Genomic DNA, 143,596 nt, shown 5'->3' on the forward strand with positions numbered 1-143,596 from the left:
ACATAGGCTATAACATCAAGGAGAGACTCAGAATTTTTGTGGGAAGAATAGGTTAATTTAAAACTGATTTAGTTAAGCAAGAACCCAAGGCAAGATCACCATTGTTATCACACACTTACATTTCTTAAGTTTGTCACTCAATCAATTGAACAATCAACCCTTAAAACTGAATTTTATTTGCTTTCCAACCGTGAACTTGAATCTTAAACTGAATTGCCACACCAATTCCCTGTGGTTCGATAATTTAAAACCGGGTGAATTCCGTACACTTGCGGATTAACCAACAAGTTTTTGGCGCCATTGCCGGGGAATTGTTTGTGGTTTTTGGTTTAAGTTTTTGGTTTGTGGTTTTATTTTCTGTTTTGAACTTTGCCTAGAATCGGTGCTACTAACCTTTCTCTGTTTGAGTGCCACAAATTTCAGGTCATGGGTGGCTTTATGACAGAGGAGGAGATGCAAGCCCACATAGAGGCACGGATCCAAGAGGGGATCACCCTCCGGTTACGAGAACAAGAAGTTGAGAATGCCAACCGGTCTCTTCGGGAACTCAATTCGGCTACCATGAGTTATGACTATCCCGGGAGCATTGTCTTTCCCGAGGGAGTGGGAAACTTTAAGTTGAGACCGGCATTCATCAACTTGGTTAGCCAAAACCAATATGGTGGAGGTACTTTGGAAGATCCACATGCTCACATGGAGAGGTTCATCCGGAATTGCAACACTTACCGTGTGAACAATGTTCCATCCGATGCAATCCGGTTGAGCTTGTTTCCATTCTCTTTGAAGGATGCAGCGGAGGAATGGCTGAATTCTCAACCTCAAGGGAGCTTCACTACTTGGGAAGACTTAGCGGAAAAGTTCACAACAAGGTTCTTCCCGAGAGCCCTTTTGAGGAAATTGAAAAAAGACATCATGAATTTTGTGCAAACCACTGAGGAAAATCTCTATGAAGCTTGGGAGCGCTTCAAGAAGCTATTGAGGAAATGTCCTCAACACAATCTCACCCAAGCTGAATTGGTTGCAACATTTTATGATGGTCTACAATACTCTTGGAGGTTTGGCCTAGATGCGGCTTCAAATGGGGAGTTCGATGCTCTTCCCCCACAAGCGGGGTATGACTTAATAGAAAAGATGGCAGCGAGAGCCATGAACTCTGAAAATGATCGCCAAACCCGAAGGAGTAAGTTTGAAGTGGAAGCTTATGACAAGCTCTTGGCCTCCAACAAGCAACTCACCGAACAAGTGGCGGAGATTCGAATGCATATTAAGGAGACCAAGGCTGTTGGTGCAAGAATGACTTGTGTGGAGTGCAAGTCTTATGGTGGACCTCATGTTAGTAACTTGTGTGCTGTCAATGCTGAGAGCAATGAAGCCAAAGCTATAGCTCAAGGAAGCATAGTTCCATCCTCAAATCATGAGCCTCTTGTCCAAACACAAGTTGTTGGAAAGGTGAATTGCAAGAGGAGTTTAGAGGAGCTATTGGAGAGTTGCATCAACCGCATGAACAACAACCATAAGAACCAAGAGGCGGCTATCAAGAACTTGGAGAACCAACTTGGTCAGCTGGCCAAGCAAATGGCCGAGATACCTCAAGGTAAATTTCCTTCTGATACTTTCCCCAATCCCGAACAAGAAAATTTTGTTGTTGTTACTACTAGAAGTGGTAGAGTGTTAAGAGAGTTAGAAAAGAAAACAGAGGGAGGAAAAAGTGAGAAGATAGTGGAGGAGGAAGTGAGTGTTCCTATTAAAAATAAAGTGTTGAATGATCCTACTCCTGAGCTTAGCAAGATTCCATTTCCCAAGGCTTTGGTTAAGAAAAATCTGGATAAACAGTTTTCTAAGTTTGTGGAGGTTTTTAAGAAACTCCACATCAATATACCTTTTTCTGAAGCCTTGGAGCAAATGCCAATCTATGCTAAGTTCATGAGGGATATCCTAAGTAAAAAGAGGAAGTTGAGTGAGGTTGATGAGACGGTCATGTTGACTGAGGAGTGTAGTGCAATCTTGCAAAGGAAGATACCTAGGAAGAGGAGAGATCCCGGAAGCTTTACTATTCCGGTGGAGATTGAGGGGTTGTCGAAAGTGGATGCATTGTGTGACTTAGGAGCGAGCATCAACTTGATGCCGCTTAGCATGTTTAGGAGGCTGAACTTAGGTGAGGTTACCCCAACTATGCTCTCCTTACAAATGGCGGACCGATCCCTAAAGACACCTTATGGGATCATTGAAGATGTGATGGTTAAGGTTGATAAGTATGTATTCCCCGTTGATTTTGTGGTGCTGGACATGGAGGAAGATGCAAAGATTCCTCTTATTCTAGGCCGACCCTTTTTAGCCACTGCTAGGGCTAAGATTGATGTTGATAAGGGTCAGCTCATTCTCCGAGTTGGTAAGGACAAGGTAAGATTTTCAGTTTTCAATCCTAATTTGCAAGCTAACCTTAATGATGGTTTTGTTAGTGATATGATTCAAAGCTTGTCCAGGTCTTCAAAGGAGACCCCCAAGGTAAGTGAAAAAGATGTTGAGCTTAGCCAAGCTCTCATCAAGCTTGTTAGTAAAAACAAGTATGGGGGGTCTAAAGATGAGAGTTTCAAAGACCACATGGCCCGATTCATTGAAGCGAGTCACCTTGGAAAGATGGAAGGTGTGACTAGTGATGAGCTCAAGATTAAGCTCTTCCCTCACTCCTTGAAGGGGGGAGCAAGGATTTGGTACGATGGTTTAGATGATACCCTCTCTTGGGTGGAATTGTTCCAAAGTTTTTGTGCGAGGTTTCTACCTTTCACATGTGGGAGGAAGCTTGATGGTAAGGAATTTCCTTCCTAACCCCAAAGGAAGGAGAGTCCACCTAGGACTATAACTTAGGGCTTCTTGGGAGACAACCCAAGTCTTGTTTTATTTCGCTTGTTTGTTTGTTGCATTTTGCAGGGAATGAGAGCCTGAATTTTGGAGTAGGAGGTGTGTCTAAGGCCTCCATGGTAATTGGTAAAGGAGGTCGACTCTTTCCCTTAGTTTAGCTCATGCATTTTTGCATATTTTTCTTTTGTAGCTTTTATTTTTCTTTTATTCATGCATTGTTTTGTTATAGTCGTTTTTGGGTTTTTACTTCCCTATACTCACATGTTGTTGCCCGCAAGTTTTGCTCTCTAACTTGTTCTGTTTTTGAAAATGTTTTTGTGAATACTTGTGTTGTCTCTTGGGGATGAGTGATTGCATGCTTTGGGGAAGAGAGGAGGAGACTTCGGTCTTCCGATTGTTTCTTGAGAATGGAGTTGATGTGAGTCCATTAAGGGTCCATTCTTGACCCTTCACTATAAAATTTCCCTAGAGGATCCTGACTCACTTGCACTTCTTGGTTCTGTGTTGATTTCACTCATAGAATGCTTGTGATACTTGCCTTATTCTTGAGACTTTTAGGTTTTGTTTGAGCTTCAGAGTTTGTTAACTTGTACATTTGTCCCTAGTTGTCCCACTTGAGCCTTATTGAAGATTTCCTTTGTTAGCCACATGGATGGGATGAAGGATAGGTTGGAACTTGGGAAGTGTTGGTCCTTACAATGTTATGGAGCTGAAATAATATTGGAATTGTCTCTTGCCCAAAGTAAAAGAAAAAAAAGAGAAAAAAACTCCTAATCAAAGTTGGAGTGCAAAAAAAAAAGAGAAAAGAAACTTGAAAAATGGGTCAAGAGACATGTGCTAATGATGTTTGATGTTGAAGCTCCTTGTTTACTTAGTTGGACCACACTCAATGTGCTTTGTAGCCTTAGCTTTCCTTAGGAACCAACCACCTTGTACTTTACCAAGCCAACATTACAACCCTTTTTGAAGTCTCTTTGAATTTATGCATGCTTGATCTCTGCTGCTCTTGAGTGAATGATATTCAGAACCTAAGAACTTGCTTGTGTGCTCAGTGCACTAAATATATATCTCGTCCTAGGATTTTAGATCTATATGCTTCTCATGGATGGACTCTTCAATCTTCTTTGTTTTCGGAAGCATGAAGTAGGTTGTTGGATCTTTCTCTTGAAACCAGCTGTAGTTTCTCTTTCCCCCGGTTTTGTGTTAAGTATTCCTTGTTGAGCACTTGTTTTGGGAGCATTTCTTGCGCTTGAGGGCAAGCGAGTGTTTTTTACGCTCGAGGGCGAGCTGTCGTTGAGTATAGTGGTGTGATGACCCTAGTTTAGTAGTGTTTTTAGGGTCATTTCCTAGTTTGTTTCGAGTCTTTTTGTTGAGTCTCATGCAGTGTTTCATGCATTATCATGCATTTTTATCTTTCTTTGTGTTTTTATTTTGTTTTTGTATTTTTGTAGTTTTATAAGGACCTTTCGTGCATTTTGATTAGCTAGAGGACTTGCATATCTTTTCTATTTTAATTGAAGGTTCCCCTTGCTAATTAACTCTTTGAAGCTTCTAGATATCTCTTTTACTTTGTGCCTAAGTTACCAGGTCTGAAACTAATGGATGAGGAAGGCCAAGAAGCTTGGATTTGAAGGAGGGCTTAAAGAGGCTTGAAGAGGAGTTACAAGGAGCTGAAAAGTCTGTTCCAGCGAAGCTTGAGCGCCTAGGCGCTGGGAATTGGCGCCTAGGCGCTAGTGCAATTTTCCTGTAGCTTTTGGAATTGGCGCCTAGGCGCTTGGAATTGGCGCCTAGGCGCCAAACACCTCCAGAGAGCATGTTTTTGGGCTGGAATTGGCGCTCAGGCGCTCTAAATTGGCGCCTGAGCGCCCAGACTCGACTGTTTTGGCTATAAATTGGTTTTTAGACATTTCTCTTGGAACCTTTTGTCATTTTATCATATTTTCATAAGTTAGAAGAGAGGGTTTGAGTTCTGGAGCTTGAGGAGCTTTCTCTAAGCCCTATGTTTCAGGTTTCATCTTTATCTTCTTGTATGGATTCTATAGCCATGCTTGGCTAAACACCTTTTTGCTTTGGGTTCCTTGTAAGACTCTTGATGTTTTAATCTTATTTCCTTTTTCTTCACATGAATCTTCTGAGTAAACCCTTGAATTCCATATCTATGCTTTATGTTTCAAGTTAGATCATGAGCTAGCTTTATGCTTTTCTATAATATAATGGAAATTTGTTATAGATTAGGGACATGATATGGGATTACCTCTTCTATGCTTGCTACTAGGAATAGAGTAGGGGTTGGGGTTTGTTGGCCTGAATTGCATGCTTAGTGCCTTTAGCAAATGTTTAGGTTGTCAAGGAATTGAGCCTATCTTTTGACTTTAGAGGATTGTCTATACAAGGCATTGATAGATGATTACATAGGCTATAACATCAAGGAGAGACTCAGAATTTTTGTGGGAAGAATAGGTTAATTTAAAACTGATTTAGTTAAGCAAGAACCCAAGGCAAGATCACCATTGTTATCACACACTTACATTTCTTAAGTTTGTCACTCAATCAATTGAACAATCAACCCTTAAAACTGAATTTTATTTGTTTTCCAACCGTGAACTCGAATCTTAAACTGAATTGCCACACCAATTCCCTGTGGTTCGATAATTTAAAACCGGGTGAATTCCGTACACTTGCGGATTAACCAACACTTATATTTTTCTTCCAATGACGTTTAAAAAAATTTCAGTTATTAAATATATCAATTTCGTATTTGTAGGTTTTTTATTTATCAAAACAACAAACTTAGATATACTTCTGAATTTAAATTACTGGAAATCAATAACAAGAATATTTTTTCTAAAGTAACAAAATCAAAACTGTTAAATATTGTTGATATTGTTTTTATATCATAATTTTTGTATAGGATTATAAGATAAAAAGTAAAAAACTTCTCACCTTTTCAAATCCCGTTATCCAACACGCGTTCAATACTTCCCAATCAGATGGCAACAACGTTTTATCTTCTGCTTTTAAAGGTTATACATTATGTGTCTTATTAAAAGTCTTGTGCAGAAATCTAAGAACGCTCTCTATCTCTCTCAAACACGATTTGCTTCTAATTCCCAATCTAACCAGGTATGTAGCTCTCAATACATTCTAAAGAAATATCATTGTCCAATTTCTTTCTACTTTCTCATACATTTTTCATACTAATCAAACAATTCCTTGACATGCATGCTGGTCATTGTGCTCTTATTCCCTTTGCCTCTCTAATTATATCTAAGGAAAACACACTGATGCATGCTTAGTTTTTTGTCTTTAAATTCTATATCATTCAAAAGATGTTGTCAATTTCTGTATAAACCTACATGTAACATGTTTGCTTGACAATTTATTTGATTTATGTACCCTTTTCGTTTTAATTTGATACAGTTCTGTGCTTTAACAGGTTTTAGAGATGATGAACTTTTTCAGTCAAATATTATTGAATTCAATTTGATATGTTGAGATTTAAGGAGATCTATTCGCACTTTATTAGTGTTGTTGTTTATGTGAAATCACTTTTGTATCTGAAATTATCTCTTTCAAATTATGTTCATGTTCCCTGATTTTAGAGATGATAAACTTTTTCAGTCAAATATTATGAATTTAATTTTCATATGTTGAGATTTAAGGAGATCTATTCGCACTTGATTAGTGTTTTTGTTTATGTGAAATCACTTTTGTATCTGAAATGATCTCTTTTAAATATTATGATTTTTTGTAATCTACTAATATCCATTAGATGTTCTCACAGTAAAATGATTGTTATCTCTAATTTTTTCCAGTTAGTTATTAAACTGAATTCATTATTTGCCAGATTTTTTTAATCTATGACTTCTTAATTTACATCTTTCTATACTGCCATAATTTACCTTTTCAGGTGTTCACTAAACTATTAACTTGCGACGACGATGTATGCTCTTCGTCTAAGGTCTCCTCATTCCAATCCCAGGATTTTTGTGCGACCACTTAATCCTCTGATGGTATTACCCTAAACTTTTGTTAAAGTTCCTCAATTATACACATAAGTTTAGCATTTCAGAAATTACTTGCATTTTATTTGAATTTTTGTACAATTTACAGACATATGTCATTGTGCCAAGACGATTTCATGATTCTGTTGGACATGAAATCAACGATGTTGTCCAGATTCGAGACCCTATTGGTAACACCTTCAACTTTTCATACTACTACAATTTAGGCGACTTCAGGCTTGGTGCTGGATTTACGGCCCTACGTGCAATACACCATATTGAAATAACTGTTTTCATTCATTTCATATATCGTCGTTACTCAACATTTTGCATCCACATTTACGACCCCGTGGGTCGGGAGGTCTCATACAACATTGCCCCAGAACTAGGACCTCCACTGAATCCTAATGTTGTTGGTGTTCAAGACAATAATGCTATTGATTTATCCAGTGATGATGAGTCTGATGACGAACTTGATCAAGCTCCATGGATGGAAAAGATCTGGGAAGCTAATATCACAGATGCACATATACTTGGACATCAAACAATGGTTTGTTTAATATCTTTAATCATTTTAGTCTTTTATTTTTTACTTTTGCCAATATTAATTATTTTTACTTAATTTCTGTAGACAATTTCAAGCCGTGTCCAACAAACTTTTTTTCCTAATTTGCCTCCTGTCATAACTGTTATTCTCCCTGATGGCAACAATGCACAGTGGCACATTACATGGCGTGTTGCATGTAATTCAATTGAAGGTTCATCTGGAAGTCGCGGGAGGGTAGGTTATTTGGCTGCTGGTTGGTGTGACTTCTATAGGAGTGAGTTTAGACGCCTTCGAAATTCTGGTCAAGTTCATAGGATTGAGTTGTGGGAACTATCTGATTCCGATAGCTACATGGTTCAAGTCTTTACGATGTAATCTGTTTAATGCTCTCAAATTTTATAAGCACTATCTCATTAGTATGTACTTTTCTGTTGTGGACTTTTTCCATATTTAGTTGACTGTCATCTTTGTTGTTGTTTGAATGACTATGCTGGATTCCTAATTAATTGTTTGTTGTCAATTATATGGTTTCCACCCTATGTAAGCATTCATGGTTAAAGACTGTAATCTATGTTTCGAATGAGTTAATATGGGTGACCTCTAATGTTTCAAGATTAATTTGAAACTTTAGAGATTGTTTAACAATTATATGGAACAGGAATTGTGCTCCTCTGTTGGTAGAAATTCTGTTACAACAATTGCTTGATTTTAAACAGATATAAATCCCTTATTTCATTTCTTCTTTTGTATTGTTAAGCATTTCTAATCAGTTTGAGTGTTGCTTAAATCATATCAATTCACTGCAACTATCATACAGCCATTGCTTGAGCTATACTTATCCCTTTATAATTTCAATCACATGAATGTTCTTTCAAATTATACCATGTTTTCTTCATCCTTTTAATCATTCGTTCAACAAATCTCCAATTCTTCAATCAGTCAAAATGTGAGAACAAGCTCCAATCCTTCTTTTCATTAAAGGATTTGACTATGCACACATGACTTCTTAGACTGTTCATGTACCACTGGTTGATAAAATGACAGTTCTCATTCTTTCTCAATCTATTGCTTCTCCTTTCCTTAATCTTATTCTATCACATGATATGAGTTGAATGACAATGAGGTAGTTGGATTTAATGGCATGATGTGAGTGCATTTAATGCTTATTAGTTGATTCAATTGGTTCACCACTTTTTACTCTAATTCTTAGATCAGTTTCCAATTCAAATGTATTATTATATTACTATATTATTAGTACCATGCATATTGTCATTGGCTTATTGGTGCTCAGTATGCATGCTTTGACGGTGGAGTTTTTTTTTGGATTGCCACCTTTCATGCTAGAGTGGTGGACACACAATGTGTTGGGCAGCCAATGTCAATTTCTTTGCTAATCATTTGATCTCATTTAATGCCTATCTACTATACTTCTTTATTCACTCTAAGCCCATGTTTCGTCCACCAATCGATTCTTTTATTAGCATTTTCTTTTTCTTTTAAAGCTTTTAAATCTCTTCATATACTAATAGATTATCATCTATATAAGGGTTGGAATCCAACTCTCAAGCAGTTCATAATTTCATAACTTCTACTCACAAACTCCTTACTACCAGCACAACATAAATGGCTCTTCCTCTTCAAGGTACCAATACTGTTCATTCAAACTTTAAATATGAATTTATTGATTGATTTTCTGTATTTTGTTGCAATATGGAATAATAGGATATATACTAAAGTTGGTATTAATACACGTCAACAGTGAAATAAGGTCAGAAAATGGTCTATCTTTTGTTTTTTTTTACATGATCTATCTTAAAAGGTTATAAACATGAATTTTGATTTTTTTATGTGTAACTTTGGTTTCTCAACAATTATACTCAAATCAATATATGAAATCCTTTACCATAAACCAAAATCACCTTTATTAAGGTAGTATTATATCTTCTTAAAGAAAAGAAGGTAGTTTTATATCGACTTAAAAAAAGGGTAGTTGAATATCTTTACCATTTATATTCAATTTTTAGTTATGATGTCAATGACTATGAAATTTTTTTTGAACTCGTGACTATGAAATAATTGATAATGAAGTTGTTTAGTTTATGAAAACCTATATTATATGCATAGACTATATTTTTTAATTACGAAATCAGTTTATTGACATACTTTTATACTCCTAATAGTTCATAAAATTATCAAACCTATCAGTTATTCGATTTTATCTGACACCAAAAATCATAATCAATTGATTACAAATTATTGTTTTTGTTTTTCTAAAATACAGATATCTCTAATCAAATTCAGTTATCATCAAAGGATAAAGCTGAAAGTGCAACAGGTATTCATCATTATCTTATTTTATCATATGATTTTTTGTAATCTACACTGACTCAATTTTTGAAATATTCAAATATGTTAGGAAATAATAAGAAGAAGTATAAACGTGGTTGTGCTCCAAGAAAACCTAATCAACAACGACCAAAAAAACAGAGGACGAGTAGGAGTGAGTTTTAAAGTTTATTAGATTATTTGATTTAAATCAACTTATATAAGTAAAGTACAAATTTGCTCTAATCAATTCTAATAACTCCCGGTATAATTTTTTCCCAGTGTCAGCATGGACTATTTCAGGCGAAGGCTCATCATATAATTCATCTCAAATCGATATACATTTAAATACAGGTACTTAACTATATCTTTCAAAAACTCCGATGAGTACATATGAAACTTTTGTTATTAGTAATTTTTTAAAAAATATACTGCCACCTAGATCTTGGTTATTTAACTCATTTTACATTTTCAACAAAAAATAAATAAATAAAATATGTATTTTTATTGATTGTTTATTTTAACCCATTTTTATTGATTTCCCTTAATTTCATTTAATTAGGTTCCAATAACCACCTTTCATCTATCATCGTTGCTTCGAAGGAATTTGACACCAGATTCAATTTTGTTGAAATTGAGAAACAAAGTGAGTTATGTTTGCTTTAATGTACCAACAATTATCAATGCACTTGATATTAACTATTTTTTTTTATGACATAGCATATGTTGATCTGGGGGAATGAATACAATATGTAAGTTTTGTGGAGCAACACTATGGGCTGAAGAACGAGCTGAAAAGAGTAAATCACCACTTGAACCGGATTTCTCTATGTGTTGTTCGAAAGGAAAAATAGCAATTCCTTACTTGAAAGACCCGCCTGAATTGTTGCTTAACCTGCTTACAAATAATGATCCCAGAAGTCGAAATTTTCTTGATAATATTCGATCTTACAATAGTATGTTTGCATTTACCTCAATTGGAGGTAAAATTGTCACCAATATTAATGATGGTCATGGTCCTCCTCAATTCATTATCAGTGGTCAGAATTACCATCGTATAGGAAGTTTACTGTCAGACGAAGGGCAGTCCCCCAAGTTTGTGCAATTATATATATATGACACCAAGAATGAAGTTGAGAACAGATTAAAACCATTCAGGTATTGCATTTTTTTTTCTTCATTCGTTTTTATCATTCTTACATGTCTACATAGTTATATACTTTTTTGTTATGTTTGCTATGAATAGCAGCAATGGAAATAATAGCCTTGATCCTACCCTGGTTGCTGAGTTGATAAAAATGGTTGATCAATATAATCGTTTAGCTAGATTATTTAGAAGGGTGCGTGATTATGTTGAACGAGGTGAGGCTGAGAATGTTGCTTTGAGATTATTTAGGAGTTGTTCTCTTGATCCAAAGACATACAATCTTCCAAGTGTTGATGAAGTTGCAGTCTTAATTGTTGGTGATTTTGACAGTTCTGATTGTGGGCGTGATATTATTCTTCGTACTAAGCATGGCCAGTTTCAAAGGATTTATGAGAACCATTCTTCGTTCCTTCCTCTTCAATACCCGATACTTTTCCCACATGGGGAAAAAGGTTTCTCTGAGGATATTGACTTTGCAAATCTTCATAATGTTAATACAGACCCTAGGCGTGATCATATTTCACTGCGTGAGTGGGTTGTTTTTCGGCTTTTTGAAAGGAAATTTGAGTGCAAGCGAATCTTTCTATCTAGACGTTTGTTTCAACAATTTGTGGTTGACTGTTATTCAATGATTGAGTCTCAAAGATTGTATTATTACCGGAACAACCAATCAAGTATAAGAAGACATTTTCTAGAAGGAATTGAGGAAGCAATGAGCCGTGGTGATACATGTTCATCAACCATTGGATCAAGAGTATATCTTCCAGCTTCTTTTAAGGGTGGCAAGCGCTACATGTTCAACAATTGTCAAGATGCCATGGCTATTTCCAACACATATGGTTATCCTGACCTATTTTTGACAATGACTTGCAATCCCAAATGGCCAGAAATTGATCGACATGTTTCTGCATTAGGCTTGACTGCTTCAGATCGACCAGATCTAGCTTGCCGTGTCTTTCATATGAAGTTAAATGCATTAATTATTGATTTAAAGAATGGTGATTTCTTTGGCAAGGCTATTGCAGGTATGTTTTATGTCAACTTTATATAATAATACGGTAAATATTTTAAATTTCATTTATATTCTCCAAAATTATTTTATCAAAGTACACATTTTGTGTCATTTACCTACCACAAATATGGTATTAATTGTAGGCACATATACTATTGAGTTTCAAAAAAGAGGATTGCCTCATGCTCATATTTTATTGTGGCTTAGCATGGAAAACAAGTTACGTACTCCTAATATGATTGATTCTGTTATTTGTGCTGAGTTGCCGGATCCCGAACGTTTCCCACAATTGTTTGAGTGTGTATCCAACTATATGGTTCATGGTCCATGTGGGTTTAGTAACAAAGATTCTCCTTGCATGAAGAATGGTCATTGCTCCAAATATTTCCCCAAAAAATTTGTCCAGTCAACATCGTTTGATAGTGATGGTTATCCAATATATAGAAGAAGAAATACTGGTGTAATCACTCTGAGGAAGGGCGTCCCTTTGGATAATAGATATGTTGTTCCTTACAATCCAAAGTTGTTGATGAAATATCGTGCACATATCAATATTGAATATTGCAATAAATCGAACTCCATCAAATATTTATTTAAATACATTAATAAGGGAGTTGATAGGGTCACAATGTCAATGAGTGTGCCACAAGCAAAGAAGGATCAACTTGAAGAAGTGGATGAGATTAAACAATATTATGATTGCAGATATCTTTCACCATGTGAAGCTCTATGGAGATTATACGGATTTGAAATTCATTTGAAGTGGCCACCTGTGAAGAAACTAATTTATCACATGCCTAAGAAACAAGTCATCCTATTCAAGGAACAATAATCTATTAAGAATGTGTTTGACAAAAACAAGTTGAAAAATAGCATGTTCACTGCTTGGATGGTTGCAAATGCCAAATATGATGAAGGTAGACGCTTGACATATTCGGAATTTCCAGCTGCATTTGTATATGATGAAAAAAAGAAAGAATGGAAGCCAAGGCAACAAGGCTTTTCGATTGGTCGGATGAACTTTGTTGCCCCGGGATGTGGTGAATTGTATTATCTGCGACTTTTGTTGAATTTCCAACGTGGATGCATGAGCTTTGATGATTTGAAAACACATAAAAATCGCACTTATGAGACTTTTCGAGATGCATGTGACGCAATGGGTTTGTTAAAAGATGATCGTGAATTCATCGATGCTATGCACAATGTAGCCAAGATTTCATCAGGTTTTTATGTCAGAAACCTATTTGTTACATTCTTATTGGGCAACACATTGAGTAATCCGCTTAATGTATGGAATAAAACATGGCACGAACTTGCTGATGATATTCAGTATAACATGCGCAAGACTCATAACAAACCAGGTACACATTTCTTTCATTACAATTATTTAGTTTTCAAAAATAGATTTAAAACATATCATTTTTTTTAGATGTTTGTATCTATATTCATTGAAATCATATTTACTTATTTAGAAGATATTTAATTATTGCCTTAATCAAATTATTGATAGATTTGGTTATTGAAGAACATCGTCTTAAGGATCTATGTTTAATGGAGATTGAGAAAATCTTAATGGTGAATAGTAAATCGCTCAAGGATTTTCCTGGGATGCCTCGAGTTGAAGCTAACACACTGACTGAGTATGGAAATGTGTTGTTACTCAATGAGCTCAATTTTGATCCTATAGAGATGACTCGCTTGCATGAAGAATGCTTTCTCAAGTTGAATGATGGACAATCAAAAATATATAATGAAATTATGGCTGCTATCACTTCAGATAATGGTCGTTTTTTCTTTGTATATGGCTATGGTGGAACAGGGAAAACATTTTTGTGGAAGACTTTGACATACAAACTACGATCTGAGAAAAAGATTATATTGAATGTTGCATCAAGTGGCATTGCTGCTTTGTTACTACCAGGTGGTCGAACAGCACATTCATTGTTTTCTATTCCCCTTTCGTTGAATGAGGATTCATGTTGTGGGATAGCACTAGGAAGTCCTAAAGCTGAATTGTTACAACTTGCTAGCTTAATAATTTGGGATGAGGCACCAATGGTTAGTCGGTTCGCATTTGAGGCTTTAGATAGGACTTTGAAGGACATAATGAGGTTCACCTCTAATGGTGCACAACCATTTGGGGGAAAGGTTGTTGTTTTAGGAGGTGATTTTAGACAAATTTTACCTGTCATTCCTAAAGGTAGGCGAGCAGAGATAGTTATGTCAACAATTAACTCCTCCCGATTATGGCAGTATTGCAAGGTGTTGACTTTAACTGAGAATATGAGATTGATGACCAATAGATGCTCTCCGAATCATGATGAAATTAAAGATTTCGCAAAGTGGGTTTTGGATGTTGGTGATGGTAAATTGGGTGATTATAATGACGGTGAGTCTGATGTTCGAATTCCTGCTGATTTGCTAATCCAACAATCCTCAAACCCTATTGCAGACATTGTGTATGTCATTTACCCTGAAATTCTTCAAAATGTTGGTTGTGTCAAATACTATTCTGATAAAGCAATACTTGCGCCAACTTTGGATGCTGTTGATTCAATCAATCAATATGCATTATCATTATTTCCTGGAAACGAAACAACTTATCTTAGCTCTGATTCAGTATGGAAAGTCAATGAAGAAATTGGAATAGAAGCTGATTGGTTAACCACGGAATTTTTAAATGGTATTAGAAGTTCTGGCATTCCTGATCACAAGTTGGTTCTTAAAAAAGGTGCACCTGTAATGCTTATGCGAAATCTAGACATTTCAACTGGTTTATGCAATGGTACAAGGCTTATTGTTGACTACCTTGGTGAAAATGTAATCGGTGCTATAGTTCTCTCTGGCACACATATTGGGAAAGTTGCATACATCTCTAGGATGAATTTGATGCCGTCTGATGAAAGCATGCCAATTAAGTTCCAAAGGAGACAATTTCCTTTAATTGTTTCTTTTGCAATGACTATAAATAAAAGTCAGGGACAATCATTATCTCAAGTGGGTGTATATTTACCGAAGGCAGTTTTTTCTCATGGGCAATTGTATGTTGCTATTTCCAGAGTTCAAAGTAGAGCTGGCCTTAAGATTTTAATATGCAATGAAGACACTAGCCAACAAGATGTTACTAAGAACATTGTCTTCAAGGAAGTTTTTCAAAAGATTTATAACAATTAGTTTGTTTCATAACCTTTATTCCTTTCACTAATATGTTGTAGTATTTAAATTGGTAAACATTTGACCTATACATTTACTATAATTTTGATTGTTCCTCTTTATATAATCTAATGGTGGAATTCCACATTACTCATTCCCCAAAATAGTAGATCCACAAAGGGAAATATATAGTTAACGTGCACATTAAACGATAGATAATAAAACCATCCAATATTCGCCCGCATTATATAATCATATTGTCATAGTAAATTAAACATTTGATTACCCCACATATATCAAGTACTAAACATGTAATAAAATACTAAATTATAAATTATTATAATCAGCAGCCAATTCCGTCGAATATTACCCGTGCATCGCACGGGATAACGGGCTTAATCCTAGTGTGGGAGAATCTAGGTCCCACGACTTTAATTTCCAAATTAGGGTGTTGAGGACAAATGACACATTAGGAATAGAATTTTGAATACCTTTTTTTCTTCTTCTTCATATATCTAATTTGATTCATGTTACAAACTATAATACGTCAAATATTTGTAAGCCTTTTGAAAAAATACAAACTAGATAACATATCAAGGAATCTATTGTATAACATCCAATGGGTTTCATGATACGAATTGCAATTAGATGAGTTAGTTAAGTTGGTTACCAATTTAAGAGTTAGAGGAGAGCTCATCTATCATTGGATAACCCAACTTTTTTTATCTTTATCCAGATAATGCTTCAATCAATAATCATCGGACACCAATTTATAAACAATAATATCATGGAATAATGAAAGTTTTAGACGAAACATGGTCTAACATGGGCGTACCAATTCCTAAGCCACTTGGGCTGATAATTTTGTATACTTAATGGGCCGGGCAACCCATGGTTCGTTCGGACCAAAACCCAAGCTATAAATAACAGGCACCGCCCAAGCGGCAGGGGGGCCTATCATTTCACGCAATTTCGTTAGTTTTCATTTACTTCGCTTGCTCTCAGTTTGTTTAGCCCAAGTCTAAGGTTTCATACCGGAACATTGGCACCCACTGTGGGGCCGAAGGATACTTTCCTAGGCTTCGATTTTCACCGCGATGGTGACTCGATTCGGGGCGAACGGAGAGAGGAATCATGTTCAACAAAATGATGTTCCTCCCGATGCTCTTCAGCGGATCATGGACGATCTCAATGAACTTCGTCAACATAATCAACAGTTACAAAATCAACTTACTGATCTCAATCAGACTCAGGGTTTACGAGAGGGCGATCGAAGAATGGCTGAGACGGTGGTGGACTTTAAACCTTTCACAGAAGAAATAGCGAATACCGCCGTCCCAGACAATTTGAAGACGTTAAAGCTTGATTCTTACTATGGCGATTCAGATCCAAAGGACCATTTAGTGTATTTCAACACGAAAATGGTCATTGTAGGCGCATCAGACGCGTTGAAGTGCAAAATGTTACCATCAACTTTTAAGAAGTCGGCGATGGTTTGGTTTACGACTCTACCGTCAAGGTCAATTGTCAATTTCACGGAATTATCTACAAAATTCTTGTCTCAGTTTTCTACCAGTCGTGCACAAAAAGTAACTCCGGCGACATTATTCAATGTTCGTCAAGGACCAAATGAGACTTTGCAGTCTTATATGGGGCGTTTCAATCAATTATCTGTTCATTTGGAGGATAAAATGCCGGAAATTTGCATTGCAGCTTTTGAATTGGGCTTGAAGCCGGGTGGTTTGAACAGTAACTTGAGTAGAAAACCTGTGGAGACAATGGCGCATTTACGCGAAAGGGTACAAGGATACATCAGGGAGGAGCAGAGCGATCAGATCAAGAACAACCGCCCGAATGCAGCGGTTACAGGGCAGAAGCAGCAGTTTGAGGCGAAGAAGGGAGCGGTTGCAGATCAATATTCGAAGGGATGGACCGAACGTGGCAACGCAGGGTATAACAATCGCAACCGTTATGACGGTCGTTTTGATAACCGTTCTAATTTCAAAAATCGTGCTCAGCTGTATGGGATGCGTGGGCCAGGACATTCAATGACGTGGACCAGGAATCAAAATGATCGTGCAGTGCCGTTGGCGGTTAATTTGACTGAAGCTTTACACACGTGTTTGGAGGCGAACGTCATCTGTTTTCCTCGGCAGCCAAAGCCGTCAACGGGTTATGTGGATAAGAAGAAGTGGTGTGAATATCATAGGATCTCGGGACATAATACTGATGATTGTTTTACTTTGAAGAAGGAGATCGATAAATTGGTAAAGGCTGGGTGTATGAAACAGCTTGAAGGGCGAAGCAATTCAGATGAAGCAGGAACTTCAACAAGGCGAACCGAAGACGGAAAAGAGATTGAGAGTGAAGGACAAAACAGACAATCCGAAGGGAAAGTGAAGGGGCGGATTCATTCCATTTTTGGTGGATTCCGCGGTTGAGGAATGACTAACTCAGCTCGTAAGAGGTACGTCCATTCCATTAATGCTGTTTATTCTAACGATTGGGGAACTTGGGCAACCAATCAACCCGATATAACTTTTACTGTGCGAGATTTTGAGGGAGTCTAACCTCATGAAGACGATCCAATTGTTGTAATGCTGAGAATTGCTGATTACGAAATTGAGAGGGTACTTCTGGATCAAGGAAGCTCGGCGGATTTGATTTATGGTGATGCTTTTGAAAAGTTGGGGCTAAATGAATCTGATTTGTTACCTTATGCTGGTTCTTTGGTGGGCTTTTCTGGAGAAAAAGTATTTGTTCGAGGGTATGTGGAGCTGAAGACTGTCTTTGGAGAAGGGAAAAATGCGGAGACATTTGCTATTAAGTTTTTGGTTGTAACGCCCCGATTTCTCGGACGTCACGAAAAACCAAAAAAATCATGATTTTCACAAAGAATTTTCGCCGTTCATTTATTAATCTTCATTAAATGACAAAGATCCAATTATTACGAAAGTTCTCAGCGTTAAATATAAATCAAATAAACAAACGTGCGAGTAAGGAAAACGAACGATTGATATAAATCCAATAACTGAAATAATGTACGGTGGCCACACCCATGTGTGTAAACAAAACCACCCTAGTAATCTGACAAAATTGTTTACATTTGAAAATCAACTACAAGTACTTCAAAGTAAAATAAAAGCTCCAAAAATAAAACAGCGCTCTCAACCCAATCAAGGCCACTCGTTGCAGTCTGCATCTTCTCTGGCCCACATGTTGGAAGGCTCCGGCGTCTCCTCTCCTGGCTTCGGAAGCTCAACTTTCATGTCCAGGTTCCACTGCCTCAATGCCTCCAAGCTCCACCCAAACCCTAATGGTACGGGATCCATGAGTCCCTGATTCAGCTCTTGCTCGGGTGGTGCAATGGGGCTCACCGGCTCCTCCTTCGGCACCAAAAGTCCCTCTGTCGGATTCCGGTACTCGGAAGTCACTGAAGGCTCGCTCCCCTCGCCTGACTCGTAGCCTGGCCCCTCACTAGGGTCCGACTCCGAACCGCTGAGAAAATCCATCCCCAAGGGGAGTCCAAAACGGAAGGGTGCGTGAGGAAACCGAATCTTCCCTCTGATAGGCTGAGTCTCAACAATCTGCCCAGCTTGGTCTCTTTTGAAGATGGTCGCGCAGCCGACGTACACGTTCTTCTCCTGGCGGTAGTCGACACCCCAGGCCGTGTCCTCATCAAAACTATGGAGATAAATCTCCCAGTCCTGATCCACTAGCTCCTTCCGGATCACCATCTGTTGGCGTTAAGCGCCCAAACAACAAATAGCAAATAGAGAGGGTCAACTTCTGACTCTCAAATATCTCTAGTCTCTAGCATGTCATAGACAATATAATATCATCATTAATCAACAGAACATAACTAAAAGGTTAATCACATAGCCTAAGTTTCAGTTAGTCTATGCGTCCTCACTTTTCACACAACCACCTTTCACCTTGGATCCAACACCATTCGTCCAGCAGACGAACAACACCATGAGCAAAGCTCACAACATCATGGCGTTCCTTGGAACGTCCACAGCACACCATGGGTCAGACACCCACAAGTCATAACATCACGGTTCAAACCGCATTCACCCTCGCGTGCAAGTTATCTGTTTTGTCTCTAACGGAACCACTGTTCTCATGGTTCATAGTCCTAACCAGACCTATGTTCCACTAATCATAATTTACTTGCATGCGAGTAAACATCATAAAATCCTAGTCTCATGTTACTACTTCAAGTAAATAGACAGGCATTTTATCTCATGTTATTGAAATTAAATAACATCATGCATAATTTCACTTAGCAAATAAGGCATACTCGAACTAGCATACATCAACTAACTAGTTCTATAGCATACTAAGAATTTATCATATTAACTTAGTAATAAATCATACATCATATCATCACTTAGCATAATATTGAATACTAATACTAAGCATGTTATCAACCACACTCGCATACAACTTCACATGCAGGAAAGCAGTAAGACTTCTCTAGACGGAAGTGCCCTCACCTTGGCTACGCTTTCCACGCGAGATCGAGTACGTTCGATCTAACCTTTCCGTGCGCGAACCTGCACGGACCAACAAACTAGGGTTAGAATTTGAAGGAAAAAGGAGCATCATTTCCCCCCTTCAAATATTCGAACCCCATCCCCTAAAACCAAACAATATTACATCTTCTTCTTGTAAACAAGAAGAAAAATACTTGAGTTCACTACTTCCCGAAGGAAGCAGAACTTAGTTACTATAGGAATTATTTCCTATAGAGGTCAAGAAGAACTCTGGAGAGGGAGAGATAGAGACTCACAAAAATTTGGAGAGCTCTGAGTTGTGATTTTCCCTTCACTAGAGACTCCTATTTATAGTGGAGGGTGTGGAGGTGAAAATACAATAAAACCCTTATTTTCAGCCCAAGCCCAGGGTTAAAAATATAATTTTAATAAACTTTAATTCAAATTAATTACTTAATCACCAAGAAAAATCAAAATATCCCAAGATCCCCTCCAAGATGCCTTGGCCGCCCCCCTCATCTTGGTAGTTAGGATATTTTTCTGATTTTCTCTTCAATTAAACCCTCAAGTCAAGGAAAATTGGTTTAAATTTCAAAATAAAGCCCTAAACCCTAGCAACTAGAGTTTTCGGCCACTCTCTCTCTCCTTAACCAATTTTCAAAAATTAAAAACCTTCCATATTAGTTTAAATAAAATCTGAATTTATTTTTTTTTTTAAAATAAAGATGACCCAAAGCATTTATTTCATTATAAAATATCTCCAATATCTTTGCCCTTTTTAAACCAAATTTTCGGCCAACATAAAAAAGGTATATCTCCAATTTTCAAATCCTATCTTCTCAAAATAAGTTAATTCAAAATAAAAATCCGATTTAAATAAATTCCCATAACACTTTATATTTATTTAATAAATAAATAAAACTCCTCCTCCAATATAATAGATATGAGTCTCGAAAATTCCCTTTTTGCATATTTTATGCACTACCCAAAATTATGCATGTGCATGCATGCATATCGACTACTCGCGCTTTACGTAATAATTAATTACGTAATAAATTACTATACAAGCGTTATAGTAACAATTAATCAGTATTTTCTCCTTACTGAAAATAAAACATCGTACTTTATATTATTCTTCAATAATACAAAACATAAATAAATCCCCGGGTCTTACAATACTCCCCCCCTTAAAATAGTTTCGACCTCGAAACTTAAGGGTCTACAAACAACTCGGGATGTGATTTCCGCATTTTATCCTCTAATTCCCAAGTCGCATCGCCCGTAGCTTGATTCCATACAACCTTCACTAAGGATACTTCCTTGTTCCTCAAGCGTTTGGTGCTTTTGTCGACGATCTTGATGGGCGGCATTTCCATCGTTAGATCATCCTTCAGCTGAATATCATCAGGTTCAATCACATGAGAATTATCAGCCATATACCTCCGAAGTTGCGACACATGCAGCACATCATGTATGTTGGATAGGAACGGCGGTAAGGCAATCCTATACGCCACGGGTCCAACACGCTCCGTAATCTGGTACGGTCCGATAAACTTTGGAGTAAGCTTCTTTGACTTGATAGCCCTTCCGACACCTGTCATCGGGGTAACCCGCAAGAAGACATGATCTCCAGCTTGAAACTCCAACTCCTTCCTGCGATTGTCAGCATAACTTTTCTGACGACTCTGCGAAACCCTCATCTTCTCTTGGATTCGCTTCACCTCTTCTGTGGTTTTCTGAACTAATTCAGGTCCAACAATCAAGTTCTCCCCATCTTGATGCCAGCACAAGGGTGTACGGCACCTCCGACCATACAACGCTTCATAAGGGGCCATCCCTATGCTTGCATGAAAGCTGTTGTTGTAAGTGAACTCGATCAATGGCAACATCTCATCCCAGCTGCCTTTGTGATCCAGCACACAAGATCTTAGCAAATCCTCCAAGGATTGGATGGTCCTCTCGGTTTGCCCATCCGTCTGTGGATGATAAGCGGAACTCAATTTCAACCTGGTTCCCAAAGCCCGCTGCAAAGCTTCCCAGAAACGCGAGGTAAACCTCGGGTCTCTGTCCGACACAATGCTAGATGGCACACCGTGCAAGCGTACAATCTCAGCAATGTATATCTCCGCCAACCTCTCTACCTTGTAGTTCAGATTGATTGGCACGAAGTGAGCAGTCTTCGTCAATCGATCAACTACAACCCAAATTGCATCGAACTTCCTCCGTGTAAGCGGCAACGCCGTCACGAAGTCCATGGAAATGCTATCCCATTTCCACTCCGGGACATCCAATGACTGCAGCTTTCCTGCTGGTTTCTGATGTTCCACCTTCGCCTTCTGACACGTCAAACATGTCGACACATACTCAGCTACTTGTTTCTTCATCCCAGGCCACCAGAAATGAAGTTTCAAGTCCTGATACATCTTATTCATCCCCGGATGAATACTCAATCTGCTTTTGTGACCTTCATCCAAGATCAGCTTCCTCATTACTGCATCATTGGGTACACAAACTCGTCCCTTACAACGCAGAATATTGTCGTTCCCAATAGCGAACTCAGACGCTTTTCCTTGTGCCACAAGCTTGCGCCACTCAATCAACCCCTCATCGGTCTCTTGTTTCGACTTTATCTCATCCAAGAGTCCACTAGACACCGTCACCATTCCAAAGCTCAGCTTCCCTGGTGCGAGTTCAACATTCAAACTCAGATCACGGAAAGCCTCCAACAATTCTAACTCCTTGACCATCAACGAGGACACATGTATAGCCTTTCGACTCAGAGCATCAGCTACGGCATTGGTCTTTCCCGGATGATACTGCAATGAGAACTCATAGTCTTGCAGAAACTCCATCCACCGTCTCTGCCTCATGTTCAGATCCTTCTGATCAAACAAGTACTTCAAACTCTTGTGATCATTATAGATCGTGAACGTACTTCCATACAAGTAATGTCTCCAGATCTTGAGAGCATACACTATAGCAGCCAACTCCAAATCATGCGTAGGGTAATTCTTCTCATGGACTTTCAACTGTCGCGAAGCATAAGCAATCACCCTCTTCTCTTGCATCATCACACAACCCAAACCATTATGCGACGCATCACAGTAAACGTCGTATGGTTCTCCCTCCTTTGGCAAAGCTAGTATAGGTGCGGTGGTCAACCGCTTCTTCAGTTCTTGGAAGCTAGCCTCACACTTCTCCGTCCACGCAAACGGTTGATCCTTCTTTGTCAACTGAGTCAACGGTGAAGTCAACTTAGCGTAATCCTTCACGAAACGCCGATAGTAGCCAGCAAGCCCAACAAAACTTCTGATATCACTTGCTGTCTTCGGTTGTTCCCATGCCAAAACTGATTCAATTTTGCTGGGGTCCACTGCCACACCTTTGCTAGATATGACATGACCAAGGAACTTCACTTCCTCCATCCAGAACTCACACTTTCCTCCATTAGCATAGAGTTCCTTCTTCCGCAACACCTCTAGCACTTGACGTAAATGCTCCTCATGTTCCTCCTTACTCTTCGAGTAAATTAGAATATCGTCTATGAACACCACCACGAACTTGTCCAAGAATGGCCTGAACACACGGTTCATGTAGTCCATAAAAACTGCGGGTGCATTAGTAACTCCAAATGGCATCACGAGATATTCATAATGTCCATATCGAGTTCTGAATGCCGTCTTCTGAATGTCAGCCTCCTTTACCCGAATCTGGTGATACCCTGATTTCAGATCAATCTTCGAGAAAACAACTGCTCCCCGAAGTTGGTCCATCAAGTCGTCTATCCGAGGCATCGGATAACGATTCTTCACTGTCACTTTGTTTAGTTGTCGGTAATCTACACACAACCTGGACCTCCCGTCCTTCTTCTTTACCAACAACACTGGCGCTCCCCAAGGAGACACACTCGGTCGAATAAATCCCTTTGAAGAGAGATCATCCAACTGTTTTGCCAATTCCATCAATTCCGCTGGTGCCATCCGATACGGCGCCATCGATATCGGTCCCGTGCCGGGCATGATGTCAATGGAGAACTCCGTCTCCCGTACTGGTGGCAATCCGGGCACATCCTCCGGAAAAACATCCACATAGTCTTGCACTATCGAGATGTTCCGTACATCACTATCGTTTCTTGCTTCCGCCATGATAGAGTTCACGGACGCCGGTGAACCCTTCTTCAAATGGTACGAATTCAAATAATCCGTAACGCCTGAATCCGGAAATACCACGGCCTTGTTAGCACAATCCAAAAGAACATGATATTGCGCCAACCAGTCCATCCCCATAATCACATCGAGCTCTTTAAGCCCTAAACATATAAGGTTTGCAAGGAACTTCCGATCCTCGTAAACCAACGGACATTTCAAGCATGTCGTGCGAGTAACTAAGCGATCGGCAGCAGGGGTTGTCACCACCATATCGAAAAGTAACTCTGAGGTTAGCAACCCTATTCTCTTCGCACACTCATCAGATATAAACGAGTGCGTAGCACCCGAATCAAACAAAACCATCAAGGAGATACCAGCAATAGTACACGTACCCTGAATAAGATCTTCAACACCCTCTGCTTGCTTGCCAGTAACAGCAAAGACACGTCCCTTAGCAACTGGACGTCTCCCCCTTGCCGTGTTCAACACAGGTTCAGCTTTTGGCGCATCAGGACAGTTTGTCGAGATGTGCCCCGTCTTCTGGCACTTCCAGCAAGTAATCTCTTTCCCACATTCATTGGCATAGTGCCCTTTCTCATTACACTTGAAACAAGTAACATCTTCTCTCGGAGTCTTTGCTCCGACTTTGGTAGATGATGTCCTGCCAGTCGCATTCTGATAAGGCTTCTTCTGACCAGCCCTACCCTTTTCAGTCTTCCCAGCTTGTTTCTGACCAGACCTGATCGGCCCTCCACTTTCCTGTCGGTTTCCTCGACGATTCTTCATGACCTCAACCTCGCGAGACTTCTCAACCAGCTGTTGAAAGACTCTGACTCCCAACGGTCTGACGGACTCCTCAATTTCATCCCTTAAACCAATCATGAAACGGTTGCAGAGATACCCTTCATCAACTTGTACTCGGAAGAAGCGAAAGTACTTCGACAGACTCTCCAGCTTGGCTGCATATTCCCCAACAGTCATGCTTCCTTGTTTCAGTCTGAGGAAACGGTTCTCCATGTCATCTCTTGCAGTCTCTGGAAAATACTTGTTCAGAAAAGCTGTTTTGAATGAATCCCAGGTAATAGCCACCTGGTTAGTCGTCATCAACAGCCTGGCGCTCCTCCACCAGTACTCTGCATCCCCTTTCAGCATGAAGGTAGCAAGATTCACCTTCTCTCTTTTCAATTATTTGTCTATAAAGATGATGTGCGCAAAATACTGATCCTGTTATATGATGCTAAGGACAGGTTAGTTGAATGAAATTGTGTTTAAATCTGCTACTGTTGTTGTGAATAAGAACAAGTCAGTTGAATTAATTAAATTGAAATCCTGGAACTGGTTGAGATGCAAGTTAAAGGGGTTCTCCTACTCATATTCTTGGGTTGCTGATATGGAGCACATCACTTTTATATGCTAGCAGGTCAGCCCTATAAGGCAGATCCAAGAAAGGAGAGTAGAAACCTGAGATCATTGCTATCCTTTGAAGAGTGATCCAAGACACTCTTCAATTACTTGGGTATGTATGTGCTTTTGCTCATAAAACAAAATTGTTCCTATTCTAAAGTTTCCACTTTTTTTTATAATTTCTAAGTCATATTAACATTTATCTGATTGAACTTGTTCCTTTGCAGGAATGAAACAATTCCTTGCATCACCCTTTTGCTTGGTGGTAACTCACTCAAGGTATAAAAAAAACTAGCTTCTACAGATATCTTCAGCATAATTTAACTAATTGAGAGCAAAACAATGGTTATGTGAATGTGAACTTTGTCTTAAATGGCAGGGTTGAAATCATCAAGTGTAAAACCATTGACACTCATCTGCATTTTTTTAGGTGAGTTATTTCTCTTTCATGCAGTCTTCATGTCACTTTGTTCACTATATTTATTGCTCTCTGTTTCTTCAATTTCAAGTGCGTTGATTGGTTTTGTTTATTGTTGTGCATGACTGGTTAATAATTTTATTTATGAAATGCTTGGTCATAATTTGCTCTTTTTTTTATCTCCGTCCTTTCGTCCCATAGTTGTCTTTAGTAGTGCATTCAGTAAAAAATCTTTTTGTATGTGTTCTCATCTTTTTGCTCCATTTTTAAATCTCTTGGGTGCTTTTGAATGAAAGCAGGTCTGATCCATTATTGATGAGATAAAATAGGTGATCACAGTAAGTTCTAGTACAAGAAAAGAGAGCGCCAAAGCTGGAGATTTTTATACTGAAGAGTTAGAACTGGTTATGAAGAAAAATAAAGAAGGGGAAAAATAAAGAAGGGGAAGAAGTTTTTGATCAGGTTAGTTGTTTATGCTCATCTAAAATAATATAAACCTTTCAGTAACTTTGGAGGATTTTTACATCAGGTAATTGACACCCAAATTATTAATGTCGATAGCTTTTCTTTTTCTATGTGTTGCATCAGCATAATTACTTGGCTGAGTGTGAGTATTAAGAAATATAGATAAGACATCTATTAGAAGTGTGCAATGTCTATCTTCTAACTAGTTGTTTAGTGTTACTCATAGAGCTAGCTAGCTAGTTGTTTGGTCTAATGTAGGTTTATTTTGCTTCTCATGATTCTGAGCACATCATGATTCATCTAATATTCTGGATCAGTAGATTCATCATAATTAACTGTGGTTTTTTTTGCATGATTTCTATGCAGTGAAGGTTGGAAGATTTGTTCAAATGTTGCAGAAGTTGATATCACTGGGCGGACAAAGTCTAGCAAAGCTTTGGTGGGGAAAGATTCTTGAGAGGATGTCATTGAGTGTTCTACCTCTTTTGCTGATACAGTTTATTTATTGTTGGGATCTCAAAATTGTTGAATTTATTTTGTTTGATTTCAGCACAGTTATATAGATTGGGTATCAATATTAATTTAGTCATGTTTTGATTCATTTGGTTGCAGGTGCCGAAGCTACGAGCCAATATCAAGAAGCTGCAACTGCAGAATTGTACATGATGAATTGGGTGTTATGATATTGATAGTGGTTGTGTTTGTGGTTAATTTTTCAAGAGCTTAACTTGGGGAGGAAAAGGGTTAGTTAAGATAATTCCTTTACACTTTGCAGCATGTCTAGTTACTTGGTTTTGAACAAGCATTTGTTTTGTAAACTTTATGGTTACTTGTGTTTTAGATAAAATCACTTAAGCATGAACTTTTTTGGAGGAAAGGGAAGGATTTGAGTGTCCAAATGAGGGAGCTGTTGTGAAATGTGATTTCTCATTACCTTGAATGATGATTTTTCATTTGTTAATGGAGATAGTGCACAACTTCTGATTTTTTTTTCAACCTCATTTTTATCTTTGCAGTGAAACTAGTTGGGAAGGTTAGCTAGTGGTTCCTCCTAACTCCACTGTAATTATGAGCTTGAGCTAGTGCCATTTGAGAAGGTAAGTTAGTAATTGGATATGTGAAACAATTTGTTGCTCATTTGCATTTCATTGGTGAATCCCTTCAACCATGATTTGCAGTTATGTTTAATGGAAGCTGAAAAGAACTACATGCTAGGATTGGACTTTAATATTTGCTACTTTCTTTGTACTAGATAGTTGAGAATTACAACTATTTGCATGCTAAAATTGTCAAATTCCTTTGATTTTCTTCTAGGATATGGAAAATGGAGGATGCTATAGATGGTGGTGCACCTTTGGATTATGCTTCAAAACATGTTAGCTCTGAAACAGTGTCGAGTTAGAGTTGACTTCATATGAGGTTTTCTGTAGTAGTGTATACATGAAAATTGTAGTGCTTTTGTAGTAGAAAGACATTGTTTGCAGAACTGTTGCACTGACAAATTACTCACGTGTCTCTGTTTTTTATTTTTTTTACTTTACATTGTATACTCTAGTCATTTTAATATGTAAGTACAAGGTAATCTATGTGATATTGTAGCTGCTAAGTACCTTTTGCCTTGTGATATTGCTGGTAGTCATTATATATATATTGGTTTTGATATGCAGAAGTTTCAATATGCTGTGTTTAGTAAATGATGATCTTTTGGCTGAATAGGTACCATTCATGGGCAACCAAAAAAAATTAAAATGGAGGACTCAATTACAGCGGTTGGTGTTAGGAAACCGCTGTAAAAGATTGCTCAAGTACAGCGGTTATTATGGAGTAACCGCTATTGTACGTATGTATTTACAGCGGTTTAAGTATAGGAATCGCTGTAATTAAGGAATCTTTTACAGCGGTTCGAACCGCTGTAAACTCATTTACAGCGGCGAGATCTACAGCGGTTCGGAACAGTCAAAAACCGCTGTAAAAGGGAAAATTTAAGCGCTGTAAAAGGCTATTTTTGGTGTAGTGTTGGTAAAGTTGTTATATGAGAATATGGATTTATTTGCATGGAGTGCAAAGGATCTACCAGGAATCGATCCGGAATTTATATGTCACAAATTGGATTTAAATCCCAGGGCGAAACCTATTGTTCAATTCAAAACAAAGATGGGCGAAGAAAAGGCAGAGGCAGTAAAGGTGGAAACTAACAAGTTACTGGAAGCTGGATTCATCAGGGAGGTTAAGTATCCGACATGGTTGGCTAATGTAGTAATGGTGAAGAAGGCTAATGGGAAGTGGCGAATGTGCACAGATTATACAGATTTGAATAAGCATTGTCCTAAGGATTCTTATCCTTTACTGAATATTGATAAGCTTGTGGATAGGGCGTCTGGATTCGGAATGCTTAGCCTCATGGATGCATATTCAGGATATCATCAAATAAGAATGTATCAGCCAGACGAAGAGAAGATAGCTTTTATGACAAATCAGGCGAACTATTGCTATCAGACTATGCCTTTTGGGCTGAAGAATGCGGGAGCAACATACCAAAGGCTGATGGATAAGGTGTTTGACAAGCAGGTGGGGCGGAACATGGAGATTTATGTAGACGACATGGTGGTCAAGTCAGAGGAAATGATGGCACACTGTTCTGATCTCGAAGAGGCGTTTGGCGAGCTAAGAAAGCACAACATGAGACTTAACCCAGAAAAATGTTCGTTTGGAATTCAAAGTGGAAAGTTTTTGGGTTTCATGATCACAAGGAGAGGAATTGAGGTGAATCCTGATAAGAGTAAGGCGATACTTGATATGTAGAGTCCAACCTCAGTTAAAGATGTGCATAAATTAACAGGAAGGATAGCAGCTTTATCCAGGTTTCTTCCGTGTTCTGGGGAAAAATCAGCACCATTCTTTCAATGCTTAAGGAAAAACAAAACTTTTCAGTGGACTGAAGAATGTGAAAGGGCGTTCAAAAGTTTGAAGGATCATTTGTCCAGCCCACCAATTTTAGCCAAACCAATTCCAGGTATTTCATTGTCAATGTTTATTTCCATAGCTGATAATGCAGTTAGTTCAGTCTTGTTGCGAGAGAATAAAGATGATATGAGGATCATATATTTTGTGAGTCATGCTCTTCAAGGAGCCGAGGTTAGATACCAGAAAATTGAAAAGGCTGCATTAGCTTTAATTATATCCGCCAGGAAATTAAGACCTTATTTTCAAGGCTTTCCAATTGTGGTAAAAACTGATTTGCCACTTCGCCAAGTTTTGCAAAAGCCTGATCTGGCTGGAAGAATGGTTTCCTGGGCTGTTGAGTTGTCAGAATTTGAAATCACTTTTGACAGGAAAGGTTTGGTTAAAGCACAGGTATTGGTGGATTTTGTCAATGAAATGTCTTCCAGTGAGAAAACTATGGAAATTGGAGAATGGAGTTTGTCTGTAGATGGTTCATCCAATGTCAAGGGAAGTGGAGCCGAAATAATCCTAGAAGGACCAGGAGGCGTGACAGTTGAGCAGTCACTCAAGTTTGACTTCAAAGCAAGTAATAATCAAGCAGAATATGAAGCTATAATTGCAGGTTTGAAGTTGGCGATCGAGATGGGGGTCAAGAGCATAATGATTAAAACAGATTCTCAAATAGTTTCCAGGCAAATTCAGGGTGAATATCAGGCGAGGGGCGCACAGCTGTCTAAGTATTTTCTGAAGGCTCAAGGATTGATAAAGCAGATAGGCACAGTGCAGGTCAATTATGTTCCGAGGGAGGAAAATACAAGGGCGGATATTCTGTCAAAGTTAGCAAGCACCAAGAAGCCGGGGAACAATAAGTCAGTCATCCAGGAGGTTTTAAGCAGCCCAAGTATCGAAGAGGATGAAACAATGATGGTGTTGACTTTAGCAGATTCAGATTGGATGGGGCGTATCAAAAAGTGTTTGGAGGCAGAAGGTTCTGATGTGCTGACATTTTCTAAGGATCAAGTTCGCGAGGCAAGTCGTTACACATTGTTGGGCGAACAATTGTACAGAAGAGGGATTGGAGTACCTTTATTGAGATGTGTCTCTAAAGATGAGGCGGAAAGAATCATGTTTGAAGTTCACGAAGGTGTGTGTGCAAGTCATGTGGGGGGCAGATCTTTGGCGGCGAAAGTGCTCAGAGCAGGGTTCTATTGGCCAACTTTACGAGGGGACTGTATGGAATATGTGAAGAAGTGTGATAAATGTCAAATTTATGCAGATTTACATAGGGCGCCACCTGAAACTCTAAGTTCAATGAGTTCATCGTGGCCATTGGCAATGTGGGGAGTTGATATTCTGGGACCGTTCACTCCAGCAGGTTCTCAGATCAAATTTATTTTGGTTGCGGTAGATTACTCCACTAAGTGGATTGAGGCGGAATCAATGGCGAAAATAACAGCAGAAAAAGTCAGAAAGTTTTATTGGAGAAAATTGGTTTGCAGGTTTGGCGTGCCAGCAACTATCGTCTCAGACAATGGAACACAGTTTACTAGCAGGAGCGTGAAGAATTTTTGTGCAGAAATGGGAATTGAAATGCGCTTCGCCTCAGTCGAGCACCCTCAGACAAATGGTCAAGTAGAGTCAGCGAATAAAGTCATTCTCAATGGAATTAGGAAGCGTTTAGGTGAAGCTAAAGGATTGTGGGCTGAAGAGTTGATCACGGTAATTTGGGCGTACAATACTACTCCTCAATCAACTACTGGCGAATCACCTTTTAAGTTGACTTACGGGGTAGATGCTATGATCCCAGCAGAATTGCAAGATGTAACTTTCAGGGTGGCGACTTATAATGAAGAGCAGAACGACTTGAATAGATTGGTTGATCTCAATTTGGCTGAGGAAACGCAAGCAGAAGTTCGCTTGAGGCAAGCAATGGTAAAACAGAGGTCGGAAAGGCAATACAATTCCAGAGTGGTTCCGAGGCAAATGAAAGTTGGTGATTTGGTGCTGCGTAGAAAGGCAAAGGGACCTGATGATTCGAAGTTATCACCAAATTGGGAAGGACCTTACAGGATTCTGCGAGAGCTTGGTCAAGGGGCGTATCATTTGGAGGAATTATCTGGGCGAAGGGTCCCAAGGGCTTGGAATGCACAGCATCTCCGTTACTATTACAGTTGAAGTGCAGGGTGGTTGTCCAGTTTGTTTTGTGTTGTACAGTTTGGTTCAGTTTATGTTTGTCTAAGACTATGTTTCGTTGTTTCAGTTTGTGTGTCTTGAAGTCTATGTTTGTTGGTTGTACCGTTTAAGACTATGTTTGTTGTGTAAGACTAAATTTGATGCACTCTTTTCTCTACCCCAAGCGGGAGAGTTTTTAACGAGGCATCAACTGTTAATGAATAACAGGTATGCACTCTTTTCTCTACCCCAGGCGGGAGAGTTTTTAACGAGGCATAACCTTTTTAAAATGATCAAGGGCGTCTCATTTTACTTATTTCTTTTACCCATAGCGGAAACTTATCAACTAAGGTCTATCAATTGGGCGACGTCAGACAATTGAGAAAAGAGTAAGTCTCTTAAAACAAGAGCATTCGACCACGAATTCATAAGCACAGCCTTAAATTGGATTTAAGCTTGTCCAAACTAAGCACAAGTCTCCACGCGAGCATACTAATGAAATCAAATATTTTGACTTTGATTTCCATTAATAACTATGTCAAAACTGAAAAATTTGACTAAGTTATGTACACAAAGGCCTTATGATTCCAAAGTAGTTGATTAAGTTTAAACTTTACAACATTTAAAGAGATTCACTCAAGAGTATTTTACTATGTACGGTAAAATGTGAGGGTAACGTACTCAACTAAATGATGAAGGCGGACCGATTTTGGTGAAAGGTTAGTAAATGTTATTCATGTTAAGTTATATTTTGAAGTTATATGATAACTTGAATAACTAAGTAAAGTTATGCTTATATTTTCAAGTTATATGATAACCTGGATGACTAAGTAAAGTTATGCTCAGTTATAGAATTAGTTATTGTGATAGGTGTTTGGGTGAGTAAGGGATAGTGTTATTACAGAAGTTATGAAAATTTTAGATTGTAGGCGAAGTAATTATGATATGTGGGTTTTAGGCGAAACAATTAAAATGTGAGGCACTCATGTGAATACTGAAGAGAAATTCATAATGATAAAGGAAAGTTTGTTACATAAGGCAAGGAACATTAAGTAATTTAAAGCAAAAGAGGCTTGTAGCCTTTTACATTGTCAATTGAAAGAAAAGGGGCTAACAAACTAAGAGCCTAGATCATTCAGATAGTTTCGCCACCTCCTTCCTTGTTGTTGGCATTTCCTTCCTCATCTTCTTTGTTTCCTTCTTCCTTTTTTTCTTCTTCTTCATCAACTCTTTCCTCATTCGCGTTATCCGGGCTGATCAATTTTCCATCAACAATGCGAGCATAAGGGTCTGTTCCCGCCAAGTTGATCGCCAGGTCAGGATTAAGGAAAGTAACTTGAGTAATTGCTTTAGAAAAGCCAGCTTCAAACTGATCTAGAACAGAAATTTTCAAATCAGCGATTTCGGTTTTCATCTGGGAATTTTCTTCAAGCACTTGATTGTGCACAGTAGTCAATTGAGCGCAGTCAGCCTTAATTTTTTCATTTTCCTCATTCAATGCTTGGATGGAAGCATTGTTTTCGTCAGAGGTTTTCTTCATTTTCTCTAGCTCTAAAGCCAAATCCGCGGCTTTCTTTTCATTAGCTTTGTTCGACTTGTCCAGCAACTTGAGTGTAGCCTTCATCTTTCCAATTTCTTTTTCCTTCTCTTCAACAAGCTTGGCTGAAGCAAGACCATCGAATCCGGCGGATTCAAGGTCGATCATCTTGGAGATGGCAACAATCTCCAAGCCCTTTGTCATCATGGCTTGACAAGCTTCCTTCAAACCTAGTTTCCTCATCTTATCACGGTCCGCCTCGAACACCAGATTTGTTTCCACCAGGGAGTTGAAATCAATCTTGGAGTCCCAAATTGAAGTTACATCATCTGAGGATAATTCCTCAAATTCTTTCAGCAAGTTTTTCCAGCAAAGGGGTGGTGTGCTTGATGAACAACCTTTGTTCGCCAAAGCAGATTCGCCTTTGCTCATGAACTTTTCCAGCGAGGTTTGGTTCGAGGCTTTGCTTTTGACAGAGGCAGGATCTTCATTCTTCTTTTTCTTCTTTGCGGGGCGGCCCGACTCAGTACCAGAGTGGCTGGTGGCATGTTCGTCCGCAGATTTCGCGGGGTTTCTTTTCTCGCGGGCAGCCTGTTGTTCGCGGCGGAATCGAAGGATGTCTTCTTCAGTTAGGCGGGCCATTGTTCCTGTAAAAAAGTGAACAAGAGTTAGAACTTGGGAAAGGTTTCTTATACAATTTAAGGAAGGGGCGAAATAAGTTAAGATGCCTTACCAACGTATTTATCAACTGCATTCTTAGAGAGAGCAACCATAAATCTTTAAGGTTTAAGCCTAGGCCAGATAGAAGTTTGCAATCTACTAGTTCCTCTGGGGTAAGAGCATCATCGGGAATTTTGATGACGCTCTCGTATTGGTTCGTCCAATAGAAAGGAAATTTTGGGCTTCCATCGGCAAAGTAAAATATGTCTTTGCAAGCATCAGATTCGCGAAGTTTGAAGAATTTGCCTTTGAAGTGTTTGTAATGGCTTTTGTACAAGGTGAACAATCCTAAACCCCTAGCGGTGGCGAGTGAGACATATTCGCCTCTCACATTTCATCCACATGTTTCAAAGAAGTAAAAAAATTTGTTGCTGGTGGGTATAATGTGTAAGGTTTGACACAGGACTTCAAAAGCTTTTAAGTAAGCCCAGGCGTTGCCATGGAGCTGAGTGGGGGCAACGTTCAAAAGGGTTAATACAGAGAAGGTAAAGTCAAAGAATGGCAAGTCGTATTTTAGATCGGAGAATAAACTTTCGAATAAGTAGGTGAAGTTTCGCCCTTGACCATCTGTTTTCCCAAAACAACATGGTTCATCAGGGGCGCAGGGAATTATGTCCAGGTGGGCATCTAGGCCATCTTTCCTAAAATTATATTTGGTAACTAAATCAATGACAGCCTTTGGGGTACAAGTTTTAGAAAATTGTTTTTTGATTTTACTGGAAACCCATAGAGAATCAGCGGAAGGTGGAGTGGTGGAGGCAGAAGCTTCTTTACGAGTACGTTTGGTAGCCATTTTTAAAGGTTCCTGAAAGGAAAAGTTTCAAAATATGAGATGAAGAGGGAAATCAGGTTTGAATTTCTGGGTAGAAATGTGGAACATTGAATTTCTGGGTGGAAATGTAGCACATTGTTGTTAGGTTTCTGGGTTTAGTAGGATAAGATGTTCATAAGAGGCTAAAAGTTCAAGTTCAAATGCAAAATTAAAAACGCAGACATTAGAGAAGGAAAGAGGGTGAAGTTTACCTGTGAAAGATGGAAGCTTGGACGATTTCTGGGAATGTTGATGATGAGTGCAGAGAGAAGCGTTGAATGTTGAGCAGACTCGGTAGGGAAACAGAAAGGTTCTACTGGTGTGAGTGATTAAAGAGAATGATGTGAGTAAGAAATGTGAAAGTGAGGGTGTGAAGAAAAGGGGAAAGTTTGGGACTTTATATAGAGGGGTAAGAAAAGGTGAAAAGGTGGGTTGAAAGGGTGAATTAATGCCGACATTAAATGCTAAGTGGACGCGCCGTTTCATGCGTGCCCTTAAAGGACAGAGTTGACGATTGGGTTCAGAGGACACGTTGGTCCAAGATTTGATTTTAAAGGGATGCGATTTGTGGTCAAGTTCAATTGAAGGGACAATTTAGTCCAGCAGTTGTGACGTTTCAAAGATGGATATGACTCTTTGTATGCGAATTTAATTGTTTAATCATATTTATGTTTGCTTTGATGATGAGGCTAGTGGGTTCTGAAGACGCATAGTAACATTATGGCTCAAGTTCCCAAATATTTGTAGATATTTTGTTGATGTAATTATGGCAGGTAAAAGCAATGATGACTCTTGCCACAGTAAAGGCATAGGAAGTGACAGGTAAAGGGATTTGACCAGCTGATTCAACACGCAAGGAAAGGAAATACAAGAAGAGTTAGACTGATGTGATTATTGTTATCTGTTTTTGTCCAAATAAATAAATGTTACGATTTATACACCCATTTTAGTTACTTTATAAAGGTTGTGGGCTGATTAAAGACACTTTCGTCTTATTCTAAGTCTTAGTGTCTTGTGGGCTTGTGGTCTAACATGGGCGTACCAATTCCTAAGCCACTTGGGCTGATAATTTTGTATACTTAATGGGCCGGGCAACCCATGGTTCGTTCGGACCAAAACTCAAGCTATAAATAACAGGCACCGCCCAAGTGGCAGGGGACCTATCATTTCACGCAATTTCGTTAGTTTTCATTTACTTCGCTTGCTCTCAGTTTGTTTAGCCCAAGTCTAAGGTTTCATACCGGAACAAAACATAATTTATAAATAAGGGTTCAAATCTCAATTTAATGCGTCAAAAAGTGGGCTGAACGGGCTAACCTTGCGGTCAAAGCTCATTTTATCACCGTTTTTTTTTAAAGTGTCACCGCTATAATCAAGACTAATATTATGGAGTATAATACTATCATGTCTAACTCTAATACTATGTAACGGGCTCTATGAATCTATTTTATAACATCCATTGAATATATTTTGAAACCAGATGAATTAGTTAAGTTTGTTACTAATTTACTAGAGATAGAGAAGAGCTCATCATCATTAGATAACCTAACCCAATTTTTTATCTTTATCCAAATAATACTTAGCTGTTTTGTTCTTATCCGATCCAAAATCATCGCTTTAAAACTTGATTATAAATTATAATTATAAATAACACAAGTAAAATTTTAACCCCTTCATCTCCTCTCACATTTCGAAAATTCAGCATCAGCACTGAACTCAAGCGGTTTCTCTCCAATGGCCGAATTCTCTCTTCCTCCGGACTCGTACTTCCTCGGATTCGACAGTTCAACCCAGTAAGTTTCCATCTTTCAGCAATCGCATCGCTATTTTCAGTTTCAATTTCATGCAATTAAATTAAAAAAAGTTTGAATTTTTATTAAAAAGATTGAATTTTGATCCCTTTGAAGGTCGTTGAAGGCAACCGTTTTGAACTCCAACCTCACCATTGTTGCGTCTGAGCTTGTTCACTTCGATTCTGACTTGCCCCATTACAAAACCAAAGATGGGGTGTACAGAGATCCTTCTGGCAATGGCAGAATCGTTTCACCCACATTGATGTGGGTGGAAGCTCTTGACCTCATGTTTCAGAAGCTATCAAATTCAAATTTTGATTTTTCTAAGGTTGCTGCTGTTTCTGGGAGTGGACAGCAGCATGGTAGTGTTTACTGGAAGAAGGGTAGTTCTCAGATTTTGTCTTCATTGGATGCTAAGAAGCCATTGTTAGGTCAGCTTGAAAGTGCTTTTTCCATTAAGGAGTCCCCAATTTGGATGGATTGTAGCACTACTAAACAGTGTAGGGAAATAGAGAGTGCTTGTGGGGGAGCATTGGAGCTTGCTCGAGTCACGGGGTCGCGTGCTTATGAAAGGTTTACTGGCCCCCAGATTAAGAAAATATTTGAGACTCAGCCTGAAGTTTATGATAGCACTGAAAGGATCTCGCTTGTTAGCTCATTCATGGCATCTCTTTTGATTGGGGCTTATGCTGCTATTGATCATTCTGATGGTGGAGGCATGAATTTGATGGACATAAAGAAGAAGACTTGGTCTAAAGTAGCACTTGAGGTTTATAATGCTCTTTACTTCCCTAAACTCCTATTGAATTGGTTTTTGGTTTTTGATGCACCTCCAAGTGGGGTTATGGGTTTAGTGCCTTGTATTATTCCTAAGTTTCTGTTCAGCCAATATATATTTGAATCCTAATAAGGGTTGTTGCAGGCAACTGCCCCTGGTTTGGAGTCAAAGCTTGGAGACCTAGCCCCTGCATATGCTGTTGCTGGGAAAATTGCTCCATATTTTGTAGAGAGGTTTGTTTTTTTTTGTCTCTCATAGTCTCATGCAATACAAGAAAACTCAAGAAAGCTTATCAGTTTCCAATGAATTTTATATTTCTCAGACAAGATTTGTAATGTACTGACATAGAACCTAGGAAGAGAGAGCCAAATAAATATTATCTGATGGACTTGATGTTTAATTGTACAATGAGATATTGCCCTATTTGAAATTTGAAATGATTATGAACACATTGTTTCTCAAATATTTTGTCACCCATATTGCAACAATTGCCAACAATTGCAGGCTTCTAAGTATCTCATACTCGATTAGTAAAATATGATGCAAGTTATTTATATGGTAGCTATTTGCAATAAGTTTGGACATATGTTATATATAAGGATATGAAATTGCGTCACAACTACCTACTAACTGAAGTGGTCTATCTTCTCCATGGGAAATTGAGTGTACAGGAAAATCTTCTATAAATTCCCATATAAAACTGCTATGGTTTTTTATCTATTTATCTGTTGCATGAGCTACATTATAATACTTGGATTGATGGCTGAAGTGTATTTCTTTGGTCTTAGGTATAACTTTAATAAGGATTGCTCGGTTGTTCAGTGGTCAGGAGACAATCCTAACAGTGTGGCAGGTGTCAGAATTTCTTCATTAACATATTCCACAATTTATCTCTAATTTTGTACATTCTTTTGGATAATCGAAAACTTAATTCCTGTTGTGTTGTTGCTGCCATCTTCATGTCAATGACTTTTTTATAGCCCTTTATACAATCTATATTTTTTCCTGCTCATCTAAAAAGTTAATCATTTTGGATCTGCAGGATTGACCCTAAATATTCCAGGGGATCTTGCCATCAGTCTCGGCACTAGTGACACTGTAAGTTTAATATATGCAATGTTAAGTTGCCTTACCTCTATTAGTCTGCTCTAATTTATTAGTGGTTAACCTAGGAGATGACAGTAGCTGCAGATGTTGTCAATGGAAGAATACAAACTATTTTATCATTAAATCCCATTATATGCTCTACATATTAGTTTAGAAGTTCCTTTTCAATGTAAGTTGACACATTCGCATTTGCTTATAAACATTGGGCCTTTTCTCTCAGGTATTTATGATCACTAAAGATACAAATCCAGGATTAGAGGGACATGTCTTCCCTAATCCAGTTGATGCAGAAGGTTACATGGTTATGTTAGTATACAAAAATGGGTCCCTTACCCGAGAAGGTATTGTTGCCATCATTCTTATCTGCACATGTATTCTTTGTTTGCATACACAATGCATGTATGGTTCTTGCAGTTTCTAACACTGGCCCTATTTCATATTTCAGATGTGCGCAATCGTTATGCAGAGAAATCTTGGGACGTTTTCAATAAATTTCTGCAGCAAACACAGCCTTTAAATGGTAGGTTTCACAAAACTCCTCTTATGTATCCAATCTCTGATCTAACATTGCTTTTATTGTTAATAGGTGGAAAGTTAGGTTTCTACTACAAGGAGCATGAAATTCTTCCTCCTCTTCCAGGTGGCTGTTTAACTTGCCCACTACTAAATCACTTGTACTGAATATTAATCGGCTTTGCTTATGTTGTTGCTAAGAGTTTTTTTTATGGTCCCAGTTGGTTTCCACCGCTACGCTATAGAAAATTTCTCGGGCGCACTGGATGCAATGAAGGAACAGGAAGTTGAAGAGTTTGATCCTCCATCTGAGGTTAGAAAATGCATGATAATCCATTGAGGTAGTTCCTATAAAATAGAACTTTCTTTTGAGCAAGAGTCTAAATTACAGGTCCGGGCGTTAATTGAGGGCCAATTTCTCTCAATGCGAGCTCATGCTGAAAGATTTGGCATGCCTTCTCCTCCAAAGCGAATCATAGCCACTGGTGGAGCTTCGGCAAATCATGACATCCTTAGCTCCATAGCTTCGATTTTTGGCTGTGATGTATATACAGTTCAAAGACCTGGTAAGCAAAATTTGGCAATCTCAGCATGAGACACTATTAATGATGACAAAGTTTGTTTAACCCACTTACATACATGTTACCCTGTTACATTTGATACCTCTGAATTTTGTCTTATCCCTTTTGTAGATTCTTGTAATGAAATATGAAGAAATAATATCTTTCCTTTTCAAACCTGAAGTTATTGTGTTTTAAGTGTATACTACATTTCGGTGAAACAATGTAGCTATAGTTTTTCCTTTTTCTAAACGAATGTGTTAGTATCATTATGTGTCTTTTTATCCAATAGCTTATGCTTTTGGGATAGTTGGTTCATGATATATTAGAGCTTCTATGACTAAGTCGTCTAAAGTTTGGTCATTGTTTTTCCCATTAGTCTAATGAAAAGTTAAATTTCAGCACTTGGTAGGTCATACATCATAAGTGGACTATATTCATATTCGCCTGCAGCTTCTTTTTCTTATTCATGAAAACAAATGATTTTGTTGATATCTTTATTTGAAGGTGATAGATAGACTCAACTAAATAAATAAATAAAAAATCTTCAACTTGTAACAGATTCAGCTTCTCTTGGAGCTGCATTGAGAGCTGCTCATGGATGGCTCTGCAACAAGAAGGGAGGGTTTTTACCCATATCAGATATGTACATGGACAAATTGGAGAAAACTTCTCTGAGCTGCAAACTTTCCGTTCATGCTGGGGATCAAGAACTGGTTAACAAATATGCTGCTTACATGAAAAAGAGAATTGAGATAGAGAATCGTCTCGTCCAAAAGCTTGGACGCTGTTGAAATACCTATGTTGCTATTTTTATTTTTTTACTCTAACAGACATAACTTTTACCTTGAGCTCACTGAATAAAATAAAGTGATGCCAAAAGTTTAAGCATTACTTTCAAGTATGGAAGTTTCAAAATAATTACAAATTTATCTTATTTATAGCTCTAGCTCTAACGAATTTGGATTCACTAAAGATAAGGAATTCGCAAGGCTGAACATCTTAAACTTATTTCTGCCATATATGATCAAATGGTTCAGATTCCTTGTGTGAATGTATGATTGTCATGTCTACAAGGAACCGAAATCAAGCCGTAACACTGGACAGATACATGGCACATGTCCTCCTAAATTTTAGAATTTTTCTATTATGAGTAGTGGTTTCTCAATTATGCCTTATAATGTTGTAAACTTGTCCCCTCCTTCACATGGATGTGTTTCTTGTCTTTTGGCTGCTAATTACCAAGCCAAACCAAACTGAAAATAAACATGGCTTGTGTTAACAGCCTGGCATATATTATGAACTCTAAAACCTTACATGAAACCTATGTATTACTATTAATCTAATTAGGTTGCTATTTCTAGTTATCAATTTGAATTTCTGTTGAACTCAACGTAGATTTATGATAAAGTCAACATGTTAAAATCTATTACATTAGTATAGTGAAAATGAAAACGAAATATTAGTAAATATCATATAGACAAAGGAAAATACTGATTAGTATGAGACGAAAGTTGCGAATCCTTTAATCCTTTTCAAAAAATTTGAACACCCTCACATTCACATGTACTCCTCCGTGTTTTCCTCTCATCACTCCGCCTAATTCATCACTACCAAATTTATCACATTAACCTACAATAGGATAGTGACCAACGCGATCATAAATTGTCTAAAACATAGGGGGGCAGGGGACCTATAAACTTTGTTTTGAATTATGAACAAGTTTTACTTTTTGGCATGAACGTATCTACAACTCTACATATATATATCGCTCGAGATTGCACTACATAAAAAAAAAGTGCCTATGTTGAGACAAATATTTAGGACTACAAGGAACTTAGATCGGAGTGAAGATTGTTACACAAGACACAGGCAATTCACACCCAACGGCATTTTATTTTTCAGTGATAAATTAGTAAACATAATTGGGCAATTGTTGCTCTTCTTAGCCAGCAATGGTCATGTTAACCCCTTATGAGCAGTAAGTAGCTCTTCTAAATCAATTAGGGAGTCATGTTGAATATAAAACGTTCATGAATGAAACTTAAAATTTGAAAACAGCACCGAAAAAGTAAAGGGTGAACGAAATCATGGAAACACTAGCAGAAATGAAAAAGTTGATTAAACAATTGTGCTATCAGCAGCACAAACATTACACCACAACTTCACGATAAAGCAAACAAACATAATTTTTTGTCCCAACAGAAAACAGAAAAAAGCACAAATCCAAACACATTGATAGACATAGCCATATCCTAATAGTCTTCATCACCGTCAACATCCTCTCCATCACCGGACTCAGCACCCACCTCCTCATAGTCCTTCTCCAAAGCAGCAAGATCCTCACGAGCCTCTGAGAATTCACCCTCTTCCATACCCTCACCCACATACCAATGCACGAAAGCACGCTTAGCATACATCAGATCAAACTTGTGGTCAATCCTGGAGAACACCTCAGCAACACTGGTGGAGTTAGAGATCATGCACACAGCCCTCTGCACCTTAGCAAGATCACCACCAGGAACAACAGTTGGTGGCTGGTAGTTGATACCGCACTTGAACCCAGTTGGGCACCAATCAACAAACTGGATGGTGCGCTTGGTCTTGATGGTGGCAACAGCAGCATTCACATCCTTGGGAACAACATCACCACGGTACATCAAACAGCATGCCATGTACTTTCCATGGCGAGGGTCACACTTGGCCATCATGGAAGACGGCTCGAAGGCGCTGTTGGTGATCTCAGCAACGGAGAGTTGCTCATGGTATGCCTTCTCAGCAGAGATCACAGGGGCGTATGAGGAAAGCATGAAATGGATCCTGGGGTATGGAACCAAGTTGGTTTGGAACTCAGTCACATCAACATTCAATGCTCCATCAAACCTCAAAGAGGCAGTGAGAGATGAAATCACCTGCACAATCAAAATCAAAACACTCAGAAAATTGAACACAATCCAAATTCAAAAACTGAAATGAATTGAAAAACATTTCAAGATTTAGATTCAGACCTGAGAAACAAGACGGTTGAGGTTGGTGTATGTAGGACGCTCGATGTCAAGGGAGCGCCTGCAAATGTCATAGATGGCTTCATTATCAAGAAGCACAGCGACATCGGTGTGCTCCAGGAGGGAGTGAGTTGAAAGGACGCTGTTGTAAGGTTCAACAACTGATGTAGAAACCTGAGGGGAAGGGTAAACAGTAAACCCTAGCTTCGATTTCTTGCCGTAATCAACAGAGAGACGCTCCAGAAGAAGAGATCCGAGACCAGAACCGGTACCACCACCAACAGCGTTGAACACCAAGAATCCCTGAAGCCCGGTGCAGTTATCAGCGAGCTTGCGGATCCTGTCAAGGCAGAGATCAACGATCTCTTTACCGATAGTGTAGTGACCACGGGCGAAGTTGTTGGCGGCGTCCTCCTTGCCGCTGATGAGTTGCTCAGGGTGGAAGAGTTGGCGGTAGGCGCCGGTTCTCACCTCGTCGATGACGGTTGGCTCCAGATCCACGAAGACGGCGCGTGGAACGTGCTTTCCGGCGCCGGTTTCGCTGAAGAAGGTGTTGAAGGCGTCGTCTCCTCCGCCGACGGTCTTGTCACTCGGCATCTGGCCATCAGGCTGAAGAAAAACAACAAATCAAACACAGATTCATAAGATTCAGAATCCAGAACAGAGTAAAACCCTAGATCTAGCAACAAACAACAACAATAATCAAATTTTCTCGGGAAAATTGGGAATGAAAATAAAAATTGAAGCAGGAATTGGTACCTGAATGCCGTGTTCGAGGCAGTAGAGTTCCCAGCAGGCATTTCCGACCTGGATACCGGCCTGACCAATGTGGATTGAAATGCACTCCCTCATTTTCTCGGGAAAATTGGGACAAAGAAAGAAAATGAAACCCTAGAAATGGAAAAGAAAGGGGAATGGGAAAATCAGAGAGTGGCGTTTATTAAGACGCCTTTTCTCTTTTCAATTTTGAGTGAGAGGGATGAGAAATTGAGGGGGTTATATATAGCGAGAGAGAAGAGAGGCTAATTTTGAAATGCACGGTTAGAATTGCTAACTATGGTTAGGTTAAGTTGAGCGTGGTTGTTTGACAGCGAGGTTAGGTTTCGAATTTTGAATTGTTATTGTTACGTTTTGCCAACCTGGCCCACGCTCATTCCCTCGCATGTGACCGTTGAGCCATTTTGAATTTTCATTTCATTTTTATTTTTATCTGATTCCACATTTTCCCACCGAAATTCATGGAAATGCCATTGATTTTCGTTCTTATCTTCTACTGGTGTTTATTTTTTCAGCCGTTTTTTTTCCTTCTAGTTTAGGCAATTTTATTTTAAATTTTAAATTTCGTGTATTTTAATTTCGCGTTTTTCTTTCATTGGTAAGGGGAGGGTGAAGAATAACATTGCAACTTGCAAGTGAGGATGGGCCCAGATTCTGGTTACATGCTGTATAATTGTCTGGTGGGCTATCAAACACGAGGTAGGCCCTACGTTTCTATTGCGGGCCCTGAGTTTTGATGAGTTAACTATCCATTAAGGTCACTATTTGTGTCTCAAAAAGAAGACAAAATGCTATTAACAAAAAAAGAGAGGTGACACCCCTCCAAATGAGAAAAAAAAAAAAGGTGACAAAATACTTTGAGGGTTTGCATAAGGTCCCTTTAATGGTATAAATTCTGATAATAGTAAGCTTGATAGGATAATGTCTGATGAAAAGTTATCATTTTAATGTTTGGACATACATTGTTAACTTTGTCTATTACTGTTAACAGCGGTAGGCGATAGCGGTGGAGGAAGGAGGTTGGTGGTGGTGGTGGTGGTTATGGTGGAGGAGGCGATGGTGCTGCAAATGAAAATAATTTCAAGGTATGATACATTGTAAGTAAGCCACAAAATTAACTTTTTAATCTTGCGGCACTGCTAGAGGGTTGCATTGGTGGAAATGGTGACAAAAAAACAATGGTAATGCAACGATGAAAGGTTATGGTTGTGGATGATAGTCGATGACGACTATAGTGGAGGGTGTTAGTGAGTGATGGTGGATGATGCACGACCCTGGTGAAAGTGAAGAGTGTAAGATAACAACAGCAAATGGTATCAAACAGTGGAAATGTGGGAGGTGGAATGTGTGATTCAACGTCAACAATGAAATGTATCAATACATTATACATCACAATCAATGTCATCCATTGGACATTGTATGCTTATCATAGAGCCCATTGTTCTTTCCATCTTATCGCTCTGTACTCAGGCTACATCTGGTCGTTATATATGGTCCACCTCCATATGAGACGGGTTTGACAAGTTGTAGCTCTCATACCACACTTGAGTCATTGATCACGGGATTCAGATCTGGTTTTACTCATTATGTACGACAATACTTTAGGTTTATTGTCAAATCTCACATTCTTTATTACTACAACTTGATTCCAAAGACGATGACACAGCCTATGCAATAGTTAGTTTATTAATGCATCGTGCTCTAATTTGGAAGTTTTTTAATGCATCTAGCCCAAAATTACATGTAAATTTTAAGTGAGTTTTATCTACCAATGTTAATCCAAAGATGCTCTAATTTGGAAGTCAACGACTATGTATGATGTATGACTTGAATTGCTTATTTGTTCGATGTACCGAATAATTCAATTATTTGCATTTTGTTGGGACGAAAACGGGCAGTACACCCTGTAGTATGTGGGGACATAATCATGGAATATGATCTTTTTAAGCAACATCATAGGATTTGGGTACTAATAACACTTGAGCCGCAATTTTGGGCTTTTGTACCCTAGTAATATAGTTTTTTTTTTTTGGAAATTACAGTTTTGAAGTACTTTTTCTTTTATTTACCAATCTAGTATAAATCACCATTGATAATGACGATTCTATTTATTTTTTTTATTTTTTTAAAGAATCGCCAATAGCATTGGCGTTTTCATTTTTTTTTCGTTTTTTATATAAATCGCCAATCATGTTGAAGTTTTCTTATTTTTTAGTTTTGTTTTTCTGACAATCACCAACTATGTTGGCTTTTTTACCTTTTTGTTTTTTTTTTAAATCACCCACACGTTTTCTTAATTTTTTTTAAATTAGTAATTAAAATGGTATTTAATCAATTGATACTCGCACACAATTTTGTGTCATTACTCACTTTTGCAGCACTTTAATCATAAATATTTGAACCGATATTTAAAGATAAACATATGCATTACATAGTTTAGTTGGGGATGAAGAGTATTGGCCATCTTACTCAGGTCCTAATTGCATGTCAAATCCTCAGCTTAGGCGAGAACTTGCCGGTAGACCAAATAATTTATTATCAAAGTGCTGCAAAAGTGAGCAATGACATAAAATTGTGTGTGAGCATCAATTGATTAAATACCATTTTAATTAGTAATTTAAAAAAAAATTAAAAAAACGTGTGGGCGATTTAAAAAAAAATAAAAAGGTAAAAAACGCCAACATAGTTGGCGATTGTCAGAAAAAATAAAAATAAAAAATAAGAAAACGCCAACATGGTTGGCGATTTATATAAAAAATGAAAAAAAAAAGAAAACGTCAATGCTATTGGCGATTCTTTAAAAAAAAAAAAAATAGAATCGCCACTGACAGTGGCGATTTATACTAGATTGGTAAATAAATAAAAAAGTACCCCAAAGCTGTAATTTCCAAAAAAAAACTATACTACTAGGGTACAAAAGCCGCAATTTTGTTTTCAAAAAATTACTACATACGCAAGACAAACTTTCAAAGAAAATGATGGATAAAATGTGTAAATAGCACACCACATGTTTGACACTTGCTTTTATTTATCAAAATAGACTATATGCTGAACAAAATTCAATTCCAAATATTGAGACAAGTGAAAAAAAATTCAACATTTTAGACAACCCTTTTCTCATTATATTCACCTTAATTTAGAATGAGATTGGCTAAACTTTAACATATATATATACATATATATATATATAGGGGATGTATCTTATGAGAAAAGTAATCTTATGTGAGAAAATGAGAATAAATCACGACCGTTAGATCTAACAATCAACGGTTAAGATTAAAAGAATTTAATGGTCATGTGATTGTCACATCATCACTTAAAAAAGTCACATGACTTAATGTTTTAATCTTGACCGTTGATGATTAGATCTAACGGTCATGATTTATTCTTATTTTCTCACATAAGATTACCTTTCTCATAAGATACATCCTCTATATATATATATATATATATATATATATATATTCTACATCAATAATCTAAAAGTGATTATTTCATTTAAGTGTGAGGTGTGACGTAACATTTGCTAATTCATCTTTTAACATGAGGTTGATGGTTCGATTCTCACCCAAAGAAATGGATGCATTTCATGAACATCATATTTACCACTTAATACGAGTATCATGGCGAGAGAATTAGTGACTAATGTCGGCAATGGATCCCTTTGAGCTAAATAAAAGTGACTTCGTTTTACCATAATGGCAAAATCTTTTATAATATCATTTTTAAACAAAATCACATTTTCAAGCATAAAATAAGAATTTAAAATCAAATTTTCAAAATCAGTTCATCTAAAAATTCTAAACAAAACTTACTACTTGTTACTTGTTTTTGGACGGGGGTGTTAAGAATTTTTGTATAAAAACTGAAGAACTTTTTTAGAGCTACAAAAAGTTCGAGTTTAGCAAACATTTTTGAGAAATTGGACCGGCCCATGACTTTGGATACGCCCGAAATAAAGAGGACTTGCACAACAGCTACAAAAAAATCACCATATAAATGTAGCGAATATTTTTCGACCCAAAAAAAAAGTACATGGAGATAAATTTGAGCTCACATGGAGAAGAGGCTCCTTCAGCATGCTACATTGCTACTTACTTAATTCAAAACAAACAATGAAAAAATAATGCTATGAACACAAACTTCAACACTCATTTTCTATTTTCCAATATTTTTCATCAATTTATTGAAACTCATATAAAGTCCACTAAAATGTAGTTCTCATTTCCAAATTAGTGGGACCAAGGTAAATTTCATCGGATAAATAAGAGTGTTGGAATGAGAGTTTTGCTAGCACTCCTCAACAATAGAAAATGCAAATGCTAATACTCTAAACTCTAAACTCTAAAGGGGCAACACACATTATTACATGAATAGAATTCACAAGGTCTGCATTCATTTCCATGTGCTATAGCACTAGAAAAAATTAATATTTATACGGAAATCACTGCAAATTTGCTGGTCTTTCTGTGCCACATGCAAGTTTTAATTTACCAAATTTTAATGGAATACGGGAATGGGGAAACAGTGTCAAATATCATGTGCTTTGGCTAGATAAACAACCTGGACTGGGCGAGCCCCTAGAGGGGCAACGCCCAGCATGTATCCCGCCCTGGGGCGGGGCCCTGGCCTTCAGATGGGCCTTGATCTCGGAGGCCCAATTGGCCCAATAGGTAGTACCCAAGCTCTATAAATAGGAGGTAGTTATCAATTGTAGGGGACTTTGGGCTCATTTGATAAAATAACACATGAAATTCAGCATTCTCTCTCTGACTCTCTTTCTCTAGCACAATCTCTCTACCCTTAGGTACTATACCCTCCCTCAATGTTCATTCCCAGAACACAACCAAAGTTTCAAGGTAATGAAATCATAATAATTGGAAACACAAAACCTTCAACATGTAACAAACACAGAAGTAAAAAACACAACAAATAGTGATGTTATTAGTATATGATAGATTACCAAGTTACTTATGCCATGGCACTAAGAACGTTTGGAAACTAATTTGGTGAGGAAGAGAACTTCTGCATCCAACAGGGTGAAAAATTATACATCATTTTAAAGAGATGCATAGACATGATAATTCTTTCTTAGTGAAAACCATTTTCTGGCCAAGGTCATGGTCATAACCCCAACCTTTCTTCTTTTTAGACTAAAAGAAGGAAACAGGACCACAGAACCCTCTGTCATACAGATTGTATGCACACAGAGTCCAAATGCAATTATTAAAACAACCAACTAATTCATGAATTACTGGCCTAATGAAGAGGTACAACATCCAGTATCAGAAAATGCACCCTAATTCAACAATATGCAAAATGATGATCTAGTCAATTTATTATGATAAAGATTGAATAGAGTAAAAAAAATTCATAACATAATAGAAAGGTTCAAAGTTTTTGCTTATAAAAAAAAAGGTTTAAAGTAAAAATTATCATGGAAAATGGGGACTAGCAGCTTTCCAGCCTTAACACTGATAAAACAAGACCACACAACCAACTCACCTAACATATAAAAAAGATCTGAAAAAAATATAAACAATAAGTGGAGCAAATGGTGAATTAAAGGACAAGGTGTCCTAAAATTGTGGTAGACTACACACATGGTAACACATTTCAATTAAGAAAATTGAAGAAATGAAATGAAAAGGGAGCAAATGTATTTAGGACATGAATTAAGTTGAAAACATCATCGTAATTAGTTATCCCAAATTTCATCCAATCTCTAGTCTAATAATCCAGGAAGATTCTTTTCCAAAATGAATATGCATGTGTGTTCAAACGTTTGACAGAGTGCACATTAATCATAACTCATAAGAGGAGAAAATGTAAATTCCTGTTCCTATAATTGACAATATGTACAAGTCTCTATGCTAAAACAACAAGAGTACAACAAGATGCAAACAATTGCCTCAACAAAGAATGAATGGGATATATACTATAGAATGTGTGGACGGAATAAAAACATACACAGGAGTCCAAAGAAAAAGGACTACTAAACAATGTGAAATTAGACCAAAAGAGAATGAAAAAGGTGAAAGCAATAGTTAACAACCAATTCAATAAATTTGCAGCTAAGGAAAAGTAAACCTTTTTAGTTTCCTTATGAAGGCGTTGACCTAATCACTGTATCCCCGTGAGTCTCCCTCTAGAGATCTTGAATACTTTTTTAAGGAGGCTAATATGTTCATCCACTAATGAAGAGGAAAAACATGCTCATTGACAATGCACTACCAATCATAATCAAACAAATTCACCAAGTTTTATACTTGTATATAAAAATATATAGAAGCCCCACTAGAGTCAAATCATGCTGCAACTGCTACATCAGGGAAGCATAAAGTGAGGAACAGTGACCAAGCATTTCAATAACACAATGCTCCCTGACATTCTTGGACCACATTGGATTAAAATAGTTTTTTCCCCTTTTTCGTTCTTCCAGTACCATACTTCCCACAGAAAAAAAAAACAGTAAAAACAGTGACTTTTCGCTTGCTCTGAAATCACACTGAGAGCTACACAAATCATTTAACTTCATAGAAATTTCATAAAATCCATCATTGGATTAAACAAACCACCAGAAGCAAAAAAAATATATTTTTCTACACCCTAAAGGAAAAACACAGCAAGTAACAATGCAAAAATACAGAGACAAAAACTAACACAAAAGGGGAAAATGAAGAGAAGCTCATGAAACAATTTAATCTATTAAAAAAATGGAGAAAAACATACAAACATCATCATCATCGTCATCAACAGTTAACGATACATACAAGTGAAAACTCAATACTAAATTGAGAAAATCCTCACTCAACATCCTTGACATTCATTCTAGTGTGAGATGACAAAACCCCATGATCGATGACGAGTTGTATGCTGCTCTTTGTTTCTTCCTTTGAATCTCATGATACCGAAAAACAGAAAATGACCCAGAAAAAGAAAACAAGTGTTGTTGATGAAAATCCAAAAAAGGAACAAAATTTATACGAATATATATATATATATATATATATATGCCTGGCTCCATCCTGTCTGCCTTTGGGGACGCAGTGAAGGGAAGGGAAGAGGAAGAGGAAGAGGGAGAGAGCTACATTGTCTCATCTGTGAATGGAAAGAAACGAGGTTGGATTTACATAAGGAAGGTGAACAGGTACCTGTTTGTGGGGAAGGACATAAGGGTCATTGCATGATGATGATGACATTGAAGAAGAAGAGATAAGAACCACCACCGTGACACCACCCATTTTTCTTGCTGCAAACAGAAACGGGCCTTGGCTTGATGGTTTTAGTGTCTGTAGGATTTGTCTGGTTTGGTAGACAACATAACAGAACAGAACACGCTTTCTCTCTCTAGGGATTTTATATTTTAGAGAGAGAGTGTGTGGAGGAGAGTGGTGTTGTTGTTGTCTGAAAATGGGGAATTTGATTGGTTGGAGTGAGGAGATTTTGCAGGAGGCATTGGGGTTTTGGGATGGACGGTGAAAGGCCATTCTCAACTTTCTCTTTGTTCATCTTTCTGGTAATACTCATCGTTTTGTCTCTCCTATGCACAACTGTACCTTTTTTTCCCCATCTTCTCTCTCTGTCCCTGTCTTGTTTTTTGCATTTTTTAAATATGAAGAGAAAAAAAAATTTGATTGAGGACATATTGTGACCGGCCGTTTATCACTTGATACGAACATTCGAGACGAACATATTAGTCATTGTTGTCGGTCGGTGGTGAATACCATATGCTCACCCAAATATAATTGATTTTTCAATGAGTGGAAAGAGGGTTATGGTGTGGTGTTGTGTGACTAACCAAATTTTAAGATTGCCCATTTGCATATTTTGCATACTAAAATTGAATTCACAATCTGTTTGCGGTGAAAGTTAAGGGTTTGACAATAGTGATGCGTTCTTAAAGGTTAAGGCTTCGTTTCATACACGCAAGTCTGACGAGAAAGATATTAAGACGAGATAACTTGTGGAGAAAGAAGAGACCATTCGGTTCCCTCCATAATAGCGCATACAAAGTTTGTGAGTGTGAGACCCACATAATTTTAACAATCTGCCCAAATTGCGAAGAAATGAGAAGGTCAGTCTTAATATTTTTTTCACTAGTTTATCTTGTAACTTGTGGCAGCAAACCGCTAAAAATTGGATATGTTAACCGTCAGTAATTACTTACATGGATAAAATTGTCTTCTAATAAAAACATTTTTTCCTTTTTATTATTATCTATTATCCATCTCATTTTCTATCTTCTTTTTCTTTTTAATATTTCATAGTACAAAATAATCTTCAAAATCTTCTTTTTTTCTCACTTTTTTTCCTTACTCAACTTTTTCTTTATTTATTTCTCTTTCTTTTATTTCTCTCATTAACCGAATATAAACGAGTGACTTTATTACTTTTAAATTTTAATTATGTTAAATCCATTTTCCCGCATACCGATTATGTAAAATTTTATCATCCAATAATTAATTTTTGTAGTAATTAGGAAACCATAATTAGAAATTTAAATTAAGAGACGATGACACTCACTAGGCCATATTGCCCATCTACATTGCATTGGTGTTATACACAAAAAAGGAAATAGTGGAGTAATGGAAAGGGGAGGGAGGAGTGGACAACACAGTAAGGTGAGTGGCACAATGGGGTTGCTCAGCTGTTTGGCCATTTTGACTGTGAAATGACGTGAGATCAATGTCACACGAATTTTTGACCTCCTTCCCACAATTGTGTCGTAACAACTTTTATTGCAATGCCCAATGATTTTTATTACCTCTTCCTCTCACACCGTCACACACGTTGTGAATGATGTGAGAGAAACGGTCTTTGTTTATTATTGTGTTTTTTTTAACACATCTTGCATTATGAGATTAATCATTTTAAGACCCAAATATCACATAAAGTAAGCATGTATCTTTCTATAAACTATTACTATATTTACCATTGAATTACTTTAAAAAATATATATACCATTGAATCGAACCATATAGAACTAAATACTTAAGGATCCAAATATCTATCAATTGTGTTTGGAATATGAGTTTGCTTTAATTTATGAGAAAAAAATGAATATAGAGAACATAATTGAGAGAAAGTTATGAGAAATGAAGTATAATTTATAGGGTTAGTGGTCAAATTAGTGTCTGATTTTGTTAGCGAGTTTAATTTTATTATTTCGGTGGAAAATGAATTGCGGTAAAAAACTGTCAGTAACTATAAAAAGTGATTGTCATTAAACGTCATTTCTCCGCTGATTGACTAAAATCAATCTCTCTTATAAAACTAGGGACTAATTTAACAATTAACCATAATTTATATGATGTTTGATATTGTTCTTGTTGCATCAACAATGTCTTGATCAAAGGGTAAGTAAGTTAGATTCTCATAAAAATGAAAGCACAAGTTCGAATCTAAAAAAAAAAACATTTGCTGAAAGAAACATACAATTGTTTTTTTGAATGAATGACGACATTTGTTAAAGACGAAAAAAAAACAAGATTTACCATACTTAATTCTAATACATGTCGTATACTCAACATACATAGCTCACTTATCGCCAACTTTTAAAGCTAGAGTTAGGGGTTACTTCTCTGGTGTGTTTATGACTGGTCGACCCCAAAATATCTTGTCCAAACCAACATCGAAATTTATGACTCTACACCTGACCTGCAATTGACTTAGTTGTGTTACTTAAGGTATCATCCAAGAAACTTGATATGCAGGTAGAAGATTGTTGACTTATAACATGTGACTACTGAAATGCTCCCAACAAGGTCGATGACTACAACTTTAATACAACCCAAGCTTCACCTTCTATGAATATAAAAGGATTAGGAAGCAACATGCTAGACAAACGAAGGCCCCGATGTACAATCCATACCCTGATCACAACATCGGCCACCGAGTTAGATTTATATCGGTCCTCATTATCTTTTTTGCTTAAATCTCCCAAGTCAACGGCACATTGCCAAATGTCGAACTCCTCGCCCGAGGATAAGCATAATAGTTGGTATAAATGAAGACCCACTATTCATATGCATCAACCTGCTACATGAAAAATAACCTAGGAGATCCAAGAGTTGGTCGCGAAGCTTGCCATGCTTAGGAACCTAACACGAAAAAGATCTTAATATATCTTTTTTTGGTTGCGAAGCTCGCCATGCTTAGGAAGCTTGCCATGCTTATAGAGTAAATTACTTTTTATATCAAAAGATGATACATGTAAGAAAGAAAAAGCATCCCGTGTCCGAATACTGGGGCCTGTGGGGATACATAACACAAAAAAGATCTTAATATATCTTTAACACAATCTCAAGTAAATCAATTAAGTACAAAATCATCCAATCGTAGATCTATCGAATGATTGACTTGTTTTGCCCTGGATTTCGTTTGATTTGTCAAACACGAATGAGCACTTGGCAGTTCAGACAAAGCAAAATGTGTTCACGAACTAAAAAACTGTTTGATAAAATGCCATCAAGAAAACGGCTAAGGCAAAGTATTTTTGTTTATTTATAACTACACTATCTTTTTCATTTTACTTCTCGTTAATTTACGTATTTTTGTTCGACATCTGATTAAACATGCAAAACAAAGGGATGGTACATTTAAAGAAACGTTAGAAGGTTGATGAATGTAATTAATCAATCGTTAAATAATCATTAAATGTGTTGGTAACAATAAATGAAGCCTTCCTGTATTTATGTATGACAGACATGTCATGGCTGTTGTTTTAATTTGTTTTACGTCCTGTTGTTGTGCCTTGAACACTATGTTACACTAACAAGTTACACCCCCACCACTAAATAAGACCAACAATTGTTTTATAAACTAATTTATTTAACTTAATTATAAGCCTTTTGCCAAATTTAGGATGATGGTTAATTATGGAGTACTAGATTAGACATAACCTGAATTTTAAAATAATACATGAGTCTATCATAGATGTATAAATTGTTTGACCACATATAATGTGTCATTTAGAGATATTCAATATTACCAAAATTCTCATTCTAAATGTTCAACCCTTTTTTTAGGGGACTAGTGTATAAGGCTTGTTATTTTCGCCACTCCTCCTTGGCGGGGGCTAAGCGGGGATCGCGTCCTAGCTACACCTGGAGTGGTGTGTGGGGTGCTCGGTGGGTGCTGGAACGTGGCTGCATTTGGAGGGTGGGTTCGGGGGAGTCTATTGATATTTGGAGGGACCAATGGGTTCCCCAGGCAGCAGGCTACAAGTTGTATTCTGGACAAGGTTTCAGCTCTCATGTGAGGCGGGTCGGCCAACTGTTGAGTCCAGGTAGTAGGACCTGGAATTATGCTCTCATTAGAGACATGTTTGTTCCTCATGAGGCGTCCCTTATTTTACAGATTCCGCTGTCTTTGGTGGGGGGAGCAGACTTGCAATTTTGAGTAGCAGAGGAGAATGGTTGCTACAGCACCAAGTCGGAATATAACTTCATACTTGAGAATGAAAGCTCAGGTGCTTCTTGTTCTGGTCAGGTGGCAAGCTCATAGTCTTGGACAGATTTGTGGAAAGGAAAGTCTCTCCCCAGGTGTAAGGAGCTTGCATGGAGGGCCTGTCATGAAATTTTGCCGGTGAGGACGGTGTTAGCTCAACGCGGTGTAGATGTCGATCTGATATGTCCTCTCTGTGGTGAGGAGGAGGAGACTAGTTCCCATGCTCTCTTTTTTCTGTAGAGAGGTTGCCCCAATCTGGTTTGCTTCCCATTTGTCTTTGGATTTTCGCCAACGCCCTCATGATTTCACGGTCTTTAATTGGGTTGCACAGGTGCTGAAGCAGATGGATGAGTGGGTATCTGATTCAGTGCTAACTCTTCTGTTTGCGTTGTGGGAACGGAGGAATATGTGGTGTTTTGAGGGTCGTTGGTACCCCTATGATATGGTGCTTGCTCGAGCTACTTCATTGGATATGGTGGAAGTGGCGGTGGTGGGGGGTGGCACTCACGGTCCTGCTCGAAGGAGGGGGATGGCAGAGTCAGCTCATCGAGTGTGGAAGCCTCCAGACCCGGGGAAAATCAAGGTAAACGTCGATGCTGCTTTTCCAGTGGGTTCGCTCATGGGTTTTGGGTTCATTGCGAGGAATTCTCGGGGGCAGGTGTTGGCTACTGCTGCAGCTAGGTGGCCAAGGGCGTCATCTGTCGCTGTCGTGGAGGGGATGGCTTTGCACTGGGCTTTGCAGCTTTCTTTGGACCTTGGATTCTTTGAGGTGGTGGTCGAGATTGACAATCAGCTGGTGGTGAAGGCGTGGAAGAGCTATGGGCGTCAATGCTCTTATCTAGCATCTGTTGTTTCTGATTGTTTTAATATTTCTAGTGCTTTTCATAGTTTTAATTTGTCTCATGTCTTACGATCTAGCAACATGGAAGCAGACTATTTGGCCAATTTTGCTTTGACAAACTATTGTTTTGTTGGTTTGGAGGAGTACCCTTGGTTTAGCAGGTATTCTTTCCTCAGATTTGGGAATTCCTAATTAATGAAAGCTTCATCTTTCTGTAAAAAAAAAAAACCTTAAATGTGAGAAACATGTGGTAAAATTTCACATTCACTGAAAATGTAATGAGGAAGTATTATAAAAAGTAGAGAACTCAATCCTCACATTTTAACTAGTTTTGTGGTAAAATTACACTTAAATCAAATTACTATAATAGAGTGGTCTCATTATATGGGTGTTGTAATCCACACAACTGAACATACCTAATTGAAATTTGATGGAACAAAACTTCTCAAGTTCAGGGTTCAAATCCTACTGATAACAAATCTTTCAAAAAAAAACTATAGAATTTTTACGCTATCTCTATAATCACCTAACTCCTCACCCCATATAAATTACATACCTTTAATATAGGCCAAACTTATTTAACAAATAAGCTTATGTCGTATTAAATGTTTGATTCGGATGTGGTGAATATTAAATATATTTTTTTGTTGATAATATTAAGAATTGAATTCTCGGTCTTAGGGGTTCAGACAACCACCCCAACCGGCAATCACACATTGTGTAAGTCCCATACTTGAGTGACTTAATAATACTCCATATATTAAGAAAGAATGTAGATTAACATAAACTAGTGTTTTTTTACCCGTGCGATGCACGGGGAATACATATGTCGTATTTTATACGTAAATTAATACGTTGATTTTTTAAAATATAATAAACAAAGACGAAATATAAGAGTCTGAAATGCGATGTAAACGATTGATTAACTAATAAAAAGATTGGTTAACGAAATCTGAAATTCTCCAAAACATATTAGTGGACGGATTTGTCGTATTTGATACATCAATCAATACGTTTTTTTATACGTGCGTCAATACGTTGATTATTTAAAATATATTAAACAACGAATGAAATTGAAGTGTCTGATACGCTGAGCATAGTGGCGGAAAAGTCTTAAATTGAATCACTTGTTTGAAATTCATGCAATTAAATAACTAATAAACAAAGATGAAATAGAAGTGTCTGAAATGCGAAGCTAACGACTGATTAACTATTAAGAAGATTGGTTAACGAAACCTCAAATTCTCCAAAACATATAATGAGACTGTTTTACGGTGCCTAATAAACAGTAGTCGAGTTACTCTGTAGTGAGCGCGATTACGCGCGTCAATTTCCGCTCACACGTTCTCAAAAACTTCTTTGTACACAACATTGCGCGTGGAGGTGGAAACCACCCCTTGCTCATCCACAATGAGCACCTTCAGTCCTTTTCTAGACTTCACCCTTGAGAGAGCGATATACAGCTGTCCATGAGCAAACACAGGTCTCGGAAGGTACAAACCGACATGAGAAAGGGACTGGCCCTGACTCTTGTTTATAGTCATCGCGAAGCATAAAGTCACCGGAAACTGCCTTCGAGAGAAATTGAATGGAAGACCGGAGTCAGAAGGCGTTATGGTTATCCTCGGAATGTACTTAGTTTTACCCAGCCTGATTCCTGATAAAACAGTCGCAACAATTATATACTGAGTAAAGATGAGTGACCCTCAATCGGGTCCCATTACACAGACCGCCCGCTTGGTCTATGTTTCGTAGAAGCATGATCGGAACCCTTTCTTTCAATATTAGTCTGTGGTTTGGAATTCCCGAGCACTGAACGTCGTTTAAAAACTCAGAGGTGAACCACTCCGCGTGAACCTCAGAATCCTCATCCGACCTACACGGGGTATCGTAGCTCAAGTACTCTCTCTCTACACCAGGAAGCTTTGACAGGATGTAGTTGTTGACCTGCTCGACGCTCTCAAGTGTAGGGGCGAGAATCGCCCTTTCCTGGAAGTACGAATCGCTTTCCAAGTTCGCCACTAAGTCCGGATAAGCAAAATTGACCAACTCAAGAAGAGGATCGGGACCCTGTCCGATCAACAAATCCGACGGAATCTCAATCGTGGTCTCATCCTCGTCGATGGTGTCAACCGTTCCGCCGCCCACCTTAAGAATCCACTTAGCAAACTCTCTTATCTCTGCAGCAGGCGCTGAGGATGAGGCGCTCCGTAATCTCATGTTCACCGTCAGTTTCATGACCTTGCAATATTTCCATAAGTAGGACGAAGTGACGGTCGACCCCACAATATCAGCCCTGCTTCCCTTTGAAATAACCGGAAGAATTTGCCTGAAGTCCCCTCCCAGCACGACAACCTTACCCCCGAAAGGCCCGTCGTTGCCGTAATTTGCTCTTGTTTTCATAACGTCATTCAATGACCTGTCCAACGCTTCAAAGCAATGTTTGTTCATCATTGGCGCCTCATCCCAAATAATAAGCTCGCCTTTTGGAGCAATTCAGCTTTAGGCGACCCCTGACGAAGGTTGCACGTGGAGACTTCGTTTATTGAGATGGGTATTGAGAATCTGGAATGGGCAGTTCTCCCTCCGGGCAACAGTAAAGAAGCTATCCCACTGGAGGCAACATTTAAAACAATTAAACATTTAGATCGCACAGCGGCAGACAGTGTGTTCCACACGAAAGTCTTACCGGTTCCACCAAAACCGTAAAGGAAAAAGAACCCTCCCTTATTAGACATGACGACATCCAATACCTTCTTATACGCAGCCTTCTGTTCGCCGGTAAGTGAACGGACCAACTCTTCATGAATTTTGCTCATCTCTTCCTTGTTGTAAATTGATCTTGTAACCATGGCCAGTTGTTCTGAAATCACTTCGGCTTTCCTCGACTCCAAAGGAGGAAATCTGATAGACGCGTCCCTCGTTCATTAAGGGCTGGAACTTGTAAATCAGAGACTGCCTTATAGAAGCGTGGATCTTACCGCCCTGTTATTAATTTAACAAAATATTAGTATTAGAATTGTTAGTGGTGGATAAATAAAATAAATAGAAATCAGGAACTTATTGATACCTTTGCATCCATCAGCACTAATTCCATTGAGTAAGGCAATTTCTTCCCAGAGAAGCTAGGGACCACCCACAGCCGGATGGGTGTAGCAACAACTGTCCATGCATCTTTGGAAGTGTTAATTTCTGAGATATCATCAGATTTGTAACCTATTGCAGGGGTATTGGTCATCGTAAGTTTTAGGTTAAGGGACAACGAAATAAGCTAATAGTGCAATTTATCAAAAGGAGAAGAGATGATTTAGAATGATAGTTTGATGGGTATATATAGGGGAGAATATGGCTGATGTAGTATCTTAGAATAAAAAGATCAAATCTTTTAAGAAAATATCGATCAAGGAGAAGAGATGATTTAGAATGATTGTAATCTGATTGGATTTTATTTGAAATTTCAAACATATCAATTGAAAATTATACCCAAATACAAACAACAGCAGCTTTTAGAAACAAAATATTATAAATTTCATAATGATACTTTTTATATAGAAACAAAATCTTATAGATTTAACTATATATATAAATCTTATAAATTAGCCAAAACAAATCTATTTTGGCTAATTTGAAAATTTTAAATCTATAGATTTTGTTTATATTCTGGAAACAAATCTAATATGTTTCTAATCTTTTTAAATCTAATATGCTGGAAAACGAATTTATAGATTTTATATTTCTTTTTGTATCTAATCTAAAATCTAAAGCAAATAGATTACTATAGATTTGCTGGAAACTACATAAAAAGTATAGATTTTAGATTATATATATATATATATATATATATATATAAATCTTATAAATTAGCCAAAACAAATCTATTTTGGCTAATTTAAAAATTTTAAATCTATAGATTTGGTTGTTATTCTAGAAACAAATCTAATCTCTTTCTAAACTTTTTAAATCTAATATGCTGGAAAACGAATTTATACCACTTTTTGTATAAACTTTCGGTTTTAGCAAATATTTTATGCACTTAATTTTAGCATTATAACTGAAACAACTATAAGGAGATGTCTATAAGTATGTTAAACAACTACTTAACATGTTACAATACTCATCAGTCACATACACACAATTATAACCTAAATATAAATTGAACATACCGATACCGGTCCTTTCTCTCTTGCATGTCTTTCATCAGCTTTCTTATAATGATTTTCTATGTACTGCTTTGCAACTGCAACCTTCTATTTGGTCACACATGAAGGTGCTTCTTACTTCTGTCAAACAGGAAAATAAATGGCAGTGAATTAATGAACTTAAGCAGTTTTAAGGAAGTGATAAAATTTAACAGAGAAAAAATGGAACAATATGCCATAAAGTTCAGAAAATGCAAATGCGTGGGTAGTCATGTACATGAAAAATTAAGATCCTGGTTTATTCTTTAAGCGATTTCATGCGGTGTGTAGTCAACTCAACTCAATCTTATCTGATCAAGGGATATACTCCTGATCCACTAAACTGTTCACTGCTTAAACATTAGGTTTAATCAGCACCAGGTGCTTACATGTACATAGTGAAAAAACAGTCCAATTGAAAGCAGCCTTGCCTCATTCAAAATAGGAACCAGAACGGGCATAAGAAGAAGCTGTGACCATCAAAGTTTATTTTGTGTTTTGAAACGCATATATCATAAAAAAAAACTTCCTACAGAGGTAATTTTTCACTAAAACTTCAACAAAACCAAAATTCTTATAACACCCACCCATTGCACTTGGAGCATAAGACATTTCTGGAGAGGGAAAGCTTCTTAGCTGCCCCAAGGTAAAGGTCCTCCAGAGAGACCTTAAGAGGGTAAACAACATCTTCTCCACATCTCTGCCTCCGCCCTCGACTACCACCACCACCTGTTCACATGAACCAAAAACCCCTTTAAGCTAAACAAACCACACAACCATTGACTGATAAAAATGAGTCAAAATTCAAAAAACAGCCAATCATTAGTATAATAATAATCACCAGATGAAAAGGGACTCCCACCAAAGAAAGATGAGAATATGTCAAACGGGTCATGGCGGCCACCTCCTCCACCTCCCATTCCTTCCTTAAGTGCATCTTCACCATAATGATCATATATCTCACGCTTCTCAGGGTCATTCAGAACCTCATAAGCTTGTGCCAACTCCTTGAACTACAACATAAATTAGACAAACACAGGTCAAGCCTCACCTTACTTGCTTTCGCAATCTCACACAGTGCCACACTATACCAAAACCCACCACAAATTCTTCCCACAAACTAACAAAATTTCCAATTTTTCGACAAATTCCAACCCTAAATCGATCAAAATATACACAAAACCACAAAACCCCTTTTGCAATCTAAATTAATCACAAAACCCCAAATCAAACAATTAAGATAACTAATCAACCCTAAAACAAACAATTAATCTACAACTTCTCCTTTCTCTCCCCTCAATTCTTTCACTCCCTCAATCCACTTCACTGACAATGATTAGGTTAATCAAAACATACACAGATCAATGTTTCACCTCCTATAACACAGGACACAAATTTTAGATGCAAATTAAGAAAAACGAATAAAATAGAATCACATACAAAGGAGAATCAGAAAACATAAAAAAAAAATCAAAATATTGCAAAATTCCATATAGAATATAAAATGGACTCACCATCCATGGCTTCCAAAGAATCTCTTTTGGTGGAATATCTATAAAAAAAAACCTGAAGAAAAGAATTTGAAATTAGCATGGCAAGTGATGAACGAAATTGACCTTGAAGTCAAACATGAGTGAATGAAAGTTAAAGGTAAAGTAAAATAAAATTGAAAAAAACCATAACATATTATGCAAGCAAAGGAAGAAAATAATTTGAAACCTCCATCTGCAACCTTCCCAATCAGTCCAAGGCAGCAAATTGGAGGGATGCGATTGCATGTCGATGGCAAAGTGGTTCCGTTGAGAGATGAGACGATTTTGTGGGGGTGGTTCCGTTCAGTGGAGAGATGAGATGAAAATTGCATGGAGGAGATAGTGGAGGTAGGCAGGTTTTAACAGGGTTTTTGCTGATGGGATGTATTATTGATTTAAATCACTTATCACAGATTTTATATTAAGATAAAATCATGAAATAAACAACATAAATCCTAATCAAATCTAAAATTTAAAAATGTATTAAATAAATATAGATAAAAACTATCAAAATCTAGCAAATCACAATAAAAACTCATAAAATCCGGAATTAATTAAAAATCCGAAAATTCAATAAAAATACCATAAAAAATAATAATACTCTAAAAATAAATAATAATATAAATTAAGATAAAATACAGAAATAAACAACATAAATCCTAATCAAATCTAAAATTAAAAAATGTACTATATAAAAATAGATAAAAACTATCAAAATCTAGCAAATCACAATAAAAACTCATAAAATCCGGAATTAATTAAAAATCCGAAAATTCAATAAAAATACCATAAAAATTAATTAATACTCTAAAAATAAATCAAAAATAAATTAAGATAAAATCAAGAAATAAAAAACCTAAATCCTAATCAAATCTAAAATTAAAAAATGTATTTTTTTATTAAGGAGAAATAAGGTAAGGAAAAATCATGACACATGTGGCAAGTGGGGCCAAGGAGAAAGAACCTACATGTAAAATATTAGGTGAGATTTAATCTGGGAGCGACACGTCACTAACTTGGCCTGTGAGAGCGACACGTCATGCTAGAAGTTGTTCTTTTCTAATATATATATTGATTGATGAGTGACTTAATAATACTCCATATATTAAGAAGGAATGTAGATTATCATAAATGAAAATTAAAAGGCTAAAAAGCATTTTTGGCCCCTGATGTTTCAAGTTTGTGCAAATTCTGCCCCTATCTATTTTTGTCGATGTTTCTACCCCTCATGTTTTCAAACAGTGCACCGTCTACCCCTCCGTCAGGGGTAGACGATGCACTGTTTGAAAATATGAGGGGTAGACGATGCACTGTTTGAAAACATGAGGGGTAGAAACATCGACAAAAATAGAGTAGGGGCAGAATTTGCACAAACTTGAAACATCAGGGGCCAAAAATGCTTTTTAGCCAAATTAAAACCAAAGAAATACCAACTTCAGAAAATTATCTAGCCATTGAAGCTGGACTGGGCCTAAACTTTCAGGAATAGATCGGCCCAAATATGTAGTAGTGTACTTTCACAGTTTATTGTATTTTTTTTTTTGACGTTAAAAATCATCTTCACAGTTTATTGTTGAAACTTGAAATTGGTTCTACATTTTGTACCGCGAGTGTAAAAAGCTTTTCCCTCCTCAACGCTCATTCTTCCCGCTAAGCAGTTTCAACTTGAAGCAAGATCGCCATTAGCATTGGGATCGAAGGAACCCTAATCCCAATTGCAACCACAAATTTTACACATGAGTTTTCCAGGTAACAGAGACCAAATCTCCATCGCTATTATACGAAAAATCCCTAGATCATGCATTGACTATTTTAGCACGGACACAACAATGTCTGACAAGTTTTTTGCCAAAAAATTCTTGATGTGAACATCACGTTTTCGAGTTATGCAACTTGGAGTATAGTTTTATTATCAGCAATGTTCCCAATGATGTTTACAATGTCAAATTGATCAATCACTCATTGGAACTTGAATTTATTGCCTCCTAAGTCCTAAGTCCTAAGCATTAGATTTGTCTTATTAGGTAAAATTGTTTAACCTGGTAGTACACTCATAGTCGTGTGTGTAATATTATTGTGTGTGTAATATTATTGTGTGTGTTAATCACTGGTTGGATTGACAATTATTGTTGTCTTTTATAGTGCATCATTTTGGTTTGTCTAATGATGTACAGTTTCTAATCTGTGATGATTAATTGGTCATTTTATACTTCAGACATTGGAGTTCAATTCATATTTCAACAATATCTTGCTGTGTGAACAGGTATGTTTTTCCAACAAACATCAATTACATTTTTTATTGGAGTGACTGTTTAATTAGGTGAATGTCTTGTGTTCCATCCATGTGTGTCTGTTTATGAGATGATAGTACAAGAAATCAAGAATAGATCTATTATTACATTTATATTTCTGAGTTTGACTTTTGTTTGTCATTTACAGACAAAAAAAAATTGAATATGCTCTCATTATTAATTCTGCTATTGGGTATCTGTGTCTGACCTTGACACTTTTGGCTTCTATTGTACCTGAGAACAACATACTTGTCCTGAAATTAGCTTCTTATAACAGTAAGCAGGTTTTGGAAGTTGATGGCTTCAACATCTTTTCTTAAGAAAAAATAAAATATTCTTATCGAACCTTCTAACTTTTTTTTTTCTTTATGGGCTCTCCACTAGGCCTAAAGAAATGTTGTTGTTGTGATTGTGAATCTCATTCTTCTGGGGCTACCCCGCCACCCACTCATAATGCACATGAATGTACAGAACCGATGATATAGTTGTAACACACACGTGTGACTGATGATGCATATAATTTCGTATACAAGGTAGCAAGCATGTGCCAATGATTTTATCATAGATTCTTACAATTTCCCTTTAAAGCATGATAAAGGTTTCATCATTTTCTTATATAACGTGGGCTTGGATACCAGTTGAGTGCAACGTGAACAATTTGGTTCACTTTTTTTTATCCTGAAATATGTGCTAACATTTGTTTGCACGGATGCTAACAGATATCCAAATATAACATTTATTTGTTTGTTTTGTTTTTATCTCCTGGTTGCACACAAAACCGATGTTCCCTGAATTCCTCTTATGTTATCTTGTATACTAAGTCAGTTACTATGTTAATATATGATCTTGATATATCAATATATAGATGAAAATGTTGTAGTGAGTTTGATTAGTTTTTCCTCTTTGCATCCTGGTGATAGCGCCCTCCAAGCAGGGGAGCTGCTCAGTAAATTTCTGTCCAGGATATTTGGTTTAATCTAATATATATACACTTAAAACTTCTTTCAATAAGTTAATGGGGCGTAAGCATTCAACTTGTGAGTGGAGGTTCTTGGCTCTTGACCCTAGGTTGATGCCTCTTCTTCTTTCTCACCCTAGGCCTCAACTATTCTAACAAAACAATCAGTCTCTACTAGAAAAAGCAAGCAAGGTGGAAAAGGAAAAGCTTAAAATGCTTCTGCTTTCTTCACTTTCCCTGGCTAAAATGGCGACAAGATGCTCTCATCAATCAATCATTCCATTCATCTTTTTTCCAGTGGATATCTTTGTTAAGGGCCCCTCCAAATACAAATAATGCCTTATTATTGTTTTCAGAATCTAAAACCATTTCAAATTTTGTTGTTTTATATACAAAAGGAGCGAATCAAAACCTTCTGGTCCTCACCAACTAGTGCTCTTTTATTGGAGCCATCTTGCATCTAGTGCTCTTTTATTGGAGCCATCTTGCATCGCTCAAAATAAAAGTCATGATAGGAGAGGAAAAAACCAAATTCCACGAAGCAAGTTGAGAATGATTTTTAATTCTGGGCTTATGAAATATGGATACTGTACATTACTCTAAAGCTTGGGTAGCAAAGTGTTCTGTACTAGGGAGATCTGACGTCGGAAACTGACAGAAAGTAAACCCTAGCAGAGTACTAAAAATATCACAAAAGGAATATTCTCATTAAATGTTTTTTAAAGGTTAAGTTGTACAAGCTGATGACCTTCCCTTTTATAGAGGGTGAAGTCATGACATGGACTTTTCCTAAATGTGGGCCTGACAATCAGGGCCCAAATCCCTGTACATATAAGACAAATCCAAAGGAATCTTCCAGCTGGCTTGTGGGTCCATCATCTAAGGGAGGGCAATGAAGCTCGTTGTGTCGCACTTCCCGCCATGGCTATCTTCAATGGTTTATTGTTCATTTTGGGCGGGACATAATCTTCTTTATGTCCCGCCCAGTCCACATGCCCCCAAGACATGAGACTCGAGTAATGAGTCGAAATGTCTTCATCATGTTACCTAGTAGTTCGCCTCTATTGTTTATTCGTTCATCGCCATTTCAGTGTTTATTTATACGACGCCACTTTCGTGCGTCGCCACTTTTGTTGCCGTTTTGTAGATGGGCCGCCATTTGTCATAACCGTCAATCACGTCTTTTCAACTGACGCACGTAATCCTTGTTTTCCGGGATTTCGTCATCATTTTCCATGAATGCGGTTGTGCGTCTCGAGGAGTTACACCTTTTCAGTTCATGCCTTTTCAAATTTCAAATCCCACGTCCTTTCACGATCTTTCCCCACTCATTCTCTCTCCTCATTTTCTCTCTATAAAAACCCCTTTTCACATTTCATTTTTCACTTTCCTGAAACTTTCGTTCTGAAAACTTTTCACCGCAGCGCTCACTTTCTCTTCTTTGAACTCCGGTGAACCTTTCTTACTCCGGCCGTCGTCATTGCGCGGTGCTCCCCCATTGCCGACGTTCTCCTTTCTCAAATCCACAGTTCTTCCCCTGGTTAGTTCTTCCTCTTTCTTGAGACTCTTCGTTTACTTCTTTTTTCTGACTCTGTTCATCTTCTTTCTTCTTTTGACTCTGTTCATCTTCTTTCTTCTTTTGACTCTGTTCATCTTCTTTCTTCTTTTATCTTCTTTCTTCTTTTTATGAAACTGCCTCGCATGTCGTTGCCAAACGCCAGCTTTTCTTCCCTAGAACTTTCTTCGCCCTCTACGGAGGAGGAAGTTGTTGCCCACACCATAATTGAAATTCACTCCTCGCCTTCTACCCACGTCGATTCCGGTCCCGCCGGCTCTGTAGATTCAATTCTCTCCTCCAATGGAGAGTTGTCTTCACCTGAATGGCGCTCAAACGCGCATTTAGTTGAAGATAAGTGTCTCTTGCGTTCTATCTGGAGCAGTGTTGGGAGCCTTAATTCGCTTCGAATATCTGCCCAAGGGTTCACGAAGATAAACCCCGCCACCTCCAATAATGAAGACCTTCAGTTGAATGTTCTTCCATGTGGCGAGGATGACTGTGTTCTTTTGCGCAAAGAGCCAACCGATGAATCGCCTGATTTCTTTTTTGTTTATGGTTATTTCTTTTTAGACTTGAATATCAAACTTCCCTTCTCACCTTTTATATGTCACGTTCTTTCTTTTCTGAATGTGGCGCCTTGCCAACTCCAACCCAACACCTGGGGTTTTATCCGCTGCTTTGAAATTCTTTATGAACACTTGAGTTTCACTCCAACCTATCCTTTGTTCTTCCTTTTCTATAAATCAGTCACCACTAAACCTACTTCTGTGAAATGGGTTCCACTTTTAGCCCGTAAGAACATGAGTCGGTTCACCGCCCTTAAAAGCCATTACAAAGTATGGCAGAAAAAATACTTTAAAGTTATGGAGTCGCCCGAAATAAAGAACTTGTTCCGAGATTCCGACAATAACCCTCTCTTCCCTTTTTACTGGACAAAAAACCCTCGCCGAAAAATATCCGTTTCATACGACGCCTTGGATGAATCTGAACAAGGCGTCGCCGATTACCTCCGCACACTACCAGTAATTTCTGGTCACGACTTGATTGAGGCGTCGAAATCCGGCACTTTAAATCAATTTTTTAGTAAGTTTATAATCTTTGCACGTAACTTGTTTTTCTTGTTGTTCATGTATCTCGTCTAATTGGTGTTTTCCATACAGCTACGATGGGAAAAAGCAAGGTTGACGCGAACCCAATCAAGATGAAGGAATACCTCGCCCAGTCTGCTGCGGCGGCGAAGAAGAGGGCCGCCGAAACTGAGCAAAAGAAGAAGAATGAAGGTACTTCGGGTTCTGACAACGTCAGGGACCCTAAGCGTCAAAAAACTTCAGGTGCTGCTGGTGGTAAGCCTCTCCACCAATCGACTCTCGATCCAGAAAGTCATCCGGCTGAGAAAAAGAAGGGACATGACAATGTCCCGCCCCCTCAACAAGATTCAAGCGCGCTAATCAACCGCCCACCAACTCCATTTAACCAAGCTGGCCCTAGCTCAGCCATTGGTGGCGAGGCTCCTCCCCCCTTGCTGAACTTGTCGGATCCTCACTTCAATGGGCTGGAATTCATGACCCGTACTTTTGACAACCGGATTCACAAGGACATTTCCGGTCAAGGCCCCCCCAACATTGCTTCCGTGGCGATCCATCACGCGCTTTCTGCCGCCAGTACTGTGGCGGGAAAGGCTCAGTGCGTGAAGGAGTTGATATCGGCCAAGAACCGTTATGAAAAGAAGGCGGCTGATTATAAGACTGCATATGAGCGAGCGAAGGCCGATGCTGAAACCGCCAACAAGAAGCTGAAGGCCGCCGAGGAGAAGTGTGCTAAGTTAGCTGATGACTTGGCTGCTTCTGACTTGCTCCTTCAGAAGACCAAGTCCCTAAAGGAAACCATCAACGACAAACACACTGCTGTTCAGGCCAAGTGTCAAAAACTGGAAAAGAAGTACGAACGCCTAAGTGCTTCCATCTTGGGGCGTGCTTCTCTCCAGTTTGCTCAAGGCTTTCTGGCGGCCAAAGAGCAAATTAGTGTGGTTGAGCCGGGCTTTGATCTTTCCCGTATTGGGTGGCTGAAGGAGATCAAGGATGGTCAAGTAGTTGGTGATGATGACATTAGCCTCGACCTCCTTCCCCAATTCGATGATGAAAGTGAGCCTGAAGAAGATGGCGAGGATGGGAATGAGCAGCACAAGAACGAGGATCACGAGAAGGAAGACCCTCAAGCTGGGACAAGCCAGGGCAACAACGCCAACAATGAGAATCTGGCTTGAATTTGTAATTTGTTTTTATTTTGTTGAGTCATCTTTTATCTTTGGGGCCTTGCCCCTTTTGTCTTTTTTCATTCCAAATTATGTACGGGCGTCGCCCCTTTTTCTTGCTTTTAATGAAGACCGTTTTAAATTTTGTTGTTACCTTGAGTTGTTATCAATTATTGTTGTTACTTAGGTCTATATACCTTAGTCGATTTTTCGACGAGGCTTGGTTTCTAGTGGCCACTAGAATTGCCAAGGCTTGCAATATTGGATGGCGATACTTTCTTATTCCGAAAGGTTTATTCGCGGTATTATATACCTTGATACGATTTATTTTGCATAAACTCGTAATATAAATTAAAAAATGAAAAAGCAACTTTTGTTGAAATAATCTTCATTTCTCTTTCATACATGAGAACAATTGTCTCCATTCTTTTTACATGCCGCCTCATTAAAAACCTCTCCAAAGAAAGGAAAAAAGAGTGCGGCTTCATTCACCTTTGGTTGTTTCTATTAACTAAAATACTGCTTTAGATGAGAGGCGTTCCATGTTCGTGGAACCTTTTGGCCATTTAGTTGTTCCAACTTATAAGCTCCTCCTCCAACATCGCCTATAATCGTGTAAGGCCCGCCCCAGTTGGGTGAAAGTTTGTTGTGTTTATCGGGTATTGTATTTTTTCGGAGCACTAAGTCTCCTACCCTCATTTTTCTTGGCACTACTTTCGTTGAGAATTTTCTTGCAACCTTCACTTTTCCCGCCTCATTCCTTATGTGAGCTTCACGTTGTTCCTCGGGCAGCATGACTAGATTTGCTATCAAATTTTCCCCGTTGTCATTCTCATTAAACCGAGCCACTCGCCAATTTTGGTTTTCAATTTCCACTGGGAGCATGGCGTCGGTCCCATAAGTTAAACGATACGGGGTTTCCTTTGTGCTTGTCTGTTCAGTGGTGTTGTATGCCCAAAGAACGCCTGGTAGTTCCTCCGCCCAAAGCCCTTTTGCTTCATCCAGTTTCTTCTTTAAACCTTTCAGGATAACCTTGTTAGCCGATTCAGCCTGCCCATTGGTTTGTGGATGTTCTACAGAGGCAAATCGCATCTCGATTCCCATTTCTGTACAAAATTCCCGGGTAACACTACTTGTGAATTGTGTTCCGTTATCCATTACTAATGTCATGGGGACCCCAAATCTATAAACAATCCTTCGCCACAAGAAGCTCCTGACCTTGGCGGCCGTGATTGTTGCCACTGCCTCGGCTTCTATCCACTTAGTGAAGTAATCAACCGCCACGATGATATATTTCATTTGTGCCTTCGCTACTGGGAATGGTCCCAAAATGTCTACCCCCCACATAGCAAATGGCCAAGGCGCCATCATGGTTGTTAACTCTTCTGGCGGAGCCTTGTGCAAGTCAGAGAAGACTTGGCATTTTTCACATTTCATAACATACTCAAGACAGTCCTTCTTCATTGTCGGCCAATAAAATCCAGCTCTCACAATTTTCACCGCCAAGGATTTCCCGCCTATATGGCTTGAACAAACACCTTCATGGACTTCCGCCATTATTCCATGGGCGTTCTTGGTGTCAACGCATTTGAGCATAGGGGACATAATTCCCCGCCGATACAACTCACCATCCACCACTGTGTAAAAACTGGCTTCCCTTCGTTTCGCTCTTGTGTTCACATCGTCATCCTTTGGAGGGTTTTCTAGGAAGATTTTGATTGACTCCATCCAAGAAGGCTCGCCTTCAATTACTGAATTGACTGCTTTCAACTTTATTTCTACCAAATCAATGCTCGGGCGAGGCAGGGTTTCCTGAATGACTGTTTGGTAACTGCCCAATCTCCCTGTGCTCGCCAATTTTGCTAACACATCGGCCCTCTCATTTTGGCCCCTCGGGACATGTTCTATCTTAATTTCTTTGACCTCCATCATCAATCTGTGTACCACTTCCAAGTATTTGGAAAGTTGCGGATCCTTTACTTGGTACTCGTCTTTCACCTGTTTAACCACTAACTGCGAATCTCCCTTGATAAATAACTTTTGTACCCCCAGCTCAATGGCTAGCCTTAAGCCGGCAATCAAAGCCTCATACTCAGATTGATTGTTGCTCGCCTTGAACTCGAACTTTAGAGACTGTTCAATGATCATTTTGTCTGGACTTTCAATTGTTATCCCAGCCCCACTTCCAGTCTTATTAGAGGATCCATCCACAGATAGGACCCATTCTCCTCGAGTCTTCTCGCCTTCCGTGGGTGTTAATTCCGCCACGAAGTCGATCAAACTTTGAACTGTGACTTGGCCCCTTGGCTCATATTGTATATCATATTCTGACAATTCCACTGACCAGCTAACCAATCGTCCTGACAAATCGGGCTTCTGAAGTACTTGTCTTAAGGGGACATCAGTTTTAACTTTAACTTGGAAACTTTGGAAATAAGGCCTAAGGCGCCTCGCAGTTTTCAAAATCGCCAATGCAGCCTTTTCAATTTTTTGGTACCGCAACTCTGCCCCCTGTAAAGTATGGCTCACGAAATATATAACTTTCTGCTTTTTTCCGCCCTCTTCTTGGAGCAACACTGTACTCACCGCCTTGTTAGTAACTGCTAGATAGAGCACTAATGGAAAGTCTGGTGTTGGCCTGGAAAGTACTGGCAATGTGGCCAATGATTCCTTTAATTTGGTAAAAGCTTGTTCGCATTCCTCTGTCCACTGAAACTTTGAATTCTTTTTTAAGCATGTGAAGAATGGGGCCGCTTTGTCACCCGCCATTGGCAAGAAACGTGACAAGGCGGCCATTCGTCCTGTCAAACGCTGAACTTCCTTGACACTTGTTGGGCTTTTCATCTCTAAGATCGCCCTTCCCTTATCAGGATTCACTTCTATTCCTCTCAATGTCAACATGAATCCCAAGAACTTTCCTCCCTGGATCCCAAAAGAACACTTCTCAGGATTCAACTTCATTTGATATGTTCTTAATTGAGTAAACGCTTCCTTAAGATCGCCGCCATGATCACTGGCCCTGGCGGACTTTACGATCATGTCGTCCACATATACCTCCATATTCCTGCCCACTTGTTTTGAAAAGATTTTATCCATGAGCCGTTGGTACGTAGCTCCTGCATTCTTCAATCCAAAAGGCATTGTCTTGTAACAGTAATTCGCCTGATTGGTCATAAATGATGTACTCTCTTCATCCGATGGATGCATCGTGATTTGATTGTAGCCCGAATAAGCATCCATGAGACTTAAAAGTTCATTCCCCGACGCTCCATCCACAAGCTTATCGACATTGGGAAGTGGATATGAATCTTTAGGACACACTTTGTTCAAGCTTGTGTAGTCCGTGCACATTCGCCACTTCCCATTGGATTTCTTGACCATCACAACATTGGCGAGCCATGTCGGGTACTGCACCTCACGGATGAAGCGGGCCTTGATTAGTTTCTCGGTCTCTAATTGTACTGCCTTATTCTTTTCATCACTCATTCTCCGCCTTGGCTGGATGACTGGGGTCGCCCCTGGTCGAATAGCCAATTTGTGAGTGATCACATTGGGGTCAATCCCTGGTACATCATTGATGGTCCATGCAAAGAGATCCAAATTATCACCCAGCAGGGTGATCAACCTTTCCTCTTGCTCCTTTGTCAAACTGCTGCCAATCTTTAAAATTTTATCCTTAATTTGCACTTGCTTGGTTTCTTCCAGAGGTTGTGGGCGGAAATCATCAGCATCGTCTCTTGGATCCAAACTGAACCCCTCTTGCGGAAAGATTTCTGTGATTCTGTGACTTTCTTTGGCGGCCTTACGCCCATAAAGCGCCACACTTCTTAGATAACATTCTCTTGCTGCATTTTGGTCCACATGTAATACCCCAACCTTTCCATTGCAGGCTGGATATTTAACAGTCAAATGAGCTGTCGAAATGACCGCACATAGCTTGTTGAGGGTGTCACGTCCCAAGAGTACATTGTAGTTGGCTCTGCACGCCAGGACTAAGTACTTCACTTGAAATTTCTTTACAAACTCTCCTTCGCCAAAAGCAGTTGGTATTTCCACATATCCTCGAACAGTGACACGGTCCCCTGTAAACCCTACCAAGGTTCCTTTATACAGCCTCAAGTCTGACTCTTTTAGCCCCAGGCGATCAAAGGCATCTCCATAAATGATATCCGCCGAAGACCCCTGGTCTAAAAATACTTTCTTCGTGACATAATTGTTAACCCTGATTGTTACCACAATTGAGTCGTTGTCATGGGGAATCACGTGCGCAAAATCCTGAGGAGTGAATATGATAGGGGAGTGATTCACCCAACACTCGCCTTCACTTGCCTCATGTACTGAGTGTACTGCCGCCACATAGCGCTTTCTACCCTTACTTGAAATTGCACCCCCGCCAAATCCTCCTGCAATAGATGAACATTCCCCAACAGGATCGCCCAACTCCTCCACTATCTCCTTGCCTTTGCCTTTGTCTCCTTGGGTGATCCTAGCGACTTCTGGCGTTGCTGTGTCTTTAACGAAGTTTGCCAGATGACCAGCCTTAATCAATCGATCAATTTCCCGCCTCAAATTCCAACAATTATCCGTCGTATGCCCCAACGCTTTGTGGTACTCGCACCACCTATTGGTATCTACATTAGCTGGCGGTCGCCGCGGTGGTGGCGGGTACTGCACAACATTTGTCTGCCCAACGGCCCTTAAAATGGTGCTTAAGGGCGCATTTAACTTTGTAAGTGGAACTGGAGCTGGCGTAGTACCATGCTGACCAGTTGTGGCTGCAGCGGGACCTTGAGAATTACGGTGCCATGTATTTTGAAATCCTGGTTTGGAGTTTTGATATGGTCCCGGTCTTGGTACACGGGGGGTTTGTGCTACCCTGGTTTCCTTCCCTGCCTTAGGTTTATCCTGCGAAACCCAGCCGGAATGGGCTTGCTTGCGTCCTTCCTCTCTTTCTTGTTTTTTCTGATCATCCTGCTCAATTAATATGAATTCCTGAACACGAGCACAAAGGTCCATCATGTCTTTTGCCGGTCGCCTCGTCAAGTCCCGATTCAAGTCACCCGCACGAAGACCATTTTTGAAAGACGCCAAGCAAACATCCGGATTGTCCTCCTCCAGTTGAACCGCCATTTTACTAAATCGCGCCATGTAACTCTTGAGCTTCTCCCCTGGCTGTTGATGTATGCTGATAAGATCAAACATGGTTGCCTTGGTAGTTTTATTGGCGGAGAATTGAGTTAAGAACTTTGTGGACAAATCAGTAAAATTGTCAATGGAGAAGGGCGGTTGACGGATGAACCATTGCATCGCCATCCCCTTGAATGTTGATGGTAACAACCTACACTTCACCTCATCTGTTGCTCCTCCAATAACCATTTTCGTGTTAAAATAACGCAAGTGTTCCATAGGGTCTGAGTCGCCTGAAAAGGCGTCCAATGCCATCGTTTGCAGATGTTTTGGTATGCCCACCCGTGTGATGGCGGGAACAAAAGGCTGGAATTCAACAACGTCTTCGGCCTCGAGCCGTTGTTCTTGCTTATAGTCTTGTCGTTGAGTTAAGTACTGTACCTGGGCTTGCAACTGCTCGTTCTGGCTTTGTACTTTTTGCAAAGTGTCCAACATTTGTTGCAAGGCCGCCGGAGTGATTCCCGTCACCACCTCTGGCACTTTTCTCGGAACGCTGGTTTTGAGGTCATCCAGATTTACGTACTCAGGCGGCGCTGATCGTCGCCTGACTCCTGGATCTGATCTAGCTATCTGATCTGAAGGTCTTCCTGGAGCTGCATTCACCAACGAGACCGGTGACTGCGCCACCGAGTGAACCCCCGCCGAAGAAGCCTCCTGCTCCGGCTCTTGAGGTACTTCGCGGTTGTTGTACCGTCCACCGCCGCGGCCGCCGTGACGACCACCCCTCCGGCGATGATCGCGGCGACCCACACCACATGAACGAGTTTCCATGGATCTTAAAACGCACCCTCTATGTCAAGTAGTAGATCAAAGTAAGACCCACAGACGGCGCCAATGTTCTGTACTAGGGAGATCTGACGTCGGAAACTGACAGAAAGTAAACCCTAGCAGAGTACTAAAAATATCACAAAAGGAATATTCTCATTAAATGTTTTTTAAAGGTTAAGTTGTACAAGCTGATGACCTTCCCTTTTATAGAGGGTGAAGTCATGACATGGACTTTTCCTAAATGTGGGCCTGACAATCAGGGCCCAAATCCCTGTACATATAAGACAAATCCAAAGGAATCTTCCAGCTGGCTTGTGGGTCCATCATCTAAGGGAGGGCAATGAAGCTCGTTGTGTCGCACTTCCCGCCATGGCTATCTTCAATAGTTTATTGTTCATTTTGGGCGGGACAGTCCACAAAGTGATTTCAATTTTTTACAAAAGTCAAAATAGTATATATCAGGTAGCAATAGTAAAAAGAACCAGAGTCAAAGATAAAATCTACATATTTGCTTGTCTAGAAAAAAGATTATAGTAGTTTGTTCTCTACTATACAGTGAGCCTCTCAGTTATCTCAAGAGAGACTGTTTATCTAAGTTGTCTTATGCTCCCTCTCACCCCTTTATGCTACTTAGTTAATTACAATTCAAATGGCTTCTTTATTATAGTGACATTTGATGCATCTTTGGTTGACAACTTGCAAGAATCAGAATTTCGTGGCTCTGCCTCAATCAGAAGCTGAACAACCTCTTTCATGGTTGGTCTACTAGCTGGGGCTTTGTAGGTGCAGCGAATGGCAATCCGCAGCACTTTAATCATGTCATCCTTCCATGAACATGATAGTCTTGGATCAAGTGCCTCACTTGGTCTAGCCCCATCCTTGCCTTCTACTTTGTTTGAAACCCAAAAGACTATGTTTCTGTTCTCTCCAAATTCTGCCCCAACAGGCTTCTTCCCAGTCAACAACTCCATCAAAATCACCCCAAAACTGTACACATCACACTTGGTGGTGGGCCTTGGTGAATATGCATATTCTGTAACAGTCATGAAAACAAGTTGAATAAATATTAATCAAAGATACTAGATGATAGGGGAGTTACCACAATACCACATGACACTGATTATTTGTGTGTGCAACAGATAGATATATCAGTACTTAAAGACTGATTGTTGTAAACAATTACTCTATATTGAAATAAACATTTATCGTTTTCTAAAAACAAATGATAGTAATAGAGTAAATTGAATTATTTCTCCAGATATGAATGATATACTTTATAGTTTGGTTATAGAAATAATTACCTGGGGCCAAGTAACCATATGTTCCTGCAATAACAGTTGTTGTGGAATCCTTCCCGCTTCTTGCTTGCAAAACCTTGGCGATCCCAAAGTCTGCAACTTTGGGCTGGTAATCAACATCCAATAGGATGTTAGTTGACTTGATATCTCTATGAATGATGGGAAAAACCAAATCATGGTGGAGGTATGCTAGACCCTGTGCAATCCCCAGTGCAATTCTATAACGAGTAGGCCAATCCAAAAGGACCCAACCTTTGTGCAGAGAATCCCATAGAGTACCATTTGGCATGTATTCATAGACCAACAAGCTGCAGTCCAAACTGGTGAAGCAGCAGTAGAGTTTGACTATGTTCTTGTGTCTTATACTCCCCAGTGTCTCCACCTCAGCTTTCAATGCCTTGTCCACAAACAACCGATCCTCTGGAGTTGAATCCTTGGATTTTCTACTCCAAAGCCTCTTGACTGCAACAATATCACCGCTTCTCAGCTCAATCTTGTACACTGTGCCAGACCCTCCATGCCCCAGGATGTTCTTATCCACCATGGATTCAACGATCTCCCTTTGGTCGAAAGTAACCTTGTGAAAGCTCTTAACATCATAAGAGAAGAATGAAGAAGACAGTGTGTCCTCATGTTCCATAACAGCTGTGTCCTTGCTGCACCTACGTTTGAGGAACAAGACAGCTCCAATAAAGATCAAAACCACTGATACCCCAGCTACCCAGATGGTGTTTATCCTCTTGCTCTTGTTGGCGTGTGAACATAGGGGGAACTTTTGATCAGATGAATTAGCATATACTGGCAGCACACACAAACCTGGATTGCCTGAAAAGCTTTCAATTAAACCCCCTTTGATTAACTTGGGAGGAATTGGACCAGAAAGCAAATTTTGAGAGAAGTTAATGGAATTGGGTAGCAGCACAGCGAGGCTTTCAGGGATGGTCCCAGTTAAGAGGTTGTTGGAGAGATCAAGAAGGTTGAGGGACTTCAAGGAGGAGAGTGAACTTGGGATTGAAGAACTCAGCTTGTTCCCTTGTAACATGAGTAAATTCAGCCTTCCCAGGTTGCCAATCTCAGAAGGGATTGGACCTGAGAGAAGATTATAGCTGAAATCAATCTTGACAAGGCTAAAAGCTCTAGAGATTGTATGAGGTATGAGTCCTGATATCTTGTTCCTCTGTAGGAACAGTTCAGACAAGTTTCTAGAGTTCCCATTAATCTCGGGAATTGGACCAGTCAAATTATTACTACTCAAATCAATGATTGAAACGTATGGTAGACCAAGGAGTCCCTTGGGAACTGTGCCCTCCAAACGGTTATTGCTGACTCTAAACCTCAACAGCTGCATGCAGTTTGCATAACTCTCTGGTATCTCACCAGAAAACATGTTATCCAAGACAAGGAAGTATTGCAGCTTACCTCCTTTGCAAACTTCTGTTGGCAATGGACCAGTCAATCTGTTTTCAGACAGGTCCAGAACCACCATTCCTGAGAACTGTCCCAGCTTCTTGGGAATATGTCCTCCCAGGAAGTTGTCGTAGAGAGATAGGGTGCTCAAGGCTGTTGAGTTCTCAATCGCACCTGGGATTTCTCCTGAGAGGCTGTTGTTGTAAAGCTGCAGAACTTGAAGCTTGGGAAGGCGACATATGGATTCTGGGATGGTCCCTGTCAGCTTGTTCACCGACATGTCCAGGTCTATGAGCTCAGTGAGATTTCCCAGCTCCTCTGGTATGTTCCCAACTAGATGGTAGTTATAGTAAAGCTCAAGCAGTTGCAAGTTCTTCAGCAATCCAAGCTCTGCGGGAATTTTCCCTGAGAGGAAATTCCCACTCAATTCAAGATCAATAAGAGAAGTCATGTTTCCTATGGATGCTGGGATTTGGCCATGCAACATGCATGTTGTCAGCACCATGGTTTTGAGATTTTGCAGCCTGTCAAATCTTGCTGGGAGCTGCCAGAATTTGAAGCCTTGGTTTTCATTGAAGTTGAGCACCTCCAGAGTTGTCAGGTTGAAAACTGACATGGGGAATTCACCAGTGAAGAGGTTGTAGGATAGGTCAAGAATCCTGAGAGATTTCAAAGGAGAGAAGTTGGGGAGTGTGGTGGTCTGAAACATGTGATTCATGTCAAGCACTTCCAAGTGGGAACAGTTGACTATGCTGTGTGCAGGGAACTTGAACCTGGTATGGCTGAGTTTAAGAACTCTCAGCTCTGGAAGGTAAGAGCAGAAATCTGAAGGGAAGTTCCCTGAAAGTGACCAGCCTGAAAAGTCTAGATTGATAACATCACCTTTGCTGTTGCAGGCAACTCCTGTGAAGTTGCAGAATGGTTTCCCAACTCTGTAATCCCAATCCAGAGGGAAGTTCCCTGATAGAGACTCCTTCATCAGAGAAAAAAACTGAGACTGGTTGGTACTGCTCATAACATGTGATATGCTAGTCATGGAAATGATGACTCCAATAATAACAGAGACGAAGAATGAATGACTCATTCTGAGAGAGGAGGGGATAGAGGGGAAGGAGATAGAGGTTATGATGTTTGTGGTTAGTATAAACGTTGAGATGAGAAAGAGATGTATATAAGATGGAATGGTTGAGTGGATCACTTTGGGGTGACAAAGGCTTGGTGATGAAAAAGCAGGTTCTTGTTGTTGTAGTACTACTGGGTGGGTGAAGTGAATTGTGAACATCTATCTTTGGGAAAGAGGCTTTACATTTATACTCCACTACCACTAGCTCATGTAGAGAATAACATTAATGCAGAGTATACTTTATACTCATATATCCTCCTGTACAGGATGTAGAATAAAAATGCATCTGATCCTGATCACTGTATGTTTCACAGAACAGGACCTTTTTTATGTGCTTTGGAAGAAAATAATATTTTTCTTCTACCAGCTGATGTGATCAAAATCTCTTTCTCAAGGATTCCCAGCCTAGCCAAATATAAAGAGATATCTGACCTCAATAATAGCTAGATATGAACGAACAAATGCATTACAGGTGCTCATGAACGAACCTTTTTTTTCTGTTTTATTTTTTAAATGGCTTTTAACAAATTTAACACCATTAAAATGTATTGAAAAAACAATATTGTTCTCTATTAATTATTCTCATTAGTGTGTATTTTAACTATATGTTACTTCAAACTTCTTTAAGGATGCTCTTCCCTATTATGGGAATCTAAGGTTGATACATATGACAAATAATGTTTATGTTTGGATACATGTGCAAATGTACGTTAGCACTCACTTCAAAGTAAAACATGAATGAAACTCTTTTTATGAATTGAGAAAAAAATACTTCTATTTTAGTTTTAACTATTATATTTTTTTTTGAAAGGTCATAGAATATTGCATATAAAATAGTACAACGGATACTTATATTGTATTTGAACACACTAAAAGTTTGATGAAAACTCTTCCTTAGTTAAACATAGTTTAATATATAAATAGAAACATCTAATTAGTAGAGAGGAAAATTCCACATATTCAAAGATATGAGTTGAAGGTGAAAACGTTGTTGCTGTTGTCTTGCATGGTAAATTCCACTTATTTCTTACTTATACTCATCAATATTTAATATTTTCCACAGCATCATCCAATATCTAATTCGTATAGTGAATTCCACTTACTTTGCTACATACTAAATATTCTCAATGTATAATGACTTAGATATTTTGTGACCCTAGATTCCATTTTTGTATACTTTTTTTTTTTTTATTTTGTATCTCAAAAGAAATGAGAAGATAGAGCAATATATGTGCATCTTCGTGTAATCATGTACGTGGTACGTACAATTTCCTCAAGTGGTAGAGCTTGGGGACATGAGGAGTACCAACCACGTATAATCATTTATCAATTTAAAATAATTATGGAATGAAAAATAAAAAAAATAATCACGTATAATCATTCATCAATTTCTCTCTGCTTCTCTCATGTTTCTATTTTTTCTTTTGTCGAAATATTCTTTATCTTCTTTCGAATTTCATATTCACTGAGAAATGTAAATCCTGATAGGTTGGATTGTGTTTGGAATAGTTTATAGCAAAAGGGATGGTAGGGACTATATTCTATTTTTAATCAAATATACAGAGGACCGTGCTTATACACGTTTAAGTGCATGCTCCTTTGTGTGCTTTCCTTTCTCTCTTTCTTTTTTCGCATCCTATAAAGTCTATTGTATAATTAAGTCTATCGTTGGCAAAGCTAATGCATTATAGTATCCTAATGTATTTTGTGAAAAAGAATGAGGACAAGAAGAGATTTGCATTGCATGCATGGATTTCTATACTACCTCTTTAATTTGTTGTTAAGATAAAGATGAACTGAGCCGCCAAACCATCCTTTGGGTCTTGGTTAAAGTCACAGAAAGGTTTTCTGTGTTACTTTTATCTCAGAATTTTACAATTGAAAGTGGAGAGCTAAAGATGCTAAGATAAGGTCTTCTCTTGTCTTTTCTTACTGTATTCTTCTTGTCCTATCTTAACAAGTTGAAAGTATGTTTATGATTGAAAGAGAGTAAGAAAAAAAGTATCAGCTTGGTTCCCATTTTCTGGAGGGGGGCTGATTTTGATGAAATTATGAAACCTCATTCAAAAGCATGGAGTTATCAATGATATTCTGAGTTATCAATGAATTTTCAAGAGTCATTCGAATGTATGAAAGCACTTGCTCAAAGAAAAACATACTTCAAAGATTTAGTGTCATACTCATACTTTATATCATAAGTGCATCTGTTAAAATTTTAAGATATAGGTAGTTATATATTCAATTTGTATACATTCCCATTTGGAAGCAAGCATTTGAATGGTTTTTGGTTAGGTTAGCTTCTCGTGTAAGTCAACGAATGCCCTTTTGATTAGTTTTGATGAATATAATGGTGAATACACTAGTCCCAACTCATTATGTTGTTGTCTCCCTACTTGAGTATGAACGTAGCCAATGTCGAGAGTCGTCTTCTGTTCATGGTACGTGGGCTTGTTACATGGGATTGACCACACACTCTGTTTAAGTGTTGTTGGGAAGGTCCTATGGTGGTCGTGCTCAAACATTGTGTATGATGTCAACCATGTATTTTAACGAACGCTCTCGGGTTGGAATGTCAATCGTGCTTAGACTCGTGAAGGTGTCAAATGTCTGCCTGGTTGTCCGCATTGATCTTGTTCATTAGGATAATGATCTAGTTCTAGCTCTTACTTTAAGTAATGGTCGAGATGTACTAAATGGTCAGCCTCAGTGAATCAAAATCAGCATTAGTGTGTATATATTAAAACGAGTGTGTGTGTGTATATATTAAAAAGTTACGGTTAGAAAAATGAAAATTGCTTTTTGCAAACTTATTTTTATTATTTGCATATTCTGGTTTCTTTAAAATTCAAATAAATATCCAAAATGCGATTAGTGTGTGTATATATTAAAAAGTTTATATGTAAAAAGTAATTCCCCTAAAATATTGAATAGTAGTGGGCCCTTCAATGAAAGCCCAAAAGGGGTTGATGAGCCCATTGTGAGTGGGAATCTCTGTATGATGAGTGCTCAATGATGGAATTGCAAATGGCAAGCAAAGATGCCCACTCTCCAAAAGCAGTGTTGATTTGGCAAAGAGGGATATTAGCAAAAATGCTAACATGACAATTCCTTATAAGTTGCTTTAATCTTGCTTTGCACTTTCAGGGATGACCCACAATTTCTTTGGAGGTGCCAATTATTTTTTTCTCTTAAAAAGAAAAAAAAAATGGTTATGCTTTTGTGTCAATTAGACAGCCATTAGGGATGGATAACTCTGCATTTCAATATTCTGCTTATTGCAATGCGGATGGTCTACAACTGAGTATTGTAATCATGTTTGAGCTTAAAATATTGTCATCTTGATAAAATTAATTCATTCAAAGGGTTTTGTTTGTATATACAATACTTAAATTTGAGATCTTATTTAAAGAAAATTCAGTACCACTTAAACTAAACACTCATTTATTAACATGTCAAATATTTTAAATACAAAAACTTAATAATGGCCACACTAGACATATTCTTTTGTTTTTTTGGACAAACAGTCCACATACATATTCTAGATTTGCTGAGTTTTCATGCTGCGGAAGGCCGCGTCCTAACACGTAGTGGCAAAATATTCCAACAAAAAATGCTGATTTTCTTTAGTTTTGATGGTATGTTTTTGGGTAAATAATTATTTTCGATGGTATATAAGAATGAATCATAAGTTACCTGATGGGAACTGGCAATATTTGGTGTGTTAGTGATTAATCACTTCTTTTTAATGTGCGAAATTATAAATTTCTCCACACATGATATGATGACAATCCTGATTCATGCGTCATGCCTTTAATGGTTGTGAAAAAAAAACTAAATTAAATATTTTTTTAATACGTGATAATTCATGTAAGAAAATATAGTATATTTGTAATTTTATTTTGATAAAATTTATTAAAATATTGGGTTAAATATGTATTGTAATGGAGAGAGATACTTGTAATGCTTCTGCTTACATAGAATGATAGAATATATATCTTCGTAAATGAAACTATAATAATGGTATTCTTTGTCAGATAATTCCAATCTCTTTTGTGGCTACAAATGCGAGTGCATATCTATAAATATATATATGTGAATGTGCGTTGATATATGAGTATGTGCTAGTGATAGCATCAAGCCTAAAAAATAAATTTCTACAAACAAATATGGAAATAACAGTGATGGAATACATGCTCTTGGGTTTTTTCCCTATGCATGATATTATAAGTGAGTAGAAGGGGTGTCCAACCCAATACATAATATGATTGAAACAACTGAATAAAAAAGGGGAGGGGAGGATTTACTCATATCATAAATAATACATGCCATTTTCTTTTAGGGTGTGTTTGTGAGTTTTTGAGTGAGAAAAAATGAAGACTTTGAAAGGGGAGGGAAGGGCAAGTGAGGAGGTAGGGCGTAAACCCTTCCATTGTTTTCAAATTTCTTTAAACCCACTAGTTTATGAGAACTTCACAAATCTAAGAAATTTCTCAAACCTCTCCCCCTTTTCAGAATCTCTCAAGCAAATGGAAAGAGTTTTTCATAAGTCTCATCCTTAGAAAATTTAACTAGCTTACAAATACACCCTTAGAAACAAGAGCTACAAGCGTCAAAACAAAACAAACTAAGAGCTCCTCTATATATGGATTACAAAAGTCAGCTAAAAATGCAATAGAAGCAAACAGAGGGAGAAATTTAAACACGTACTTTTTTTTACAAATGCTGTCACTCATTCAAAAAACGGTTGCATGTTTTTTCCAACAAATTAATATCTTTTTTAATATTAAAACTTGTGCTCTCATACTTAATGAAAGTCTAACTAATTACTTACCACTATACAACATTTGTTTGTAACACTCTAAATTAAGTCTACATCCATGTACAATCCAAACTTTGCTAGTAAATCTCCAAATCGTGGAGAACATTTGTCACCTTCACCCTAGCCCATGAGAACTAAAGAGGTAGGATCCAATGAGAATGTATGGACTTAAATATCAAGTCAAATATTACATTAATTCTTTTTATCAAAATTGGTGTGGGCGTCTCTCTATTAGCATGATTGCATCAAGTCATCAACATACTTTTTCTCTTACTCACAATTTCTTTTTTCCTGAAATTAATTTTTCCAAGCTTATCAAGTCTGTGAAGAAATAGAGTAACTTGTCTGCTAGCCTGTTGCCTGTTGGGCCACAAGAGGATAAAACTTAAGGGGATCATCCACATTGGACTAACATGAGCAAATCACAAGTGGACTAGACATCATATCTTTCACCCAAAACTTTAAGACATTAGGTATATGAGTCTTCTCACCTATAAAGTACTCAACACTTAATCATTCAATGTGAGACTTCTTACTCACACTTGACATCCCAACATAGCCTTTGACTTCTCTACTTAGATGTAGAGTAGCATGCTTCTCAAGACCAGATGAAAAGGGTCACGTGAGGGAAGATTATTGAGCATTCTTGGTTTCTAGAAAATTAAAATTCTTTTCTTTTTTATGAGGAGAGGATAGATCACATGAAAATAAAATTTATCATGAAACTTAACTACTAAGTTTCACTATTCCTGTATTGTCTTTGCCGTGTCCCAAGGCTTATCCACACACCAAAATCCAACCGCTATAGGAAATTATAGTTTTGGATTAGGTTGCGCTTTGTACACTTTGTTGGGTCTGTTGGCTTATAGCTTTTTTTTTTAATAGTAAAAGCCATTGGTTTAAGGATTTTGGGTTGGAGTTTCCTTCTCTCTGTTATAGGCTGAAACCCGTACCCTTCCTTTGGGACCTAAATAATAAAAGAGAGACCCAGACTATGTTGGATCCCATTCTTGCCCAATAGTTCATATTATCATCATGAACACAATTTGATGTGTTTTGTCAACAAAAGGGAAAAATATACTTTGATGTTTGATCAGTCGAGTGAAGCCACTAAGGGTTTTTTCATTTTATATGTAGTTTCTTTTAAAAAAAATGTTGGATCTTTCATGTTTTTTTTTTCCTTCTATAACCTGAGCAAAGAGGTTTTTCTATCCAAAGCAATGGTGAGAGCGATTGATGACTCAGTGGTGCTGAGAGTCAACAACAAATGAAATACTTGCAAATGATATCCCGACACTTAAGTCATTAGAGGATTTATGAAAGAATTCTCTATGTCTAGAAGAATAAAATATATCAATTATAATAATGTTTAACTCAAAAAGTAACCAAGCATGTATTTATAGAAATATGGATTGGGTAGTAGTGATGATATTTAACTTTTGCTAGGTTGTTATGTAGCTGGTGTTCTTAGCCATTCACTTGTTTGTGAGCTGATAAGTGTCATTAATATGTATATTTCGATATCACTTGTTTGTATGCTTTCTTACTCATCATTTTATCCCCAAACTAGATAATTTAGTAAATACTTAGTTTTATCTTAGAAATAATGTAAATGGGGCATATCAGGTGAGAGGAGTGTGTTATTGTGAGAGGTGAGAACATTAAATTACAGCCCTTTGATTATTTTATGCGTTTCAGAATTCTTGATTTAAATAAACCGGGCACGTGACCATATTTTCCTGATGCTCCATATTCTCCTTCGTCTCCCACTCTCTCAAGTCTCAACCCAACTTCATAGTCATACACATCAAAATCAAATGGTCAAAATTGGCAAGCAAATGCAATAAGAGAGTGAAGCAGTAGAGGAGAAATCGAAAAAGAATCCAGATACCCAGCAATAATCAAGATCTTTGAAAATAATTGAAATTCCACCTCAAATCCTAATTCTAATATAACGAGTGAAAGAAAAAATTATGTGAGACAAAGAATAAGAGGATCTACGTTTCTGGAGAAGGAGTTGATGTAGTGTGCAACAGTGAGGACGAGGCACGGTTTGATGAGATTGAGATTGGGTTACTGGGATCAATTTCAAATAGAAATTGTATTTTCTATTTGTTTTCTTCTTTATCTTGTTCCCAGTTTCAATGGTTTTTATTTTCCACTCCAAGCCTTTACACCCACAATACAAATCAAACTAGATTATTCTCTTTTTTGTTCCTCTATTCAGATCTGAATTGTCGAGAAGAAAGTGGCGATTTGGTGCACGAGAGGGTTACGGAACAGATACAGGCACACAACGAGATGCGAATACAGTCACGCGAGGATTTAAAATTGAAATCTAATCTGAGCTGTTTATGTGTATCTAATGGCTATTTTTAAGTGCTCTCATATCTTACCATAAACCACTCCTCTCACATGATATGCCCCCTAGTGTAAATATCATCAATTTTATGTTCTAACTTGAAGTTTTGATGTAGGGAATAAATTCAAGGAAGATCAAAGTTGGAATGAAGAAAATGAAGATTTGAAGGCTTGATGCTTAGCACTAGGGTTGGCAACGGGCCTCATGGGTGCGGGTTTGACCATTCCCACACCCGAACCTGAACTTAACACTCAAACCCGAACCCAAACCCAAACCCAATATGAGTGCAAAAGTTAAACCCAAATCCAAACCTTGGGTTTCGGGTACTCAAACTCAAACCCAAAACCCGATGTGAGAACTGAACCCGCAAAAAGCTCAAAAACCCGACCCGAAAACAACATGTACATTAGAGAACATGAGCATAATCTGATTAAACCTCATTATCTTTCCAATACAAAGAATACATTATAGTTCATGAACATAAGCTGATAAATAACATAATTCATGAATTCATAAACATCTCAATTCTAAATGTCTAATTAAACTTTATTCTTCAATATTTTTTTAATTAAACTTCCCAGTTGAAGTCTTCAACAAACAAACAAACAAACAACAACAACAACAACAACCAGACATTCTGGTTTGGGTGCGGGTTTAATCAATCTCACACCCGAACTCAAACATGTTTTAAAATTCGGGTGAAACTCAACCCAAACCCAAAGAAATCGGGTTTCGCCCGAAATTTCGAGTCGGGTCGGTTTTGAGTTTTTTTGCCATCTCTACTTAGCACCATTTCGGCTTAAAGACCATGGCACTTAGCGCCAAAGGGCCAAAGGCGGTGGAGAAAACCCAAAGGGGAAGGAACAAGGGCGCTTAGCACCATTTTGACAAATTCAACTTCTATTTAAGAGGCAGAACACGTTTTTTGTGAGTATCTCTCCATTTCTCTTCGAAATTCCTCTCATTTTTGCACCAAAATAGAGCAAGGGAGGTTGGGCTTCATGGAGGAGGGGTCCTTGGGCTTGGATTGATTGAGCGGAGCTCCAGAGAGTGGTAGAAACCATGAAAGGACCGTGGCAACCTCTCGAAGGACATGGACGACTTGGGAAAGTTTCTATGGTTGTGGATCCATTGCCGTTTTTATGGGTTTCATGTCTTCTTTCTCTATCCCTTGTATGGTTGTGGATACAGAGATCATAATTGGTAAACGTATATTAAGAATTAAATTTATCTTTTCGTTGTACCAACAAAATATTTTATATTTATTTAAAAATAATTTTTAATGAAAAGTAAAATAGACTTGAATAAATAATATATTTAATATATAAATATTATGAAAAAGAGTATATATATATACACACATATATATATATATATATTGAGCAGATATTAAAAGCTACATTTAATATATAAATATTATAAAAAATAGTATATATATGTGTATAAAAGTAGAGTTGACTTGACCTTGAAAATAACAAAAATATTTTAAATAAAAATAATAATAAGTGAAATTTAATAATAATAATAATAATAATACTTATTTATTAATGATCATTTATGGTTATAACTAAACTAACATAACTTTTATACTGTGGTCAAAAAAATAAAAATGGCTTGCCATATTCATTAATAACAACATTAATTAGAAATTAATGTAATATTTTATAGCTAGTGTATTACTAAGTACTAGAAATTAAACCCGTGCGTTGCACGGGTTTGTTTTTAAGTTATGTGTCTATTATTTGTAAAAATAGTTTATGTAATATGAAAAATTATTGAAGAGTAGATAATTAAGAATATGATAAACATATGTAATGTAATTACATTAATTAAGCTCAATAAAAAAAATTGTGCACTAATTTTCTAGATTTTTTTTTATAAACATTAGGTACCGGTCACCCTTTAGATATAGCGACAGATTCGAGATTTAGTCATAATTAAGGTTCTTCATCCCTCCCCTATAGTTTATTATGTGGGGATCAAACCCGAGGGCTCTTCACACACACTCAGCCTGCGTTGCCAACTGAGCTACCCTCTTGAGTTAATTTTTTAGTATATTAAAGCACATATTTTATATTTTATGTTTCTTTAATAAAAATAATTTTCAACTTATTTGGTGATTATATGTTCAACTTATTCGATAAATTTTTATAGTTTTATAGAAAGTAAAGAATTATAAAACCTCATAAGACAATTTGAAATAACAAATCGTTCAACCTAACGAATGTCTATTACAATTTTTAAAATTAACTCTTTGGATCTTTGAGATTCCTTCCTTAAGGAATGCACTTTATGATACACTTGAGTAGAACATGATTCCTTCAGTAGATGATACATGTGGTTAACACAAATAAATTATAAGAACTTAGTTAAAAAAGTTCATAAACTCGTGTACCATAATTAGGTGCAAACGAAAGTTGGTTAAGAATGATTGTTATTTTTTTATCAATGAAGAAATATTGTAGCTATATCAAATATAATTTCCTTTAGGAAGTTTATTAAATACTTCATTTCATACTACATTTTTAGTTTATTGTAGATGAGTGCAACAATGATAAACCTCAGAGGAAGTTATAAAATCATATTAGATATTATTAGAAAACATATTTTAAATTAAAATTATAACTATTATCGACCAAAATTTTTAAAATTAAACTATTTTGACAAATAAATTTAATTTAATTATTCTATTATTTTTTATAACTAACATGACATGCATAACATATTTAATATATATCTCCTAATTTAATTAACTTATTTTTTAATATATTTAATTTATTTATCATCATATATGTAGTTAAATAGAAAAATTACTCTATGATAATTTTAACTATCAATAATTACTTAATAACTAATATTTATTAATTTTAATTCTATTTCATCTTAATTAATTAATTATAAATATTATTTATAATTAATTAATTTTAATTCTTAATATTTGTCAACTCAAGTTATTTTTTAAAATTATAACTATTATTATTTAATATAGGTATTTTTGTGAATATTTAATGTAGGTAGTTAATAAAATTTTTTTTCAGTTTTTAATCTTATTATTTAATATATTTATTACAAAGATAAATTTTTTATTACTTAATGCATTATAATACATGTAATATTTACTAATGTATTTAATGTAATGGTTCAAGTGTGCTTTACTTATATATATAGATTTTAATTAAATGTAAATAATTAATATACTACAAAATTACATGTTAAAAATTAAAATGACTAAAAACCAACAATAATAAATAACAATAACTCTAGGAGTATTATGGAATAATAAATATTGATCGGAAAAATATTTATTTTTAATACTAAAATATTAATGGTTGAAATTATTAAAATTTTCATTTCAAAAAATATAATTATTAAAATTTTAATAACCTTATAGTCAAGACACAATAAATTATTACATATCGACTTAAAGGTACCAATTTTTACTATATAATAGTATTTGTAATTTTCTTATAAGAAAATTAAATATTTGTAATTCTATTTTGATAAAAATATGGATTGTGTCCATTATAATGAATTGTATCTTTTTGTTTTCAGTGAAGCTACAATTTTTTTATGTGATGTGTAATTAATGATATGTATTATTCAAAACTTAATTGTTTGGAGAAATAATCGAAAAATAGTTAGTATTAACTATTAATATTAATATATGAATATTATGATAGAAGTATAATGCTATAATGAAACCAAACTTTTTCCCCCTTTCAGAGCTTTCATTAATCTTTTTTTTTTTTGTTACAGGAGGAAAGTTAGTTTTCATTAATCTCCACACAAATAATTACAATATGTTTTTTTATCTAATTTAAATAATGTAGGAGTACTATTCTATAACCATTAGCAAACCAAACACACTCTTCCTTCACTTAGTGAAGAGGCTTTGGTCAAGCTTCACCGAGCTTTCACTCACTCCCAACTGAATACAATTGGACTTCCAACAACGTTCTTTCCATTAGACCATTCTAAACGTCCAAAACCTTGAGTTTTATGTGGCTTCACACTCGATGCGGCGAATGTAATTGTATATGTTTTTTCTCATTTTCTCTAAAACTCAACACTTCTGGCTCAACTATGATTTTGAGATCTGGGATATTTGTCTTAACTGATACCTTGTACGTTCCTGCGACACCCACATTAGTGAGAGTCCTCATGTGCTTAACCTGCGCTAAATTGTTACCAGCTTTAAAAATCACAGCAAATGAAGGGTAGTTAAAGTAGTGTTCCTTTCCGTCACACTGATATTTTCTCTTCGCCACGAGTTCAATTCTGTCAGATGTGTAGTTTAATGAACATAGAAAATTCAGATAATCATCTGCCGTCAAATCATAAATAAGCCCGGGATTAAGCGCAGGGACGGGGTCCACGTGTCCTGCACCGAAATCAAATGGCGTTGCTGGTTTTCCGGTTGCACTGTCCAACAATGGGATATCGTTCTTGTAAGTCGAATATGCAGTTGTCATTAGCGCGGATCGAATGGCAGCTGGGCTCCAATCTGGATGAACTGACTTGATCAGTGCTGCGATACCACTCACGTGAGGACATGACATGGACGTGCCAGAGATGATATTGAAATCAACACGCCTTTCATCCGAATCCAGATTAGTGGGACCTGCGTTCCTGGTAAATGCAGCTAAGATGTTGACGCCTGGTGCAATCAAATCAGGCTTCAATACATTTGGGCTGATAGAATTGGGGCCTCTAGAGCTGAATGCCGCCACAACAGGGGACGGCTCGATCCCTACTTTTGTTCCCTCAAACACAATTGTTGCTGTCGGTTTTGGATCAGAAAACAAGTACTGCTTAATGGCTTCACCGGCTTTCGCACCCACTAAGTTTGCTGGAAAATCATAGGGATCCGATGTCAAATCCTCCCCTTCATTCGGGTTGTTGGCCAACACCATTCCCAAACCGCCTGCGGATTTCACCACCTCTGCTTTCTCCGCCCTAGGGTTGTTTCCACGATCACACATCACGACCTTTCCCTTGACTTTTTGTGGCGACAAGCTTCCTACCATACAAAACTCGGGACGCGTTTCAGTTACTCCTTCTATGCTCACGTTCCCCGCGTATATGAACAGAATGCGTTTATCAGGCAATTTCTTGCCATTGTAAAGGGACACCCCAAAATATTTATGTCCATTTCCAAGGCTAACGTATGCGGGGAAGTCTCGATCAAGTGTGCCAGCTCCCACAGTGATAAGCCAAGGTGCCACATTGTTGAGAGAAGTAGGATCAGGACCTGTGTTTCCGGCGGAGCAAGACACAACAATTCCATGCTCCATTGCCGAAAAAGCTCCAATTGCGAGGTTGTCAGCATCATAATCGAGCACTTCCCCTCCGATCGATAAGGAAAGGACATTCACGTTGTCGGTGATAGCTTGGTTGATCGCAGCCAATATGTCAGAAACAGTACAACCATCATTCCAACAAACCTTGTAGACAGCGACTCTAGCGCGTGGGGCCATTCCACGAGCTGTTCCGGCAGCGTAATCGAAGAGGCTCGCATTTTGCACTGGAGAGCCTGCAGCAGTACTAGCAGTGTGGCTGCCGTGGCCATCATCGTCACGCGACGAGAGAGAAATTGTGGATTCATCAAGTGGGCCCACCAAGGCCTCGAGGCCATTTTTGTAGAACCTGGCTCCGATCAATTTCTTGTTGCAGTTGGCGGGTGTGAAATTGGTACCTTCCTCGCATTTCCCTTTCCAGGTGCTAGGAATGGGTCCATAACCGGTGTCGTCGAAGCTCTTGCTCTCGGGCCAAACGCCAGTATCGAGGACTCCAATGATGACATCACTAGATCCTATGTTGGACTCGGTGAACATGCCCGCAGTGATTTTATCAAGCCCGAGGAATAATGGGGTTCAGGTTGTGTGGAGCTTGTAGATTTTATCTGGTAGCACCTTTAGAATCTCGTTTCGGCTTTGCAAAAAATGGGCTTCCTCGGGTGTTAACCTTGTTGAGAATCCATAAATCGCTTTGTCGTAAGTGTAGATCATTTTTGCTGAGTCTGATACCGACTTCAAAGTCAATTCGAACCAAGCTGAATGGTGACCGAAGCTTTTTGGCATTTGGGATTTGGCAGCATGTACTATGTAAGTACTCTTCTGGTTATGGTTCTCCATCATCTTCACCTTTCTTGCAAGAGACACATCACAGAGAACAATAAATAAAATAGAGAGAGTGATCACAGAGAGAAGTTTCTTAAGCGTCTGCATGATAACAATAGATTGTAGTGAGACTGTGCGAGAAATGAAATAGAGAACTTGGCTTTATAAAGGGCTCATTGTTGATGCAAAGTTCGTAATTCGTAAATGTGTCTTGGGAATTAATTAATGCGCCAAGGTGGAAGTGTGGAAAAAAGGGGGAACTGAGAAAAGAAAAAGTAATTGATTAGCGGTTTTCTAGTTAGTTGCATGTAGACAAGCGCAAAAAATGGAAGAGCGGTTCAATGGACATTAAATCTTGGGTAAAGTTTTATTAACACTCATTAAAAAGTGAAAATTGAGTGAAGAAAAAACAAGATAGGAAGGAAAAAGCGAGAAAATAAAAGATTTGATAGGTGGTATAGTTGGAAAAAAAATGACCATTGTCTATTGCACACTACAAAAACACAATTTACTTGCCTCAATGGAGCGTTACATGGTTGACCAAGGTGTGATGCAGTGCGCGAGTTATGTGAAGGTTTAACGTTTTTCTTTATGTCATTATGTGTGTTCATGTTTTTCCACAAAACACTTAATGTTCTGTGAAATTTTTCAACGTAGAATAAGAAATCATTAATTAGTAATTAATTTTCTTCATAATTAGTATTAATATCACAAACAATTGGAATTAACATTAACATTAATTACCAATTAATGTTGTCAGCCTTTTGTAAGGATAAGAGCACAAGTTCTACCACTAAGAAAGATATTCTCAATACACTAGTAATTACTCCCTCCGTTTTGGAAAAATTGTTGTTTTGGACCTTCTTTCAATATTATAAAATGTTTGTTGCTTAAGAAACTCAATGCATTTTTGGCTAATTTTTTTCACCTATACCATCATTTAATAAATTTTCTCTCACTTATCATCTTTCATACTCCCTCCGTTCCTATTTAACTGTCCACTTTGAAGGAAATATTGTGTTCCTATATATCTGTTCACTTATAATTTCAAGAGAGCATTAATTGATGTTTTTCCAAGTAATACCCTTGTAGAAACAATAAATGAAGAAAAATAAAATGCAATCTAAAGGGTAAAAATGAAAAACAAACAATACTTTTATGAAAACCAACAAAATTAATTGCACTCCTTAATATGTGTGTTTCTTCTCTTCCCGGACAGTTAAATAGGAACGGAGGGAGTATTAATTAGCCACAACTCTTCTCTATCAACTACATTCTTCTATTTCCAAGTAGGATTTAATAGTTACACATGGTACTAGTAAAATTAAATATGAGTATTTTAATAACATTATACTATCAATTATTGTTACCTTACTCTTTGTGTCAAAACCTTAAACAAAAATCATTTTGAAACGGATGGAGTATTACTTATTTATATTATCATTGAATTAATACTTGATAATAATGTTATATAAAAATATTGGTATTTATAAATTGATATTTTTTTCAAACTTGGAATATTTATTGTATCATTTTTTTTATGTATTTTATAATAAATAATTAAGTGAACTTAACAAGTCAAAAGTTTAATTAAATATCTTCAAAACATCTTTCCACAATGATATGATATTATATGATACTACCTCTGTTCCTTATTAACTATCCACTTTGAAGAAAAAAATTTATTCTTATATATCTGTCAACTTAGAGTTTCAAAAGAGCATTAAATGATATTTTCCCAAAAAATGCCCTTACAATAACAATAAACGAGGAAAGATAAAATACATTCTAAATGGTGAAATAGGAAAATAAATAATATTTTTCTGAAAATTAACAAAATTAATTGCACTACTTGATATGTGTGCTTCTTCTCTCTCTGGGCAATTAAATAGGAACTGAGGTAGTATTATGTTATATTATATTATATTATATATTGTTTTATTTATACTATATTATTTTATTTTATTTAAATAATAAGTAAAACAAAGGGGGCAGGGCCATTTGTATTTTTATTTCTAATTTTGAGTTGGTGTTTTGGCATCTAATTTATCTACTCAAATTTAAAATGATCACTAAAAAAATCACACTTTTTGTCCTTAAAGTTTCTTTTGATTTGAAATAGTCCTCATAACATCATAAATCATTTTTGAAATATTTTTTACAAAGTAGCAAGCCCACATGACAATAATTGTCAGAATTTTCACTCCAATTTTAGATCTTCAAGGTTCTCTTTAATCACTTATGGTCTTTTTCTTCTTCTTCTTTCTTCCACTTCATCTTCCTCCTCTCTCAATAAGGTATGAAGTAAGTGTAATTTATGTTTCAATAATAATCATTTCACACGCATTAGACTCACACCTCAATGAGAGAGGTAGAAATAAAATAGAGAGCTTATTCATCACGCCTCCCAAACTACCCCAACACATTGAGGGCCACCTAGTTGGTTAAATGGGCACTAAAACCGCAATCACTAGTAATAAATATTCTCTCGTAACTCTCAAAAGAGTAATTATGAAAAATTACTATACCCAATAATATTTTGACATGATTTGCTAATATCTTACATTGTTCCCTTTTTCCTACAAAATCTAATTACTTACAAATTACAATCTATAGCTAACTAATGAAGGTGGCGCTTCCCATTGGTGATCCAAAATTCATGTTCCAACAACTTATTTTTCCTCCGAATCAATTTTGTCACTCAAATGCTACCCCGAGAAGTTTTTCTCCAGAATTGATTCAGACTTTTAGAATCAATTGTCGAAACTTTATTTGTCGTTCAATTCTATTTTCTTTCCATTTCCATCTTTGCTGATAACAATTCCAACCAATTTACAAGGCTCAGCATCCTCAAGCTGTTGAACCACAACTCTCCTGGTGGGTCTTAAAGCTGTAAGTGTTGCAGTGCAGAGAACTGCAGTTCTTAACACCATGCACGCAAGCTTCTTCCTTATACATTTCTGTGATTCTTTAGTCCACTGCACTCATGAACTTGTAGGAAAAAGAAAGAGAGCTTAAAACTGTAGGCCCAATGCAAGTGATAATGCTGTGTGATTGGCCTGTAATATTTTATGGTCCAAATATACCATTGAGCTTGGCTTGACAAATAAAAAGGCTATTGAGCCTCTCTTTTTTGTTACATACGGAACATAAAAAGAGCTATTGATTTTTTTTCTCTGGGTGTTTGGATGTTCATGTATAAATGTTAGAATTCATTATATTCTCTATTGTCAAAATTAATTTCTAGATATTTGAAAGTTTTATTTATTATTGATACTATCTGTTAAATTAATTATAGGATAAATCTATAAAATATACTCCATCTGTTTCAAAATAACTGTCCACTTTAGAAAAAAAAATTGTTTCAAAATAATTGTTCACTTAGAAGTTCAAGAAAGCATTAATTGATGTTTTTTCAAACAATACCCTTACAAAAAGAATAAATGGGGAGAGATAAAATATATTATAAAGGGTAAAGTAGGAAAACAAATGTTATTTTTCTAAAAGTTAACAAAATTAATTACACTTCTTAATATGTTTGTTTTTTACAAAGGGAAAAACTTAAGTGCAGTTCCATTTGTGCTGTTGGTGCTGTTCTTCAATCATAAAATGACACCTGGCCTCATCAAGCCCCACACCATTAACTTTTCAAATCAATTATTTTCTCCCACACATACTCTACTTCCGCCTTTCCTCTGTAACCATGTTTCCACCGAAAATTGGAGTATATCTCCTATCTTTGAACATTGGGAATCCAGTGCCATAAATCTATGAAAGAGGGTTTGAAACTTATCTTCTCAAATTCTGGAGTGACAATATTAGGGATTGAATAAACATTCGTGTGAAGAAGTAAATATATGGAATCTCAAGAACAATGATAAAAACAAAGGGCTTTCATTTGAAGAAATTGCAATGAAGTAGGGTGATTTTGTATAATTGGTTCTGCAATCCACCATGGTTGTTGTCGAGGCTGCTAAAATTTAAGATCTCCTGCTCTTTTCATGGTCGTCCATGTCGTAATCAGGGCCAACAACTTCAATTGACATCCACGAGCACAAGGAGAGACTCATGTTGTGCGTGGTGGTAGGGAGATGGAAGGTTGGAGAGGTTGGAGGAAGAGGGAAGGAAGACATGTTGAAGTTTCCAGGATTGGTTCCAAAAAGAAATTAAGTGCAATTCCAGGTGTCATTTTTTAATTGAAGAACAGCACCAACTGCACCAATGGTACTGTACTTAAGTTTTACCCTTTTACAAAATGGACAATTATTTTGAAACGGAAGGGGTAGCTTTTAGAATAAATTACAATAAATTGTGTTTGGAATCAACCACCGTTGAAAATTTTGACAACGTTATGTGTGATAGTCTAGTGTATCTTTGCTTTTACTATTTCTATGTAATCAAAAAAGATTGTGAGATTTTACAATGGAATTTTACAACCTTAACGAACAAAAATGACTTTTCTCGCAAATTTATCCAAGGTTAAAAAATATATGTGCACTTGGGGATTCTTTCTTGCACATCCTATAATTACTATTTGTACACTCATTTTTATCAGAATCAGAGGTAATCACAAGTTCAGTCTTTCTTTTTTTTGGTTATAAGATGAAAGGTTGAAACAGACTAGCTAGCTAAAAGATCATAACGAAGAAATTCTATAACCGCCGATGGTGGCAACCATCAAACACGCCTGAGAAATCCACATGAGAGGCTTGTCTTGCCATAAAGTCTGCTGTTGTATTTTGTTCTCGAGGCACAAACTCAAAATGAACAACCCAGTCACATTGGAGCTGGCCTTTCACCCTATCCATAACATCCCTATCCCGGAAGCTACCAGCGTCCACATCCTCTTGCAGAGCCTTCACAAGCATCAAGCAATTTGAGCCTTCACAAGTTCAGCTTTGATTGGTATGCCTTAAGTCATGGAGCTAAAAAAGATGACAAAGTGAGAGAAAAAAAAATTCATCAAAGAATGACCCTTAATTAACAAGTATAATTTTTTTGGTGTCCAAAATTTGAATAGCTTATATATGTAGTGTAGAAATCATCTTTCGCTTTGAAATGATTAATCATAAAGAAGAAACATATATGTAATTTATTAATTTGAATTATAATTTAAAATTAGAAATAATAAAAAGTTAACAATGACGTGTATACTTTTTAAAGAAAAAGTAGGGTCTTTTTTTTTAAACCAAGTCAAAAGTACAACATTATAAATATATTGCATTATCTTAATAATATATAAAGCTCATCCACCAAAGTGGGCCACATTGCTACATAATTTCCACATGTTTGCATTTTATTGGTGGTTGCCATTGAATTTCCAAATGACATCGTTTGATTGGTCCATATGTTTAATTTTCATTGGTCGCATTTAATGAGTCAATAAATCAATACTTAAATAAATCAATAAATTAATCAATGAATTAATTAATAAATTGCTTCAATTCCAGCCTGTTTTCAAATGGAATCCGTTAATTACATTAATTTGATACCATTGGTTTGGCTTTTTTATTTCTGCAATTAGTATAAATTGCAGAAACTCGTGCAAAAGATGCCACATTGGAAAATTATTAATTTGGCTGTAATCTCATTTTGCCTATCCTTGCCGGTAATCATGTTTAAGAAGCATATATATATATATATATATAGGTCATCAGATATCTCACATGACTTCATTGTGTTAAACCAGATACCACATCAATAGTTCCATATTTTTAAACAACCAACGAATATTCATTAATTTTGATGAATCAGTTATCAATTTCAGAGACCATTTTCGACCAAGAATGAAGTGAAAAACGTGCTGGTACAGCCAAGAGTTTGCATAGAATTGATTTACGATGTCATTGGATGATTGCAGCAAGCTTGATAAACGATGATGTGGTGCTGAACGATTGCGGCGACACTGCTGAATGATTTTCCAAAACGAAGGAGGATTAGGATTAAATTCCAGAAGGTGTGAAGGAAACGTGAGGGAGGAGAAAGCGCGATGGGTTCAGAAGGTGCAAGGAGATGGTGAAAATGAGGCACGTGAGTGAGTTTAAGTGAGGTTTTAATCTGGTCCATTTATTTAAATCTAATGGTTGAGAATTATTCTCACCATTCTCACATAAGAGAGGCTTTCTCATATGAAACATCCCCTATATATATATATTGCAATTAATGGTTTAAAAAAAGTTCAAAAACAAGCATAATTTTTTTTTTCTGAAACTAAAAAAAAGCACATTTTTTGCCAGTAATTTCATTTTGCAGTAAATGGATATTATCTTCCCTCCGCGTTTTCATGGTTCTGTGCCACCGGATTTTTGTTCGCCGATCACGTGCCACGGCATATTTGTGAGTGATTCATTTTGCTCTAGCTCTAAATACATGTTCTCGGCTTTTCTTATTAAGTGCTTCAGTTAGAAGCACAACATTTGTGGGATTTGTTCTACACTTCTACCACTAGAAATTAATGTACGGAAATTTTGTTGCTGATCTGTATGATTGTGTTAGTGCTTGACATTTTTATTTAGATTATTTGTTTCCTTCATGTTGCACCTTTATAGCTTTTTTTATTATTAATTTTAGTCTTTGCTGCAGTTGATTTCCTCACGCCCTTTGAATAATGTTACGCTTGAAAGAGATGTAGTTAAAAAGATAGACATTTGTGAATTGACAATATGGTAGTTGATGTAAGGCACACAAACAATTTAACTCTGATCGTTCTTATCTGTAACCAAAGATGAATTATTTTACTAGAAAGTTATTATGTTCCATGCTTATAGTTCTATCTTTTTTTGCAAGTGTTCTTGAATTGATTTCCTCTTCCACTAAAGGAAATTTGTTATTGACTTATTGCTGTTTTGCTCATCTCCACGGCCTATGATCCCTAATTTTCATCTTCAGAGACGGCTAGGTTTGAATTCTCCTCTTCACTGTGGCTGCCATTATGCCCTCATCGTCATCTCAAGAATGTTCCAAGCATGATTTTTATTTTATTTTATTCCTTTTTCAAAAAAAATTAGGTGATTGATTAGTGGCCTTATTAGATGCTGAAATTGTTGATTAGTTGCCTTTTCTGCATTTCAAAATTTATCTATTTATAAATTAATTGATTAGTTGACCGATTAGTTTTAAATCTCCTACTAATCAGTAGTGGTGTTATCTAAATTTCACTGATTTTACATTTTGCTTTCAAATTCTCTACTTACTCGACCTTATTAAATTAAATTTAAACCTAGGCACAAAATTGGTGCAAATTTAAATTCTCCTCATATTCCTACGTTTAATATTTAATTTATTTCATTATTATAGTCTGATAAAATTCAAACCTTTTTTTTTTGAACGAGATAAAATTCAAATCTAATCATACTAGATGTGTGTTTCAAAAAAAATACTACTAGAGTTGGGAAATTGAATTTCGAATTTTGAACAACAAATTAAAAAAAAAAATTATCAATTAGTATCAAAGGTGTATAAAAAAAAAGGTGGAAAACTGAATTTCGTAATTTGAATAAAAGATTAAGAAAAACTTAATTAACTTTATCAATTAGTTGACAGATTGTGTGCCTATATATTCTCACCTTCATAATTCTTCATGGCATCTTTACCAAATCATAAATGTATGTTAAAATCAGAACCTTACGACACATCCTATCTACATCCTTTCGTGGCTAATTAAATCCATTGTTTCCCACTTTATATTGTTTGGTGTTGAACTTGAATCATGCATTTTAGCATGAGATTCAGTACTTTTATTTGAATGAAGGAAAGAGTACATGACAGGAGCTATAGCGCCAGGGCACGCCAAAGCCAGGAATCAAATGGTTATTTTGGCCATGGTGGGGGAAGAGGAGATTTAACATCAATTTTTCTTGAATCATTAGCTAACACAAGGTAATGTCCCTTTCTTAAGCTATATATTGGTACATCAGCGTGTTAATAGAGAAGTAATCATGTCCATTTCTTTCTATCCCTGACTCATTTCTATGTTCACCTTTTTTATTTATGAGCTTTCACCTTTCCTACAAGGGTTTAACGGCCTGAATTTGTTGTTACAATTGGCTGAGATTGGATTTGTTAGAAGACCTGAATCATGCACATAAGTGAGAATCAATGTTTTTTTTGCTACAAACTATACATCAGTGTTTGCCAATGACAGGTGATGAATTTTTTTCATACACCTTCCAAGAATGTCAATTTTTTGCTGTATTGCTGGGAAAACCATTGTGTATTACCATTTAACGCAACTTTCTATATGCTTGAAGCTCTTAATATTCGTTCTCAAATCTAAAAGTTATCTATAGGATGAGGCATTCAGATGGGTGTAGCCGTTTATGCTATAGGATGAGGGAACATTTATGTGTTTTTTATGTTTGGGCTTTTAATTTGATCATCAACTCTTTGTTTAAATATGAACACTTATTAACTCTTACATTCTCTTATATTTTTTTGACGTAAAAATCAGAGAAAAAAGAAGTCGTTCAAGAGAGCAACAAGAAGGACAGCCATGGTGGAGCCATGAGGATGCAAACTCTTGAAAACTGCAGATATTATGAAATAGATAATGCAGACTCTTGAAAATTGCAGTTTAGAAGATGCACTTCATATTTGGTGTTGTGCAGAATAATCTGCTTAACAAAAGGGATCTTTGTATAAATATTCAGGAAAGCTTTGACCAGCTTGATCATGATGATCAATTTGATTTCTGGTTGGAGCACAGATAAAAAAAAGGAAGTGAAGAAACTGGAAGCCAAAACTATAAGCTTGCTCAATGGTATTTGGAGTGGATCACATGATATATGGGAGGAGAATTGCCGAAGCTATCCTTTTAATGCCAGGGTAGTTGTTGTTTTGAGATCCTGTGAGTGTAGGATAGGAATGAGGTTATATCACCAGTGAGGAGCTGATGCCAATAATGGAAGCGAGGAGTTGTGTGATGATCGTTTGTGAACATAGATGAATAATATGATGGACATGATTATATATATATTTTATGTTTGTGTTATAATCATGTGCTCATTTCATCTTCAAAGTTGTGAATTGTCTAACCTTAACCATTTTATAGTCAACATATACCTTAACCATTTTACGAACCTTTGCTTTGTGATGTGGACCGGCATGTAAATGTAGTCAAATATGCAATTTTAGCTATATGGTTTAGAAGTTTTTTTTTTTCTTTTTTTCTTTTTGCTTTGTTTTTTAAATGATTTCAATATAACGTTTTATTAATATTTTCGTAACTATCTCTCATGAAGCAGCGCCTACTAAAAAAACGTTTTTTTTATTTTGGTACCGTAACTTTAATCATTTGGTTTATTTCAATTGCAGCTATTAGTGACAAAATGGTGCAAAAGTTATCTTAGCAATTTAACCTTAGATAGTTAAAGAGTAAAGTGCTCACACCGGAGTGAACATTTTAGATGAATATAATTTCATATTTAAACTAATAGAAAAATATATTTTAATATAACTCCATTAGCTATTTACATGTTTTTAATAAATTTAAGAGAAAATATAATAATTTGATAGTGAAAAAAATGTACAAATTAATCATTATTTGATAATTTGTATAAAAATATATGTACAAATATAAGTTAAAAATAAGATAAAAGTAATTTTAAATTAAATTTCACAATGTCACAATATAATTTCATGTTAAAAATGTACTATGTGACAATATAGTCTACCTCAGTGGCGGAACTATGTGAGGGCAGGGGAGGGCCTTGGCCCTCCCAAAGTTCTAGGAAAATCTTGAAAAATGAGTAGAAAAATTAAGAGTAAAAATAAATTTTTTTTCAAGAGAAACATTTTTTAGAATGATAAATAAAAAAGATGTAAAGTATAATTAACACGAGAATAAAAAATGAAAAACAAAATTTCACCATTATGGAGTAATAAATTTTTAATGAGTATATGTAAGTTTAATAATTATTTTTGTGCATATATATGTGTCTACTGTTAATTAAATAATTTAATTTATGTTTGAAATATTTGGCCCCCTCATATTATTTTTTCTGGTTCCGCCACTGGTCTACCTTTTGTACAAATTATTACAAGGTAAAAAACTCTCAAGAGGAGGAAAACTTTACATGTAAAACTTTCATGATGGTAACAATATGTCGTATGGTGATTAGAAAACAATATATATACATACTATTAATAGTATGTATAAATAGTTACAACTTACATGAGAGGAATGTATAAATAGCACTTGGCATCGAATTAGTGTAGGCTTGGAAGGTTTTTTCATTTTACATAAGAGGAAGATTCTCATGAGTTTTTTTCTTATTCATCAATAAAATCTCTTTTGTTCTAAAAAAAAAAATAGTTACAACTATTTATACACATCCTCTATGAGGATGTATCATATGTGAATGAAGTTTTTATGTGAGAGTGAGAGGAGTTATTATGAGTCATTAGATCTAATCATGGACGGTCAATATTAAAACATGAAGTCGTGTGATTTTTTTAAAAAATCACATGACATTTTTAATTGATCATATGTGATAATCACATTATGATTAAAATCTTTTGATCTTGACCGTTTATAATTAGATATAATGGCTCATAATAACTCCTCTCACTCTCAAATAAAAGATTCATTCTCATATGATACATCTTTCATCCTCTAGGTATATAATTACAACTATTTATGTTTAAAAGTAAAATCTCCAACGGGGATGAACGTTTTACACGAAAAATAATTTCATGTTAAAACTAATTTAAAAATATATTTATATATAATTTAAGTACAATTTTGATGATTTTAATAATTTTTTTTGGCATCAAACAATTCATTTTAATAATTTTAGGAGTATCTAAATATATAGTTGTGAAATGTGACAGTGGAATTATAATATGCTGGAATTTGAAAACATTAATATATATATATATATATATATATATATTTTGCTTTCTGGGTTTAGGTTTCTTGGGACAACCTTGAATTCCGAATTGTTCGCAGAAAGTACCCAAATCCCTGCGATTCTGAGACTTCTCCTTAGTGAGTTGCTGTTGGATTTTGTCATCCTGACAGATTTTGAGAGCAACTCTTTGAATGATAGCTATGAGCTGTCCATAACTAAGGGTGTGATATGGGATTTAAATGAAGAAGGATATAAGAACAGAACAGAGAAATAACTTATATCTAACATATTTAGCATGTTGATCTGCTTCTCCTTGTAGGATATGACGTTCAAAGTCTTATCTATGGGAGGTTCAGAGAATTTGAACAAGATAGGCTGTCCAAGATGCTGAACAGTGATGCCGTTTTCGTCAGTATTATAGGGGAAGAGCTTCTTAATGAAAGGGGTCCCTATAATGATTTTTTGACTCAAATTTCTGACTAACAGAAATGGAGTTTCGATTTCAAGACTACCATTTTTGATGATAGCTGAGGGGATTTTATACTTGATCTTTAGTCTAGATCCTTCAGCAGCGCTGAGCTTCTCAGTAGTTTTCTCAAAATATCTGGTGGGAATGAGTCCCTCCGAGATACAACTGGAATCTGCCCCTGTGTCAAAGAGGGCAGGGATTTCGAGAATAAAATCTCCTATGAGGATTTTGACATGGATGAAGAATTTCTGAATGGTGACCTGGTTAATATTCTCCAGAAAGTCTTCGCAATTGTTGTTAGGAGCAGGATTGGAATCAGGTACAGAAGAATCATCTTCCTCATAATTTCTAGTCAGTTTTTCTAAGATAAGCTGCTGACTATTTTGGATTTGTTTGAGACTTTTAACCTCAGTCTTGAGGGAATTGACTTCAGATTGAAGGTCTTGAATAGTGACGGGTTTGACCGTAGATTTCTCAAGACGCTTGAAAGTATCTCTAAGATTGAATTTATTGGTGGTTATAGGACTTTTGGGAGGCCTATCTTCAAGAGTAGACCTGAGGCGTTCCAAATAGATTTTCTTTTCCTCAGGATCAGGGATAGAATTAATGGCCCTGAAGAGAAGATCTTGTTCATTGGTCAAAGTGTTGATGGACAAGGTATTGACGGAAGATGATGATTGAGAATCATCATTCTGAATTTGATTTAGGTCTTCAGAGACCTCAGAATCCGAAGGATTAGATTCTTCTTCATCAGAAGTTTGAATGAGGAGATTGTTGATCTTGTCCTCGATCTCAGGTTCAAGATGAAGCTCAGAGATTCTCCTTTTGAGTCTGCAATACCTGCTAATATGGCCCGGCTTGCCGCAGTTGTAGCAGGTAACATCTTTTCCTTGAGAGGGTCTAGTCTCAGGAGGGTTCTTTGGAATTTGCGAAGATTGGGGTTTTATATATATATATATTTACAATTATTTATTTACATTACACGATAAAAAAAACATATCTTTCTTGACATATCTTCGGTCAAGAAAAGCATAAAAAGAAACGTTCGTCATAGATAAAAATACATATCTAAAGTTTTCGTTGTGTTGCATAAAAGAAAAAGGTCAACTACCTGTCTTGACACATCCTTCTCATTTGTTGTCCAATCTAATGACGGGGGTGAATATGCGGTCTAAACATCTCAAAGAAAATATTTGAGCTTACAATAGAGCATTTTCTTTTACATTAATGGTCGGTAAAGTTGAGTCATCAATCAATGATGGTGGTGGATCTCATCAATTCATTTTGAGTGGACAAAATTTCCAAAAATTTGAATGTCTATTGCCGAAGAAATGACAAGTACCAAAATTTGCGTAATTGTATATCTATGACACTCTTAACAAGACATTTAACAAAATGCATCATTTTAGATATGAACCATATACTTACAGTTGTTAATCATTTATTAAGTGAAACAATTTTTTATATTAGTTTATTTCGGTATGTACATTAATGTGAATGACATGTTTTAGGCGGCAAACAAGCAGTTTAGGAAACTCTTTGATTCAGGACATAACTAAGATGGTTGATAAAGACAGCGGGGTTGCTCAGTCATTTAAAAGTCTAAGGAATTACATGACAACTGATGACTCCAACAATTTATGTCTTATATTATACAAAGGAAGAACTAAAGATGCAAGACTTTACAATTTACCAATATGAAGTGATTGCCTTGATTGTTGAGGATTTTAACAATATAGATTGCAAACGAGATGTTGTTGTCAAGGATATTTTAAATAAACTTATCAGGTTTTAATATGATATATATCCAATTTACTTATTTATGTTTTTTTCTATTATACATATAACTAACGTGTAATATATATTACAATAAATATGAAATTTAAGTAATTTAATCATGTATAGAAAAATAACAAACTAAGGTCCAACGCAATAATCATCATAAATGACATATAAGATGCATTAAAAAAATATAAATGCTAAATAATTTGGTCATATATAAAAAAACTACTATATAAATTATTGTGCAATGTCAGACTCATCATAACTAACATATAAGATATATTACAAAAAGTATGAATTTTAATAAATTTATTCATATATGAAAAATAAAAACTAAATTCCGTGCAACGCACGGGTCATCACACTAGTAATTTAAAACACATGAACGAGGCAGCTTTTTTAACTTGATTTTTTTAATAATGTAGAGGGCTTAAAACCCAAAGAAAACACTACACAATTCTTGGGGTTGCAACCCCAAAAACATCATCCAACAAGAAACTTAAAAGAGCAGGAGGAATTTCCTCTGCATCAAAACAATAATCGGGTTTATCATAACCTGAACTTGCTAGAAAATCAGAACTCTTGTTAGCCTCTTTGTAGATATCACGGAAAGAAATCCTCCAATTTCATGCAGCCAAGTCTGAAATTTATTTTATTAAATCTACACAAGGGTGGCTTGTGTCACAAAAGATGGTAATTAACTTGTAAGCTTCACTAGAATCCAACTCCACTATTAGATACTTAAGTCTTAACTCATGAGCAACTTGGAGTCCTTTAAAGACTCCCTAGAGTTTCGCGTGCAGGGGATTGCAGAAAGGGGTATTGTGATAGAATCATTTGATGAGTTTTCCCTCCCAGTCACTTATAAGGCCTCCGCAGATAGCTTTCCTGATTTTGTCCCTCACTGATCCATCTGTGTTCAGTTTCTAGGTCCCCTAATTTGGCTTTGACCAGTAAATTTCTTGCTCCTCGCAATGGAGTTTAGAGATGGTAGCCGGGGTGGATAAGCTTCTTGTTATGTTATCTACCAAGTACCAAGCTATAAATACTAATAATCAAATTGCAGGGTAAGGTGATGTGGTTATTAAAAATCAAATCACACCTATCCTTCCTAAACTCCCAAGTTGTAAGTAAGAATAAAATAGGCCAATTATACCTCCCACTATGGATAGAATTACGCTGGAGATTGAAAGCCAGCCAATCAGAGATGTCTTAACTTTGAATTTTTTTTAAGTGTCGATTATTAATTTAATATATAAAACTATAAATAGTTCATACTTGAGGGGAAATTTTTTCACTTAAAAAATTAAGCAATTATTCTTTTTTTTTGCTTCATCGGAAAACAAACAAAAACTAAAACATTTACTCAAAGGCTAGAGACTCCCTTAGAAGAAGAGGTTCAAGCTCAAAGGTAGGCACTAGAAAAATCCTAAACAACTGCCTTATTCTAATTGCATTAATGGTTGAAAATTAGGAAGAACTTTTTTATTAAAAAAGTTAATTATAATTTTGACAGAAAAAAAGTTAATTATAATTAATAGTATCATGAATTTTAAAAACTTGAAATATTGAACAATAAAAAGTTTATACTTCTTAAATAATTATAATAATCTATTAGCATGTGTTACCGGAAAAAATTATAATAATAATAATAATAATAAATCATTCATTTTCACAAGGAGTATGTTAATGAGCACGACATATACAAGACACAATTAGCACGACCACGCCTAACGGTATTATCAAAATTATGTCTAATTACTTCAAATTAGTCGTGTAATATAGCATTGCTCCTTTGAGAATAAAAACTTCATTTTATTACTATTAGGAAAATGTTTGATCCTTCAAACTTTTCAACCGAAATATCATCCAAATTATGTTTCATTTAAAGTTAAATGAAGAGAAAGAACAATAACCACATGTGAAGCAATTAATTTGTGGAAGTAGAGGATGATTCACATAAATCCTTTTAGAGGCTATTATTATTATTATTATTATTATACAGATAAACCAAGATCCACATAAACACAAAGTACACAGTAAATCAATAAGTACAAAATAAACATAAAGATACATGATAGGGACTGATGTATAGAAATATAGAATAGTACAAGATATTCATAGCATTCAATATCAGATGCATGAACATACCTTTGGAATTTCAGGGATCAGTTGGCTGACTCTTTCACGAGCTAAAATTAGGCATTGGGCTTTCGTTGTCTTTCACCCACTCCTTGTGAGCACGCGCAGTCACATCTCACAAAAATATTGGATCATTGAGTTTGCATATATAATTGCATTGGATTTAAGGTATCTTAAATTGGGAAAAAAAAAGGATTGGAAGGGGTATCCATCACTCACAGCAATTCTATTTTAATTGCAGCTTATGCAGTTGTTTCTACAAATGCAGAGGACAAACAAAACCAATTATTTAAACACTGATTAAGTTCATTATTAAGGAACAAGGAATATGCATGCTTCTTTTTTATTGGGAGTACTAGGTGGAGAGTGGAGACCCTTTTTTTCAGCCACTAGTCTTCCACTTCAAAATACAGATTAAAGAAGCTATTGCTAATATTTTACACTGTTCCCTATTTCCTGCAAAATCTAATTACTTACAAATTACAATCTATAGCTAACTAATGAAGGTGGTGCTTCCCTTGGTGATCCAAAATTCATGTTCCAACAACTTATTTTTCCTCTGAACCAATTCTGTTACTCAAATGCTACTCGGAGAAGTTTTTCTCCAGAATTGATTTAGACTTTTAGAATCAATTGTAGGAACTTCATTTGTCGTTCAATTCTATTTTCTTTCCACTTCCATCTTTGCTGATAACAATTCCAACCAATTTACAAGGCTCAGCATCCTCAAGCTGTTGAACCACAGCTCTCATGGTGGGTCTTAAAGCTGGAAGTGTTGCAGTGCAGAGAACTGCAGTTCTTAACACCATGCAAGCTTCCTCCTTATACATCTCTGGGATTCTGCAGTCCACTGCACTCATGAACTTCTCTTTGCTCTGTGCCTTGCTATGTACCCAGCTCACTATGTCCTTGTTTTCTCCAAATTCTGGTTCAATTGGCCTTTTACCAGTTACCAGCTCCATTAAGACCACTCCAAAGCTGTACACATCACTTTTCTCATTCACTTTGTAAGTGTAGCCATATTCTGCACCAATTTCAACAATAAATATTAATGACCACAATAATAGTAATAATACACTACAATCAGTTAATCAACTTTAAAGGGAAAGTTCTGTAACTACACAACATCATGGTTATATATACTTTTAAGGGAAGTTTTTGTTGATTTGAGAATGATTAGCAATTATTTAGCATCCACTCCAATCATTCACTTATCCCCTCATTTTGCACACAACAAAATAGGAATGAGAAAAACAACAAGATAGAGTGCATTTTTTGGAAAGCAATTGATTGAATAGCTTCTCAATTTCAGAATTATTCTGACGAAAAAAAAGCTGATCCAAACATGTTACAAACCTGGAGCGATGTAGCCGTGGGTCCCAGCAATGACCTGAGTAGAAGAATCCTTGGCAACATTGGGCTGAACAATTTTAGCTAGTCCAAAATCAGCAATCCTTGGCTTCAAGAACTCATCCAACAAAATGTTACTGGACTTAACATCCCTGTGAATCACAGGCCTCTGACACCCATGATGCAAATACTCCAACCCTTTTGCTGCACCAACCGCAATCTCATACCTTGCCTCCCAATCAAGCTCCATCTTCCCACTCGTGTGAAGCCTGTCCCATAAACTCCCATTCTGCATATACTCATACACCAGCAGGCTCGAATCCTCACTAGTGATGCTACAATAAAGCTTCACCACATTCACATGCCTTATCGAGCTCAACGCCTGAACCTCCGCCTCAAACTCACGAGTCTTTCCAGCGCGCTTTGCAAGCATCGGAGTACCACTCCACGACCTTTTTCGCTCTGCGAAATCAGCATTGTTCCAAATATGCTTCACTGCTAGTTCTTTCCCATTGGAGAGTGCAACTCTGTATACATTCCCTGAACCTCCTTTCCCAATTAGATTCTCTTGTTTAATAGAATCCAGAATCTCACCCTCTGTGAAGGTTAACACATGGAACGATTTCACATCCCACGATTCTTCCTTCAGAGAACGTTCTCTTCCATATTTTTTCTCTCCTCCCTCTTCATTCTTCCTCTTCAAGTAGATACCCAGAAAACAGAGGAGCAAAAACAGAGCAATTGAAAAACATATCAGAAGCGCACGAAGGTCCTTGGACATAACAGAGGAAGCAGAGCATCGCCGGAACATGCCAATTCCATCGACGGCGGTGCAGAGAGAAGGGTTTCCGGTGAGGCTTCCATTGTAAGCTTGAATCGTCAAAGCTTGTGGAATTGGACCCTTTAGCTTGTTATACGATAAATCAAAGAGGCTAAGCCGGAGCGACGCTAAACTCACCGGAATTTCACCGGAGAGTTCATTCATTGACAGATTCAGAGAGTTCAGAGCCGGTAACGAACCCAAAGATGAAGGGATTTTATCATTGAGCGAGTTTCTGGACAAATCAACGTCGTTCAGGGAGGTGCATGAGCCTAAAGACTCTGGAATCGACCCTGTTAGCTTGTTGCTCTGTAAATGGAGTTTACCAAGGTGTTTGAGTTTTCCGATTTGCTCTGGAATTTTCCCCGAAATTTGATTCTCGCTGAGATCAATGGCCACCAACGACGTCGCTTTTGAGATTTCTTCAGGGATTTCACCGGATAAACGGTTGTTTCTGGCGAAAACACTCGCGAGTGTTTTCGCTTTCTGAATGTATGAACTGATTGAACCTTCCAACTGGTTCAGCTCAATATCGATCAATTCAGCTTCGGGAAGACCCCAAATTGCTTGAGGGATTGTTCCAGAGAGCGAGTTTCTGCTTACTCTGAACCTTTGGAGGCTCAAACAGTCACCATAAGTCGCCGGAATCTCGCCGGTGAGATTATTCTGAAGCACGAGCAGCGCCGTCATCTTCCCCTGTTTACACATCTCCGGCGGAATTGAACCAGTCAAGAAATTCTCCGATACGTCGATGTAATCGAAATCAGACCAGGAACCGAGTTTCTGAGGAATTGGACCGGTTAACCTGTTCCTGTAGAGAGAAAACTCCACGAGGTTTTTGAACTCGCCTATCTCCGGTGGAATCTCGCCGGAGAAATTGTTCTCAAAGAGCTGAAGTGATATCAAGTTTTTCAAATACCTCACCTCAGAGATATCTCCTTCGAGACGATTCATGGAGCCATCGAAGTACTTAAGCTTTGTCAAGTTTCTCAGCCCGATTGGAAGCTTTCCGGTGAAGGAGTTGTTGTAGAATTCCAGCTGCCAGAGGTTGCGGAGGTTCACTATCTCCGCCGGAAACTCACCGGTGATGAAATTGTCAGCGAATTCTAGCTCAGCTAGCTCGGTGAGGTTACCGATTCCGACCGGTAACTTCCCGCCGAGCGAGCAGTTACTCAGGTAGAGCCAGTTCAAGTTCTTGAGGCTCAGAATTTCCACCGGAAATGGAGTGAGATCAAAAGGGTTATCTCCTACGCTCAACTGCAACATTCCCGTCATGTTGAGAAGTGATTGCCATGGAAATGTTCCAGAGAAGCCACTCTTGTTGAGAAAAAGGTACTGGAGTTCGTGTAATGGTGATATGTCAGGGAAGGAGCCAGAGAATTGGTTGTTTCCGAGGTCTAGGTAGTGTAGTTTGACGCAGTTTCTGAGATCCTCTGTTACTCTGCCATGGAAGTTGTTGAATCCGAGGGAAAGTTTTTGGAGTGATTGGAGGTTGCAGAGGGAGTTGAGAGGGAGGACGCCGGAGAGGTTTTGATTGGAGAGGTTGATTTCTGTGACGGAGTTCATGGAGTTGCAGGTGATGCCATGGAAGGTGGTGCATAGGGAGTTGGTGGTGTTGTTGTTCCATGAGGTGAAGGGATTGGGGTTTGATTTTTGAAGGGTGGATTTGAGGTTTAGGAGGATTTGAAGCTCGTCGGAGAAGACGGTGGTGAGGAGGGATGAGAGGAGGAGGAAGTGGAGGAGAGGGAAGAGGCGCGGGGAAGTTATGGCGGTGGACATGTTGGGTGATGAGGGTCAAGCAGAGAAGAAAAAACAGGGGAATGAGGTGAGAGTGTTTGAATTTTGGTCCTTCTCTGTTTCAAGTCCAACACGTTAAGTAAGTAATAAATCATTCAAGAAAAAGAAAGTGGCGCCCAGTCAGTGGAGGAGTGGGTAAGTGATGTGGTGAGGTCAGACTACTATGTTTTTCTTTTGGATTTCTTTTAAATAAATCACAGATCACATTCGACAGTTATGAGATTGATTTTCTAAAATCACGTAAAGTGAGAAGTTTTTTTTAACAAATTCTTTTCCACAGTACCTAAGAGATTAACTAGATGCTTAAGGAACTCGAGGGTCATAGTGTTGAGTATGATTCATGGGTAATGATATTAAAGGAGGTAAGGGGAGAGGCCGCATGCTCACTCCTTGCCTTTGTGTTTGGCCCAACAGTTTGTTTCGGGGTACAACTGAGAGTGTGGGGGAAAGCTCCCTACAGTTCGGTATAGATATAATGTTGTAATCTGGATCATTACTGTTATTATACATGCTTGTAACAATGTAACTCTACATAGACAATTTCACTGAACTGTGTAACCGTTTTTTTTGTTTTTGTTTTTTTTGTGTATTTCTCGCTCAAACTCTTTGGTTACTTATTGTTCTAACACATAGAGTTATATCAAAGATGAAACGACATCGTTGCATAGTGGATTTTTTGAAAGGTGGTTGTTTCATTTTGTATTTCTGTTACAACGGTTCCTTTACCATTCTTCTTCTATGGTTTGTTTTCTTTCCTGAATGTTACTTTTCCTAAAGCACTCACGCAACATGTTAATTTTCCATTTTTTATTAATAAGTGATTCTCGGGTGTCTCCCGCCGGTGATCCAAGATAATATACGTGTGGAAGCACGAACACCGAGACGGTGACTGTTGTATTAGTGGTGCTTAGAAGCAGCCAAATGCACACACAGACATTGACTTGGACTTGGAACCAATGATTGCCTCCAAAAACAAATTACCTAAATAAACAAAATTATGAAAAAGAGAAGACACCGCACGTGTGTCAAGATAACAACAATTAATAGTAAATAATACTCCCTCCATTCCTGATCTTTTGTTGTTTAAGGTTATGCACATTGTTTAAGAGTGCAATTATTGATATATTTGCTAACATAAACACCCCTATTTAATGTTGAGTTAGAGTGAAGAGAGAGAATGATAGTTATTGGTTAAAAAATTTGTTATCGTTTTGATTGGTGAAAATAAGTGGTGGTAGGTGAGTGATATAATATTAAATGAGGGTAAACATGGAATAAATTGAGAAAAAATCATTGGATTTGTAAAACAACAAAAGTTTTGGAATTTAGGCCAAAAGTTAAAACAACAAAAGATTAGAAACGGAGGGAGTAAGAACTATTCAGGCAATATTGTTAAGGTGCATGTAAAGAAGATACTAATGGGTTTGAGAGAATAAATAATTATTATATTCATATGTCGTATGAGGTATGATAGTATAAATTTCTATATTACATTATGGATTTATTATCCATTGTTTGATGGTAATATTGAATTATAAATTTATCAATCAATCAACTCTTATACATTTAACGGGTCTGCCGCCCAATCTTTGGCAAAAATTATGGCGTTCTCCAGTGATCCAGCAGTGTAAGAGGTAACATGTAGGGCGATTTTAGTGCGCTTCCGGTTCGGGAGGGGATGCGGGTTCATGGTGTTGATGTGGATGGTGGTCGCCCTTTTTGTGGTGTTGCTCCGGAGTCAATTGATCACGTCATGTTGCAGTGTGAAGCGGTTCAACCCAGGTTTAACTTCAACCTTCTCGTTGCAGGTGGCTCTGTTTGGACCTTTCAATGAGTTGGCTGGTGCGTTTCTCCCTTATGCAGATGAGGACCATATTACTTTGTTCCAAGCGTTGATCTATGTTCTTTGGGAAGCTTGTAATGTAGTGGTCTTCCAGAATAGAGCTTTCTCTTGGAAGGTGGTTATGCAACGGGTTGCAGGCTCCGTTGCAGATGCAGCGCCCAGCCACAGATTTTCCTTCAGTGTGGAGGAGGCCACCGGTAGGTGTTATTAAGCTTAATGTGGACGCTAGCTACGATCAAGGATGGTGGCATTGTCGTTTTTGGGTTGGTCGCCAGAGATTCTTGTGGAGAGGTGCTCGCTTCAGCATTTTCATACCTAACCCATGTGTGCTCTCGCCATCAATCGTGGAGGCTCTTGGTTTCAGATGGGTTATGGTGTTCGCAAGCGAGCTTGGCTTCCGTGACGTCTGTGTTTGAGACAGATTACCTCCAACTTTATGGTGAGTGGAAGTGTTACTCTTGGGGAGGATTCCGGGGGAACTCTTTTTTAGTTGAGGTTATTGCTGATTGTCGTTCTTTGTTATCTTTCTTTAGCTCAATTTATGTTGTATTTGTTCGTCGTACAAGAAATTGTGTTGCAGATTTTCTTGCTAGGCACGCTTCTTCTAACCCGGGGTCTGTCTAGGTTGAGGAAGCGCCCCTGAGTAGAGTCCCCTTGTTTCTGCTAATGTATTGGCATCAATGTCATCTATTTCTTAATCATAATATGAGTTCTTTAAAAAAAATTATACATTAAAATGATAGATCATAAATTTCATGAAAATATTTAATTCATCAGCACCACTGTCACCACCACCCTCCACTGCCACCACCATCATTACCATCACTTTCCAACACTACCACAACCGCCACTGCTCGAACTTCTATTGCCACGATCGCCACCACCACCTACAACACCACCATTATCATAATACTACCTACCATATCATCGCCACCTCCATCACCTTTCACAACCATTGCCACGCCACCACTACCATTACTACCGTCATAACTACCTACTACACCGCCACCACATTCCCAAATGGTCAAAATTATGTAACTATTAAAAGTTATAGCATTTATTAACTTCAATACATATTTTTTTAATTAGCATAATTGTATTACTATAGAGGGTTTGACTGTGATGTCTAAAGTTGTTTCAGTTTGTTTTTACTTCATAAGAATATTATTTTCATGCGATTTCTTCTTCAATAATATATTCTGCTTTTAAAAAAATAGTCATGAAGTGAGTATTAATTTTACTTTTTCAACCCAAGTGAAACTTCATTTAAACAAAGACACTTGCACGATTTTGTTTCTAGAAGCATGAGAAACATTTTTTTGAAATTAGAAGCATGAGAAATTTGTCCCATGGTATTCAATTATTTTTATTTATCTCCTCTTCTCTAGCTTCATCACTATTTTGTCACTTTCTAACATTTGATGATTGATTTCCCACGGGCCACGGGGTCCTACATTGTTTAATTAGCAAGTAAGTCAATTTCGGCGGCTGGCCCCAATCGTGTTTCCCCTCCTCTCCACTCCTCACCGTGAAATCAACAGTAACTCCATTTCTTCCCGACAACTCACTCATATTTTTATGAACTACTCCATGAATAATGAAATAAAGTAAATTTAGATATAATAGGTTTACGATTTATAATTATTTTAAAAATGTTAAACTTGATCTGACTGGCATAATATTTAGTTACAATAATGTTTTATTCACCTATCATTTCCACCTCCACCTTGGGAGGTAGTGAAGGAATGAAAAAGAAATTAGTGATATGATATGTGATGTGACAGGAAATGCAGAGAGAGATAGGAAGGAAAATACGTGGAAATGAGATGGAAGAGAAAGTGAGGTGTGTATATATCATTACTCATTTAGTTATAATCATTTAGGAAATTGATTGATCCGAGCTGAGGGATAAAAATATGAAACATAATTAATTATGTTTAAATCGTTATCTATTTAAAAAATAATTAATATATATTTTTACTCATAGTTTGTCTTTTTATTCCAACCAACCAAGTAAGTGTACTACGTTCCCGAAGATTAACTCATGTGGGTAAGAGTTAGGGGACATAAATGTTTTGGTAGGTAAAAGGTGAATGGTTCAGAGTTCGAATCCTGAGTATGACTAATTTACTAACATTACTAAGTAACATTTACCTATAAAAAAGTAAGTGTAGTACAACTATTCAAACCACTACTTTCACTTCTTTTCTTATGTATTGAGTTGGAGCATACTTGTAATCCACATTAATAATACATTTTGACTTATTAGAAAGAAAAAAAAAACTATTGGATAATTGAGCTCCTTAAACATCTAGTCTAGGAGTTGATTTCTGGGTCGTGTGTATGAAGAAACATTTGTTGGCAGAGCTAGACTACCATTTAATGTGATCTCAGAGTCTCAGAAATTATGTCTCATGACTACCAGCTATAGAAATATCTTAATTAACAATTAATAAATAAGAATAAACAATTTCTCAAAACTATGACTCTTAAAAAATTAAAGTAATAGATAAAGTAATTTTGTTCCAAATAATTACTTATCAATGTTTTGCCCGAGCTTAAGCTTAGTTGCCTTGAGTGTTCTTTTTGTTTCGTGTGCTTTTGTTCCTTTTTCTTTAGCCTGTTGTAAAAAAAAACTATCTCTATTAAGCTCAAATATTAAATCTCCAAATTATGCAAGTCTAAGAGTGAGAAATAATACTCCAATGGAGTAGTTAAGGAGATATTACTTTCATTAACATTTTTATGCAAATATATATATATTATATATATATATATGTCTATATATATCTTTGTTCCTTTTTAATTGTTTTTCTAAACGTTTAAGACCTAAAAATTAATTTAAACCTTTAACTCAGACTATTTATGTAATTAGAAAGTTTTTTTATTCAGAATTGTTTACTTTTTTTTATGCTTAAACTAGTATATAAGACCTAGCTAGCTAGAATTATCTTATTGTTTTAAATTCAATTTTTTCTTGGACATTACACGTGCAAGTGCTAATCCACTTGCATGCACATGTTTTTGTCCAATGTTGATAAACAGCTTCTATTTAATAATTTAATATAATAAAATTTACTTAAATTTAATTACATGCTGCGGAGGCAACTGAATCTTTTATTATCTATCACCCGATTGTTAATGTTGACGTTTTAATTAGCACTTAGCGGCAAATAGCTACATCAAATGGTAGGATTGCGTCCGTGAGGACCGTTACTATAAAGGGATGAAAATCCTTTTTTCTCACTTATTCATTGTTCCATCATTTATAAATTGGGGTTGTCTAAATGACCCATGATGAAATTTGGGTTAAATAACCCATGATCTAAGTGGACCAATCACATTTAAGATAAATTGGTTGAATTTTTTTATTTTATTAATTAATTAATTTTGGGTTAAATATATTTTTGGTCCCTAACTTATAATATGAATCTAAAATGGTACCTAAAAAAATCGCAACATTTTTAATCCTTGAATTTTTTTTTTAATCTAAAATGATTCCATGTGAATTTTTTACATCTATTTTTTTCCCTCTAAAATTTCTTCCGTCAACTTAAGTCATTCTCCACTCATAATTATTTCAAGGCTTAAATACCCTGAAGGTCCCTGAAATTGTATGGCGTATGAAAATAAGTCCCTGATATTTTTTTTCCGATTCCGGATCCCTAATTTTTTTTTAATCAAAATAGGTCCCTACCCGTATTTTCAGCCTATGTGTCACAAATTTTACCCTGTCATCATAACCACGTGGCTTTTTATATATCCTACTCATTTTTTTAAATCTACAACTTATTAAATTCTTAAATATTAAAATCCGAAAATAAAAAAGTTAATAAAAAATTAAAAGCCCAGAACATTCTTCATCTTCTTCTAACACTTTCACCATCATCTTCAACATAAAATCCAGAAAAAATCCATCATCTCCATTGTCACCCCCATTGTCACCCAGCTTCCAAACCAAGCACATCCAAGAAAGGACTTAATAACATTTTTTTCTAATATAAGTTGTTGCTTCAGGTTCTCCATGACCATCAAACACCTAAGATTTGCCAAAGCTCTATTAAATTTAGATGAAGATTCAGCAAAATGACGAGATCGAGGATTTGAGCACTATTTGATTACCCCATAAAAAAGCACTTGGGTTCAGCAAAACTACCAAAACGGATAGAGGGGACAAATTGCAGAACCGCAAAATCCACCCGGAACATATATACCTCAACAAAGAAACTCAATTTGGGAAAGACACATAAAGTTTCACTACTCGATCACTGCAAGCGATCTCATCCAATCTTCCTCCATCTTGGGTTTCCCGATCTCGTTACTAAATTTCTCCCGAATCTCTCTTTCTCTGAGTGGCGGAGAAGCGGAGGTAATCGACGTTGGAGACTGGCTGTGGGTTTCATGGAATCCGGAGAGAAAGTTGGATTTCACACAGCCACACCCACAACAAGAAAACAACCCAGGAAACCAAGAAAAATCAGATCATATCAAGTGTTGGTGTCCTTCTTGTTCATGGAAGACCCATCACCACCGTGACTTTCTCTCTCCGATCCCGGCCAACCACGAGCCATCTGAAGAAACCACCACCACCATCATCCTCCCCTCGCCGTCCGGAACAAATCCCCCGAAGTCATATCGTCGTTCCACCACCGCCAGCCGCCGCCTGTAAAAGGCTTTTCCGGCCGATTCCGGAAACCTTTGAAGAAACGAACACCACCACGATGATCCCCACCGCGAGTAGAAGAGGTTCCAACCCTTAGTTTTTCTCCGGAAAATTCGCCGGCGCGGTGGCGAAGGAGGGGACGACGGCTGTGGTTGGACTTGTCAGATCTTTCTGGAAACTTAGAAGAAAACCCTAAAATTTGCACATTAAAATTGTGATTATTGAATATGTTTTTTTTTTAACCTGAAAACCTGTTGCAGCAGGTCAAAAGCGCATGGTGCACCTGTGTGTAATAAAAGAAAATTATAAAAGCCACGTGTAATCAATGACTGTGCAAAAATAGAGCCACATAGGCTGAAAATACGGATAGGGACCTATTTTGATTAAAAAAAATTCCAGGGATCCGGAATCAGAAAAAAAAAATTCATGGACTTATTTTCGTACGCCATACAATTTCAGGGACCTTCAGAGTATTTAAGCCTTATTTCAAAACCTAAAAATTCATCTCAGAAACTGGTCCATCTTCTTCATCTTCAAAACCCATAAATTTTCTTCATCCTCCTCCTCCTCGGGCTCCCCCTTCTCATCCCTCTCCCACCCAAAAACCACCATCACCGCCCAAAATAATCAATTATATCTTTTAGGTCATTCCGGTGGTGCCAAAAATTGTTAAAGCCAATTGTTAATTAACTGAATTCAGCGGAAGTGGGTGTATCTAGAATTGAGTTATCTATCTGGTAAGACTAATTGGGAAAAAGAGATGAAAAGATAGAAAGTTTAAGTTATTGAAACTTGAAAGGAAAAAAATTACTAGCGAGGTGAACTGGATTCTCGCATTGTGTTGTTCTCCATGTTGCTTCACATATTGTTGTGCTAAGTGGGTGATAAAGTGGCTGGTTTAACATCGAATAATTAACATTCAACACATACTTAAGATCAAACAAATATTTTAGTTAATTTGATATTGTTTTGTGATGGAAGGCTCTTTTTTTTTGCCAGTCCTCGATCATTGGTGGTGGTGGTTTTGAGTGGGAGAGGAAGGAGGACAGGATGAGGAAGAAGAAGATGAAGGAAATTTCTAGGTTTTAAAGATGAATAAGATGGAGGAGTTTCCTAGATGAATTTCTTGAGTTTTGGGATGGAATTTCTGGGTTTTGAAATAATTATGAGGGGAGAATGACTTAATTTGGTGGAAGAAATTTTTGAAGGGACCGAATGTGAAAAATCCATATATATGAAACCATTATAAATAAAAAAGAATTTAAGGACTAAAACCATTGTGTGTGTTTTTCAGGTACGATTTTATATTCATATGTATAAGTTAGGGACCAAAATATATTTAACTCTAATTAAATTAATAAATAAAATATAAAAATTTAACTAATTTATCTTAAATATGATTGGTCCACCTAGACCATGGGTTATTTAACCCAAATTTTACCATGAGTCATTTAGACAACCCCTTATAAATTAAGTATGCATATAACAACCACAACTAATGTGATGATTTTTAAATGAGATAATAGTATGAGTTAGAGAAAGCTCAAATAGTAAGAGTTAGAGAATATGTTGGCTGAGAGGGAAATGTCCAGAAATCAATCATTATTGGTATAATTTATATTTCCAATATAATGTGGTAAAAAAATCAAATTAGTCACACAACGAACGAGATATCAATTAATTAAAGATAAATGATTTCTTGTCATTTTTTCAGCGCTGATAATAGTGATTAATTTTCTCACTATAAGCCGATAAATAACTAATTATAAAATGTATTGTATGCTCATGAGTAATAATCAAATTTTCAACCTTATAGTTAAGGAATGAAGTAAACATCCACCACATCTATATGTCATGTATGATCTATCTCTTGTATTTTGATGAAACAAATTAGAAGTGGGCATTCTCCAAATTAAAGCCGCAGAGCAACACCCCTTATAATTCTTGACACATTACAACCTCCTTTAGATCATCACTATCTTTTTAATTTGTTTGGAAAGCAAACAGTTTAGTTGTACATGTCATGGCCTTCTTGATAAAAAAAAAAAGAGAATCAATTCTTTCTCAGCATGCCTACCTTCAAGGAAAGGGATGAAAAACCATTCCAAAAATATACAAGGCCAGAAAATGCTATACGTACACACGCACAAAATATTATACTTGTACCAACCGCAAACAATTAGTTACTGGAAACAAAGACACATACGCAACCATGAATGATTGAATCAGATTCTCAGAAAACCCCTACAAAAGGACATATTACAGCCAAGTAATGTGGTTTATGTTGAGTTGTGTTGGCTTGTGAATTTGATTTAAGGACCACCACTTAAGGTGAGAAGAAGAGATCATGAATATCTTTTGATGAAAAATCAATTCAGCTTCTCAATCAATTAGAAGAAAAGAAAATAAATTAAATATTACCATCCTGAAACCAATCTTTCCCACATATAGCTGCATATAGTCATCCTTGACTACAAAAACGGAGTTACTCTCCACTCAAGGTTGCCAATTCATGATATTTGTTATGAATATTTGGTAAATAGATTTATGTAACCGGCAAAATTGATTTAGTGTGGGTCTGGATTGGCATTACCAAAATTGACTCTAGATAAAATGGATTCCACTAAAATTGTATAATAAACGTGAGTTAAAATGATGTTATTTATGTTTGTTATCTTTATGAAAAAATTGAGTTTTGTATAGTGATGTATGAAATTCAATTATAAAAGAGCTTAATAGATATGCACTTATATCTAATCACCGTACTTTACCACGTAATAAGATGGATTGTTACTTCATTTTTAAGGAGTTATCTAATTAATCCTAAACAAATTTGGGTTAAATCATTTTAATCATAAGTGAACCAATATTTAAGATATAAGTTGACTATAAATTTCACTTATCTTAAACATCATTGGTTCACTTAGGATTATGGTGATTTAACCCAAGTTTTTTCATGGATCATTTAAACAAATCCTTTAGTTAAAAGAAAAATATATTTCATAATTTGGCGGAAATAAAAATAGGATGTTTGTGTAAACAAATTTTACATTGATAGGGCACAATTATATCCAACACATAAACAACTTGTGTGGCGAGTAGTGTTGATTATGTAGAATTGATTCTGCTATATCACTGCACCCAAACATCATTTCTACTAGTTAAAATTGACTTTAACTAAGTAGAATTAATTATATAGAATTGATTGTGACCACGTTTATTATGGCGGGGAAGCATGAGAAAAAAATTATGAGAGTGAGGTGGGATTAAAGAAGACACTTAAATAGTTAAATGTATTGTAAAGAAAAAAAGGAGAAAAAAAAAAACGCAAAAGAAAGGACAAAGATAAAAAAGGTAAAAATAAGTGTTTCTAATGAACCCTACTTAATTAAATAGGGCAAAATATTTTTTTTAACAGGAAAAATGTTAAAACTAACTAACCATTATTATAAAATCAAAAAGTTTCAAATAATTTTTATAATTATTAATTAGGAAGTGAAGAGTAAAGTAAAATAAAAAATTATAATGTTTTATAATAAGTTTTATTTATCAAAGGGTTGATCTTTACGACTAGATTTTAAGACGTTTTAGAACATTTCCATAAATTTACAGATTTTTGTATGATACAAAAAATTTAATGTTTCTACTATCAAAAAAGAAAAACTAATTGATCGAAACATATTTTGGATTTTTAACCCAACGGGTACGGTCGCAGTAGTAAAAAATGGTTGTTTGAATCCTTAACCCCTAAGTTGATAATTTAATTTTTAAGAGCCACACTTTTGGAGAAACCTTTATTTTTAATTTCACCATATCTATGTCAGAATTGCGAGAGCAATTTAAATAAAAAAAATGTTTAATACATCAGAAGGCTCCTGTAATTGTAAAGGGAATCAAAACCAGGGCCTAGAAAAATTTTGCATCAAATTGGGTCCCTAGGAAAATTTTTTTAATTCAATTAAGGCCAAAGTGTGTCAGCCTTCAATTTTATCCCAGTCATCAATTCCACGTGGCTTTTATAAATTTTTTTAATTAAAAAATTAATTTTTAATTCCAACTCAATTATTTAATCAGAAATTGTTTTTTAATTACTCAATCCCAAATTAAACCCAATCCCAATCTTCCCCCAAATTAAAACATTTTCACCCCCAAATTAAACCCAATCCCAATCTTCCCTCAAATTGAACCCTAACTGAGGAGAGAACAAGAAAATTCATTCTTCTTCTTCTTCCCCACTCCCACCCACCCAACAAACCCAGAAGCTTCAATGCTGCACCTACTTGATTTGTTCAAGCCTTATGGAACCATTATATCGGTTGAGGTTCTTGCCTTCTTTCCATTTGTTTCATGTGTTGAATTGTTTTTTGATTTTTCTTGTTCATGTTATGGGTCTTCACCTCATGTCTTCACCTCATGTTTCTGGCTAGAAAAAGAAATAACAGAGGTTAGGGATGGTGCTGGGGTGGAAAATATGGGTCTTCACCTCATGTTTCTGGGTTATACCCACGGATGTAGACTTTTTGGGTTCCAGAACAGTGGGAGGAGGGTAAAAAGTTTGTGGGGTTGGTTTTTGGGTAAGGGGAAGAGATTTTTGTGGATTGTGGTTGAAGATGAAGATGATGGGTGATGTTGAATTTGTAGTTGTTTCTGGGTTTATTTTTGGATTTTTTTAGTTGTTTTTTGTGGGGTTGATTTCTTGGTAAAGGGAAAGGTTTTTGGTGGTTTGAACTTTGAGGATGAAGATGAAGATGGTGGTTGATGTTAGATTTATTGTTGATCCTGTGAATTTTTTCTTTCTGAATTTGTTGTTGTTGATTCCATGGAGATGGAGGGAGATAAAGATTAAGGATATAATTAGGATCAAAGTTAAATAAATTGTAATTTTTTAATATTTTTATTTTTATTTTTCTCCTTAAATAAATGAGATGAGTTGGAATTAAAAATTAATTTTTTATAATTTTTTAATTAAAAAAATTAAAAAAGACACTTGAAATTGATGACTAGGACAAAATTGAAGTGTGACACACTTTGGCCTTAATTGAATTAAAAAAAATTACTTAGGGACCCAATTTGATGTAAAAATTTTCCAGATCCTGAAACTGATTCCCTTTACAATTTCAGGGGCCTTCTGATGTATTAAGTCTAAAAAAACTCTTGAATTTTAAAAACTATGACTCTTGATCATATATACGTGAAAGAGGCTAAATAACAAGTACAACCGAACCAATGAACAAAATTGAAAGGAAAAAAAAATATCAAAAAGAAGACAATTTGGGCAAGGACACGTAAGTGAATGGGGCATTGGAAGACAAATTGTAAGTTTGGTTTTCCTACAATATTATAACATATATACAAAAGATTTGAGAAATGTTGGGGGAGCTGAGGCTACTCTATGTCATAAAGAAGCCCCGCCACAGCATCCTGACACACCAAACGTGAAAGAGGCTTCCCACTTTTATTAATGATGTTTAACATTCACTTGAACATGACGGAAAAACAAACACAACCTAAAACATATTTAACCCATATAATTTAGTGGGGGATGAGAGTGCATAGTATAAGATTATCTCATAATAAAGGCGAAACTCAAATTCACTATATTCGAATGGATTATATTTAAATCTCGAAGCATTATTTTCAAGATCCTCGGTTCAGCCAATGTTAATACTGTCCAAGTCCGACATTCCAAAAGAATATGGTTTGAATGAATTACAACTGTTTACCCGAACATTATTTTCGATCTGCTTGTTCAAAATTTTACAACAATAAAGAATTACAAACACGGGTTAGGTCTCAGAACCATGTGCTAATCCCATGTAATTAATTTCAAACTATACCCTTTTATTCCAATTCTGTTTTTCAAATAAAGCAAGGAGCCAAGGACAGTTTTATTCCCTAATCATGTTATCAGCACATCAATTTGAGGAACCTTCTTCTCTGATTGCTGGCTCATGGGAATTAATCAATTAAGGATACAGAGGAATTTGTTCTCAGCCAAGTAAATGCATTAATAAAGAGTAACACTCTGGCTAGAATTCCATAGACTATGATCCTCTGTTTAGCTTCTCTGTTCCCCTAATAAGATTATGTCACCAATTAAAAATTACTCATTTAAGTTGATAACTCTTATACCCATCCATTTTCAATTGTCATGAGTCATGACACAATTTTATGATAGTATTGTGTAGGGAAATAGACAAATAGTAATGATATATTCACACTTTTTTTTCTCTCATCTCATTTCTACACTTTTTTTTTATATCTTTATATATTTTCTATCACATCACATATTATTTATTTCTCTTTATTTTTGTTAAGGTGAGTGGAATTAATGTGTTAACAAAATATTATAAATACCAAATTAAACGAGGATAGAGATTCTTGTTCTGAATTTCATTACCAATAATTACAAGGTAGAAAAGACAGCATATACTATACAATAATTTATATTATAATATAAGATGTGTGGATTATAGAATATTCAGCCAGATCTTGTGGTAGTGCCATTAAAGCCCCATATATTATTATTGAATGCAAGATGACATGAAAGACAACAAACAGCGATGAAGATCACTCTGGCCATGCAGATTCATCTTATCTTTGAACCCTGTCATTTGAAAGAGAAACATGGCCCCTAGTAAGTGATTCAGCGACTAACCCAATTTTTGTTTGCACATGTGCTATGAATTTATGTAGTCAACAACCCCTTCGTTTCATAAAAGGATCATGTGAATGCAGTAGCTAGCCATGTTTTCGAGTAATGATATATACACACACCTCATCTTTTAAACACTTCATTTCCACTTATTTTTGTTTCTACCTCTCTTCTCTTATCATCTATCACATCTCATATTTTCTCTCTCTTACTTTTTCTTTTCTTCCTATCTCTCTCCTCCTCCACCTCCTTCCACCTCAAAATGAGGTGTGAAGGAAACATTTTCCCATGTTTTCTCAGTTTGGACCCACTTTCTCAAAGGTACAATAAAAGGTTTCAAATAAATAGTGCATGTTGCGTCAGAGATCATCACTAGGACAGTAGGACAACATTAAGTTGTTTTTTATATTATTTAAGTGAGAGATTATAATTATACAATAACTAATTGTAATTACGACTTTATTTTACTTATATATAAGTGAGTTAGAAATTTGATAATTTTTTACTTTATTTTTTATATATAATTCTATATTAATCCACTAGGGGTGAAGTTAAACAATTCTATGGATAACTTAGAGTATCTCCTTTAGATCTTAAATTTTGATTATAGTTTTACAAATTGCTGGCAACACATTATTCATTATTCATAAGAACTTTGGAGTACTGTCTCATCACTCATCAATTAACTCTGTTCCATGACTTCCATCCTTCTTTTTCCCGGGCCTCGGCGTGTGTTTGGCGGGGCCTATGCGCGTGTGTGAAAAACAAGTCCATGAGGTTAGACTAGACCATGATGAAGACCCTCGGTAGATAAAGGATTGCTAAGTTATATATGAAAATTTTGCATTAGAAAGGTGCATGATCTTCTATTTACATTTGCATTATATATCCTCATGAACGTTCTTTTTGTACTTTATTTTGCAGGTGATGTTAGCTATATATCGATATCCTTTAGTGGGAAAACAACAACAACAATAATATCACTTTCTTTTTAGCACCTTGTTGGTCTTATCTTTTTTAGTGTGTCTTTATCGTTTCTCCTATTGGATAGTGCCATTAAATTGATTTGCCATTGGCCTACAATCTAGGTCGATCTCCACAATAGAGCAATCAGATGATGCCAACAATCGGAGAAAGACACACTTTTCACTTTCTCAAAGAAGGGCCAAATATAATTGGCGGTCAATAGTCAAAATTGGCATTTTTAGCTAGTGACAATGTCATTGACCAACCTAGCTAGCTAAAAGCCTTAGTGGCAATCATAATTCATGTAGAGATTAATTATGAAGTTTGGCGTGGGTCGCTTAGAGCATCTCTAATGTAAAGTTTTTAATTCTTATTTATGAGCTAAGAATTAAAAATTGAGTTCTTAATTATTGGAGTGAGCTGACATTAAGTTTTTAGTTTTTAAAAATAAGAACTAGTTGTTATATAAAGAGTTTTACTTTTTAGTTCTTAGAATTAAAAATTAATTTTCTCTCTCTCATTCAAACTAATATTTAATTTAAATTAAAATTATATGAAAAAATATTAATATAATGGTATTGTGAGACTAAATAAATAATGCTAAGAACTAATAATCAAGAACACATGGTTGGAGTAAAATTTGCACAGAGTTGCTTAATCACATGTGACAATACGAGTCTACATTTTTTTGATAAGCAATAAGAATTATATTGAAGAGAAGTACAAGGTATACTTCAACCCAATACAAAAAGGGGAGAGGAAAAAGAAACAAAAGAAAAAATACAAGAGACAGAGTCTACTACTAACCAAACCAACACCCCACTCCAAGGAAAATGACTTTAGAAACCAAGCCTCATGAATAATGCTAAGAACTAAGAACCTAGCATTGAAAATGCTCTTACTTCATCTGAAATCATGAGGTCGAGGGATTTTTGCTAATGAGAATAAAATACCTTTCGTGACTCGCCATTTATTGTTTGATGCAAGCATTTGTGGTGATAGTGTTAATCACTATATCGGTGGTAAATATCCTTGTAAGAAAATTCCATGTCATGATAAATCATTCGAAGAGCTCTCTATTAATTTGGCCGAAGTCCCCTTAAATAGAAAGTAAATTATTTAAGCATCCTTAACTTTCTAGCCACACCACATGCACGCCCATGCCACACAGGGGGCACAAGAGTGGCCATGAAAATAACTACCACGGGTGTGGCTTTTGCTCGCCACAATTCTGGTTCCATTTTTTCTAAGCACGGCCGGGCAATGCTTTGTGAACTCCACAACCTTGCCTTCTCTTCAAATCATAACCTTTTTCTTTTGCTTTATTGCACGAGTTTTTATTCTCTTTTCCATTTTTTTCCACATATGACCTTCCTATTGCATATTTACCACACAACACGTGGATTTTGTAAAAAAAATGCAATATTTAGACACAAAATTGTATAAAAATATAGTAACAAATTTACAATTTAGACACGCATCACCGATCTTAAGTTAAACTAGTTTTTTTTTTTTTTTAAATAATCGCGTTAAAACTTAAAACTAGTTACTTCTCCTTTTATCCAATTGTGTTCTTTTACCCATTTGTCAACTAGCAGGCCCACATTGAGTTTAGTTTTTTTTCTTAGGCCTAGCAAGAAACTTGCACATTGTATTTGGGCTTGGCCCATCCATTTCAAAAACTATAGCCATTAGTTGAGGATGGATCCATGGATAGATAGCCCATAGATCATAAGACGAGGGCATTTTGGTAATAAAAAAGAAATAACACTGAGTGAACTGCACCGTCACTCCTCACACTCACACTCACACCACACCAGAAGAATGACACTAGGACAACAATACACCATCTCCATCGAACCCGCCACTTCTCTCTCTAGCTTCTCTCTCTCTCCTCCTGGTCTTCCGTGATGGCCGAAGGAAACGGTCCCATGGAGATTGCAAACAAGCTAGACACTGAAGAAACCATCCCCTCGGCCGAACAACACTACCACTCACAATGGCCAATCCCGACACCACTCACCGCCAACAACAACAACAACAACAACGCAACCGCCGCTCCAAACCCCGACCCAAGCCACGAGCCAGGGTCCCCCTCACTCAGCTCCTCAAAGTCGCATCAGTCGCCGGCGGCATTCAGTTCGGCTGGGCCCTACAGCTCTCCCTCCTCACACCCTACGTGCAGCAGCTCGGGATCCCGCACGCGTGGGCCAGCATCATATGGCTCTGCGGCCCGCTCTCTGGGCTCTTCGTTCAGCCCTTGGTTGGCCACATGAGTGACCGCTGCACCAACCGCTTCGGCCGCCGGAGACCGTTTATTGTGTCCGGAGCTTTGTTTATCATTGTCTCTGTTCTTATTATTGGTCACGCCGCTGACTTGGGGTGGAGGTTTGGTGATACTAAGACTCATCGGCCGGCCGCCGTGGCGTTTTTCGTGTTCGGGTTTTGGATTTTGGATGTGGCTAACAATGTCACTCAAGGTCCTTGTAGAGCTTTGCTTGGTGATCTCACTGGTAAAATTCTCATCCATTTGATGATCTAGACTAATTCAATTTGCAATTATTGTGGTGTATATGAAATCCCTAATTGATTATTGTGCAACCATGAACCATGACTTTTGTTTTTGGAAATTAGATTACTGTATAGTTCTGGATACTGGATGTTCAGTTGTGCTGTGTGCTGTTGCATTTTCTGTCATTATTGTGAGATGCTATGTTGGTTAACTGCAATCAGTGTTATCAAATAGCGGCTATACGCCGCCGCTATAGCGTAGCTGATTTTTGGCTAATCGCGACGCCGCTATTGCCCACTATAGCGCAATATTCCCGCTATTCGCGGCTAAATAGCGGATTTTTGGCTCACTGCGATCGCGATTTGACAACACTGTCTGCAATTTCCATAAGGGCATTTCAAGTTTTCAACATCAATTGACTTGTATATGCACTGATAAAGTGCATACACGTGTTTCTCTTAAATTTCTTTGTGCAAAGATGACCTTCAATGATGAGCTGTGAAAAGCAAATGAAGCATTGACGCCTTTCATTTGTTTTTGTTATTTATGTATCTTTTTCTTTGGATGTAAGGCAAGGATGACCGAAGGACACGTGTGGCGAATGCCTATTTCTCCCTATTTATGGCGATTGGTAATATTCTTGGATATGCAACTGGATCATACAGTGGTTGGTACAAGGTCTTTCCTTTCACGCTTACCCCTGCATGCAATGTTAGTTGTGCGAATCTCAAGTCTGCTTTCTTTCTCGACATTATTTTCATTGTGATCACCACCTATATCAGCACCGTATCAGCCCATGAAGTTCCTTTAAATTCAAGTGGTGCACACCCTGTTGAAGAAGGGGCAGGAGAGTCAGGTAGTGCAGAAGAAGCTTTCCTGTGGGAGATGTTTGGGACATTCAAATATTTTTCAAAACCTATATGGATAATATTGTCTGTTACTGCTCTAACATGGATTGGGTGGTTTCCATTTCTTCTATTTGATACTGATTGGATGGGCCGGGAGATTTATGGTGGTGAGCCAAATGAAGGCCCTAATTATGATATTGGAGTTAGAATGGGGGCACTTGGTTTAGTGCTTAATTCAGTTGTTCTTGGAATAACATCGCTACTCATGGAGAGGCTATGCAGGAACCGGGGGGCTGGGTTTGTGTGGGGAGTCTCAAATATCCTAATGGCTGTCTGCTTTGTTGCAATGCTTGTAGTAACCTATGTGGCAAACTATATTGGCTATGTAGGCAAACATTTACCACCAACTAGCATCGTGATAGCTTCATTGATGATCTTTACCATTCTTGGGTTTCCCCTGGCAGTAAGTTGCTCTATATACTGCTAAATGCATATTTTCTGTTCATTTTTTTTCTAGCGAAGCCATCCATTTTGTCTCTTATGTTTCCTTAAAATAAACACTCAATGTCATTTTGCACTTCTTTTTGAAGTCTCTAGCTCATACATGTGAAGAATTGACTTGATTTTGGCTTCCTGATCTTCTCTGCTTTTCTCTTTCAAATATCTCGGTGGCTCGTACATGTGAAATGTCTTGACTCTTGAATGAATCTTGTCCTGCATAATCTCCTTGTATCTCAAACTAGCATATTTCGTGATACCTTTTAGTTTGAGAATCGAGATGTGTCCAAATGAAAAATTGGAAATGCCCCCATCAACTATGCATCATGCATGTGCTGAAAGTGAAATATATGTATATTATTCGAGAGTCCTATGCTTGATTTACACTGACTTCTTATATAAATTATTTCAGATCACTTACAGTGTTCCTTATGCCTTAATATCCACGCATATTCAGCCATTGGGGCTTGGCCAAGGTGGGCAAGAATGACACCTTATTTATTTTTCTTTCTTGGATATATGATTGTATAACTATTTAAATCAATTGTTGGTACTTTCAGGATTGTCAATGGGAATCCTAAATCTTGCAATAGTGTTCCCACAGGTATTGCTTCTTTTGAATCCCTTTTCTTTTAACAGTTAAAGTTAAATTATTAACCCTTTTTTTGGTTGGAAGTGGATGGGGATTTAAAATCCAAATGAAGCTAGATGGATTTATTTACCATTTCATTAGATGTTTACATGAACTTATTCAACGATAACAATATATTTATCTTGAATTAAATTGCAGAAGTGGCCCTGAATCTTGCACACTAACTGCACACCACTAGATAAAATTTCATAATTTGAATAATCGATTAATTTAGGTTGAGACAGGTCTTCTGATACTAATACCTTTAGTGGCAATAGGCAGTAAGATTATAGTCTGTGCTCCGGTATTGTGAAGTTGCCTTAACCTAAATATGAAACATGACTCTTTGGTTTCTCCCAAGGGATTTTGCCAAGTAAAACTGTAAGTACAGTAGTTTTCACGTTGGGGTGACATTGCTATCACTTTTGGGATGCTTCTTCGCTAAGAAGCATATAAATTGGCGTGGGAACTTTGACATAAAAAAGCTGAGTGTGTCTTATTGTGATTTGTGTGTTAGATTATATGTGATTTGATTTTATTTGAGTTTGTGTATATTTGTATTATAGGAAAGTCTAGAGAATTATAGGATAGTAGGATCATACCTTAGAGATTGGTCCTTTTCCTTTTTACCATTTTACCTTAAACACACGCGCGCACGCGCGCACACACCCCAATAGGTCAAAGTAAGTTCTAATAACATATTTAGTTTCTCTAATTTCAAGTTATTATCAGAGCTATCTGGTTCATGTACGTTAATTTTGTGTTCAGCTGTCATCAAGGAGGCTGACTCCATTTGGCACTCTCTTTGGGAACCCTCTTTCGGCTTGTGGGTCCTTTGTTTGAGACATGTTTTAGTCTCTTTTCATCACTACCATCAATGTTTCTGATAGGTCTTCATCTGTTAGGCCTAAATCCTAATATAACTCAGGTTTACTCGAGAAGGGCAAAGTAACTACCCGAGTCGGATGTCAGTTGTCAGTATATGTGTATTTGTATATGAGTTTGCAACATAGACTAAGGGTGGATAGTTAGTTAGTAAGGACAATTGTCCTATAAATAAGAGAAAGGGGAGGTTAGAGAGGTTTTTCTGTTATTCAGCTGTGGAGAGAAAATGGGTCTCTCGAATACTCACCAGATTCATGTATCCGTTTCTAATTCCTATTAGGGATTAGGGTTTATCTTGCATAATAATACTCTCTCTCTCTCTACTTTCTTGGCTGGTTCTATCAATTGGTATCAGAGCTCCATCCTTGGAGCTGTGGGTACCGATCTTGACGATGATTCCAGAATTTGATGAAAGAGGGGCTTATGGATGGCTCATCTGTGAGGCCAAGGGAGTATCCGAAGTGAAGAAATTCTCAGAGGCAGAGAAGGCTTTGATGTGTGATGCGTTCTACAGTCAGCACACTAAGCAGTATTGGGTTGGCCAATGAGTTTTTTCCCATTCACTAGAGTTGGGATTCGAAACCCCCACCAGTTGCTAAAGGGACGAATTGCAGAACCACTACACCAACCCACTTTGTTACTTGTTTTCTTCCATATCACATTTCAATCAACAGACTGAAGAGAGATAATATAATAGAATTATAATATAAAACCATACACGTGTTTTCACCCAATAGTTTAAAGCTTCTGGGATAGTTGGTTCATGATATGATATTAGAGCTGCTATGACTAAGTGGTCTGTGCATTGTCCACACGTCATGTTCAATGGTCTCTTGTGTGTAGAGGCATATAAGAAACATAATATTAAATCATTTATGTATCTTCACCCAATAGCTTAACCTTGTAGGGTAGTTGGTTCATGAAAAGTATACTGAGATAGCAAATCATAACATTCATGAACATTTTTGTAGTTCTAGTTACTGGAGACTTTTCTTGTTTATACAAAAACCATGTAAGAAAGGATCTTTGTTGTGTGTAAGATTTGCATTTTTGAGCTACTGAATTTATTATTTTTTATTGTTCAAATAGATGGTGGTGTCTTTGGGAAGTGGACCATGGGATCAGCTATTTGGTGGAGGAAACTCTCCAGCCTTTGCTGTGGCAGCTGTTGCAGCCCTCATCAGTGGACTCATAGCTGTCTTGGCCATTCCTCGATCTGGTGGTCAAAGGCCTAGAAGCCAAGTATGAGGTATCATGTTCTTTCTGCTTTTGGCACAGATTTCATTCGAAGAGAGATTAAGAAAATGAACAGGTAGCAAATAATTTGTATATAATTATGTTTTTCTTCTATTTTTTTGACCCTTCCTTTTATCAAGACCCCCCTCCCCCCCACCAATTTTTTAATACAAATAAGTACATTTATGTGTTTTCATCTTATTGGTCATTATTTAAAGCCAATGAGCTAAATTTTGAGTCCTATTATTTTCTGATGTTTTGGTCCGGTTTTTCTATCTCTTATTGGTGATCCTGATGAATGAGTGATCTGTTTAAAACAGTGAGAATGTTATTGTAGGGAATAATGTAAAAGAAGTAATTCATATAGCAGTGCTTTTCCAAACATTCTGGCAACTCAAATGTAATCATAAAAGCTGTCACCATTCTATTGATTGAAAGATTATCTTAAAACAGTGGGGAATTTCTTCATTGTAAATCTGTCCCACCTTCGAAAGACCTTTGTCTCGAAAGACCTTTGTTTTAAAGGCTAAATGCAGTGTAAAAGTTTAGTTGGGGCATCTTTTGTAGGTTCCAAAATTACTCATGGGCAACATCCTTTCCAACCACGGTGAGTTGCTGCTGAATTGGAATTATTCCACATAAAATGTTCTTTTATTTTGAGGCAATGCTGATTATAATGCGTCTGTGCTTCAAGCATGATGAATATCTTTCCAAAAAAAAGTATGATGTATTAAAATCTTAAAAAAATGTTTCATTTGTTTGTAGTACTAGTATTAGTTTGATGGATGTTCTTAGTGGCCAACATTGAATATGTTAATTGTGCTGGTGGAAAGCTTGATTGAGACACGGTTTTAGTGCTCCTGGGTATAACATTTTTCTTTAAACATAATTCTTGAACGACGGGTTTGATATAATGGTCATTTAATTTATTTTGCTTCTTTTGAACCATGGAATAAATTCCAGTATTAAATACACTTCATTCTTCATGAAAGTCTGATTGGCTTTCAATTCTCAGTACGATGCCTGTAGGACTCAAAAGAGCATTTAAATATACCAACCTTTATATCATCATTTGTCCTAACTACTAGTGATTCAATCTACGAACCTCTTGCCAACTTCACAATTGTAATTTACCAGTTTAGCCTGTGAAGTTTGGAGTTAGATTTTGCAGGCTAATAGTAATAATTTACAGCTCGGGGATTAAGTGTGTTCTATTTGAATACAATGTAAAAGTAATCTTATCTTAATTTATAAGATGAGTTCTATTTGTTTTTTGTTGTCCGTTTACTCTGATACCAACGGATATTTAAACAAAGTCAAAATTGACTCGTATAGAGAAGAGTAATCAAAATCTAAACAGGGAACCAAAATTAGCGAATCTATTCGAGTTACTGGAACTTGTTGAATAATATTCTGCCTGATCTCCAATGAGACAACTTGTTTTAAGATATCTTTCTTATTGATAACTTCAAATTTCTACGCCATACTTGAGTCTGTTTCAAGTTATTCAATCAAATCCCTTGGGTGGAAGGTAGGGGTGGGAATAGGCTGGGCATAGGTAGGCTTTGCTTAAATAGGCCTAACCTGTTTAAAAATCTTAAGGCCTGAGCCTGGCCTATGACCTATTAAAGACTTTTTTTCGAGCCTGGCCTGAGCCTTCCGAAAGCCTGGCTTGGCCTGGTAGCCTGTTTAAAGACACGTTTCACAACAAGAGTTTTACGTTTGTTAACAAATTTATCTGTAAAGAAGCTATCAAACTTATAAGCTAACGGGTTAAATTATACTAAAATAATATTTTCAACAATCAGACTTATAATATTATTAGCTAATAGGTAGTGATGAAACTAAATGAGATTATGTTGGTTTCTTAGAGTTGGAGAGTCAATTTAAAATCACACGTCATATTAAGATATTTAAATACGTCATATATTTATTTTTAAAAAGACTTATAACTTTGAATCGTTATATAAGTCAATTTGCTTAAATATATAAAAATCTCAATAAGTATATAATATCAAGATATTATTATAAATTTCTAATATATAGACATGATCAAGGGTAAAATATATTTATACTTATCATATTTACAATTTACCAAAAAAAATACTAATCATATTTACTTAAATAGGCTAGCCTGTAAGACTTACAAGGCTTGTTGAATGGCCTGAGCCTGGCCTTTTTAACTAAATAGGCTTTTCAAAAAGCCTAAGTCTTGCCTATTTACCAATTTGGCCTGGCCTGGTCTGGGCCTGTGGTAGGCTAGGCCATAGGCCCCTACGAACGGCCTGGCCTATTCCCACCCCTAGTGGAAGGGATCTCTAGAACTTACTCTGCAGCTTTTTGCCAGTTCATTTTATCTTGCCAAATTTGGGACGAGTTATGCTTCCAATTTTGATTCGTTCTTTGGATGAGACCTTTTTTGGGCTTGGTTTTAACTTGTCCATTGTCGGAACTTCTGCAACTGCTTTATTTTCTAAGCACTGGTTCCCTTGCATGATACTTATCTTTCATTCACGTTCACTAGGTGTGAGCTACATACAATGGAATCTGACATGGGATGGCATCGATTTCAGGGAATTTTTATACTATTATACGAAGAAAGTATGAAACAAAATTAAAACGTTTGTTTCTTTATTTGTCTAGAAGATAAAAGATTGATTGCAGAAATTGCTCAGACTCAGACTGCAAGGGAAAAGAAAAAGAGAGTATATCTGCTATGTGTTGGAGCTGATGATGGTGGAGCAGTGGTGGTGGTTCTGTTTCCTCATAGAAAACGCCATGCTTTCCAATACAGAGACAGACTCATCCAAATTCAGAATTAAATGGTTGTGAATCTTGTGATTTGTGCACGTAATTTTGCTCTCCAGTGTTTCCCATTTCCCATCTGTCTCTTCTCCATACGGCCAGCTACCATCATTCTCCTCCATTAACGCCACAGGTGGTCCCTCCATGACACTAACACCTACCTCCATAATCCATACATATAAGATATTGATTCACCAAGATAACCTTTTATTAAAGGGAAAATAGGAAAAAAATGCAATATAATATCCACTGGTTTGTTTTGACCTTTTGTTACTCAATAAAATCCCAGGACGGAACTCAACAACTTTTTTAAAAAGTGCCATGCCATGCCAATCTCTGATCAGCTTCCTTTGAAACCTAAATGCAAGGCCAACGAACTATAGTGCATATTTGGAAATCTTTTTGCCATTGATTTTAAAGTCGGAATCAATTATGAGAAAAAACTTCTTTGAGTACTTGTTGAATTTCAAAGTTAATTGTGATGAAAGAGAAATTAATCCAAGTATGCTAGTAGCTAGTAGCTGATGAGTACTTGATAAATGAACTAGTAATGTTGTTCCCATTAAAAATGTTTTTTTATTTAATTGTCTTCTATTGCTGCTATAAAAACCAAGCAATTCCTCAAAATTCAATTCGTATATTGCTTGATAATATGGTCTAATCACGTCTATATTTCAACCTATATGTCTCCTAAGGGGGGAGTAAACATTCAACAAAGGCATAACAGGATTCCAGCAAGAGGCACAGAAGTCTGTAGGGCCTAAATTGGATGAAGAGAAAACTTGTTTCGTCTGTAAGACAGAAGTCAAGGGAATGTTTCTGCCTTTAGGGGGTGCTTCACATGGTCTTAAATATACACAGTAGTTAGTGTTAGCAATGGGTTGGGAAAATTTGGGACATGAATGGCTTGCCTGCCTTAAAGAACATGCAATGCCAAACATTCTTGTTGCATTACAAATTAGCAACCAACAGTTTACCATAAAAAAACAAAACAAAGTATGTTACAGTAAAAGTATATTAGAATTTAATATTCAGCACAAATATAAACCACATGTATCTGTGTAAGCCCTTGTAATTTCAAAATGAGTTATGATTTGTAGGCATTCATTGGTTGAATGATGTTTTTGTCGGTCTCGTGCTAGTAATATGCAATCATTCATCATGTATCACATTCATTACTTCTCTTCCTTTCTCACTTTAGAGCTCTACACCTATTGGGTTCTACTAAACATTTTCCTGTCAAAAGTACACAATGCCACACCAGCAGAAATAAAAAAGGAGAAGGAAGTGCGATGATAATAATTAATAACAAATTAAAAACAATTATAATATAACAATCATGGTTTCATTTCACTAGTTGGTGAATGGGGAATTGGCTTCTCCATCATTTCCACTTGGCATTCCCAAAGCTTCTCTCCATCAAAAGCAAAATGCAGTGTTTTAAAAGATTATCCACATACAATCCACTAGTAACAAGAGAGTTTAAGCCACTAATAGGGTAATCTCAAATCAAACTCTGTCATCAATTTGAGTATTTGACGGCTAAAACAACCATTAAAGCGAATAAATCTGTCCATCCCTTTTAGGGAAAAGATAAGGCAGAAGAACTTGTTTCCTCTCCACACTCAAAGGTGAAGAAGGATGCTTTATGTGCTTCTGTTCTCCAGATGCCATACTCAACTCGATTTTCACTTTTTTAACAAATAATCATATAATAAACACTCTACAATTTTGAGCAAAAAGCCAAAGTCGGTTGCCTCCATAAAGCATATTTCTTCCGTTCAAGCTTTGCTCTTTCTCTTTCTTTATTCTTTTTATTATCTTCTGGTGAAACATGATTTGTGAAAAAGAAAAAATTTCCCTTTGCAATTGATATACTATAGTTTCACCATTTCTTTCCATTTATGACACGTACCTTTGTAGGCCCCAAGTCTTTCATGCATAAAAACACACTCCCCTTCTTCCTCTTCCTCCCCATATACACACACATTCTCTCAAACTACTTCAAGATCAAACCAAGTGCACAATCACTAAGCCTAAGCTTTCCATCCTTTGTTATATAAATATATACACATATCTCTCTTCTCTTAACTCGTGTGTATATTCATATCCAAAGCTTGAACTAGTAGTGAGTCATGTGTAATTCCAAACCATCTTCAGCAATATCCCCATTCCTTTGTCCCACAAAAACCAAAGACATGATGAATCTTCCTCTTGATGATCAATTTCAAGATGAACTTCACAGATGGCCAACCACTAAGGAGGTAATGGAAGAGAAAAATAAATAAGTACAAAAGAAAATCTAGCAAATTATCATTTTTTTTTGTGTGAATGTGAATTAAATGAAGTTATGCTAGTTGCTGTTTCTATAGTCACATCACATGAAAAAACAAAAAATGCCAGTTTATGATAGCACGCTCTTGTTATTAACTAATATTGTTTCTACTTTTTGTTTTTTCGAGCGTTTTTAGCCCGCTTAATTAATCGAAAAAAAACTAATATTATTTTCTTTATTTATATTTTTTTCTTTCTTTCAGGTCTTGGAAGAAATGAAGGCCATAGGGAAAATATCAGGCCCAACAGCTATCACTGGTTTGGTCTTATACTCTAGAGCCATGATCTCCATGCTCTTCCTCGGCTACCTTGGCGATGCGGAACTCGCCGGAGGCTCACTCGCCATCGGTTTCGCCAACATCACCGGCTACTCTGTCATCTCCGGCTTAGCCATGGGAATGGAACCTATCTGCGGACAAGCCTATGGAGCAAAACAATGGAAGATTCTCGGCTTAACCCTTCAAAGAACCGTACTCCTCCTTCTCTCAACTTCCATCCCCATTTCACTGACATGGCTCAACATGAAGAGAATCCTTTTGTTTTGTGGCCAAGACGAAGAGATTTCATCAAAGGCACAAATTTTCATTCTCTTTTCCATACCAGACCTCTTTTTTCTCTCACTCCTCCACCCTCTTCGTATTTACCTCAGAACTCAGAGCATAACATTGCCATTATCATATTGCTCTGCTTTCTCTGTTTTACTCCATATTCCCTTGAATTTCCTTCTAGTTGTGCATTTCAAAATGGGGATAGCAGGGGTAGCCATTGCAATGGTTTGGACTAACCTCAACTTCTTCCTCTTCCTCTTCTCCTTTGTTTACTTCTCTGGTGTTTACAAAGATTCATGGGTTTCTCCGAGCATGGATTGCCTTAAGGGGTGGTCTTCATTACTTGCTCTGGCTATTCCAACTTGCATCTCTGTTTGTCTAGAATGGTGGTGGTACGAGCTCATGATCATGGTGTGTGGGCTTTTGGTGAACCCAAAAGCCACCATTGCTTCAATGGGGATTCTTATTCAAACAACATCGTTAGTCTATGTTTTTCCTTCATCTCTTAGTCTTGGTGTTTCAACCAGAGTGGGGAACGAGTTAGGAGCAAAAAACCCAGCAAAAGCCCGGGTTTCAATGATGGTGTCAATGTTTTGTGCTGTGGGCTTGGGCTTTTCAGCAATGGTGTTTACAACTTTGATGAGGCATCAGTGGGGGAGATTGTTCACCAATGATGAGGAAATTCTTGGTCTAACGGCCGCGGCATTGCCAATTATTGGGCTTTGTGAGCTCGGGAACTGCCCCCAGACCACGGGCTGCGGAGTGTTGAGAGGCAGTGCGCGGCCCGCGGTCGGGGCAAACATAAACTTGGGCTCTTTTTACCTTGTGGGTATGCCAGTGGCGATTGTTCTTGGGTTTGTGGTGAAGATAGGCTTTTCCGGGCTTTGGTTTGGGTTACTTGCGGCCCAAGGTACTTGTGCGGGTCTCATGCTGTTAGTTCTTTGCAGAACAGATTGGAATGCTCAGGTAGAAAGGGCAAAGGAGCTCACAAAAAATTCAGCTACTGATGCTGATGCTGATGCTGATTCTTCTCTACCCACATTCACAAAAACAGTACTGAGTAGCAATGATGATCATCTTCAAAAGATAGTTATCAGTGATGATGAGGTTACTCAGACAGGGTTACTTGAAACAGACCCACTACTCATTAATTGATACCCACTGCCGAACACTCACTAAATTAATTAACCATGTTTCTTTGTTCCATTCCTTGAGAGAATCCATTTATTGGATTGTACTGTAGGAAAAAAAAATTCCACTTAGTTATCCCAAATTGATTATCTATTTCTTTTTTTCCCTTTTCTAGTGTTGAATTTGAATTAAGCATACATTTATTTTATATTTTAGAATATTAAATTATACATGTAATTATATTCTTAAGACAACTTAACGTGGTTGATTTAAGTGATACATCTTTAACTTTTCTAAAATAATTTCTTGAGTTAGAGTACCATGTATGAGAAAAAAAAGTTTTAGGCTTAATTGTAACTTTGGTCCCCGACGTTTATCAATACCACGATTTTGGTCCTCCACCTAATTTAATTACATGGATGGTCCCCGACGTTGTAGGCTGTGTGCAACGTTAGTCCTACCGTTTATTTCTTAATGGAGGAGGCTTACGTGAACGTCCAATTGGAGAAAGAAAGGAGGTATGAAGAGAGAGGGAAGCACGTGAGTATCACGTGACCCTTATCTGAACCCATTATACCCAAACCCCTTACCTCCCTAGAACGAAGAAGGTAACACGATTTAGATCCCTAGGGTTTCAGATTTGGGTATAATGGGTTCATATAAGGTTCACGTGAGTTCACGTGATACTCACGTGCTTCCCTCTCTTCTCATGCCTCCTTTTTCTCTCCAACTAGACGTCCACGTAAGTCTCCTCCATTAAGAAATAAACGGTAGGACTAACGTTGCACACGACCTACAACGTCGGGGACCATTCATATAATTAAATTAGGTGAGGGACCAAAGTTGCAATTAAGCCAAAGTTTTACAATATCCTCCAAAAATCCAATAGGCCCATTGGTTACTATTAACTAGCATTTAAAAAAAGCAAATGTGGCTACATGAAAACTCAAATATGGTTCGATGAGTTTTCGGATGAAGAATTCGTGGAAGTGCCATTTTTCATGAAAATAAATAGTAGTACTTAATGTGAAATAATCTTAATGTGGATGTACAAGACTCAAACATGATTTTAATGTGAATGTACAAGACTCAAACATGATTGTTTTGCGCTTTATATATAAAAAAATTATTCTTAGGGCACAAATCACTTTATGGGGAGAGGGACAAATGTTATTAATGACCATTGAGAAAAAATTGAGGCAAATGCTGGTATATTGAATTAATGTTGTTTTTTATGATAAAAAGTTCTTTGAGATATTTTAATCGGTGTTTAGAAAGAAAAAGAAAAAGAAAACAAGGGGCTGCTATAATGAGGTTCCTATTGAGAGAAAGAGAGAAGGATCGGGTTCAGTTGTGTGTCGGTTGTTTTTGAAGGAAACAAAAGGGGATTCGACCTAATCTTTCCTGCTGTTCCCTTCCATAAAAGGAAAAAACCTTGACTCTCTCTAAATGGAAAACAAAACTAGCCTCAATCATCCTTCAACTAGGCCTAATCCTTGTATTTTACAACTTACTTTCATGTTTTTAGGAGATCCCATGTTTTTAGTATCTTATTTACAATAATTTATTCATAATAGAAGCATTTTTCATAGACATTTCTCTTTCTCTCTCATTTCAATTTCACTTATTTTCCTTTCTATATCTTTTCTTTCTCATCACAACCCTTATCATAACTCATATTTCTCTCCGTTTTCTTGTTTTTTAAACAAAGTCTTAGTTTGAAAAGTAAGAAAATGGAGGGAAGATAAAATGCACCAAAATAAAATACACATTACAATGTTTTTTTTCCTGCCCGATAGATAAGAAAAGAAGTGTTAGGACGTGACCCACACAAATTCTTTTCTCCCTAATGTGAGGAGAAAACTTGATGAGAGAGCATTTTGTGTGATTTGACCAAAATATCTCTCACCTTGCATTTAACAAGAATTATAAAATAAAAATAAAAAAATTTGATTAATAATTAATGCACAGTGGTGAATAGTTATAAAAGTATTTCTAAAATTAGATTTTTTAAATAAATCTCAATTATAAAATTTGATTTTTAGCTGAGGCTTTTTAGTGATAGAATATGATCTATTTCTGAAAGCATATTGATTGTATTCCTGTAATTAAGTTAGGCAAAATAGGAAATAGTTTGACTTTTGTATATTCAATTTTGTATTTATACCCTATTGCTATCAATGAGACATGCCCCCTCCAATAGTGAGAGGAGCTCTGTTTTTGTTGGGTTTTGTGGTGTTTCTTTGCCTTTTCTCAGTCCCTGACAGATGCTCCTTCTTATTGGTCGTTTAGTGCTTGATCCGGTTCTAGACCTTGTCAATGTCGCTCACGGTTTTTCGTGCATTTTGTGCATGCAGGGTAGGTGTTTATTAGGTGTTGGATTTCTAAAGTTATATCATTGGGTGCACTTGAGCAATTTAATTTTTAAGTATTTATGTGTAATATTGGAGGGAATTATACTCACTTTGTTTGAGTTCTTTTTTACCATCAACCATTCCATCTAATAAAACTTTTGCTTTCAAAAAAGAATCATATGTTCTACTCCCATATTTTATTTCTTTCTTTTCCAATTCTTTCTTTTCACTTTTTTTCTTATGTTTTTCTTCCACGTACCAAATACACTCTTATTGTGACTGAATATATAGTGTTAACATAACATTTCTCTAAGTGAAATGGTAGGATATATGAGGTGCCATTGGGTGAGGAAAAAATCTCCTATCCCAATATCTCCCTATCATAGGACGACAACGAAAGCTATACATATGATTCCTCTTGAATTGACATTTTAAATTTGAAACAAATAAAATTAACTAATTGACTATATATACTTTTGGTTAGGTGTTATGATCATTTTAATAAGGAAGATGCCTGCTACTAGAGGACAATACATCCACATTATATATATAATTTTGTATTTTAGAATAAAATTTATAATATGATAAATATTTAACAGAAATATAATACACTAATAATTTATTTATTATCATAAATATTATATAATTCTTCTAATTAAAAAGTATAAAATCAGCATCCCTTCTCTTCCCTCTCCAAGAACCATATCCTAAACTATCTTTAAATCGTGTTTAATTTATAATGTTATTCATTGCAAATGAACACATTGTAGAATGACTAGTGTGGTGTACGAACTGTACGTGTCAGTTGCAATGAAAAACGGGTAGAAATTATACGCTTCTCTTTTCCATAATGTTTGTACCATAAATAAAGAAATCATGAGCTCGAAAACAACCAGACACGGACATACATGAAAAGTGAAAGAGAAAAAAGAAATAGTGAAGAGGGTAAATTAATTGGAAATAATTTGAAAATGGTATAAGGTAAATGATTGTACAAATAATCTCATATTTCTCCAAAGCAAGCAAACATGCTTAATCTTAGAGTTTTATGAAATGAATTACAGAAAAGAAGTGTTGTTATAAGTAGTACATATATATAAACCTTCTTCAACTGTACAATGCATGTTTAGTTATATCATGAGACAAAATCACAATAGATAAAAGCAACTGCTCTTAGCTTTTGGAGTTATTCGTCATGATTCTAACATCCCCGCGGTTTTACATTGGGTATCTACTATCACATAGTCTCATACCTATATATTCTCGAAATACATCTCATTCTAGAGCGAGATTCATTTAGTCATTTGTCATTTTGCCCAGAAGCATTGCAAATAGTCCTCCTTGTTTAATTTATGTCTTCTCATAGCAGTGATTCATCTCCCGAAAAGAAGATGCATTTCATTGTTATTAGTAGTATCAAATTAAATTAAATCTTATAAGCTATCCTTAAGTGTAAAGTCAAAATACCTACACAACCTAAGAATCTTTCGTTCTAATGTTGGATTCGTTCAGTCATGTGTCCCTTCTGTTATGTGTGAGGAGGTATACCTCAGAGTTATAGTATAAGAACGACATGATCATTGATATATTTTAACATCCACATTGGATGAGAAGTAAGCTTTAAGGGGGTGTGTTTATGGATCTTTTCACATATATATTATTCAACACTCGATCTCCTTTTTATTTAACGTGTGACTCCTTTATTTTATTTTATTATTCACAATGGATGAAATCCCAACACCTTTGCCTAGAAGCCTTGTTAGGAGTCGCTCATTCTCTCTGCCTTCGCATTGCACCGACAATCACTCTTCACCCTCGTCGACCTCACTATCACAAGCAAGAAAAGAGAAAGAGTATGCATTATAGTTTGTATGTTTAAGTGCATGTTTGGATATATGGTCAAAAACCACAATAAAACATATATACACTAAGTATGATTAATGATGCTAGAAAAATGGATCATGATCTTCTCATGTTTTCTCATGTTGAAATTTTGAGTTTATCTCTTTTATATATATATATATATATAGAGTATCATCTATAACTATAACTATTTAATGCATACATTAATTAGAAAGTAGAGATTAACATAACATTTTAAAATGAGGAAACATGAGTGATTTTTTGCACAAAGGGATAGAAAGCATTTGGTACTCTGCTCTTTTTTCTGGGTACATTGGTAATGCCCTTATATGAACGACAGGTAAAGAAGGAATGAGCTTGAAGACAAACAGACAGAGACAAAGGCACACTCAAATAGAGAGAAGGGGAAAGCAGTAAAAGAATGATAACAATAATTGGTAGTAGAGAAGTATCGATATGAAGAGGGGCCCTGTTTGGAATGCAGAAACAAAATCCAGCCATTATTACCTCTGTCTACTTCTCAGATGACAAAAAACTTATAACAGTGTCTCTGCATTACCACTTCCCCACAACCTCATGCTAATGCTAAAATGCTATACCCCCAACACCACCAAGACACTATTATGAATACACAATTCTAAAATACAACATTTGCAAGTTTTGTTTTTTCTTCAATATTTGTTTACTTCCTGGCTCCATTGGCTCCATTTTTCTACAACACTTCAGTATGAGAAGATATAATGCAACCAAGGCCCATCTCATTTACAAGTTAGAGTGGACACAACCAAGGCCAAGTTTGTCGCCTTCTTATCCACCCTAGCTAGCTAGCTAGATAGTGCATGCTTGAAACCACTTCTCATATCATCTAACCTTATCATTTTCTATTTTTAACTTGTATAAAATATTTTATCTCCACCTCTTTAAATCTATCTATCCTAGTATCACTTCAAATTTATGCACTTGTGGCAAAGAATTGTCTTTATAATGGGTGGTACAGCATCAACATTTCCAAGATTTCCTAGTGGGTATCCAACATCATATTTACAGTTTCCAATACAGATTGTGTGGATATGGACGACTCTGATCACAACCTGATTTTTTTTTTTTGAGAAGTTTTATATTAAATAGAGATACATTAAAATAATTTTTATAAATATAGAGCAACTCTCACCTTTTATTAGCTTTTGAGTAGAGTTAGACATAATTTAAATTTTTAGATAGTATTAGAGGTTATATAAATATGTTTACTAGATCACCCCATGAATAAGTCATTTATCAATATTCAATCTGGACGTGAGAGTGTGTATTATGAAATGTCGCATTAATTAGAGATATGATAAAGATTAATGTCAAATAGGGTATAGAAAACATAACCCGAATTATAAGAATTCCTACTATAACTTTGTACGTGTAAGTTATTTTTTTATAGTCAAATGTTAGTTGTTAGTAATATTATTAAATTAGTCACTCCTCAAGGTTCGAATCTTCACCCTTCACCCTTCATCCCACCCAACCCTTATATCTCTTAGCTCTTACCACTTGAGCTAACTCTATCCCACCCGACCCTTTGTATGCGTAAGTATATGAGTGCTTTTAATTAACGTGTGATCTCACATATCTTAAGATATTAACGGAAAAGTAAAAGTGTCTATTTGTATTTCGGTAACGTTTAGTTAACACCAACTCTACTTTAAAACTGTTACTGATCAATAAAACCCTAAAGCTAGAGTCGACTGAGTGAGCAGAAAGCTTAGAGTATTATTTCAGTAAAGGA

At 36.8% G+C, this 143,596-nt stretch overlaps 11 protein-coding genes, 2 long non-coding RNA genes, 1 other non-coding gene and 2 pseudogenes across 16 annotated transcripts; 9 read left to right on the top strand and 7 right to left on the bottom strand.

Moving 5' to 3' along the window:
• Nucleotides 1-894: 894 nt before the first annotated feature.
• On the bottom strand, nt 895-1,001 carry LOC130734735 (small nucleolar RNA R71). The gene has a single exon (XR_009018081.1). It is a non-coding gene; the product is annotated as a small nucleolar RNA R71 (small nucleolar RNA).
• Nucleotides 1,002-5,875: 4,874 nt separating this feature from the next.
• Nucleotides 5,876-8,088, top strand: LOC130732207 (uncharacterized). The gene is made up of 4 exons (XM_057584313.1): nt 5,876-5,982; nt 6,770-6,872; nt 6,973-7,413; nt 7,495-8,088. The coding sequence occupies exons 2-4, from the start codon at nt 6,801-6,803 to the stop codon at nt 7,783-7,785; spliced, it is 804 nt and encodes a 267-aa protein (XP_057440296.1). The 5' UTR covers nt 5,876-5,982; nt 6,770-6,800; the 3' UTR covers nt 7,786-8,088.
• An 875-nt stretch (nt 8,089-8,963) lies between these two features.
• LOC130732208 (uncharacterized) lies at nt 8,964-9,910 on the top strand. The gene is made up of 3 exons (XR_009016964.1): nt 8,964-9,052; nt 9,692-9,745; nt 9,827-9,910. It is a non-coding gene; the product is annotated as an uncharacterized LOC130732208 (long non-coding RNA).
• Nucleotides 9,911-10,017: 107 nt separating this feature from the next.
• Nucleotides 10,018-15,127, top strand: LOC130727665 (uncharacterized). Its single transcript, XM_057578864.1, has 5 exons — nt 10,018-10,089; nt 10,298-10,381; nt 10,456-11,907; nt 12,038-13,255; nt 13,405-15,127. The coding sequence occupies exons 4-5, from the start codon at nt 12,769-12,771 to the stop codon at nt 15,066-15,068; spliced, it is 2,151 nt and encodes a 716-aa protein (XP_057434847.1). The 5' UTR covers nt 10,018-10,089; nt 10,298-10,381; nt 10,456-11,907; nt 12,038-12,768; the 3' UTR covers nt 15,069-15,127.
• On the top strand, nt 10,475-12,726 carry LOC130711518 (uncharacterized). Its single transcript, XM_057561188.1, has 3 exons — nt 10,475-10,893; nt 10,982-11,907; nt 12,038-12,726. Exons 1-3 carry the CDS (start codon nt 10,475-10,477, stop codon nt 12,724-12,726), a joined length of 2,034 nt encoding a protein of 677 aa, XP_057417171.1.
• An 11,723-nt stretch (nt 15,128-26,850) lies between the features above and the next one.
• Nucleotides 26,851-27,425, top strand: LOC130732209 (uncharacterized). Its single transcript, XR_009016965.1, has 3 exons — nt 26,851-26,900; nt 27,007-27,078; nt 27,296-27,425. It is a non-coding gene; the product is annotated as an uncharacterized LOC130732209 (long non-coding RNA).
• Nucleotides 27,426-35,799: 8,374 nt separating this feature from the next.
• On the top strand, nt 35,800-39,852 carry LOC130727666 (xylulose kinase 2). The gene is made up of 11 exons (XM_057578865.1): nt 35,800-35,957; nt 36,072-36,726; nt 36,880-36,968; nt 37,524-37,588; nt 37,778-37,833; nt 38,063-38,183; nt 38,288-38,362; nt 38,429-38,482; nt 38,577-38,668; nt 38,747-38,921; nt 39,477-39,852. Exons 1-11 carry the CDS (start codon nt 35,899-35,901, stop codon nt 39,707-39,709), a joined length of 1,674 nt encoding a protein of 557 aa, XP_057434848.1. The 5' UTR covers nt 35,800-35,898; the 3' UTR covers nt 39,710-39,852.
• Nucleotides 39,853-41,015: 1,163 nt separating this feature from the next.
• Nucleotides 41,016-42,904, bottom strand: LOC130727667 (tubulin alpha chain). Its single transcript, XM_057578866.1, has 3 exons — nt 42,680-42,904; nt 41,924-42,529; nt 41,016-41,827 (listed from the first exon to the last, which is right to left on the bottom strand). Exons 1-3 carry the CDS (start codon nt 42,770-42,772, stop codon nt 41,171-41,173), a joined length of 1,356 nt encoding a protein of 451 aa, XP_057434849.1. The 5' UTR covers nt 42,773-42,904; the 3' UTR covers nt 41,016-41,170.
• Nucleotides 42,905-54,368: 11,464 nt separating this feature from the next.
• On the top strand, nt 54,369-55,181 carry LOC130711537 (uncharacterized). Its single transcript, XM_057561211.1, has one exon. The coding sequence runs from the start codon at nt 54,369-54,371 to the stop codon at nt 55,179-55,181; it is 813 nt and encodes a 270-aa protein (XP_057417194.1).
• Nucleotides 55,182-56,326: 1,145 nt separating this feature from the next.
• LOC130711545 (uncharacterized) lies at nt 56,327-57,727 on the bottom strand (annotated as a pseudogene).
• Nucleotides 57,728-59,741: 2,014 nt separating this feature from the next.
• LOC130711553 (uncharacterized) lies at nt 59,742-71,983 on the bottom strand. The gene is made up of 4 exons (XM_057561232.1): nt 68,755-71,983; nt 60,259-60,370; nt 60,009-60,180; nt 59,742-59,896 (listed from the first exon to the last, which is right to left on the bottom strand). Exons 1-4 carry the CDS (start codon nt 71,241-71,243, stop codon nt 59,742-59,744), a joined length of 2,928 nt encoding a protein of 975 aa, XP_057417215.1. The 5' UTR covers nt 71,244-71,983.
• Nucleotides 71,984-74,199: 2,216 nt separating this feature from the next.
• LOC130727668 (receptor protein-tyrosine kinase CEPR1) lies at nt 74,200-77,716 on the bottom strand. The gene is made up of 2 exons (XM_057578867.1): nt 75,014-77,716; nt 74,200-74,745 (listed from the first exon to the last, which is right to left on the bottom strand). The coding sequence occupies exons 1-2, from the start codon at nt 77,697-77,699 to the stop codon at nt 74,351-74,353; spliced, it is 3,081 nt and encodes a 1,026-aa protein (XP_057434850.1). The 5' UTR covers nt 77,700-77,716; the 3' UTR covers nt 74,200-74,350.
• A 10,923-nt stretch (nt 77,717-88,639) lies between these two features.
• Nucleotides 88,640-90,948, bottom strand: LOC130711560 (subtilisin-like protease SBT1.7; annotated as a pseudogene).
• Nucleotides 90,949-106,368: 15,420 nt separating this feature from the next.
• Nucleotides 106,369-110,145, bottom strand: LOC130727669 (receptor-like protein kinase 7). Its single transcript, XM_057578868.1, has 2 exons — nt 107,440-110,145; nt 106,369-107,107 (listed from the first exon to the last, which is right to left on the bottom strand). The coding sequence occupies exons 1-2, from the start codon at nt 110,030-110,032 to the stop codon at nt 106,728-106,730; spliced, it is 2,973 nt and encodes a 990-aa protein (XP_057434851.1). The 5' UTR covers nt 110,033-110,145; the 3' UTR covers nt 106,369-106,727.
• Nucleotides 110,146-125,305: 15,160 nt separating this feature from the next.
• Nucleotides 125,306-131,814, top strand: LOC130727671 (sucrose transport protein SUC4-like). Of its 3 annotated transcripts, none has more exons than XM_057578871.1 (6): nt 125,306-126,690; nt 127,261-128,000; nt 128,448-128,511; nt 128,596-128,639; nt 130,641-130,800; nt 131,355-131,814. In XM_057578871.1, exons 1-5 carry the CDS (start codon nt 126,177-126,179, stop codon nt 130,797-130,799), a joined length of 1,521 nt encoding a protein of 506 aa, XP_057434854.1. In that variant the 5' UTR covers nt 125,306-126,176; the 3' UTR covers nt 130,800; nt 131,355-131,814. The 3 variants fall into 3 exon arrangements, 2 of the variants coding, with proteins under 2 accessions (XP_057434854.1, XP_057434853.1); XR_009015416.1 differs by having other exon boundaries at nt 125,308-126,690; nt 130,641-130,863; nt 131,355-131,754; XM_057578870.1 differs by lacking the exon at nt 131,355-131,814 and having other exon boundaries at nt 125,309-126,690; nt 130,641-131,041.
• Nucleotides 131,815-135,558: 3,744 nt separating this feature from the next.
• LOC130727670 (protein DETOXIFICATION 48-like) lies at nt 135,559-137,873 on the top strand. The gene is made up of 2 exons (XM_057578869.1): nt 135,559-135,856; nt 136,130-137,873. Exons 1-2 carry the CDS (start codon nt 135,728-135,730, stop codon nt 137,627-137,629), a joined length of 1,629 nt encoding a protein of 542 aa, XP_057434852.1. The 5' UTR covers nt 135,559-135,727; the 3' UTR covers nt 137,630-137,873.
• Nucleotides 137,874-143,596: the final 5,723 nt, after the last annotated feature.

Source organism: Lotus japonicus, chromosome 1 (assembly GCF_012489685.1).
Source record: "Lotus japonicus ecotype B-129 chromosome 1, LjGifu_v1.2".
NCBI lineage: Eukaryota > Viridiplantae > Streptophyta > Magnoliopsida > Fabales > Fabaceae > Lotus > Lotus japonicus.

Excerpts from the sequence above, each read along its gene's own strand:
- LOC130711518 (XM_057561188.1), top strand. The coding sequence starts at position 10,475 with ATGAATACAATATGTAAGTTTTGTGGAGCAACACTATGGGCTGAAGAA. Across the intron at positions 10,894-10,981 it reads AACAGATTAAAACCATTCAG|CAGCAATGGAAATAATAGCC; the intron begins GTATTGCATTTT and ends TGCTATGAATAG. Across the intron at positions 11,908-12,037 it reads CTTTGGCAAGGCTATTGCAG|GCACATATACTATTGAGTTT; the intron begins GTATGTTTTATG and ends TATTAATTGTAG.
- LOC130711553 (XM_057561232.1), bottom strand. The coding sequence starts at position 71,243 with ATGAGTGATGAAAAGAATAAGGCAGTACAATTAGAGACCGAGAAACTA. Across the intron at positions 60,181-60,258 it reads AGAATTTGTGGTGGGTTTTG|TTCAAGGAGTTGGCACAAGC; the intron begins GTATAGTGTGGC and ends TTTATGTTGTAG. Across the intron at positions 59,897-60,008 it reads TGGGAGTCCCTTTTCATCTG|GTGGTGGTGGTAGTCGAGGG; the intron begins GTGATTATTATT and ends TCATGTGAACAG.
- LOC130727668 (XM_057578867.1), bottom strand. The coding sequence starts at position 77,699 with ATGTTCACAATTCACTTCACCCACCCAGTAGTACTACAACAACAAGAA. Across the intron at positions 74,746-75,013 it reads ATATGGTTACTTGGCCCCAG|AATATGCATATTCACCAAGG; the intron begins GTAATTATTTCT and ends TGACTGTTACAG.
- LOC130727666 (XM_057578865.1), top strand. The coding sequence starts at position 35,899 with ATGGCCGAATTCTCTCTTCCTCCGGACTCGTACTTCCTCGGATTCGAC. Across the intron at positions 36,727-36,879 it reads GGTCTAAAGTAGCACTTGAG|GCAACTGCCCCTGGTTTGGA; the intron begins GTTTATAATGCT and ends GGGTTGTTGCAG. Across the intron at positions 38,922-39,476 it reads ATATACAGTTCAAAGACCTG|ATTCAGCTTCTCTTGGAGCT; the intron begins GTAAGCAAAATT and ends AACTTGTAACAG.
- LOC130727665 (XM_057578864.1), top strand. The coding sequence starts at position 12,769 with ATGTTCACTGCTTGGATGGTTGCAAATGCCAAATATGATGAAGGTAGA. Across the intron at positions 13,256-13,404 it reads CAAGACTCATAACAAACCAG|ATTTGGTTATTGAAGAACAT; the intron begins GTACACATTTCT and ends AATTATTGATAG.
- LOC130727671 (XM_057578871.1), top strand. The coding sequence starts at position 126,177 with ATGGCCAATCCCGACACCACTCACCGCCAACAACAACAACAACAACAA. Across the intron at positions 126,691-127,260 it reads TTTGCTTGGTGATCTCACTG|GCAAGGATGACCGAAGGACA; the intron begins GTAAAATTCTCA and ends TTTGGATGTAAG. Across the intron at positions 128,512-128,595 it reads GCCATTGGGGCTTGGCCAAG|GATTGTCAATGGGAATCCTA; the intron begins GTGGGCAAGAAT and ends TGGTACTTTCAG.
- LOC130727667 (XM_057578866.1), bottom strand. The coding sequence starts at position 42,772 with ATGAGGGAGTGCATTTCAATCCACATTGGTCAGGCCGGTATCCAGGTC. Across the intron at positions 42,530-42,679 it reads GCCTCGAACACGGCATTCAG|CCTGATGGCCAGATGCCGAG; the intron begins GTACCAATTCCT and ends GTTTTTCTTCAG. Across the intron at positions 41,828-41,923 it reads TCAACCGTCTTGTTTCTCAG|GTGATTTCATCTCTCACTGC; the intron begins GTCTGAATCTAA and ends TTGATTGTGCAG.
- LOC130732207 (XM_057584313.1), top strand. The coding sequence starts at position 6,801 with ATGTATGCTCTTCGTCTAAGGTCTCCTCATTCCAATCCCAGGATTTTT. Across the intron at positions 6,873-6,972 it reads GACCACTTAATCCTCTGATG|ACATATGTCATTGTGCCAAG; the intron begins GTATTACCCTAA and ends TACAATTTACAG. Across the intron at positions 7,414-7,494 it reads TACTTGGACATCAAACAATG|ACAATTTCAAGCCGTGTCCA; the intron begins GTTTGTTTAATA and ends TAATTTCTGTAG.
- LOC130727670 (XM_057578869.1), top strand. The coding sequence starts at position 135,728 with ATGTGTAATTCCAAACCATCTTCAGCAATATCCCCATTCCTTTGTCCC. Across the intron at positions 135,857-136,129 it reads GATGGCCAACCACTAAGGAG|GTCTTGGAAGAAATGAAGGC; the intron begins GTAATGGAAGAG and ends TCTTTCTTTCAG.
- LOC130727669 (XM_057578868.1), bottom strand. The coding sequence starts at position 110,032 with ATGTCCACCGCCATAACTTCCCCGCGCCTCTTCCCTCTCCTCCACTTC. Across the intron at positions 107,108-107,439 it reads CCACGGCTACATCGCTCCAG|AATATGGCTACACTTACAAA; the intron begins GTTTGTAACATG and ends AAATTGGTGCAG.
- LOC130711537 (XM_057561211.1), top strand. The coding sequence starts at position 54,369 with ATGCTCTCTTTTTTCTGTAGAGAGGTTGCCCCAATCTGGTTTGCTTCC.